General features: G+C 43.1%; 2 protein-coding genes across 3 annotated transcripts; both read right to left on the bottom strand.

The window, feature by feature from the left end:
• Positions 1-491: 491 nt before the first annotated feature.
• LOC121868901 (cell pattern formation-associated protein ust1-like) lies at positions 492-7,401 on the bottom strand. 2 transcript variants are annotated; one of them, XM_042369914.1, is made up of 5 exons: positions 7,300-7,401; positions 5,943-6,035; positions 4,720-4,805; positions 4,143-4,304; positions 492-3,906 (listed from the first exon to the last, which is right to left on the bottom strand). In XM_042369914.1, the coding sequence occupies exons 3-5, from the start codon at positions 4,759-4,761 to the stop codon at positions 3,388-3,390; spliced, it is 723 nt and encodes a 240-aa protein (XP_042225848.1). In that variant the 5' UTR covers positions 4,762-4,805; positions 5,943-6,035; positions 7,300-7,401; the 3' UTR covers positions 492-3,387. The 2 variants fall into 2 exon arrangements, with proteins under 2 accessions (XP_042225848.1, XP_042225847.1); XM_042369913.1 differs by lacking the exon at positions 5,943-6,035.
• A 1,068-nt stretch (positions 7,402-8,469) lies between these two features.
• LOC121868902 (irregular chiasm C-roughest protein-like) lies at positions 8,470-89,884 on the bottom strand. Its single transcript, XM_042369916.1, has 13 exons — positions 89,318-89,884; positions 62,559-62,671; positions 37,748-38,033; positions 36,489-36,718; positions 34,352-34,388; positions 33,852-33,931; positions 32,844-32,966; positions 32,480-32,547; positions 30,099-30,250; positions 10,312-10,562; positions 9,712-9,849; positions 8,624-8,819; positions 8,470-8,483 (listed from the first exon to the last, which is right to left on the bottom strand). The coding sequence occupies exons 2-13, from the start codon at positions 62,568-62,570 to the stop codon at positions 8,470-8,472; spliced, it is 1,587 nt and encodes a 528-aa protein (XP_042225850.1). The 5' UTR covers positions 62,571-62,671; positions 89,318-89,884.
• Between the last annotated feature and the right edge of the window lie 54,295 nt (positions 89,885-144,179).

Raw genomic sequence — 144,179 nt, forward strand, 5'->3', positions numbered from 1 at the left:
TATTAAATAGAGAGACAAGTAACTTAATTATCTCATAATCATAATTCGTTGCTTATATTTGTTCTGTTTTCGTCCAATTCCACAATATTTGGGCATTTCGTTTTTCTAATATTCTGTATCACAGGAGGGAGGGAGGGAAGTAAGGAGGGAGGGAGGGAGGGAGGGGAACGCGCTAGTCTTTCCCTGACCACTCCACCGTGTGTATTTTAATTACACCAAGAATGAAAAAAAACAGGCACATCCTTTGTTGACAGTTCGGCTTTCTTGGAACTTTATTTATTTGGCTGAATGATATCACGTTCTCCTGCCTTCCATTATCCTGCCACATCACCACACTCCACAGCCCTCACACCCCACAACCCTCACACTTTACAACCCTTACACCTCACAACCCTCACACCTGATAACCCTCACACCTCATAACCATCACCCCCTCACACCTCACAACCCTCTCTCACACCCCACACGAATGAACAATAAAATACGGGGGAATTTATGTAGAAAAATATTTATTACAACTGTAAGCATATGTACAAAAAATTACAAATATTTTGATATGTACACAGATATGTGATGAACATGAAAATGAACAAGTGATATGACACATGCAAGACCTCCCTACATACACTATATACATGGCAAGGCTATGCCGTCAGCAACAGCATGCACACACAGTAAAGTCTACGAAATGCATTACCTGCCACCATAGGCCGCAAGACCAATAGAATTTTAGTCATAAGTACTTCTCTATATATTTAACGACAAATTTCATCCCGCTATTTCCTTAACAAATATTTATTGTCTTTCTTTATTTTTTCCATCCAAGGTTAAATATTGTCAATATTTTCACAGTCTGATTATATTAAAGATTAAAACCAAATGTTGTGCAAGTCTATTCCATCGAAAAAAGAATATGCACACAACTCCACGTAGGAATAAATTTAGAAGATAGAATGTACTGTTGGTATAATTTCTTCCCTTTTGAGAACACCATTAATGGCTACACAATACAACATTATCTGTCTATTCATCATCCTATAAATACTGTGTTTACCTCAAAATATCATACAGAAGACTTTTTCCCTAAAACCCAAAGTCGGAGATCAGCTGATGTAAGAGTTCTCTATCTCCAGCCAAACTCACTCTCTCTACACACGGTCAGATCATCTAAGTAAACAATCTGTACACACCAACGCTCTGATGGGCTAATGGTAACAATCAGGAAGACTGGGGGATGGGGATTGAGGATTGATTGTTAGCACATGGATGAGACGCACATCAATCCATTCAGAACGCAAGAGTTTCTGGAGGAATAAAAATAAGCTTAGAAAATTCGGAGATGGATATTCTAGTCTCTTTAAAAAATATTATCCAGAGGTTTTATATATATATTTATATATATAAGTGTTACTGGCGATAAATCACATCCAAAAAGAGGAAGAAAAATTACACTGAGGTACTATATGTATGTATGTATGTATATATATATTTATATATATTTATATGTAATAAAAATGTGTTATATCAGTCATGCCGAAAATCTTTCCAGGAAATCGAGTGTTTTTTGTTTTTTTAGGAATCAAGATACAAACATCTTATGAATCATCTGTTTTAAAGATATGTTAAGACTTTCTTTGGTCAACTTTCAGTGTTTTAGTCGTCTTGAAACGCTACTACGCCAGCAGCTGTTCTACGTATCTGTATGATAACCACAGATATACGCACACACACACACACACGCACACACACACACACACCAAGCATATCAAAATATAACGCTGAAGCACGCCGTCGTGTATGGTGAGTTCCCTATATAGACATTATGTTAAAACCGCTAAAAGTCAGCCACAGGCTTTACCTAACCCGGCCCGCGCGACACCGAGCTGTAAGACACCAGAATAAGATTATATTTCATACAGACTATAATAGTTTACTCGCGTCCCTCGGCTGAAGGAACTGTTTACAAAAATGGCAACAACAACAACAACAACAACACGCAGGAGTGACGCACCGCACAGGGAAGCAACAGCTCACGGACTCATTTATACCCTCAGAGAAAATCCTCTTATTCTCTCTTTTTTGGACTGTTTTACTTACGATTTTATGTGTTACTCTTTTGAAGGAATTAATGGAAAAAAATGGACATCTTAGCAGGCATCTTCTGCTTCTCTTACATTTTTCTTCCGACATGATAAACGTAATGACCTCATTTTGTTTTACATAGAAAATATGACGAGTAAAATTTAACTTTGATGATTACCTTTCATATCCCTGAGCCTTTATTAACATTCTATAATATAATAAAAATGTAAACAGTTTTCAGGGTAACGAACAACAGGTTTTTCTTCATTATAGTTGGCTACACTGCAGCCCACGACACGCACAACCTTCGCTCTTATTCTCTATATACACTAAGCTGATCCCACTCACTTGAATACTAAAAAGGGGTCGTATAAAACACATTCCTATGGTACTTCAGTCCCCAATGTAATCACGTATTGGAAATGTATTGGCTTTACAATTATCATCCTTATTCTCGTAGCTTACAAGGACTACTCTTGTATTTCCTGGCTCTCTTTTTCTCCCAACCAGAGTCTCCAAGACTGTCAACTCCACCAACTCGTAATCTCTCTTAATAGTTTTATTTTCCTATACTATCTCTCCACGTGTAGCCAAGCACGAGAGACGCATAGTCCAATAATACTGGGCGTGAAAGGGAAATGGTTGACAGAATATAAGATGAACCACCACAAACACTAGAGCTATATCGTAACAGATGCACGAGAAGGAGGATTTACACTACCTGAATTAAAAAATATTTTCAACATCATCATTATGATATAAAGTAAGATTTCTGGGCCACATATAATGTTTTTTTTTTATACATGAAAAATATCACTTTAGGATTTGACGAGTTTCTTCTGTCAAGTTTAACGACTGTATAAAGTTTGTGGAGAAAAGAGAACAGCAGTTTTCATAAACTCTAGAAAACCTTTTACATTTTGTTACATCAACTTAATCTTACGACTATTGCACCACGGTAGGAACACGCCTCTGATGTTGATCTTGCAGGGGAAGGCTCGCAGAGGTGTGTGTGGTGTGTGTCGCCTTGCAGCGCCACCCACCACCACCCACCTGTGATAACGTGGTGTAGATGCTGCTTTTTACTTGACATATACATAAAAAAAAACATGACTACACAGCTTGCAGATACAATGCTTCATCTGTTTTTTTAACCTCATATATACAACACATAAGGACGTTATCAACACATTAGCTCTATGTTTTAAGCTTCCACACTGCATGTCTTTTATGTAGGGTTTCCATCAGAGGTTTACGCTATCAATAATTATAACAATACGTAGGGCGGTGCTGGGTCGCCGAGGATCAGACGTGTGTGGCCAGAGCACCTTGCATGACTTGGGTCCTGGGCGGCACGATATACTGACTGGGGTCGACAGGTATCCCTAGTCTGGGGATGGTGGAGGTGGCGTTACCCGCTACCGACCCGTTCCCTCTGGAGTTGACGTGTAGTGACAGCGGCAGTGACCCAGACGAGGTCTTGAAGTTGTGATTGGCGAAGCCGTTGTTGTAGCCAGGAGAGAAGCCATGCACTCCGTCAGGGGCATCGTGTCCCCCGTCGTAGTCCCCGTAGCCAGGATAGAGGGAGTGCTGGCTGGAGGTGACGATGCCCGGGGGCGTATGTGTGTAACTCCCCACGCCTCCCGCGCTGCTGACATTTCCACCCATGACGTAACCCCCCGAGGGAGAAGAAGGCTGTTGTTGTTGTTGCTGTTGTTGTTGTTGTTGCTGCTGTTGTTGTTGTTGTTGGCCCGTGGCCACTGTCGAGTGATCAGCGTAGTTGCCATAAGACAGCCCGCCTCCGTTACTGGTGAGGTGACCATTCTGTGGGAGGAGAACTGACTGTATTACCAACATTCAGTTAGGAATATTACCACACATATATCCAGACAAATCCATTCATGGATGTAAAAGACTACTTAAAATACACTTTAATTATATCTATATTGCGATAATCTCAAAGACATCCACGTTAACCAACACTAACAGAAAATCACAACTAATTCTAGTATTTTTCCCACGAGCAACAGAAACTCGAGACTCAAACAGGAACTACTTACAATTTTAAGAGGGATGCCGGTGAAGGTTTCTGGGTACAGGTAGGAGTTGGTGGAGGCCATGTAGGTGGGGGTAGCCGGGTGCTCCCCCTCCTTCTCCCCCCATCCCTCCAGCTCGCCCTCCTTGTTACTCATGGAGGAGCCAGTCCTCTGGTCCAGTTCAACCTGTTGGTGGTGAGGACGGTCGTTAAAACTCCATTCAATAATTCTCTGTCATTATCGACTAAGATTAAGATTTATTTATTTCGTTATGTCGTGTAGCCTCAGTCCAGGACCCTCCCCTGACGCATCAACAGTTCTGTATTCTGTTAGACTCATCATTCGTGTGTATACCGTCCATATGGCAACACTAAGATGACCTGTTTGTTTTATTCTCCTGCTTAACATCGTCTCTCCAATAAATCTGTGTAAAAAATGTCTATATCGCTGCTGTACATCCACATATATTCCTTTAGATGTCATCTTATCTATCAAATAACACTCTTGACACTCAGACATAAACACTGGTATACACTCAGGCCACCGTGCACACAACACTCAGTCACACAGCCCTACACTGAGAGCCTCAACAGTCACCCACCTTGAGGTCAGACTCGTTAGCTGTGGAGTTTTGGTCATTCATCTGCAAGGCGACCGTCTTTTCCGGTAACCCTCCCGTCTTGGCGTCTGTAAGGAAGTGTCACAATATGATCACACTCTCTTCATTCATTATACGGACTTATTGACTAACAAACACACATTTATTACCAGCAAATGCAAGGTAAGAATTAATTATCCAGTGTCCTTTTTATTCAAGAACCCTAAATAATTACTACTGTATATTTTAGGATGTGCAATGAACTGCATTTAAGAATCAATAGGAAAAAGTCTGATTTTTTTGGTTCCTGTTTATAGCACGTTCTAAAATATAGTAATCAAGGCTGAATTGGTTCGTTCTGACTGATTAAAATGTTACTATGGATTTCATTGTCTTCATTGGCTAAATCACTATAATTATTAATTTTTTTTTAATGAAGTGAAGTGCAGGTATAGTGGCGTGATCTCACAGTTTATCGAGCCTAAACACAGGAGAGATGAGGAAATATTAGTGTGTTGAAGAGCTGCTGTGTCGTGTTGTTAACTATTGGTGTTGTTATAAAGTGATGCAAGTCAGAGCTGGAATGTGTAAACAACCCGGGAAGCAATAGACCTGGAGATGGTTGTTTTGATCACTTAATTACATATAGTACATGGAAGGCTGCACCTGCTTACTGCCTAACATAACGTAACGTAACCTAACGTAACCTAACCTAACCTATAACCCAACCATAACTAAACTCACATTGATCGCTGACTACCAAGTCCGTTCTAAATACAAACACATTTCTTTATAACTTAATGGAAAGCGAATTACTGTGTATGAATCTATGTATTCATGAATTGAAATAAATTACTAATTACTTAATGGAGAGTTAATTAGTATGTCTGAATCCCAAACTCGACGTCGTAAATTAATAATGAGAAGAGCATCAACGTAAAGTGAGGTAATATCTGTTAACCAGCCATCATCTACTAACTCACTATTATTACATCAGATAAACGGTCAGGCACACCAAACACTCAGGTTTGTATTTTTGGTAAAGTCTTATTTTTGGAATACATATTGATTTTTCATATTTCGTTATAATATATGAATTCATTGAACAACGTTCACTAGCTACTAAGCTATCACATACAAAATATCCCATAACATGACAGATACTATCAGATGTCGAGGGAATTTTGGCAGCAACTGTACAGTCAACAAAAATGTTTTCTGCTCGCCTGGGTCTGTCGGTCTTCTCAACGATCACTCACTGAGGCCATGTTCATTTGGTAAGGTTGGTACGTCAGATTTTGTAACCTATACGATGTATTCTGTAAATCACGTATAGTTAATACAGAGTAATTAGCAAGAATACATTATAAAACCCGTACGAACACCATGTTGTTCAGAATGCTTGGTCCGGTGTGTCATATTGCATAACATCATAAAGGTGCAGGAATTTTGGTGTTGTTCACTGTACATGTATGAACATTACGATTCATGGATCATAATAAATTAGTCACCAAAAATAATTCTTCAACAAAAAAATAATTACATGAAACTATTTAATTCGTACAATATTTAGACAATAATTTGACCCCATTAAGAACGAAACATGATTTAGGAGACAGAGAAGTAGTGATAACCAGACATAATTAACGCTTACGACACGACGAGAATAGTACTTCATATATGTGTCAGCAGTAAAAGAAAATTAGAAACCACTCCCTCAAAGACTCGCCTGAAAATATAATCACACACGTGTAATTTACTCCAAACTATGAGTGACGACCAGGTAAGACGGGCGGGAGGGGCGCCTGACGTGTGTGTGTCTGACTGTTTCCCTGTAGAGGTTTGTGAGTATTACCAGTGTGAAATAGAGGAAATATATATATATATATATATTGCATAGTCATATAGATAGATAAAATATTAGATAAATAAACATTCCTAAAGATAGAACTGTGCATAAACATCTGAACAGATAGACGGATAAATTACTAATTTATTGTCAGGTGTTGGTAAGACAAGAACATATTATTCACTGGTATTTAGCGGAGACAAACATATTTACGTGGCCACGGTAAATAAATTTGACCTAGAGAGGAGCAGGTCAAGAATTTATATTTCACAGACCACCATAAGTGTAAGAACGAAAAAAAGATACAAAATTAACGATTTAGGTAATTACTGAGAGAGAGAGAGAGAGAGAGAGAGAGATTTTAGGGGCCGTGGGGATTCAGCACAGTTCTCCACTGCAAAGCTAGGCACCCAATCACAGTTGGGCGGACTGGGGGTGCCCTGGGTACGACAGAAAGAAAGTCCATTATCCACTCAACAACCTAACTACTTATTACTGTACATTTTTGTGTTATTTAATGTTACTTTTCTCGATTTTCTGTGTTTATTTAATGTGTATCTTTAATGTTTATTTAATGAGTCTTCTATGTTTAATGTTTATTTTTATAGTTTAATGTGTATAGTTAATGTTTATATTCAGTCCCATGTGTATATTTAATGTACATATGCTGGGCCTTATGTGTTTAGTCCCAACATGACCTGAGATGGTATACGGGGGTCAGCTCAGTGCCTTACCTTTCTGCTTGGCAGCCGTCCTCTTGGCACACATGATCACAGCGAGTGCCACCACCAAAACGAACACGATGCCTCCTATTACCCCACAGGATCACAGCAGCGTCTCTGTAGGCAGGAAACAGTTTCGGTTAGATTGGTTCTTGATCTATACTGAGGTGTCTAGTCAGCTGTGTTCTTGTCCTCAAATGGCCTTAATCTAACCTAAACTAACTTAAACTAACCTCACCTAACCTAAATTAACTTAATCTTACCTCACCTAACCTAAAATAATTTAACATAACCCAAAGTAAATTAACCTAACCTAACCTAACCTACACTAAACCTAATCTAAACTTAATTATCTCTGTTACGTCATCCATCAGAACTTAACGCAGGTAATTCACTCTGTTAATATTATCCAAGAAGAGATAAAATGATCTTCACGTATCCAGAGGCGAGTGTTGAGAGACGAGAGACTCTGGATCAGGTTTACACACTGTCGACTCCACAAGCTCAACCCCAAATTGCATTACGAGGAGAGACAAGAAACACAACCCGTAACTATATTGACGGTCCACACGACATAAAGGTGTCAAGTTCTCAGAGATTTAATTTAATGTATTAGACAGTATTCTGTAAACAGTTTTCACCTGTGCGTGCCGAGATTCGAGCCCAGGTCACCAGGGTTAGGAGTCAGGCAGCAATTATTTAGTTGCTTTACCTATGTACATTACACAGACAGTATATATGTTAATCATCTTTAATACTATCAACAGGGGATCTGGTGGTAGAGCGGTACCGTTCTTGCCTCGCAAGCAAGATGTCACGGGTTCGATTCCCGGGCAGGCGGAAGTTGTTTGGACACTCTTCCTAGTCCCCTTGGTCCCTGTTCCCTAGCAGCACAGTAGGTACCTGCTGTAAATCGGAAGTTGCGAATTCGTATTCAGGGACAAGTTGTTGGAGCTTCCAATAACTTGCTTAGACATATACCATTGACTCTTCAGGCTTCTACGCCCTTAACTCACGAGACATAAGGCAAGCATGAACTTAGCATGCTTCCCTGTTGGGCGCTGTAAACGCTTCTGCGCTTCACCTTACACAAGGATGGGGGTGCCCAATAAATGAAAAAAAAATACTGTCAACACTATGGTATCTAGTGACTCATAGTTTTGTAATATTATGTCGTTTCCCTTATTTGAAGGACACTAATAGAGTATTTCTTCATTTTAACTAAATATTGTAAAAAATATATTTGCTGAAACAATCATTGCCCCAAAAAGTAAACAAAAATCTTCTCTCTAATATAATCTTTTCTTCCTCGAAAGAAAATAAATAAAAGAAGAATAAATGAACCATGAACAACAACAAAAAACAACAAACAAGAAGCACGAAGATAATATACACTTACTTTTCTTATTGAGAATAACTTCGAAGACATCAGAGCCAAAGGCGTTCTGAACCGAGCAGTTGTAAGCACCGAAATCCTTCAGCTGCGCGTTACGTATGACCAGGGTGTGCAGGCGCCCTGTGTTGTCACGTCCTCAGAGACCTCGTAACGCCCTGCCTCTGTGGGGGAGAGACGGAGGAATGAGACGGTCTGTTTATATGAGACAGAAGGAATGAGACTGTCTGTTTGTGAGAGACGGGAGGAATGAAGCAGTTTCGGGTGAGACAGTGAGAACGAGAGTGTCAGAAACGTGTCTTTGAGACTGGAGGAAATGAGACCGTTTTCCTCTCTATATTGCTGTCACTTTCCCGGACACGAAGGATTAGTCAATGTCCGGAGGTAAACATGATGCAGAGTGGTAGAGGCAGAGTGCGTTAGGAGTGTCGCTACTAAGTGAGGTGGAGGTAAAAAGTGTAGTAAAATATGTGTGGTAGGCGTCACTGTAGAGAACGTAAGAGTGTGTTTAAGAGGCGTCACTGTAGAGAACGTAAGAGTGTGTTTAAGAGGCGTCACTGTAAAGAACGTAAGAGTGTGTTTAAGAGGCGTCACTGTAGAGAACGTAAGAGTGTGTTAAAGAGGCGTCACTGTAAAGAACGTAAGAGTGTGTTTAAGAGGCGTCACTGTAGAGAACGTAAGAGTGTTTAAAAGGCGTCACTGAGAGAACGAAGAGTGTTAAAGAGGCGTCACTGTAAAGAACGTAAGAGTGTGTTTAAGAGGCGTCATCAGAGAACGTAAGAGTGTGTTTAAGAGGCGTCACTGTAGAGAACGTAAGAGTGTGTTAAAGAGGCGTCACTGTAAAGAACGTAAGAGTGTGTTAAAGAGACATCCTTTAGAGAACGCAGGTGTTAAAGAGGCACTGTAGAGAACGTGAGTATGTTAAATAGACATCCTTTAGAGAACGTAAGAGTGTGTTAAAGAGACATCAACTACAGTGTAAGATTAAGAAGCATAAGAAGTGCAACATCACTAGCGTCAGGTACACTCACCCAGGTCGACCTCAGCTCCGTTGTGTGTCCAGGTGACGGTGACGGAACGGGCGGAGGCGGCGGTGATAAGACACTCCACCAACACCGTGTCTCCCTGCTTCCCCACTGTATTCTCTCTGAGCGTACCTGCGGCGGACCCTGTGAAAGGCAGCGACAAGAACGACACCAGCTGTTAGTTTGTGGTAGGTCTGACAGTCAACAGTCAGTAATACTCAACAATAAATACCAAATTATTACGCCATCATCCTTGAGTAATTAAACTATTAACTTAAAGGGGTTAAACTACTACACTGTTAAATTATATCATCATTCAGCAACAGGAGTCGATCAATACTGTCGACTTGTACTGATACTAGACAGTTCACCAAGGAAGGAAATACTTATACTTTAGTTTACCAATATCTAAGCTAAACAAAAGTTATAAAACTACATTCTTGTACTGCTGTCACTAATTACCTACTTGTCTACTTATAACATAACACAAAAGGTGCCGTGACTCTCTTTTAGTACTGACAGTGTACATTTTGATATTCTTAGGAGTAAATAACATAATTATCTCCCATTCATAATCAAATCCCAGCAGAGACACCAAGACATTACCTTTAGGAACACCCCGACGGTACCGGAGATTTCTGGGAAGCCTTCGACCTTGGCGATACAGAGGTAGGCGCCGACGTTGTTCTTAGTGACCTTGATATGTAGCTCTGAGCCTTTACCCACCACCGTCTGTGATTGCTGGTTGATCCACACGATGGTCGGGTCTGGCATGGAGTCCACTTGACATCTTAGGGTCACGTTCTCCCCCAGCTCGGCGTACTGGTCACTCGGCGGCACGCTGAATGATGGACCGTCTGTCATGACAAGAAAGAAAAAACTGGTTAGGTGTGTATGAGTGGGGCGAGATCGTGCACGAAACACGTCGACAAGTAATGATTTTGTGTGCTAAGGTTGTACACAGGCCGCACGTGATGATTCTATTGCACTGTTGTTGGGTGAAGTCTACATAAAACCGACTTTTAATATTCTTTGATTTGTTCCAAGTGTTTTTAAACAAATTTTGATTGCTTATGAGTCTACATAAAACAGATTCTGATTATCTATGGTTGTCCTAAGACTACATTTGCTTATTTTCTTGCCATGTACTTATACTTAATACAAAGATACAAATACCCCAGTATAAGAATTACAAAATCAAAACTGCAAGTGTTCCAAAATTGTCTTAAATATTCCTATAGTAGATAAGAGTTGTAGATGATCATATCTTCTCGCTGTGACGGTGACCCAGTTAGTACGACAGATTAGAAGAGTTACTGCGGGAAGGTGTTGTCGTGAGTGAGGAAAAATATGAAGGATTAATCAACACGGCGACGGAGAACAGGTAGGAATATTGTCTCTTCAGGTGAGTCACGGCTAATGATCATACCTCATGACAGACTCCATTAGTGGGCTTCTCAGGCGGAGTATATGAAAGAGAGAGAGAGAGAGAAAGAGAGAGAGAGAGAGAGAGAGAAATGGTACACGACACTGACTCACGTTGACCTAAACACACCTAATAAACTACTAAGTCAGGTTTCAGCTGTTATCATGCCGCGTGACTGTCGTCTAGTTTGTCAGTGTTGAGGGAGGGAGATAGGAGAGAGGGAGGTAGGTAGGAAGGAGGAAGCAGGTGGAAGTGAAAACTGAGGACGAAGGAGGAAGAGAAAACAAGAGGGAGAAGAGAAAGATGGAGTAGAGAAAAATAGGAAGGAAGAATGTGGAAAGGAAAAAGTGGGTGAGAGGAAAATGGAAGGGTGAGGCAAAGAGGATAAAGGAGGAAGAGACTGGAGGAAATTTGATGTAGATGGGAGTTAAAAAAAGGAGGGACTGGATGTGGAGGAAGGTTAGGACAGAGAGGGAAGTGGAGGAGGAGGAAAAGAAGGAGAAGGAAGTGGTAGTGGTAAAGAAGAAGGAAGAGGGATAGAAGGAGGGGGCGGTGATGGCGGAGGAGGTGATGCTAGTGGTAGATGAGGAGCAGGAGGAACAGGGGCGTGAGGAACAGGGGGGAGGAACAGAAAAAGGAGGAGCGGTGAGGCGGAGGAGGTGATGCTAGTGGTAGATGAGGAGCAGGAGGAACAGGGGCGTGAGGAACAGGGGGATGAGGAGAGGAAGACGAACAGGAGGAGGAGGAAGAGATAGGAGGGTAGACCTAGTTTTTGCCACGTGTCCATCAGGTATGCAGGACCAACGCTCATGCAAAGTTGAGTGAGTGTCCATTTAGTGCTTCCCCACCCTCCACACACACGCATATCCTCTGCCCCATTAACCCATTCCGGTCGTTTCTATCCTTTCTCACGCCTATTCTTCTCTCGTTAACTCCCAATTTGGTCTATCCCATTCCTCCTCGACACCTATCCTTCTCTTCCATCCTTGTGTTTTCTATCCATATCTTCCTCTATCATTGCTTCATTTATGTCTCTACTCTCATCCCCACACCCCTTCACCTCTACCTATTCCTCCCCAACCCTCCTCACCCTACCATCTCCCCAACACCTCCCTCACCCTTACCTATCTCTCCCCACCTCCTCACCACTACCTATCTCTCCCCATTCCCTCTCACCTCTACCTATCTCTTCTCCATATACCCTCATCTCTAACTATCTCTCCCCATATCCTCTCATCTCTAACTATCTCTCCCCCTATCCCCTCATCTCTAACTATCTCTCCATCCTCACCTCTAGCCATTCCTCCCCACACGCTCGCATACTCTCCCGCTGCAGCTCAGTAAAAACAGTCAACCACAAAAAAGGTCGGCCAGTCTTCATCAGCGTCACAAAGACACGACTAACTTGCAGGTTAATCTGGCGGAGGTACAGACAGCACGTCCCTCCTGGCGCGTTCTGGGGTGGGGGGTTTGTTTGGGGGGTTCTCCTTTTGTCTCTCCTCTGTCATTGTGAGAGAGATAGAGAGAGAGAGACCCAGCCTACTAGCCAGAGCCACGAGACGAGTTGTAAATCTGACGCACAAAATCTTGTAGGTTATTCACTCAGTGACACCACAACCTACCCACACCACCTCATAACACACTCAACCCTCCCATGTTATTACGCGAGTGTTTTTTGTTTTGATTTTGTTTTACCATTATATTTATATACGGCAGTTTGTAAGGTTGCATATTATTATTATTATTATTATTATTATTGATAGATCAAACTTTTTTCTTTACTCGGCCACGACAAAAATAATAGATAAAGGTCCTTATATACATGTTTATTTACCACCACAAACCCAGACTCAAAGTTCTCCTCAACTCAGCCAATATTGCCCAACTTTCTTCCTTTTATAATAAATCTGGGCTGCCTGTACACCCCCCAAAATTAGGTGAATAGTTCATGTGTGTCACAAGTTCGTTTACGGCCTCACAAAATTATCCAAACTTAGTGGGGTCGGCCAGACGTGCAAGACATCAACAGCCCCAAACTTTACCGGGGAATAACGAGAAGGAATTCCTAAGTTAGATACGGATTACAAACTACCCAAATTACCATCCATACAGCAGTATATCTTCCTAAATAATGGTCCACCACAAAACCTTCCCCACCACTCAGATAATTACAACGTAATGATATACTTTATCAACCAGCACGGGACGAGAACTTGTTATTCTTTATAATAAAACCAATAACTTCACCCAGAGTCATCGTACATCACTCACCTCGCCTGACACCCTACCATTGTTTATATTCTGTGTTGTTGATTTTGTTCGTGTGAGTTATGTATTATCGTGTTTTCCTCGCTTGGTCTTTTTATGTGTGTTAAGTGTGTGTGTGTGTGTGTGTGTGTGTGTGGTCGATTAAATGTATATTGTATTTTTAATTTCCAATGTTCGTCCACCTTCATAAATTCCTCCTTACATTCATATTATTCAGTTTTATGACGTACAGTATATATTTTTCTTGTTTCCATGAGTTTACATTCACACACACTGCAATAACAATATGACCTACACACTTACTGACATACTCATATCTCACCTATAAGACACTCTTACATTCACAAACAAGATTAACACACTCACAAACAAGACACTCGCACTTATGAACACACACACACACACACACACACACACACACACACACCTAAACTGTCACATTGTGGAGAGAAACCAGGCGTTGGTCTCAAGTTTTCATGAATAAAAAAAAAAATGCCACGAAGTTCTTGAGTTTATAAAAGCTATTTTAATAAAAGTTGTTGGAAATTAACATAAGCTGTTTAATAATAACAAACTATCTTCTAATACTATTATAAACTGTCTAAGGTTGCGAGGAACTAAGGTTAACATAAGCTGATTAACACAACCTGTCTTAAGATGACATAACTGTCCCAAGTTAAGAGCAAATCCTCACAGTTAACATAAGATATCTAAAGTTAACATAAACATGTACTATGTAATGGTAAAACGAACAGTCTAACATTAACAGGTACTGTCTATAGTTAAAACAGTGTAAAGTTAACAGGAACTGGCTAAAGTTAACAAGGTCTAAAATTAACACACACTGTTAACCCGAACTGTATATACGGTAGTTAACATAGACTTCCAAAATTAACCTAAGCATATAAACTGTCACATTGTGGAGTGGGGGGTATGAAGCTTTATCTTGGAGGTAATTAACATCGTGGGGAGCTGTGGAACCTGGGGGAGCTTTGGGGGAACCTGCTGGAGCCCGTGTTTAAGGGAACAACAAAAGTTAAATGAAGTCAACAAAAGTAGCTGATTTAAGAACTGACCTTCTGACTGACTTGAGAATATTAACGGATTATCATAAATTTGTACTGTTTTTTTTTTGGGGGACTTATGGGGGTATTTGACCTGTGTCTTGGGGGAATTTATAATGCATTTATTAGTTTATATAAATACCAAACATCAAATATGTAACGGGTCAGGGAGAAATGTAATCTTATGTTGACTGATATTTTCTGAATAAAAATGTAATGTAAAATAAGTCGTATTTAGTTGTTTTTTCACAATCTAAATAACACCTCGTTAAACACATTACTACCTACACCTCGTTAAACACATTACTACCAACACCTCGTTAAACACATTACTACCTACACCTCGTTAAACACATTACTACCAACACCTCGTTAAACACATTACTACCAATACCTCGTTAAACTCATTACTACTCACCTCGTTAAACACATTACTACCTACACCTCGTTAAACACATTACTACCTACACCTCGTTAAACACACTACCACTACTCCTCTTCCACCATTGCGACACTGCCTTTGGTTTGCTCGTTCCAGCATGACCTGCAACACTCGCCTGACCTGCAACACTCGCATGACCTGCAACACTCGCCTAACCTGCAACAATCGCATAACCTGCAACACTCATGACCTGCAACACTGCCTAACCTGCAACAATCGCATAACCTGCAACACTCTGGCCTGACCTGCAACATCTGACCTGCAACACTCGCATAACCTGCAACACTCTGCCTAACCTGCAACACTCGCATGACCTGCAACACTCATTGACCCAAATGCCACCACCAAAATTAAAGCCGATCACACAACTACTCAATGGCTGCCGGGAATTCAAGTTTCAAACACATACACACGAAAGACTGGTGAATACGACACGGCAGTCTATGGTACCGTGAGTGTTAGATTTGTTTACATGAGGAGAGAGAGAGAGAGAGAGAGAGAGAGAGAGAGAGAGTCAAAATGATAAGAACTACTACAGTTATTACCTCCTCCTCCTCCTCCTCCCTCCTCTACAATACCTCTGCTACATACTACTACTACTACTACTACTACTACTACTACTACTACTACACATTCACCACTAATCAATATTTCAACAGCAAACATCCACATTCAACTGATTTCTTAACCTGTCTCTCAGATATGATTAAGGCAGGACTCTGACCTTTAACCTTTTGATGTAAATTATATGACTCGGGTAGATCTCATTTAGTCATGTCTCGGTTTGTGTCGTATTATTATGCTGTGTTTTCTATTTTCAGGAATAAATTTTTACTCTTGGCTGTGTTATATTAAGTTATTCCATCCCTGCGGGTCGACATACTCACTATCTTGTTTAATATTTCGAACCTCCACAAGGATATAATTACGATACATTAAGTTATAACCTTACATTGTGTTCTTGTTCATTGCTGTATTTTTTTTAATAAGTGGACATGAAGCTAAGCAAACGTGTTTATGTCGCCAAATAAGTTGCTCATCGCGAAAAACTTGATTGTACAAGATAACTATGGGTCATGATAGGTCTGGGGGCAAGTTTGACCTTCGACCTTTGGTACAGAGAGAGTTAAGAGTTTAATATTCTAGTTCTGTGGTGTGGGTTGGGTGGCGATAAACCGTTCAAAGGGAAGTTCAGTGAAAATACTTCTGGTTAATTAATATTTTAGTGATACATAAACACCCCAAGAATATCTATCATATATTTCATAGATGGTTTAATACAAACTACTATCATTACCGGATTAATATGTAGTACTGAACAATGAGAAAACTAATCCTATATTCCTTTATATATTTCTTGCAACTCAACCAACTACCAATGACTGCGACCAAGATGAGGAACCAAGAATTATTGTATTTTTCACGAACCTCTCCCTCCGTCGCCTCACCCCTTTCTCATCCTCTCTTCACTTTTTCTCTCTCCTTTCCCTCCCTCTCCTCATCCCATCTCTCTCCTCCCATTCTTCTCACCCCTACCCCATCACCCCAACTTTATCTCTTCTCCTACCCTCCTCCTCCTCCTTTCACCCACTCCCCACCCTCCCTCCCACCTCTCCTCACCCCTCTCACCTCTCCCTCATCCCCCCTCTCTCCTCACCCCCTCCCTCTCACCCCCTCCCTCCTCACCCCTCTCTCTCTCTCACCCATCTCACCCTCTCCTCACCCCCTCTCTCTCTCTCTCTCCTCACACCCCCTCCCCACCCCCCCTCATCCCAATAGAGAAGAGCTCACCCACAATACCCAACACCAAACACTACCATCCATTACACACTCTCTGATGAAAGCAAAACAGGGAAGTGAAAATCACAGGTAACGACCCGAGGCGACTGACTGCTCACAACATAGAGGATCAGCCACGCCCACCCTCCCAAATTTCCGCGCTGCCAAGTAGGTGGTGTTGGAGGGTAGTCGGGAGTGTGTTGGGGGTGGTGGAGAGTGAAGTATTGAAAGGGGCTAAGGTGTTGGAGGAACGTTGGGGTGAAACCGAGGTATTAAGACACGTTGTAGACACGGCATCTTGATGAGCGCCTGTGTTTCTTAACTGCTTTAGTTAATGTAAGGTTAGCTTAGGTTAGGTTAGGTTAGTTGAGCAGCAGTATTCTATGATGTCGCTAATACTAATTATCTCTCTCTCTCTCTCTCTCTCTCTCTCTCTCTCTCTCTCTCTCTCCATCGTCATCTGTTTCCTCTGCTGTGTTTTTCTCCATCTTCGTGCTGGAATAGATTGTTTCACTTTCTTTTACTTCCTACTTTTATTCCTTCTCTTTTCTACCCTTTATCTCACTTTCGTTTTTCTTTACTCCGTCGTTCCACCCGTCTTTTTTTATTGTCATTTTGTTGTTGGTTTCATTCTCACTCTCTCCCTTCCTCCCCACTCCCCCCATTTCCGTCCATCACTCTCCCCTCCTCCCTCTTTCTTCCACTATCTCTTTCTTTCTCTATTCCTTATTTTCTTACATTTTGTGCGTTTTCTCTTACTGTATTTTGCCGAAATTCAGGGGTTAATTATACTAGTGAGAGAAAAAGGGAAGGAAAGGAAGGAAGGGAGTGGAGGGAGGGTGAGAGTGGGGAGGGGGAGGAGAGAAGGTGAAAGGTAAGAAGTGAGGAGGAAGGAGGTGAGTGGGGAGAAATGAGAGAGAGGAGAGAGGTAGGTGAGAGGAGAGGGGGAGGAAGAGGAGAGGATGATCGCAGTGTTTGTGTGTCTGTGATCAGGAAGTCATTAAGTGAATATTCATAGTTGTGTTGTTACCTTCTCTTAATTAGGTATGACGATGGTATTTATGTCTGTCTGTCTGTCTGTCTGTCTGTCTGTCTGTCTGTCTGTCTGTTTGTCTGTATGTCTGTCTGTCTGTTTGTCTGTTTGTCTGTCTGTCTGTAGTCAGCTTTGACGTTTTAATCTTTTGTTATTACCATGAATCCTCATTTTAACCGATTATATAGAGATGCAAGTCCGGTATATGGAGGGTCTGTTAGAAATGAAACCTCCATCTAACGGATTATATAAAGAGAGAAGTCCGTTATATGGAGGGTCTGTTAGAAGTGAAACCTCCATCTAACGGATTATATACAGAGAGAAGTCCGTTATATGGAGGGTCTGTTAGAAGTGAATCCTCCATATAACGGATTATATAATTAGAGAAGTCCGCTATATGGAGGTTTCAGTGTCGTATTATCTTTCCAATTGATCTTGTGTGTGTGTGCTCCCGAGGTAAACTACTTTCCAGGTTTACACTGAAGGTTTAAACCAAAGGCCTTTAACGATAACCATGACTATTGTAGAGACCAGATGATTCTGTGTTTGGAGCTGAGGTTTAGTCGTGATTTGGATGAGTCGTTCATGTGTCCAGACCAGCTGACTAACCAAAATATTTACCTTCGTGTCAGAGTCTAACTTGACACTAAAATATATGAGTAGGATTTAACTAAAACCCCAATGGAAACTTTACGTGCTATTAAAGCCAGGAAATTAAATAAAAAGTGATGTGTGGGAAGAAGGAAGAAGAGCTAATTGGTTAGTTGGTATGACATCATCTGTTATGGTTGTCTGTCATTTGTTTTCATCCCATTGACTATTCGGAGAAAAAAATGTAAACAGGAAATTGAATCATTTTCATAACTCAGCTATGTATAACTCATTTTAAGTCGTTTGTCATTTATGTATATGTCATCCAATACCTATTTTCCTATTTAATCATTTATATCCGGTCTGTGCTTCTCTTAAATGACGAGGTCCCATGATGTGAATCAGCCAATCAAATCGGTGCTCAGCGATGACATCCTACAAAACCAGCTAATGAGATCTTATCATGCGATGACATCAGGCAAATCGGCCAATCAGAGCGTATTGGTAATGAGTTTATAGAGATCAACTGTCTACAGGTTGAAGGATATTTTTTTAAACCTTTTTTTTTGAGAAAATATTGACTTAAGATTATAAATTAATTACCTATCAATTACTTTCACCTTTTCATTAATATCACCATTTATCTTCTAATGTATATCTGTCTGTCAATCAAATTAGTTAGGTTAGGTTAGGTTGGGGCCCAATAGATCTGGGGCCCAATATAACTGGGGCCCAATAGACCTGAGGCCATTTGACCTACAACCTGACAAATGGATTTATTATGCTAAGGGCAGCAGAAGCCGTGTTTACTTAGCAGTTCTGTTAATTACTATTGTGAACTATAGACAGATCACGAGAGAGGAAAACTGTGTGTGTGTGGTGGGATGATCAAAGGGAGGGAGGAAGGAGAGAGGAAGAGAGAGGAAGAGAGGAGGAGGGAGGAGGGCGGATGGGGCAGGATGGAGGAGGACGGAGGAGGAAGATGAGGAGGAGGAGGGTGAGGTGGGGGGGGATGGGGTAGGAGAGAGAGTAGGAAGGGGATATGGAGAAGAAGAGGAAGAATGGAGAAGTAGGAGGAAAGGGGAGAACAGGAAAGAGAAAGGGAGGGGGAGAGAGAACGATTATAGAAGAAGGGAGAGAAGATGTTAACGATGACCCGAAGAACTAATGATCCCGTTAAGTAGGGGGAAGGAGAAGTGGACAAAGGAGAGATGGCAAAAGACATAATAAATGTGAAGAATATGGAGTGTGAAGGAAGGAAGGGAGGAGGTGAATGAGTATTAGTAGGAGATGGTAGAGGTATCTGGTGTGTGAGAGAGAGTGAAGACTTAAAGGAAGGGAAGGTATAAGTAACAGAAGTGTGGGAGAGGAGCAACTAAGGAGTGAGAAAAGGGAATGAATGAATGGGAGAGGTGAAGGGAGCTGAAGTGAGTTGGGAGAGATAGAGGAGGAGAAGGAGGGAGTGAGGTGAGTGGCTGAAGGAGAGCAGAGAAAAAAGATGAGGTGGAAGGGAACGAATGAGTGAAGAAGGGGTGAGCGGGGGAAGGGGGAGAAGGGAAAGGGGGAGAGGGGAGAACGAGAGAGGGGAGAGTGTGTTGAAGGAGAGTGGGAGAGCTCTACGTCACAAATAAAGCTTAACACAATATTCGTCCTGGACTCATCGACCACCACTACCCAGCTAATGCAGTCAGTAACACCACCTTCCCCCTTCCTACCTACCATCCCTTCCCCTCCTCCCATCCCCCTTCCTCCCATTCTCCTTCCCACCTCCCATCCTTTCCCTTTCTCCCACCCCTTCCTCCCATTCCTTACACTCTCTCTCTTTCTCCTACCCTCCCCCTTCCTCTCACCCTCTCCCTTCCTCTCACCCTATCCCATCCTCCCCTTCCCCCATCCCTCCCTCCCCTTCTCTTTATCCTTAATGTCTTCCTTTCCTCTCCTTTCTTAACCTCTTTCCGCTTCTCTCTTCATTTTCCTCTTTAACTCACAATTCTATTTTCTTGTATATGTGTGTGTTCGTGTGTGTCAGTGTGTTAGTATTGTGTTCTGTGTGTGTGTGTGTGTGTGTGTGTGTGTGTGTGTGTGTGTGTGTCTTTATATCTATAAAGTATACATTTATGTGTATCTATATACACAAATATACACATTATTAATTACGAATACTTCATCAACTCCAGCTACACGCACGTAAGCACACTCTGACTGACTTGAAGCAGTGACGGAATGAGGAGACCGTCACCTCCTCCGTCACACTGCGTCACCACCGTCACACCGAGACAGAGACCTACCCACTGACTATCGACCTCTTCGTCACCAACTGCTCCGTCAGGTAGTATGAAGCCAGGCAGCGTCATCATCGAGGAACAGTGAACACGGAGATACGGAGGAAGACACGGGTGAGTTGGAGGAGGAGGAGGAGGAGGATAATGAGGGGAAGAGGGACATTTAAGAAGAATAAACTATGAGAGACAGACAGACAAGAGAGAGACGACGCACAATAACCATAAAATATTTTCTTCCCGCCAGTCAAAAAGAAGAACCCAAACAGATATAAAATACAAAAATAAATAAATAAATAAATCGGCCGTAAATCTCCTTAGCGGCTCTTCTCAACCCCCGGTATAATGAGAGGCGGTCGGTATGATGACCCGGGTTCATCATAAGACACTAAGAGAATCGAAAATACCTCAAATTGACCCCCCCCCCCCTGTCTGGTCATTATGCAAATGCAATGTCGCCATTACCCACCAAAGCTCATATTTTTAATCTCGATTTAAACTTGGCGAACAGTGGGCGGATCCTGGAAATCAAATGGGAGAATCGGGGGGGGCAGTTAGAGGTGGGGAGGACAAAGAGTGGGAGGAGATGGGGGTTAAGGGGGGAGATGAACGACGGTGGGGAGAGGTAGAGATTATGACGGTGGAAAGGAGGAGGAAGAAGAGGAGGAGAAGGAAGAAGAGGAGCAGGAGGAGGAAGATAAGAGGAAAGCAGAATATAAGATGTCGGAATATACCACCGAGTTATTATTCACTTTAATAAATTCACGATATTTTAGGCAGCATTTCTTGGCACCTAATGTACGCCTTTCTTGATCTGACTGGTGGATGTTTGTCGGATGCGAGGGATCCATTTATTTTCCAAAGTGTGGCATAACGCAGCCCCATGACCAACGCTTGATTAATCCTATATTTACGTCAATATCTCATAATTATCAAGACCCTCAATGTATCTATGTTGGGTAGTGTTTCAGTGTTTACAACCATCGTTCACGGTGATCAACTTTTGTTTTGCTAGTTGTGTGCGTGAGTTTATGTAGACCTGTGCAAACACGCCACAGCACGCACACGTGTTCAATACCATCACCATAGAGCACTCATTCATGTACTGTACTTGCGTCAACTGTTCAAAGTTTGTGACACGTTTTGACACATGTACTGTATGTCCAAACCTTCTTGTATGAGGTTGTTTACAGAAGAATCAGGTGAAGTAAGACATTGACTCACATACATTCATACACCTGATCCACTCATACGGGAAAATACAACATACACGCAATAACCCAACGAGTCAACTGTCCTATATCCATGAGAATACTGTCCAAACACGAGGCGCCGGGGACCAAGCCGAGAGGGTAAAACTAAACAAACACACAGTAACGCTACCCCCAAACACATACACAAAATACACTCGCCCACCGACACCTCTGTGTGACTTTCAACGGGGGAAGAGGAGATAGGAGAGAGGAGGTGGAAAGGAAGAGTAAGAGGAGGAGGTTGAGGAGGAGAGGTGGAGGAGCAAGAGAGGAAGTGGATGAGAGGCGCAATATAAGAACGTAATATAAGTATATCCAGATATAAGGGTAATAGAGCAGCCATGTTGGGACAAACAGTGTGTGTGATACGGGCCATAAAATAGGCTAATGGGCGATTGTGTGTCATGCTATGGTCTAATTGGCGTGCGGTAGGACTGGGGTTTATCTATTGGTTTGTTATATATGCTTAAGGTTTAATTGGTAATGGTAGGTGGTATATAATGGTTTAAATGGGTTAGTTGTGTGTTTATATAGATGTGAATATATAGATGGTGGTGGTGCTTGGGGAGGAAGTGGAGGATAAGGGAGGGAGGGAGGAGGGATAAGAGGAAGGGTGAAGGACACCATTAAAGATATAGGTCGTTAAAACACACACACACACACACACACACACACACAGGAAAAACCTCTTTCAAGAACCAAGTCCGTTATAGTCAACAACACGACTCGTAAAACATGACCTATTATTATCAGTCAAAACAACTAACTCACTAATTACCTGATTCTTAGGCTGGAGGAACAGGTAAGACTACTCGTGTGTGCCAGCTGCCTGCCCCGTACATGACATGACCAATGCACATAAATAATAACTTTTTCAATTTCTTGCTTTTTTTGCTCTCGTTAAATGGATCAAAAATAAGTCACCAACAAGTTCAAATCAATCTCAGAATTCATTTTGCCTGGTGATTGCCGGTCTCTATAAATCACCTCTCAACAAGGTATGCAATGTTGACTCTAGGTTAGGTTAGGTTAGGTTAGGTTTTGGTTTGTTTATATTACGTTAGGTTGGGTTTGGTATGAAGCTTTTTATTTATACGTGTTATTTACATGATGGTCTAGGTAAGTGCTATAAAGTAGCTGCTATAAATAAACTATATAAGGAGACGCCTCACTATTTTATACCACAAGTAATAGCCGTAGTTAGTCCCTGACGTACACACGAGTCGTAGTTATCCTCTTAGTTTTTAATCTTCGAAAATCTGGTCAATTATATTCAGTTAATTGCCACTTACGGCCACAACAATTAAGGTTATTTCAGCATTCACTGCCACTCCTCCCATTACCGTGGTCACAGCCCACCACAACCTAACCTAACCTAACCTAACCTAACCAAAGGAAAAGGGTATAAAGGCAAATATCAAACAAAACAGAAAATGTATCACGAATGAGAAAAACGAAAAAATAGGAAGGAAAATAACCAGAAAATTATCAAATATTCAGAAAAAACCACGAACATAAAATAAGAATAACGCAAATTGGATTACGAATGAGAGACGCGAAAAGAATTAAAAGAAAACACCGAACAATGATAACAAATTCGTGAATGATTGATAAGGGGATGTATGAAAAATGTTGAAAGGATAACAAATGAGAAAATCTGATATAAAGGATAGGTGGGGAGGGGGTTGGCAAAGGCATCTTAATGAGGGCTCGTAAATCTGTAATCTGGAGACTCGTGTTGGTGAAGCCCTTCAGTAAACAGGTACTAGGGAAGGGGCTCTCTCTGCTTTTCACTTCCTTCTCCTCCTCCTCCTCTTTATCTACTACTTCCTTATTAATCCTACTTCTTCCTCCTACTTTTCTCTCATCCATTTTCGTCTTTTATTTCTCCTCTTTCCCTTTTATCGCTTACTCCCTTTCATCTCTCCTCCTCATCCTTCACATTCCCCTTCCATCATCGTCCCCTCCCTCCTCCCTCAAACCCAGCGTATCCTCCTTCCCCTATCCTTCAATGTTCCCCTTACCGCTGCCATTACCCTCATTTTTCCCTTCCTATCCCTGTCTTACCCTCTAACCCCTTCCCCATCCTCCCCCTACCCTCTTACCCTTCCCTCCTCCCCTTTCCTCTCCTTCTCGTAGAAAACCCCCTTGATCACCCCTACTTACCCCTCTCTAAGTCTCCCCTCTCATCCCCCCTTAGGCTTTTCCCCTCACACCTGCTTTGCCCCTCATATGTCTTACCCCTTATACATATGTTTATCACCCCTTATATGTGTCACCCTTACCTTTATACTTCCCTCCCTAATACCTTCGCTCTCCCTTATACTTCCCTCCCTCTAACCTGTCTCCCTAACACCCATCTTCATACCTTCGCTTCCTCAACATCATTCCTCCCTCATAACACCTCCACCCCCCCTTCCTTTCCCTCCCATTGACACTACCTTCCCACACCCTCTTCACCCTCCATCACCCCCCCACACACACACACCTTCACCTGCAGCAAGAGTTTTAGCATATCTCGCTCTCCTTCTCTTTACGCAGACGCAAACTCTTACCAAGTTCTTTCTCCTCTATCCCCCCCTCTCTCTCTCTCTCTCTCTCCTTTCCGTTTGCTTTCCACTTGTCCTCCTCTCTTTCCCTCCCCTCCTTTCCTCTCTTCCACCTTCATTCCTTTCCCTATTGTTTCTCCTTCCACTGCCTCCACCCTCTCCCCCCTCTCACCCACTCTCTCCCTCTCACCCCTCTCTCCCTCCCCTCTCTCACCCACCCTCTCTCTCCCTCACCGCCTCGCTCAACTTCTCAGCCGCCTCTCTATTGCTAATACATCGAGCGTCGCATTTTCAGTCCCACTTGAAGTATTTGGTGACCTTCGTGATTCTCGTCATAGTATATACACACAGCTGTCCATGTATGTATGTATGTATGTATGTATGTATGTATGTATGTATGTATGTATGTATAGTAATACTCTCCACTTATAGCCTAAATATATACTCCACCAACATCTCTCTGTAACCTTCCAGTTGTCACCTGATACCTGAAAGTTATTTGCAACTTTGCCTATTCTTCCTTGTAAGTCCTACCTCGTAGTAACACACACACACACACACACACACACACACACACACACACACACACACACACACACACACACACACACACACACACACACACACACACACACACACACACACACACACACACACACACACACACACACACACACACACACACACACACACACACACACACACACACACACACACACACACACACACACACACACACACACACACACACACACACACACACACACACACACACACACACACACACACACACACATCATTTCTCCTAAGTCTTGTTTTGTATATTTTTCTCGTGTCTGAGATCAAGCCATTCCAGTTTTTCCTCTTCCCTGTTTTTCCTTTATATATTTCCTTCTCTATTATATCTTTATTGCTGATTTTCTTGTTTTATTATGTTTTACTTTGTGTATTTTCCCCCTCATCTCCCGTGTGTTGCTTAAGGCTTTTCTAGGTACACAACGTCTCTTGCCTGAGATCTCTTCCTACTGCTTCTTCCTGATACCTCCTCTTCCTCCTCCTCATTTTCCTATCCCTGTTTGCCTCCTCTTTCTTTTACTACTTCTCACTGACTGACTGACCTCCTCCTCCTCCTCGACACCTCTTCCTCCTGACTGTCTTGACACCTCCTCCTCCTCCTCCTTGACACCTCTTTCACCTCTATTATACTGCTTGCATCCCGCTGCTCCCTATTTTTTTTTGGGGGAGATAGGGAGGAGAGGGGGGAAGATAGGGAGGAGGGGAAGATAAGGGAGGAAGGGAAAGAAGGGGAGGAGGAAGGGGAGGAGGAGGAGGTTGCTGTTGAGCTTTCAGTTGGTCTTCTTCTCTTCTCTTCCCTTCTTTTTTTATCGACTTCAACAGCACTTCAGTAAGTCCGTCCATTAGCGAATAGCCTAATTAATACCAGTGGGGACCTGGGGTTGAAGCAGATCCCTAATTGCAGCACTACCCATAATTACATAGAGAAGGACTTGTGGTAGTGGTGGTCGACTTATCGATCATCTCCTCTGACCAGCTTAACTCACCTACAAGGCTCTCCTCTGATGATATACTGACCGGAGTAGTAAACGTCTAGTTAATTTGGTAACGATCGGAGATTATCTTGCCACTGAGGTGAGTGAGGAAGGTGAGGGTTAGGAGGAGGGGAGAGATGGTGGGGACAAGGGCTAAGATGGAAAATGGGGACAGAAGTGAAAGGCGGGTTGGGGGAAGAGGTGAAGAGGCTGAGTTGGGAGAGAGAGAGAGAGAGACAAGGGTTAAGTTTAACAGTAATATATTAAACATGATGGGTTGGAAAAGGTTGGGATGATGGAAGAGAGGTGATTAGGGAAAAGGAGGAATGGGGAAGGAAAGAGAAACGAAAGGAGGTATGAGATGGGAAGGCACCCCTAGCCCTCCCTCCTCCCTCCCTCTCCACCCCTAGCCAGCACCACCCCTACCCCTCCCTCTCCACCCCACCCACCCCCCCCCCACCCCCACCCCCCCCCCCCACCCCCTCCCCTCCCTCTCCCCCCCCCCCCCTCCCTCCCCACCCCACACACCCCCCCCTCCCACCCCCTAGCCCACCACCCCCCCTCCCTCTCCACCCCTAACCAGCACCTCCCTCCCCCTCCCTCTCCACCCCTAGTCAGCACCACCTTCCCCTTCTCCCCCCCCACCCACCCTCTACTCCACACCACGCCCCCACCCCCCCCCCCCACCCCAGCCACCACCCCCCCCCTCTCCCCACCCCCCACCCCCTCTCTCACCTCCCCCCCCTCCTCCCACCCCACCCCCCTCCCCCCCTCCCACCCCTACACCCCCCCCCCTCCCACCCCCACCACCCCTCCCCTCCTCTCCCCCCACACCTCCCCCCCTCCACCCCAATCCCACCCCCCTTCTCCTCCTCCACCAACACCACCATGCCTCCCCTCACTACTCCACTACCACGTGTTCCTCCCTCACCACCCCTCCCTCATCAGCCTCCTCCCTCTCCTCCAGAACTAACTTGTGCCATAAAATCAAAGGAAACAACATAAGTGTCTTGAAGGATTAATTGTTCAGTTAAGAGGTGGAGGCTGGTGGTGGTGATGTGGTGGTGGTGGTGGTGGTGGTGTGAGTGTGGTGGTGAGTGAGGTAGTGGTGGTGGTGGTGGTGGTGGTGGTGATAAGGTGGTGATAGAGGTGGTGATGGTGGTGAGTGAGTGGTGGTGATGAAGTAGTGATGTGGTGGTGATGTTAGTGGTGGTGATGTGGGTGGTGATGGTGGTGGTGGTGATGTAGTGGTGGTGATGGTGGTGGTGATGGTGGTGGTGGTGGTGGTGATGCTGGTGATGGGGTGGTGGTGGAAGTGGTGGTGGTGGAAGTGGTGGTGGTGATGGTAGTGGTGGTGGTGGTGGTGGCGGTGGTGGTGGTGGTGATAGTGGTGATAGTAGTGGTGGTGGCGGCGATGATGGTGGTGATGGTGGTGATGGTGGTGGCGGTGATGGTGGTGGTGGTGGTGGTAGTGGTGGTGATGGTAATAATGGTGGTGGTGATGGTGGGGGTGGGTGGTGGTGATAGTGGTGATAGTGGTGATGGTGGTGATGGTAGTGGTGGCGGCGGTGGTGTAACTCCCTCCGTGACTCTGACTCCCTCGACTTTCCCTGGCATCTTTTTTCCCTCTAAGCTCAAACTTCTGTCGTGAAATTATACCTTTATTGCATGTTTCTTTTTCTTAAAGTTGGATATGTGTTAGTTTGTTTGTTTGTTTATTTGTTTGTTTATTTGTCTGTTTGTTTGTCTGGGATTATTGCTTTCCAGAGCGTTATATCTACAGGGGATTTAATTACTAAGTAATCTTTCTTCCCAGAGGTAAACATTAGCCAAGTGGGATTAACATCTCGACTGGATTTTTTTCTCCAAATAAAAATAAAATCCTTTGGTCAGATTAAAAATGTCATTAACACAAAAACTTCCTCTCGAGTAAAATTAGTGTAACAAATTTATAGGTTTATTTTTCTCCTTTAGGTTGAGTTTATGTAAAAGATTCAAGTACAGTGACTTTGGGGATTGTAATTAATAAACTAATACTTGTTATATAACTCCGGGTTGGATAATATTTCTCCAGTTAAGATTGAATGTTTGTGAGCTGAATGGCTTCCCCGGAGGAGTGATTCAGAACTTGGTATTATTGAGGCCCAGGTAAAAGTCTGACAGCTATAATGGAAATATATATACTAAAAAATATATGCCTGATAATGGTTGAGGAATTTCCATATAGATGTTCTAACAGGTATAACGAATATATAATAGTATATACAACACAAAACATATATAACAGGTAATATGCATACTCTTATCATTACAAAACACAATAATATATCAGGTTTCCTCTTAATCACTAAGCTTAATAACTGATAAATGGACTTTTCCATATTGTATTTGCTGCCATAATGTTTGAGGGTCACCAAAGGTATTCTTGAACAGGTTTGTACTGTATGTTGACCTTTATTATTGATTGTGTATTATTATTATTATTATTATTATTTATTATTATTATTTTACATATTTCGCCATCTACAAGGTCTTCCTCTGACTTTCTTTCACTCTCATTCAATTCCTTCCTTTCTTAACTTCCTTTCTTTCACTTTTTCGTATCTTTCATCTGTCTAATTCTTACTCCTCTCCATTGGCCTTCATTCCCCGTTGGTTTTTTCACCTGCCTCGTCGCCTCTGAGCCCGGCGTGGTGAGCAAATAAAAATATCCAGGTAGCGTGTTTGATGTTGCCTTTAGTGAAGACTTTGAGCCACACTAGTTTTTCCCTTTCCCGATTTTCGATGATAAATTTGGTACAGAATGTCTCAGTAGTATTTTTTTTACTTAGATGCTGAATGATTTTTGTTGTCTTTGGTTAAATTTAGTTCGTTAAAAGTTGGGGAGTTACAAGTCCAATTGATCTGAGAGACGATTTTGAATGATTGTTCCTGTGATGACCTTTAAAATACGTGAGGGACTGATAAACTGCGTGTATGTGTGTGTGTGTGTGAGAGAGAGAGGTTTATCAAGGTTTCGAACACTTAACTTAACCTAAGGGTTGTCTCAGAGGGTTTCTAAATTGTGAATTTCCCACGAGACATAAGAATGATTAAGAGCTTCGAACTAGTAATCTCGAAATAATATATGAACCAGAATCCCATCCAGCAAAAAAAAACCTACGGAGAGTTCCGAATCCTCGAACTGGAATTAGAAGCATTAATACGACTATCCCCTTACAAACACACACAGCTTATGGCTAGTTTAAACTGGACTCGGGGTTCGAACCTTAACCTCGAGTTGTGTCAACCTCGCATGCAAATGAGTCGCGACTCAAAGGGTGCGAATTAAGATGAAAAGTGACTCACGCTGATGACTCAATCTCGTGGATAATTACTCCATCAGTGAGGAAGCCTATGAATAACATAAATACTAAATACAACTCACTATGTATGCATAATTTGGGATTATACACAAATAGATATAGCTATACATAAAATGCATACTATATGATATAGAAGATGGTATATACAGTATATTCCCAGGTATATATAAAAAATTTCAAAAATTTTAGAGTTGGTGCATAAAAAGTTGTTTGAAAAAGTCTCTCGATGCTGTGAGAATAATATTACCCGTTATTGTTCAGTAAAATTCTCACACTGGCTCCACCCAAAACAACATACCCAATCTTCCAGTGACACAACGACTATACCCAATCTTCCAGTGGCATTATACCCAATCTTCCAGTGACAACGACTATACCCAATCTTCCAGTGGCATTATACCCAATCTTCCAGTGACACAACGACTATACCCAATCTTCCAGTGGCATTATACAATCTTCCAGTGACACAACGACTATACCCAATCTTCCAGTGGCATTATACCCAATCTTCCAGTCGCACTATCCTCAATTTTCACAGTGGCACTATACCCATTCTTCACTGTGGCACAATACTTCAACATGGTGTTATTGTCAACAATATAACCAAAACACTTTTCCTCTCCTAATGTAATTATTCCTTCAATAAGTTCTAATCTACAGACACGAGAGCGAAACGCACAAACACAATTAAACAGTTTTAACACAAATGACCCCCAAAAAATTATGAATAATTTACGACAATCTGCTGGTTGTAATAACACCATAATAAACAGTACTGTTGTTGTTGTACTCACAGTGTATGGAGAGCCTGGTGATCTTCCTGGAGGAGCCCACATCGTTGGACACCTCACACGTGATGTCCTCCAAGTTACTGTCCCTCGTTACGTCTTCTACCACCAGCTGCGTCGAGTTGTTGTCCTGCACCAGCTGCCCATTACGGTACCATCTGTGGGAGGTGGTAAGGTCAGTGATTTACCTTGAATGATGGAGAAGGGATATTTAGAGAGAGTTGGAGGGTGGGAAGAGAGAGGGGGTGGGGAGGGTGAGGAGGAGAGAGAGAGAGAGAGAGGGGGTGAGGAGAGGGCTTTGATGTCCTGCACCAGCTGCCTGCCTCGGTGCCATCTGCAGAAGGCTCTGAACAGATAAACTATCCTAGTGAGAAGAAAAGAGGTCCTGTACCAGCTGTCTGTCACGGTGTCATCTGAAGGACGAGCTTAAGTGAGAGATTACCACAAGAAAGTCTGGTGATCATGCTGAACACTGGTGAAGGGTTCAGGTGAGAGAGAGGTTACATTTATCGTGGGTGAGAAGGTGAGAGATGAGGAAGATGAGAAGCAGTGGGAGGTGAGGTGATTTAGGGAGTTGTGTTGGATTTAAAGCCAAAGGAGAGAAGGTTAGTTGTGTCTCAAAAACAACAAGTGTGTGTGTGTGTGTGTGTGTGTGTGTGTGTGTGTGTGTGTGTGTGTGTGTGTGTGTAAAGGCTCCCACTATCTGATACTATGGTAAATTTTCTTCAGTAACCCATGGGGATTATGTTGTCAAAAATGCATGGAATGACACACAGGCACTGACATACAGACATACACACAGGCGTACACATATATACAGAAACATACAAATCACTCACATTATACATAAAACATTAATTATACACAAGTTGGAAGACAAACTCACAGAGTGTATATAATACTTCTAGTTATACACAATTGCATACAAATTTACACAGTATAAAAAAAATAAAGCTCACTTATTATACACAAACATACAAGGGCTGGCAGAATTATACAGAAACTCATTCATTATACACAAATATGCAAACATACACATTATGCACAAACTCATTTATTTATACACAGACACAAACCAGGACCCAAACATATATACACACGAACACGATATTTGCAACCTCAAATATTAAAACAAACTAATACATTAAACACACACACACACACACATATCCACTTCATACACACACATACACACCAACACATCCACTACACACACACATACACATATCCACATCCACTATACACACACACACACACATACATCAACACATTCACTACATACGCACATACACATATCAACACATCCACTACACACACACACACACACACCAACACATTACACATAAACCCAGTCATCAAACACAAACACATTCCCTGTATCACATCAACTCATGGACCTCCTACTAGGGCAGCTGGCCGGCTTCACCAAGAGGAAAGACCAAGAACTCCGCCTTTCACACACACGGCACAAAACCCCCCAGGCGAACGCTCTGTTATCCTGTTATCCTACAACGACTTGTATATTAAATTGCATATTGCAGAGAACAGCACATGCAACTGGTCTCTGCAACGACCTGGCTCCTGGCATAAGAGGTCAGGCATGGGATGGAGGTTGGACTGTGGTGGGGGAGAGTGGAAGAAACTTGCATGTAAACTCTTATGGTTTTTTCAGATGTGAGTAATTGTGTGGTTGGCAGGGCAGGTCGTGGTGGTCAGGGAGAGCAGAGCAGCTGCTGCGGTGAGAGAACAGGATGAGACGAGTGGATGGATTAGGAAAGGTGGATGAAAGAGTGAAAGGGAAGGTGGAGAAAAAATAGGACAGGGAGATGGAAGGGAAAATAAGATGAAGAGAAAAAGAGGAGAAAGAGAGACACAGACAGACAGTCAGAGTAAAGCAGAAATGTAGGTCAAACAAGGAATAAAGATTGACAATAAAAAAGATCGGAGGAAAAAGAAAACGAAAAACAATAGAAAACCAACCGACAATAATAATAGAGAAGCGAGGAAGAGGAAAAAATGCGAAAGAGTGAGAGAGGAGGAAGAGGAAGGGAATGTGTCGGCAGGGGGGAAACGACGTTAATATCGAAGATGGTGTGTGGAAGGATTGGGCGGTGAATAATTAGCACCGCCTCCCAGGATGAAGAGCCGAGCAATAATACGCTGCCTCTGTGTTGGTTGAGGCGCTGACACGATCTGGTAATTTGTTGGTTGACGTATTGGATGGTAAAGGTAAATTATCGGGGATTATTGAGGATGTGATAATTTGTTTATGTGTTGGAGGATGTGATAATTATTGGGATTATTGGAGGATGTGATAATTTGTTTATGTGTTGGAGGATGTGATAATTATTGAGGGTTATTGGAGGATGTGATAATTGTAGGTGTACTTAGGATGAGATATTTTGAGCTCAATAAAATAAATCGCGTCATTGATCACAAAAGTAAAAGCCACCACCTGGTGAGGCATAAAACATTACAATTACCTGGAAGTAGTACTAGGCCATAGTAACCCCCCCCTCCCCCCGTGACGTCTAACCCGTGAGCCTACAACTAATAACTTGGTAATCCGACTTGACAAGACTTATCTCTACTTGGAAACATCTTCCCCTGATTAGTTGTGAACCATAAGTGCGGCTTGTATAGTCTACCAACTCACTTGGTTCTAACCTAACCTAACCTAACCTATAACATATAACAAAGACGAAAAAATTACCTGCAAGAGAGACTCAAGAACTATCTTTAAGGACTCACCTGTAGGAGAGGACGGAGGGGTTGCCGGAGGCGGAGCAGGTGAGGGTGGCGGTCTGGCTCTCGGTAGCCGTCTTGGTCGTGTGTGATGGTCACCTCCGGCGGGTAGCTCACCTCCAGCCGCACCTGCAGTGTACAAGTGACTAATTATCCGACACTCACACTTACGTCACACATATCAGCATTAACCTCAAGACAAATGTTTACAAAGTTAAATTAATATACATTCATTCTCAAAAGTAAACTTAAGGTAAGGTAAACTCGTGAGTGTTATCCTCAAGACAAAGGTAAACTCGTGGGTGTTATCCTCAAGACAAAGGTAAACTCGTGAGTGTTATCCTCAAGACAAAGGTAAATTCGTGGGTGTTATCCTCAAGACAAAGGTAAAACCGTGAGATCCTCAAGACAAAGGTAAACTCGTGGGTGTTATCCTCAAGACAAAGGTAAACTCGTGAGTGTTATCCCCAAGACAAAGGTAAACTGTGGGTGTATCTTCAAGACAAAGGTAAAGTGGGTGTTATCCCCAAGATAAAAGGAACTCGTGGGTGTTATCCCCAAGACAAAGGTAAACTCGTGAGTGTTATCCCCAAGAAGGTAAACTCGTGGTGTTATCTCAAGACAAAGGTAAACCTCGTGAGTGTTATCCTCAAGACAAAGGTAAACTCGTGGGTGTTATCTTCAAGACAAAGGTAAACTCGTGGGTGTTATCCTCAAGATAAAGGTAAACCGTGGTGTTATCCTCAAGACAAAGGTAAACTCAGAGTGTTATCCTCAAGACAAAGGTAAACTCGTGGGTGTATCCTCAAGACAAAGGTAAACTCGTGAGTGTTATCCTCAAGACAAAGGTAAACTCGTGGGTGTTATCTTCAAGACAAAGGTAAACTCGTGGGTGTTATCCTCAAGACAAAGGTAAACTCGTGGGTGTTATCCTCAGAGAGAAGGTAAACTCATAATTTATCCCCATCACACAATACACTATTCCATTTACAGGTATCAAAGTTCAAACGTGACCGGCATGCACTTGACCGCCTTCACTTTGGCAACTGCGTCGGTAGTCTGCCATTCACAGCTGAGTAGATTTGGAGGTTGATCTGGACACACAATCAACTTTTAGAACAAGGGCGAGCCCTGTATCCACTCAGCTATCCCACTCGTTATCCTTTGAATCCAGTGAACTGATACAAAATAATACAAAGAAAAATCTTCCTATTTAGGTATCAGAGATGGAATGTATATAGTTAACTTTTATTCAACAACGGAGGATAAAACTTAAAGATGTTTATATCATGTCGTGTTATGTTGAAAAAATATAAATATATACAGTACATGTGTTCTATTATGTTACAAGAGATAAATATAGTATTTTAAAATAAATATCCTAAGACTTTTCAACTCCCCTATACTGATCAACTTCATATCCTGCTGATGCCTTATGATCCCATGCCCAAACCCCTCCCGCCTGCGCCAAGTGGCCCACCTCACGGTGACCATCTTCCATCACCCTGGAGTACCTAGACCCCACCTGCCTGACCCGTCCAGCCACTGGATCTAACGGGGAGAGAGGGAGTGAGTCAGGTGAGTCAGTAAGAGGTGAGAAGAGAGAGGGAGAAAGAGAGCGAGTCAGGAGAGTCAGTGAGAGGTGAGAAGAGAGAGAGAGGGAGAGAGAGAGAGCGAGTCAGGAGAGTCAGTAAGAGGTGAGAAGAGAGAGGGAGAAAGAGAGCGAGTCAGGAGAGTCAGTGAAAGAGAGAGAGAGAGAGAGAGAGAGAGAGAGAGAGAGAGAGAGGAGAATTGGGGAGAGACAGCGAAAGATACTAAGAGTCAAAGAGGGAGTAAGAGATGAGGAAGAGTCAAGGAGAGTGAAAGTGGGCAACATGGAAAAAGGGAGAGAGGGAGAGGGAGAGAATGAGAATAGGGAGGACGAAGGAACGATAGGGAGAAGGGGCACTGGAGAGATAAGGGGAGATATGGAAGGGCCAGTTAGGGAGAAAAAAGAGAGAGAGAGAAGAGAGAGAGAGAGAGAGAGAGAGAGAGAGAGAGAGATAAGCATGGATAGAATGGGGTTTGGTGGAGTAGAATTATACACGGAGAGGAAGGAAGGACGGAAGGAAGGAAGGAAGGAAGGAAGAAGAGAGGATAAAGGAGGAGGGAAAGGGAGGAGGCGAGATTAAAAGGAAGGAGAGAGATATATAAATAGAAAACAAGAGAGTGAGAGATACGGAGGCTGGAACAACAAAACAGCAAAGGGTTTGGTATATGCATGTTATGTATAATGTAATGAAAGAGGGAATGAAATACAACAGGAATGTATAACAAACCGGAAGACACACACACACACACACACACACACACACACACACACACTGAAAAAACATACCCTGTTCACTCTCTCAAACACATCTCAAGATACCCTCCGCACATTACCTCACCTCTCACACAGCTCTCACACAGCTCTTAATTTCTACGGTTCCTCAAACACCTCTTACGGTTCACTCCCATTCTCCTCACCCTCAAAAGCTTTCATAACACCTCACTTCTCACAAACAACTTCCCACCTCTTTGCCTCCTTATTCTCCTCACCATCACACACACACACACACACACCTCTCACTACACACACATCACTCTCCTCACCATACACACACACACACCCATACCTCTCACTCACACACATCACCTCCCTCACCATACACACACACAACCTCTCACCACACACACATCACTCTCCCCACCACACACACACACACACACACACACACTCCACCACACCACATCACTCTCCCTCACCACACACACACACACACACACACACACCCCACCACACACACACCCCCACCACACACACACACACACACACACCCTCACCACACACACATCACCTCCCCCCACCACACACACACACACACACACACACACACCTCACCACACACACACATCACCACCACACACACACACACACACATACCTCTCCTCACACACACATCACCTCCCCACCACACACACACACACACACACACACACACACCTCACACACACACACTCTCCCTCACCATACACACACACACACACACATACCCTCACCACACACACATCACTCTCTCACCATACACACACACACACACACACACACCTCCCCCTACACACATTACTCTCACACCACACACACACACACACACACACACACACACACACACACACACACACACACACACACACATACCTCTCACTACACACACACATCACCTCCCCTCACCATACACACACACACACACCTCACCACACACACATCACCTCCTCACCACACACACACACACACACACACACATACCTCACTACACGCACATCACTCTCACCATACACACACACACACACACACATACCTCTCACCACACACACATCACTCTCCCACCATACACACACACACACACACACACCTCACTCACACACACATCACTCTCCCCTCACCATACACACACACACACACACACACACACACACACCTCACTACACACACATCACTCTCCTCACCATAACACACACACACACACATACCTCTCACTACACACACATCACTCTCCCTCACCATACACACACACACACACACCTCTCACTACACACACATTACTCTCTCACCACATATGGGCGTCTTACCTCGGCTGCAGGTTTCCCCCCTCTGGAGACACAGGTAAGCTGCACCCCCGCCCCTGCTGTAGTGGTGACGACGGGGCCCTGGGTGATCTCTGGGGATTCCGGGGGCACGTATACTGTCAGTTTGGCCGTCTGGGACCTCACGCCGGGGATGTCCTTCCATCCTGTCACCTGACACTGGAAGTAGGAGTCGTCCTCCAAGGTGACAGGACTGATTCGTAGGCTAAAGTCTCCTGCAAGAGATGGAGAGAAACTGGTGACGTCTCTGCCCGAAGGAAGAAGACTGATGGAGCTAAATGATAGAATTCTAATAAAGACGGGAAGGAGAGGTAGAAGAGGGGTGTAACTAGATGAGAGAGATCTATTGAAGAAGAAGAAGAAGGGAATAAAAGGAGATGAGAGGAGAAAAGGTGAATATCAACTAATGTCTAAATCACACCAAAGAGAATAACACGTAACTAGAGTGTGTTTTTTAAGCTCCAAATTCGAGGAAAACCTTGAAAGCACGTCTAACGCAGAGTCGTGTACTATATGTGCGTGTTTCTGGGTGTACAAGTGCGTGGCGTATGTAATTATGAATACTATATGCTGTGCTAGGTGCTGCGTGTACTGTGGGCTGTGTCCTCCCTGACACGTACGGTAATGTGGGGGAAGTATAGAGGTTTATGTCTCTTAATAGTTATTGTGTTGAAATATAAAGTGTTTTGTGTGTGTGTGTCAATAATAATAATGCGATAAATGCGTGTGTGTGTGTGTGCGTGCCCCTCTACATTAGCCTACTATGAATGTGAATGGCCCATTACTACTATTGGCTGCCGTGGGAAATTTTTTTACTGCACATTAAGGCGGCAGCAGCTATCAGCCCGCCTGTGAAGTGTCCTATTGGGATCTGTAATGCTGCCTGGAGTATTATAATGCCTTGTGTAGTCTTATAAGGCGGTAAATTCTCTAAGGCTTATGAATATACTCTGTTTTGATGTGTTTGGCATAACAAATATTTTTCGTTTTCGAGAAATTTGATTTTATAAAATATTGAATATTGAATAGTTTGTGTTTTGATGTGTGAGGAAGTGATAATCTTTTGTTTAGAATGGAAGGGAAATTAATACATGGAGAGAGGGAGAGAGAGAGAGAGAGAGCGATACGTATATAAGGCACAAACGGAAAAATAAGATAGGTAGAGAAACAGAGATAGAGTAAAATTGGAAAAATAACGAGAGAGAGAGAGAGAGAGTAGCCTCCCATTGTCATCACCACCTCACCTTCCTCGTCTGAGCCTATCATGGTGTATCGCTTGAAGGCATACAGCTCCCTCTCGTTGCCTAGGCCGAAATCGTCCCTCGTCCACTGTAAGACTCCGACCTTGTTGATGATCCGGCAGGGTAGCACCACCGTCGACCCGATCACTGCTGTCTGTGGCGACGGCTGGTTGGCGAATTTCTGTTCTCCCTCCGTCAACGCTATCGCCAGGAGGAACCATATGCTTATCTTCCTCCACTGCCAACATCTCTTCCTCCAGTGGCATCGATCACCTACACAGTTCGCCATCTGTAAAGGAGAGATACACGTTGTAATTGGTGTTGCCACTGAATGATAAGAGTCACGACAAATAGAACCTGGAATAGTGAAGAACACAAACATCCTGAGGAGTGTATAACAGCTCAACTCTCACGCCTATAAACTCTAATGACAGTAATTCACTCGATAAAAAATGCCGAACTAAAACTAACTAATGATACTATCAAAATGTGACAATAAATTAGGACGAATGGTAATAATTCTTACACTTAAAACTGGTGATAATTTTGCCATTTAAAAGAAAGAAGTAATAATAATTTAGTGCGTCTCGACACTCGAGCCTCGTTGCCGGCACTGAAGGACCATTTATCTTACTTCAGATCTCGCTCTTTAATCAACAAATGTAGTTGAGTTTAAGTGAAAAGAAACAATATTCGGGAAGCGTGAGGACTGTACACCACTCAACAAACTTTACTGTTCCAGTGTTGTAACAGCGAGGCCTCAACGTATGTGTGTTGTAACAGCGAGGCCTCAACGTATGTGTGTTGTAACAGCGAGGCCTCAACGTTTGTGTGTTGTAACAGCGAGGCCTCAACGTTTGTGTGTTGTAACAGCGAGGCGTCTACGTTTGTGTGTTGTAACAGCGAGGCGTCTACGTATGTGTGTTGTAACAGCGAGGCCTCAACGTATGTGTGTTGTAACAGCGAGGCGTCTACGTTTGTGTGTTGTAACAGCGAGGCGTCTACGTTTGTGTGTTGTAACAGTGAGGCCTCAACGTTTGTGTGTTGTAACAGCGAGGCGTCTACGTTTGTGTGTTGTAACAGCGAGGCCTCAACGTTTGTGTGTTGTAACATCAAGGCATCAACGTTTGTTTCATTAAGAAAACATCAACGTTTGAGTGTTTCAGTAAGACGACTCACAATTTTAATACTTCACTACCATGACAACGAAACACCGTAGTAATGATTTTCTCAAGGGCCGTCATTCATCTGCCAGGCTGTGATGAGGGTGATTTAAACCAGCCAATTTTTATGAATGAAATGGCCATAATTACTCCATGTAATTGTACGTCTGTGTTTCCTAAAATATTTGGCTTAAGTAAATTGCACACACATTCACGCTAGTAGGGTATTATGAATGACCTGAAGATTAGGCACTTCTCTTTATTTAACCTAACCTAACCTCCATACACATGTCAGACGTAGATTAATGTCGATATTGTGAATCTAGTCCATATAATCGTACACAGCTGTAGGTTATCCATCTATATTATAGCTGTTGTTTTTTTTAATCTCTCTCTCTCTCTCTCTCTCTCTCTCTCTCTCTCTCTCTCTCTCTCTCTCTCTCTCTCTCTCTCTCTCTCTCTTTGTTTGTGTTTACGTTTTGATTTGGTTCTGGTACAAAATTATTCAAGTGACACTCCTTCTATTCACTTAATCATGTGGTGTTGGTTCTATCGTTTTCTTTACTACATTTCAGATTATTTCTAGTGGAAAGTTAAAATGTTCCTCGAGTGATGGTTTAAGTGTGTAACGGAATATATGGAGCTACAGCCGAGGTTATCTGAGCTGTGTTACCTAAGTTACTGTATTTTCCTGCAAAGGTCCTGTCACCCCAACCCGGCATCTCGTGGCCTTCATCACACACACACACACACACACACACACACACACACACACACACACACACACACACACACACACACACACACACACACACACACACACACACACACACACACACACACACACACACACACACACACACACACAACACCACAAATAACTCTTCCAAGCAACTGGAGTTGCTTGAGAGAAGGACAAGGGAGAGGGAATGGGGGGGGCGGTGATAGTAAGGAAAGAGATGGGGAAGGAGGTGAGGGGAAGGAAGGGAGGGTGATAGAGATGGGAAAGACTCTCAGGGAGGTAAATGGGTGAGGTGGGGGCAGTTAAGTTGTTGTGTAATGAGGTCCGGGGAAGGGTTAGGTGAGGGTGTAATGCAGGGAGCTGCAGTGGGTGAAAGGGGGAAGGAGGGGGGAGGGGGAGGGAGGGGGAGGAGGGGGTGGGGGAAGGAAAGAGAGGGGAAGGAAGGAATGGGGGGAAGGGGAAGGGGGGGGGAGGGAGGAAGGGATGGGGAAGGGAGGGGGGGGGGAAGGGGAGGGGGGAAGGGATGGGGAAGGAAGGGGGTAGGGAGAGAGGGGAAAGGGATGGGGGAAGGAAGGAGAGAGGAAGAGAAGAGAAGGAGAAAGAAAGTGAGGGGGGAGGAGGAGGGGGGGTGTGACGAGTACAGGGGGAGAGAGGCGGGAGGGATTGACAATTCGAGACACGTATTTCTCGAAATTACGTATTAGGTGAGGAGAGAATGAGACGGTGGCGGGGAGAAAGTAGGACAGACAGACAGACAGACAGACAGACAGGCAGGCAGACAGACAGACAGCGAAGGTGTCACTCAACTAACGTCAACCAAATGTCGACGTATAATACTCTTATAAATGACTCCGCAAATAAACTCTCTAAAAAAACTAAATAACAAACTGACCTTGTTCGTACACACAATGGCCACCCTCAACCAATTAAGAAGCCAGAAACCACTTGTCGGACGCCACCTTGACCTACCTTGACCTATTTTGACTCACCTTTACTCACCTTTACTTACCTTGACCGGTGAATCAAACAATGAACCAGAAATAGGTCTTGCTTCCATCTCTCTCCCCTCCCCTCCCCTCCCACTCAGTCTAATGATCCTCTCCGTGGCTAATAACCCTCGTCTATAATTCATAATCGCTATAATTAATAATCACTTTCTATAATGACTCCAGCACTAGAGAGAGAGAGAGAGAGAGAGAGAGAGAGAGAGAGAGAGAGAGTCAAGCCCTGTCAGGTAAGGACTGGCTCACAAGGACGTTTATATACAGAAACTCATAAACGCCACAGGTAGAATTTTAATACATCTGAAACTCATTGAAGAACAAAAGCTGCGTCAACTTTTGCATACATAAACGAAACTGAGGTAAGTTCAGCCCAGAGTGTTTATTATTCATTTCTTTGTTTTCTTATGAATGAATTCCGGGGGGAGACGCAAGAGTGCCATTAATTTATCTTGTAGTGAATTTTGTAAGAAGTATCGGTCTGAAACAAAGGTTGCGGAGTAGATTTTATACTGGGTGTGATTTAGCATTCATTTGTGTTGATAAGATTTAGTTTTTTTTTGTTTTTTCGTGTAGTTGGGAGTTGAGACATATGGTAGTGGTGGTGAGTGTGGTGGTAGATGGTAGTGGTGGTGAGTGTGGTGGTTGATGGTAGTGGTGGTGATTGTGGTGGTAGGTGGTAGTGGTGGTGAGTGTGGTGGTAGATGGTAGTGGTGGTGAGTGTGGTGGTAGATGGTAGTGGTGGTGAGTGTGGTGGTAGGTAATAGTGGTAGTGATGATGGTAGTGGTGGTGATTGTGGTGGTAGGTGGTGGTGGTGGTGGAGTGTGGTGATAGGTATGAGTGGTAGTGATGGTAGTGGTGGTGAGTGTGGTGATAGGTGGTAGTGGTGGTGGTGATTGTGGTGGTAGGTGGTAGTGGTGGTGAGTGGTGATAGGTAATAGTGGTAGTGATGGTAGTGGTGGTGAGTGTGGTGATAGGTAATAGTGGTAGTGATGGTAGTGGTGGTGAGTGTGGTGATAGGTAATAGTGGTAGTGATGGTAGTGGTGGTGAGTGTGGTGATAGGTAATAGTGGTAGTGATGGTAGTGGTGGTGAGTGTGGTGATAGGTAATAGTGGTAGTGATGGTAGTAGTGGTGATGGTAGTGGTGGTAATGGTTATCAATAGCCTGGTAAGCACGACACAGATAACGGACAAATGGATCACCACAGACTCGTAATAAATCGATTCTTAATGACTTTCTCTCATGGGAAGAAAAGTGCGATAAATATGTTAAAAAATGCGTTAATTTTTTTTTTAGCGGATTACTTATCGCCATATTTCACACTGTATTTTGTAATAATTCTACTGTGTTTCCATGGCACAGTTATAACATCCAGCTGTAAGGAATAAAGTAAAAGTAAAGAAAATATTAAAGAAAGTCCCGTTACTGCTAGTGAAGTTTGGAGCCCAGGAAGGATCTGCGCCTCTGATATATACACCATTGTTGTATTGCTTTCGCTGCCTGCACGGACGGATAGCCAAGCGCTTGCCCAAATTCATTAAACTTGTAGAATTTGGTGTGCGATCTGAACGTGATAGTCAACTTTGGAATACAGGGAGCACCGGCGCCGCTTTGTCTGCCTCCCCTCCCTCCCTCCCTCCCTCCCTCTCTCTCTCTCTCTCCTTGTTCCTCCTAAATCACTTCTTTATTTACGTTTCATGTCACTTCTTCGTTTCGTCTCATTTAATTACACATTTAAATATCTCAATTCGCTAATTTCTTGACTTTTCTGAACGTGACCTATTCTTTTCGGTTCAACTTGGCTTCCGCATATTAGTAGTTTATTTCGTATTTTTCACGTCAAAGAAACTGTGTATGTTAGAACGCTTGAGTTAATTTTTCTTACAAGCTTGACCACTTCTATTAATCATCCAGGTAAACTATCATCAGGTGTATAGTTGAACACTAATTGGTGTAAAGGTGTACAGTAAGTGGCCCACCTCAGTGAACTAACCTGCCAAGGCAAGTATATAAAATAATTCATGACTTTAGCAGAAGTTTTATCTTAATCTGAGCGTCATTATCATTTTATATCTTAACTTAAGTCTTGATTCCGTTTTCCATTCCTCCTCTTAATTCTTTCTTCTCTATCTATTTCTCCTAAACATTATCCTACGACATCCTTAGGTGAGAATCCAAGTTCCTCAAAGTCAGGCTCAGAGTCCTTGAGGGTGAGACTCTGAGGCTTCAAAGTGAGGCGAAGTAACAGCGTGTTCATGGTCCTTCAAGGTGAGACTCATGAACACACAGGATCCATCAGAGCAAGAGTTTAGCTCCTTTAAAGATGAGTTCAAGGTTCAATATTGACTAGAACTAAAGTCCTTCAAGGAATCTGTTAAGATGAGTTACAAAGTCCCTTAATAAATAACTTCAAATCCTTCAGGACAAGGACTAGACTCCTTCACTCTGGAAGTCAGTATCCTAATCCTCAGAGTCACCTATAAACAGAAGGTTAACTAGTCTCCTACAAACAATAGGCTCTGACGAATTTACTGAAGGATATTTAAATGTTCCCCGCCATTACTATACTAACTTCTCCTATAGCCGAGAAGACTTTTTCCCACACCGTCAGTAATTGTAACCACCTTCAGCACACTGTAGTACATATCCGGTGTGTACAGTATATTATTATTACAGTGCTTAACATTCCACGACACCTCATCCAGACATCGTCATTCTATAAGGTTCACTCTATCCATTTCCCGTGTTTTAATCATCGTATATCTCCAGCCTAATAAACTATCTTGTTATAATTCTATATAAACTTTGACGATCGATTCCCAATTCAATATGGCCCATCTGTTTTTAGTTGGAAACCCTCTTTATTTATTCCTATTTACGACGGTAATTTCACGCCAATTTTTCATCTGTTATTGTCTCTTTAACGTGATGTCTGCAGCGCTCGATCCCCCAATTCATCATGAACTTGTGCTGCCAATTTAGACATCACCTTCCTATTTATCATCCCTATTCACTGCAACAATTTCGACACCCGTTTTTCGTGTACTTTCACAGCCTCTATCGTAATGCCTTCAGCTGATCAATTTATATCATTTATTATCGTATATTCTTTCTCGTACGTCCTGCATTTGCGAAAGAGCCGCGAAGGAACTGGGTTGAATAATTTATGCGGCGGCTCCGTAAACGATGTCACAAGCAATATGACTTTTTCTTCAGCGCGAAGATTCATGCGGCACCAACACCAAGCTGACGTGAACACATGGTGAGGACAAAAATATTAAGAAGAAAGATGGCAGAAGTAAAGAAGAAAGAAGGAAAGAAGGAACTAGAAAGAAGAAGAAAGAAGAAGAAAGAAGGAAAAAGAAGAAAGAAAAAGGAAGAATAATAATAAGAAGAAGAATCACCAATTTACTATCAATCACATCGCTATACCGTTGATGATGATGAGAGAGAGAGAGAGAGAGCGCAGAATTGAACAGAACAACTCGCAACACACATTATACAGTACAGAAAACGATGCAATGTCCTTTACAATTTCCATCCCTTAAATATGGGTTTATTTCTCTCTGTGTTGTCAACGAAAGTGACTCCCCAAAGGCATGATAGGGACAGTGTGGATACAGCGCGCGGTATATTAAACCTTCGGGACGGAAGTAAACGATGCAAGCGCTAGATCATCTCTCTCTCTCTCTCTCTCTTTGTCTCTAACACCCCTCTCTCTCTCTCTCTCTCTCTCTAACCCTCCCTCTCTCTCTCTCTCTCTCTCCCCCCCTCTCTCTCTCTATCTGGCTTTACGGTAGAGCCTGTTGGGGAAGCAGAGGAGATCTTTCACAGGCTTTAAGTTACCTACTTCCCTCACACTCAAAACTCTAATGTCATAATACTATTTTGGGATCACCTGAAGATTGACCCCCAACTTGTTTCACCTGAACATTAGCCACCCTAAAGCTGCCCTAACATTATCTAACCTAATCTAGCCTAACTTAACCAAACCTAACCACATGTAAGCTCTCAGGTGTTTAGTCAGGTGAAATATGCTGGGGGCTAAACTTCAGGTGATCGCTTGTTCATTTCATCAACTTATGAGATCTTTGAACATGTATTTATACGACAGACAGATCACTCGCCAGATATCAATAAATAGAAGTTAAATGAGACACATCTTAGTTACTCAAACTCTGTTGTCGGAGAAAACTGTTTCATACTGAATTGTTTACGCCACGCTGTTACAAGGCGTTCGACGGAAGCTTAAGTCTTAAAGAAAAAGACAGGAAATTTATGCATCAGGACCTGAACCATCAGCAAGAGGGAGGCAACTTAATCCTTTGAGTCCTGGGGGTTAGATAATCGACATTAAAGGGTTAAGCCATCGTCGTCAGAGGGTTAAGCCATCGTCGTCAAAGGGTTAAACCATCGTCGTCAAAGGGTTAAACCATCGTCGTCAGAGGGTTAAACCATCGTCGTCAAAGGGTTAAACCATCGTCGTCAAAGGGTTAAACCATCGTCGTCAGAGGGTTAAACCATCGTCGTCAAAGGGTTAAACCATCGTCGTCAAAGAGTTAAGGGCGTAATACCTCAACGTCTACTGAATGTTGGCGTATGCATCAAACTCTCCACATGAGGACTGGCTTGATGTTGCCTCAAGCTGCAGCGGCACGACACCAGCCTCAAGCTGCAGCGGAACGATACCAGCCTCAAGCTGCAGCGGCACGTCACTAAGCTTGAACTCCACGACCTGCAGCAAGAGGGCGGCTGTGAGGGGAGGTAGAGAAGGTCGCTTTGTATTATTGAGCCTCACATGACCTGCGGTGTTGGGGGGGGTAGGATTCTCTACTGTAGGTGGAACTTTAGTATCAGTTTTGCGTTATAATACTGAGAAGGTGGTGGAGGCGCGCGCGCGCGTGTGTGTGTGTGTCCTAGTTATCGAACGGGTGTACTCGTAGCAACTAACTTGCCTGGTAAACAGTAGAGCCGTGTACACGTCTACTGTCGCTACACCAGCCCTGGACTCCGCCAGACACATTAGGTCCGCGACATAGTTACTCAACATCAATATCGGTGACGTATTCCTGGTGGTGGTCCGACAATACCTGTACAGCGGCACACGCCCACCACACTTAGTGCCCCAAACCCTCACATAACTGATAAAAAGGAAAGTCTAAATATTTAACAGTTCCAGGTTCCTCACGTGTCAACAACCTTTTTAAATTCTTCTTTTGAAATTTTAAAACAAATTGGTTTTATTGAAGATGAAATATTGTCTCTTATTTCCACCTGAAGTTAATGTACTATCTTGACAAATATTCCGCTCGCTATATTGGGATATCACACACATAACCTCCAGCCATTCAAAGAACCACTTACGACACTAATAGTTTGTTGGAACTGAAGTGAAACTGCGTACCTAGTAGTAGTGCTGTATTTGTGTCATCATCTCGTAAATATCTCTCACCTGTACACGGCTCTATACGTCTCTCACCTGTACACGGCTCTATACGTCACTCAACCTGTACACAGCTCTATACGTTTCTCACCTGTACACGGCTCTATACGTCTCTCACCTGTACACGGCTGTATACGTCTCTCACCTGTACACGGCTGTATACGTCTCTCACCTGTACACGGCTGTATACGTCTCTCAACCTGTACACGGCTCTATACGTCTCTCACCTGTACACGGCTTTATACGTCTCTCACCTGTACACGGCTGTATACGTCTCTCAACCTGTACACGGCTCTATACGTCTCTCACCTGTACACGGCTCTATACGTCTCTCACCTGTACACGGCTGTATACGTCTCTCACCTGTACACGGCTCTATACGTCTCTCACCTGTACAATGCTCTACACTTACACATCTCAAAGTAAAATATATTCAGTCAACTATATGAAGCGAGTTGACCGGTCATGAAGTGTAAGGAGAGTGTTATGTGGGGAAGGGAAAGGAAGGGGAGAGAGAAAGAGGGGGGCGAGGAGAGGGTGCAGGAGGAGAAGGAGGCGAGGGGAGGATAGAGGAGGAGGAGGAGGCGAGGAGAGGATAGAGGAGGAGGCGAGGAGAGGATAGGGGAGGATAGAGGAGAAGGAAGCATTACAACACAGGTAGAACTGGATAATGAGATCCAGGTATACGCATCAAAACTACACCTCCACGTCAAACCACACCTGTACATTAGACCCCCTGATCACATTTAAGCTGAAGTATTCCACCAACTCGTTCATGATTTTCCTCAAATTTGTTGACATTAAATTGCAAAACTTCGAACCTCCAGATATTAAATTAGGTTTCTTTCATGGTAAGTCTCGAGACATCAACTTCTGTGTGGATTTACCTAAAGTACTGGAGTTTATTTTTTTCTTATTTCTCCTATGGTAAGCAATTATTGTATCACCTAAAGATTAGACACCCCAGTTTATTTCACCTAATTCTTAAACACCCAAACTCTACCTTGGGGTTTAAGGTGAGGTTAGGTTAGCTTAGCTTAGGTTAGCGTAAGGGTGTTTAATCATCAGGTGAAATAAGTCTAGGTGTGTAATCTATAAGTGATGCCAATTAATTATTTTACCGTGTTATACAAGGTACCAGTATTACCAGATAAGTACATTTCGGTAAACAATAGTTCTAAATGTCTCTTTGTTCGGAAATTTAATGGAAATAAGGAAATAGAATCTGTTACCCGTTCTCTCTACGTCCTATAGTTTCCTCTCCAATTCATCCGCCCTAAAAACGGAAATGTGAACACAACAATACTACCGGAATTCTAGCTGAGAGAATACAAGTGCTTCGAATAGCGTCATCATCTGCAAAATGTTCCTCGTTGTGAGAGCTCTGGGGATATGATCTAGCTAGGATATCTAATAGAGCGGAGTAGGTAGGTTGGTGGGATGCCTGGCAAAACGCAGATTACAGAGTAGAGAATGGGAGAGAAGGAAGAGGAGGAGGAGGAGGGGGAGGAGGAGGAGGAGGGGGGAAGGAGGAGGGGGGAAGGAGGAGGAAGAGGAGGAGGAGGAGGAGGAATTAACATTAAACGTGGGGAAAATAAAGTGGGTTGCCCTACTGACATGTCCTACCTCCGGAAGCTTGCCCCTACCTGCCCGCTTACCTCGCCCTTACCTGCTTGCTCCACCCCTGCCTGGTTGGGCTAAGTTAGGTTAGGCAAATTCAGGTTAGGTTAGATTAGGTTAGCCTACACATATCCGTCGGGCCACCAAACATGACCCAACTTCATAGGGCGTGGTGTAAGGGGGAGGGGAACTGAGGGTGGGGTGGGGGGAACTAACACAAGACTATTCATCTAGACCTTAAGGGTCATTTCGTGGAGACTCAAGCCCGAGACCCTGAGAAAAATGCCCAAAGTTTGTGCCGGTGTACCACACGAGGCCCCTCTTAGAAGATACATAGATTGCCGGATGACGTCTCTCCTCGCTGGTTCTTGATTAGTCTCTTTTAAACAACCGGAGAAGTTGGATTAGTTTCTTTTATTTATGTGCATCTCATTGTGACGGAGGAGGAGCAGCGGGCACCATCACTCCCATTGTGGCTAAGAGAGTATACAGAAGTTGGACCACCTGAAGATTAGACATTCCTGCCTATTTCACTCCAACGCTAACCTAACCACTCCAGGCATAAAGCTCGGGTGTCTAATCTTCAATTGACTCAAAAGTCTAAATAAAAGGTGAAAAAAGTTACATAGACAAAATTTATTCTATGTTCCGGGTTTAAGATAAGGGCGTGAGTGAATAGTTACCGGGAGATATATTCAGCCTCAGAGGGCAATAGACGCGACACAACAAACTAGGTGTAACAGAGCCTCTCAGATAAAGTAGCACGGGGGAGACGCCTACTAGAGGTAATGGAATGTCATCTATATTAAGACAGTATCTTCCGGGCTATTTTTGTCTCTTATATTGTTCTATGGTCTCCTGGTGGGTATTGTCTCCTCCTGTGGTGGTGTATGGATGAAGGATAAGAGGAAAGTGGAGAAGCAATGGTTAATTTGGTGTATGCTAAAACACAGGAGAATGGCATGGCTCTATTTTTTCCCTGCACTTGTCTCAACCTCGCAAAAAAAAAAAAAGTTAAAAGTAATGAAAAAGAAGAAGAAAAATGGTGCCGTGTTGCTTCTCTCTTACGACTTTGAACAATTTAGTTGTCGTGGGTGTAACAGCTCCGTCCAGGGCAGGTGAAGGATGTGTGGGACCGAGTTATGCAAAGAACTCCTTCATTGTGCCATTCATTTGAAGTCAAGTCGAGAGCGTCCCGGCCGTGACGAAATTAGAGCCATTCCAGCAGTCGCAGTGTCTTGATATAGTAAGGCGGGAGCCGCTCGCTCCTCGATATACACATAATAATTCACCCCCGCGGCGTCTCAAGCACCAAAGCTGTATTAAATTTTACGCAGAAAACCTTGAGCTAAAATAAGGATTACAACGAAGAAAACTTGAACATAAAATGTTCCATTTTTGTGATTATAAGAAAACATTACGGAAAAGTTTGAACAAATGGTCAGTATTCATGCCCAGGTGTGGTGACACGAGGCGTCCCTAGCGATGGCACGAAAGACACTGGACGGAGGTGAAGGTAAGTGACAACAACAGGCAATGCTCGGGGCGCTTCTCTACGGCCTTGAAACGCAGCACTGATGAGACGCCCAGTTCTCGACCCATTCTTTGCGCATTAGTGTCGTGGAGGAAATACTGGGCTGGGCTGGGGTACCTCGACCACCAGGCGCCCCCCCCCCCTCCCCCTACCGAGCACTGTATAGGACTAGCTTATCTCTCACGTGACACGAAGGTAACTCTCACATGACACGAAGGTATGCAGTACACTTCCTCTAAACTGACCATAATAACGGGTTACTTCACGCACTACAGTAATCACTTCAACAAGCTGTCGACACTCCGGGAAGCTAAAGTCCTGCAGCAGGTTGTTGTTGTTGTTGTTGAGGTGTTAAAGGTGAAGTGAAGTCCTGCGTCGCTTAACAATGTAGATTTAAACAAATGTCTCCTTCAGCAGGTGCTTATTATGCCCACCTGGGCCCTAAACGACCCTGAAATTGTTATTTAGGATGGGCATGAAGTATTTCCAGACCCCAGGGGGAAGATGGGGAAGTCCTCGTCGTTCCAGGAATGTTACGCCAATGAAGAAATTAAGTTAGTGCGTGGGGGGGGGGACCTAGCAGGAACAACTTCAGGTAAGCTTGCCGCCGCCATCATCCCAGAACAAAGATAACTATTACATTATAAAGTACTGTATTAAACATTTTATAAACGATAAAAGTTGATGTATTATTAATGCAACACTTCCCAGGCAAAGATCGCGGACCTACTACAAAGAGAGACGGAACCAACTAGAAAGTCAACAAACAAACTAATTAAACACTGTGACCTAAGTTTTCTTCATCGATGTGTTATATTTTATTTTTAGTTTCTCAAACTTGGTATCATTAAGATCAATATATCGTTACCTTATTCTTTGCCTGTACGATAGAGATTACTGTTGTAGATACTGAGAATTATCTGGCCAAGACCACTCACTCACTCACTCACATTCTCACTCACTCTCTCTCTCTCTCTCTCTCTTATAATGTGCAACACTTTCTTTGTTACATCATATAACTCTCTCTCTCTCTCTCTCTCTCTCTCTCTCTCTCTCTCTCTCTCTCTCTCTCTCTCTCTCTCTCTCATAAATAAACCAACAATAACATGCAATATTAAGTGACCAGCCGCAGTCAGAAGGTCACGGAAGGTCAGCATCTGCTGCACATGCAAAAAGCGACGCTGGAATTAAGTGGAGTGTAGCAGGTGGGGGGAGAGGCTGTTTATACTGCTTGTTGACTGTCTAAATAAATTTATTTTTATTTATTTTTTGCTCTTAAAACTGAGTTGCATGTGCTAAACTTTTTTTTATCAAAGTATTTTCTTTAAAAATATATCTTTCAGTAAAGTAATAATAATAATAATAATAATGATAATAATAATAATAATAATAATAATAATAATAATAATAATGATGATAATGATAATAATGATAATAATAATAATAATAATAATAATAATAATAATAATAATAATAATAATAATAACAATAATAATAATAACAATAATAATAATAACAATAATAATAATAACAATAATAATAACAATAATAATACTAATAATAATCACAGCTCAAACCCTCACCTAACAAGAATAACATCGGGTAAACATCTCTTCCATAATTACTAAACATCATTACTCGCTGCACAAGAAGGTAGAGAATTGTCTTTAGAATACGTCAACATAGAAGAACAGCTTCATTCATCTTCCCATATTATTTCCTTATAATTCTCTAAGTAGTTTCTGATACATTTTTATTTTATAATATTTATCACCTGGGCTTGTAATATGAGTGATTTTTTGTATTATCCAAGGTAGAAAAATACAGAAATTATTTGAATCATTTTGAGTAGTGGTAATACTTATTTACCACTTATTATTATTATTAATATTATTATTATTATTATTATGAGAATTATTTTTACTATTATATTTATTACTACTACTACTACTACTACCACTCCTACTACTACTGGCATCAACCAATACCAAGCACAAAACACTAATTAGCTTAACATGAGTGTCAAGGAAGTTTATACAAGACGTGAAATTAATTTACATTAAATATTTTTTTCGTGTAGGGAAACTTCTCCAGTGTGGCAGGGACGAAAAAAGCCAAGTTACTCCTAAACTCTCATTTCCCCCCCCACACCATTTTTCCCCACCACTTTGCAAAACATCCAAAACACACACTGTTAAGTAGGTAAAGAGGTGTGTATCCCCAGAGACTCTTGGCTCGTAAGTATACACAAGCTACCCACTTAAACACTTTTGGAATAAGCTTACCCAACTTCACCACACTTCCGCCTGGGCCTGACACCTAAAGCAGCAGACTCCACCACCCTCATCTCCACCCCCAACCTCCAATCCCACATTTCCACTCTTTTTTCCACCTCCGTTTCCGCCAACATACTCACCTCCACCAGCAGTCGCCACCACTAATATCCTTCACCACCACAACCATTACAACCACAACCAACTACCACCACCCACAACCACTATCACCTACCATCATCGGAGCAGAATAAGTCCACCTACTCATTAAAGCGATATCAACTTTAACAATCACATCAACATATCGACTCTACTTAAAATTGCGCCTGAGTAGGATAATCATAATGAGATATCAGAATAAAATTTGTCGCAGATAACAAGTGGAAAAAAAAATTAATGCAAATATTTCTGAAGAGGAGAAAGATATGTATTTTTTTTTCAGATATGATTTAATAACGTGATGACAAAGTTGTGTAATAAGTAATTGTGTCTTTTATTTCGCGTGAGAGAGAGAGTTAAAACTTCATCATAGTAAAATATTAACTAACCAAGACACACTAGCCATTTCAACTTCTTGACATATTCTGCACAGTTTATAAAATTACAGACAACACAACACAACACAATACAACATTACACAGCACTTCCCATCATCTCTTATTGAACAAAGTCGCCTTTAGTTACGGAAGTTATTTATGTTCATTGAACAGTAAATGTTATACACCTACGCATAACTTCCATCGTTCTACTATATAAATAAACATTGCTTTACTTATGTATTTCACAATATTATCAAATGAGATATATATAACTCGTAAATACTCCACAATTATCATTACAAAATTAAACATTACTTTTTGTATTTTGGTCTATTATTAACATAAATATACACAACTATGCTCGATAATTTTTTACCACTGTTAATTTTTTTTCGTCTGTGTATTGAACAAGGAAAGAAAAACATAGGTGTGTTTTTGCCTTCAGGAGTCATCCCAAGTCAGTGTGACCTGTAATCAAGCTGGACTCATGCACTGGGAGTCATTTACGAGTCATCCCAAGCCAGTGTGCCCTGTAATCAAGCTGGACTCATGCACTGGGAGTCATTTACGAGTCATCCCAAGCCAGTGTGCCCTGTAATCAAGCTGGACTCATGCACTGGGAGTCATTTACGAGTCAATGGTGGGGGGGTACTAAGCGGTGTGAGCCTAACGCCACACACACACACACACAGGTTGAGGCGAGACAGGTGGTGTAGATCTACCAGCTGTGGTCAGGATATATGTAAACCAGTTGTGTTTTATTAGAGAAACCAAGAGGTGGTATGTACAGGCTGTGTGTGTGTGTGTGTGTGTGTGTGTGTGTGTGTGTGTAATCAAGACCGCGGGATCTGTACACTTTTATGCTCTATGAATTGTGTGTACGATGAAAACCTTCTACAACTTGCCGGAACTTGGTAAGACCTTCCCATTCATTACGAGTCTGGAGGGAGAGGGAAAGAGAGAGAGAGAGGGAAAGAGAGAGAGAGAGAGGGAAAGAGAGAGGACTTGGATACAGCAGCTGCAAGTTCCTGTTTAAAGAGCCAGTCAGAGGAGAGAGAGAGAGAGAGAGAGAGTGTTCTAGCAATGTTTTCTACCAGAATTCACATCGTCACTAACAGTTTCCACACCAGATTCAGTAACTCCGTACACTATCATCATTACCTACTGTCGTAACACACCGCTCACCTGTAGACACTTCTCTTTATTGTCACACTTCAGTACTATACAACACCACTATCGACACGATGCGGCACAATGCAGTACAGTACCACACACACACCACCACCATCACTAAACTCCAGCACCATCATTATTACCACCATCATTATCACCATCATCACCACCACCAAACTCCACCACCATCACCACTCCATCAACCATCATCATCATCTCTATCACCATCACCATCACGTCGCACCACTCAACAGTCGCCTCTCACCCACCTGCCAGACCATTACTGAGTGGCTCCTGGTGGTTTACCTGTAGTTAACCTGGAGTTGAAGTAGAGTTTACCTGAACCTGTGTTGATTCTCCCCCACCTCCTTTCCACCCCTCCCTCCTTTCCTTCCTACACACTTTCCCTTCCCCTCTCCCTTTCTCCATCTCTCCCCCTCCCACCCTCCATCTTTCTTTCCCTCCGTCCTACCCTCCCTCCCTCCCTCCCTCCCTCAGCTCCTCAGACGTAAGTAACACCTTCGACATCGACACGAGGACGACCAGCGCTTCACGTCAACAACGGAGCATCAAAAGCACATTTCTCAGAAGCTATTACCGTCACACACACACACACACACACACACACACACACACACACACGAAAAAAGAAATAAAAAACATACGTGAAAGAAAACGGTGCCGCTACTAATGACAGGTTGGTGAAAGTAGTGGACGTCTAATGTGGTGAAGTATCCGTGAGTGATCGACGGGTTATACTTGTAATCACAGCAACACACACACACACACACACACACACACACACACACACACACACACACAGAGCCTGGCGGGTGTGTTAGTTCTACTTTACTTTTTATACGTAGCTCCCGTCTGTCCGTAATGCTCCTCCACTACCACAACACCCACACTCTTCTCCCCACCACTTCCTCCCTGGGTGTGCGTCCTGCCGCTGTCCCCTTCTTGTCTGTCAGTCTCTCTGTCTGTCTGTCTGTCGTTTTCTTCGCCGTCATCTCCCCTGTCTGATTTCCTTTGTGATTTTGTTTGTTCCTTTGTTTGTTCTTTATATGTTTTAATCTCTCTCTCTCTCTCTCTCTCTCTCTCTCTCTCACGAACCCTGAGGCTGGCCACACTGACTGTCACCCTAACCAGGTAAGGTAAGAATCTTGACTAATTACAGGTGAAAGTCGGACCATGGCCAGGTAATTAGACCTTTCACGACCCCTAAGGACAAGAGGGGGGGGTTAAGGAGGAGGGAAGAAAGGGAGAGGGAGGAGGGAGGAAAAGGGGAGGTAGGGTACAAAGAGAAAGAGAAAGGCGCAGGAAGGTGGGAATGGGGAAAAGAGAGGAGGAGAAAGGAGAATAGAGAAAGTGGAGGGAGAAAAAGGGTCGAATGACGAGGAAACGTATGAGAGGAGGAGGGAGAGAAAGGGGAAAGAAGGGAAGGAGAAAAAGGGTAAGGAGAGAATGAAAAAAAGAAAAATTCAGAAACACCAAAAAAGATAAAAATAAACAGAAAAAAAACAAGACAAGGAAAATTAGGATAAGACGATAAACAAACAGCAAAAAATAGGAAGAGAAAGGCGACACAACAACAAGAAAATAAATAAACAAAAGCGAATACAGGAAACGTGATAAAGAGACATAAACCAGAATAAAATGTAACAAAAAAAAGGGGAGAAGAGAAAGAAAAACCAAAATAAACCAGGAATAAATAAAAAAATAATAAAAATGGCAATTAAAGGAACACTTATTAAACAAACCAACAGACAAAGAAGGAATTACAAAGACACACACACTAACTAAAGGAAACAAAGAAACAAGAAAAAAATAATAATAATAACGAATGAAGGAATAACAAGATCACCCTGAGATAAAAATAAAAGCTCAGTACAAAAGCCAACGAATAAAAAAAGGCCGAAAATGAAGAATAGAAAATAATTCGTTGGAGAAAAAAGAACAAGAAGAAATAATAGGAAGAATTGTAACGAAAGAGGGAATAACAACAACACCCGGAAATAGGAAGAGTAAGACCCTAAGACAAATGACCGGGATAGAGAAGAATATAATAAAATTAATTGTGAGGATAAGACAAGGAAGAATTGTTGTGTTTCACTCTCAAGAAGATGGAACGACGGACGAGGAGGAGGAGGAGGAGGAGGAGGAGGAGGAGGAGGAGGGCAGAGGTGGAGTGTCGTGTCGTCAGTGTTGTGTGTGTGTATGACCCCTAGCATGACCTACCTAGGTTTTCCACACCAACTTACTACCACCACCTACCACAACTTACCACCCACTGCAAGCCTACGCCATAAAGATTCTAACACCCACCCCCCTCAACCACCACCTCTTCCACCTCCTCTCTCCACCTACTCACTCCCTTTCCACCCATCCACACCGTGCCCCTCTGTTGCCCTGGGTCACTCACTGCGTCCCTCCTGCCGCCTTCATTACCGCCTCATGTCACCCCCCTCCTCCTCCTCCTCCTCCTCCTCCTCTCGTACACTAGACATGACTTCATGAATTCCCTCTGAGATGACATAAAATTTTCTGTTGCTTATTGAACACAAGAAAAAACTTTACTTCAGCCAAATGAGAGAAAGAGAAGTGAAGAGGTTTACAGTACTTGACGAAAATTAATTAAAAGAAAACAGATTCGGGATGGAATAATAATAATAATAATAATAATAATAATAATAATAATAATAATAATAATAATAAGCGCCTTCAAAAACGGACAGAAGCATCAGGTAAGTTATAGAACCGTACACACTCAGTCCCTCCCTGTCACACCCCTGCTGCCCAAGACTGGAGTAGCACTTTCTTCCCTGGAACCATCAGGTAAAGTGGCCATGTGACCCAACCTAAGGATTTAAAACGGTAGAAGGGGAGGAGGACAGTGCAATATTACATCTAAGAATAGCGTCTATATCCTCTACATGGTAACATGGTGTCGCAAACCTTAAGGGATGGTAACTTTCAGGGGTGAAGATAAAAGTATACTCCAGCGTGGAAGAGACGCCACCTATGAGAAAGCTTAATATAAAGACAATAAACTATGGAAAAGAGGCCGAGTCTTTATGAGACGGATGGGTGACGACCAAGGTGACGCCTCTTGAATAATTCCAGGTGGCAGGTGTGGAGGACGCCCGCCGGGAGAATTTTGAATTTCTCCTCAGGTGTGGAGGGTCACACACACACAGACACAAACACACACAAACAAACACATACACACATTCTCTCCAGTTGCTTTTTTGAGGTAGCCAGGTAGCGCGAGAGGGGGAGGGGAGGGGAGGGGGTCTCCTTACACAGTTTTCTTTTAGAGGTTTAAGGGTGAAGGCCGGAACATTTCTGAAGTTCCTTGCTCCTGTTTTGGCGGCCTTCAGGTACAAGTAACCTTTCTTAAATGTTCCCTTTTTAAAGTTTCAAGACGGAGAGGGGTGGGGGGGGGTTAGGTTAGGTTAGGTAGAAAAGTATAATGAATGAAGATGGATGTCAAGGTTCTCTTTAATTCTACAAGACGTGGAACACACCACTACAGGTTTACTTAAAATAATTTACAGTATTTCTCAAGACTTTTACTTTAGAATCCGCTGAAAGAAAACAACGGAAGGGCATATACACATTATATAAATACTTATACATTTGATATAGGCTTGAGAATAAATATTATATAAACGGTATATTAAAGATTAGTTTAGTTTTAATTATAATACACCTTGAAGATCCCCTTGAAGTCTAGGTACAGAACTGTGCTTGATCTTTCAGATGTCAATCTTGAGTAAAAATGGAGACAGGTTAAAGACTATATATAATGTTAGAAAATGAAAACACTACCAAACAGTCAACCAGAGTCTACAAGGCGAAGCTCAGTCAACACCACAACGGACTGTCTTTTGGTCTTGAAGTGCATGAATGTCCAAACGCAGTGGAAGACAAGTGAAAAAATATCGAACTTTTTGCTCTCTCTCTCTCCTCTCTCTCTCTATCTCTCTCTCTTGTTTAAGAACGCAAGAGTTATTTATAAGGGCTCCTGAAATCCCACCATTTCAGCCTTTATCTCTCTCTCTCTCTCTCTCTCTCTCTCTCTCTCTCTCTCTTCTAAGAACGCAGGAGTTCTTCTTAAGGGGGCCCCAGTGTCGAGTCCCGAGTGTGTATCGGCAGGTGAGCTACGCGACCACTGGGCCAGGGCGCACCTCAAGCCTGGCTGCACCATCTCGTAAAGTTACAGCCAAAGAGATGTGAGATTCACCAAGGATCTGCCGCTGCTACTCACACACACACACACACACACACACACACACACACACACACACACAGACGCGCGTTGCCTAAGTTGGGATTTGAGTGCCATACTTAAAGTTTGAGTGCCATATCTGAAATTTGAGTGCCATGTCTGAATGTTTTTGAGTGCCATGTCTGGGGTTTGAGTGCCAGGCTTGAAATATGAGTGCCATCTCTGAAGGTAATATGTGTGCCCTGTCTAAACGTTATTTAAGGGCGGGGTACCAAAGTGTGAACGAGGGAATGTGGCTGGGTAAAGGGGAAGACTGGGAGTATAGTGTGGGTGGTGGTGGGTGAGAATGGGCGTGTAGTGTGGGTGGTGGCGGGGTGAGAATGGGCGTGTAGCGTGGGGAGTGAGAGGGGGCGAGGAGTCACTTACACCCACTCTTCATCTCCCCTACATAGAAGAGAGGGGAGAGTACTGGGGAGAATAAAAGAGGAGAAGAGGAAAAGGGTGAGATAACGAGAGGTAACAGGTCAAAGAAAACCTAAGAATGGCTGAAAAAGAAACGAGAAAAGGTGGCATAGGAGAAACCAACGGCATAATAACGAGAGGAACAGGAGTACAACCGATGAAGGAAAATGGAAATGGAAAGAGGAAGGTGGAAAAGGGAAAGACAGGGAAGAAAGAAGAGAGGAGGGAAGATGATGGTGAGGGACAATGAAGGGAGGAACAATTGAGGAAGAAGACGGGAAGGGAGGAACTCCGAAGGGAGGTAGACAGGGAGGATGAAGGGTGGCATGAGAATAGAGGAGGATGACTTAGTGAGAGAGAGAGCAGTTGGAGAGGTGCGTCTTAATTACGATAAACTTCTCAATAGGGCTTTCGAGGTTAATCATTAATCATTATCGACTGCCCGGCTCCTGCCACGATGAGATGCTGGGATATTAAAATTAAAAAAATCGTATAACTTTTTATGGAGGGGAAGAGGGAGGTAATGAGGAGGAGGTGTGCGGAGGAAGGGGAGGGAGGGGGCATGGAGAGGATGGGGAAGGGGAGGAAGGGGAAGGGGTGAGAATAGGGAGGTAGTGAGAAAGAGGGGAGGGTGGGGTGGGAGAGGATGACGAACTCTTTAATATTGTGGCGTACCCTACATCGCCTGAGGGGAGTTGAGAAGGTTTTTTAAGAGAGTCATTACTGTTTGTAGTATAAGTAAACAAAATTATAATAAGTTTTTCCTCCAGATTTACACACACACACACACACACACACACACACACACACGCGTTGTTTATAAGTTAAAGGTTAGAGTGAATACATAACCCTTATCCCCTACCTTACCATGTCACCCCTTACCAGCCCAAACAATCCCCTTAAGGTAAGTACAAAAACCCCTTTCCTTACCTTACCTTGCACCTCCATCACCTTATCATGATGCCTCTACTGTACTTTATCTTGACCTTGCTATGAAAAAAAAAAACTTCCTTTACCGTAATAATTCCTTGGGTACATACAAAGCCCTTTAACCGAACCCTACAGCTCGCTTATGTCCACAAAGATAACTCACTAAGACCAAGATCCCACTGTATAGTCGACTACTGAAGCCTCTCCTCCTGAACCACCAACCCCGAGATTCAGACTCGTAAACCCAAAACATTTATGGACAGAATAATGTATCAGTCTAACTATCCGTCCTTATTTGGGTGTAAGTGAGATGTTATAAGATTAAAAACAAATAAAAAAAACAATAACCAATAAATAAACAAAAATAAAACATAATAATGGAAAATAAGTGAAAAGAATCATTGATAGGAAATCTCTCAAGGTCACCCTAGATAGACGATGGTATTTAAGACTTCCTTATCCACTAATGTGTAACTCACTCCAAGAAGTATCTTTACGATTTTGTGTGAGACAATGTGACACAACAGACGAAGGATTTTGACAACCCTACCGAGACAACAGGAGTCGCAGTGTTCATTTTGAAATTCATCGACCGCCTCCGTGAAGATTCTTTCTGGGAGTGATGCAACAACAAACAAGAGACCGAGAACTTTGGCCTCTGTAATTATTCGATCATATTTAACTCTTGGCTAACTCAGGGTATTGTTGTCACGGGATAGATGGTCGAGTAAATCTCTGGGAATCGCTTCTTTTACAGACCCCCCCCCCCCCAAGGTTTTACGAACCCTCCTTATCTTACGATTTACGCTGGTGTGTGTGTGTGTGTGTGTGTGTTTAATTCCTTAATCTCTCGAACTCTTTCTCTCTTCCTTTTCTTCTGTTTTCACCAATCGATTAATTATACATCCATTTGATTTACATAAAGTATATTCTTAATTCATTTGACTTTCTTTCTATTCTTGGTATATTTATTGTTTTTCGTCTATTTATCAACCACTATAAAACACTGATCATTTGACTGTCTAAATATCTACTCTCAATATTTTTAATTATAGTTTTATCTCGAAGTATTCCTACGTATCTACTTATCACTCTTTATTATAAACAATTGTACAGCCACTAACCGTATTAAAGTGTAATTCTTCAGCATCCCAAACCATAAGAGTTGTTTTGACATTGAACAAAAAGTTATTCATTAAAATGTAAATCAAATTCCCTCTCATAAACTTGATATAAAACGTCCCCGATATTAACCGATGATATACGAGTTCTAAACAACTATATCAAACGCTTGTATATAAAAAAAATAATTCGTTTTATAGTTGAAATAAGACGAGGATATTTCAGTATTGTGGTTCGCCCCGTCAGGAGAACAGCAGCACCACACTTCTGACGGTGTCTGTGTGAGGGAGATTAACACAGGCGTGACCGAGGGCTGGATTAAGGTGTCCTGACCAGCATCCACAACACAACAGTCAACATGCGTTCATCCTGCAAGATTTTGTTCAAAGTGCAGACGAATCAACTGATGGTGGATGGTGGGCAAATGAAACGTGAAAAACAAAATAATAATAATAATAATAATAATAATAATAATAATAATAATAATAATAATAATAATAATAATAATAATAATAATAATAATAATAACTCCAATAGTCTTCGAGGCTTGACGATCGTAGCACACTGTAGACTAACCGGTTTTTTTCGGTATGAAATAAGGTAACGTGGCCGGTACTGCATTCGACTGCTTTCACTTTCCAAATTATAAATGTAGGTACCCATTCATATCTAAGTGAACCAACGACTCTTAGGACTGAGGACGAGCACTGTAACCACTCAGTCATTGCACCCTTTGATGACTAGACCTCGTAGTTTACTTGAGGTTTATAGGCAACACATCGTCCTATTTGAGATGTGTTAACCAATCACCTGAAGATTCAACTAATCATAGGAATCAATAACGAATCATTAGCTCTACGAATCAGAGGAGTCAATAACAAATCACCTAGTTCTACGAATCATCTAATTGCACCAATCCTAAGACGAATCATCAAGACACTGCTGATGTGGGCGGAGGCAACGGAGGCCACTTCATCAGAGAAGACAATCTTGGAGGTGATCCCCCGGGGCACAGATGGTGTTCCCGGCTCCAATTAGCGACATTCGATCCTTTCCTCCGAGGGCTGCTGGCCGGGTCATGCATAAAACCAATACCTCATTTACATGATTCAATTACTACCTACGACCTCTCTCTCTCTCTCTCTCTCTCTCTCTCTCTCTCTCTCTTACCTCTTGACCCACCCTATCTCTTTCACTCTCCGTCTCTCCTTTCTTATCTCCCCTTTCCTCCTAACTCTCTCTCTATGTCTTTTCTCCATTTTCCTCCTCACTCTCTCTATCTCCTGTCTCCCTTCTCCTCTCTCTCCTGTCTCTCTCTCTCTCTCTCTCTCTGGACGTCTGTAGCTCCTCAAGCCTCTAAGTAAATCTGGGGAGTGTAATTAGTCTAGAATTTTAAGGAGAAATGGTTAATAATGAGTTGGGAAGATCATGGGAAACGAGGTGCTAGTGGTTGGGGCAGAGGTGGTGGGGAGATTGGTGGTGATGGGGAGGAGAGGTGATGGGGAGATTGGTGGTGATGGGGAGGAGAGGTGGTGAGGAGATTGGTGGTGATGGGGAGGAGAGGTGATGGGGAGATTGGTGGTGATGGGGAGGAGAGGTGGTGAGGAGATTGGTGGTGATGGGGAGGAGGTGATGGGGAGGTTGGTGGTGATGGGGAGGAGAGGTGGTGGGGAGATTGGTGGTGATGGGGAAGAAATGGGGAGTTTGGTAAAAGTTAGTACCTGGCGAGATTGATGGTAGGGGTGCAGTGGGGACATTAGTGAAGGGTGAAGTTGAGGTGGGGAGATTAGGGAATAGGGAAATGAGGTGTCTTGATTTAGGAAGTGGATGTATCGTCTCATTTTGGTCACACACACACACACACACACACACACACACACACACACACACGTAGCACAGACAGACAAACACAGACAGGTATTTCACTATACTTCACCCAACCATGCTCTTCTTCCCTTCCACTAATCACACTCTTACTGTGAATGGCCTAAGGAAAATCCCAGACCCGTCCTCCTCCTGCCTACTCTAATTAACTGACAATTACCTGAAATTTGGGTGGGAATTGTCACTGGCGCTACACCCGTCTGCCCTAATTCCTCGCCCTGTAATATATGACATAATGAACCACTGATGTTAAGACGAAGCAGTAACGAGGGCGGATGGGAACTACGATAGTGTAGATAGTAAAGGAGAGAGAGAGATGCATTTGTTGTATATAATTAGTTAAAGTCAGATGGTTAGATGGTTAGACAGAGAGTTTCGACAGTTAGATAAAAAGTTCGAAAGTTTGATAGTTAGTTCGATAGTTAGATAGAGAGTTCGAAAGTTACAGATAGATCGATAATTAAACAAATAGTTTGACAGTTAGACAGCTACAATTTATACAGTTATCACTGACCGTCCACAACCGTCCCAGCATCAACACGAATAACCAAATCTCTCGCTGTGATCGAGACAGGGATGACCTGAGACGCGTAAATATACAGTACACAGTGATGTACAGTGCAGTCAGGGATAAATGTTCGCTCTCTATAATGACACTGAATCACGAGAATGAGTCTCCGAACTGACTTACCCTGACTGTCATCTGGTGCCGGTGTGTTGTTTGATCTCGTTTGGGGTCGATTCTGCTTTAGTTTGGGAGGGAGTGAACTTTTGACCACCAGGTGTACACAACACAAGTGGCCGCTGGAATGTGATGATATAAGTAGGTCAGATTCTACTTATATGAATAATACTTAATAAAAATAAGTATTCGGGTGATATAGATGTGAATGATAATGAATAATATTTAAGATTATATAGACGCTGTTGACGGAGTAATATTCATAAACAAATTTAACCTAAACTAACCTGAATATAGACAAATTAACATAAAGAGTTGACATCTAAACCCAGACTAAACGTCTACGAAAAACAGCCATACATCATACAGGTTACTGATGATCATTTCCAAACATGAGAAATCAATTCAAACTATGAGGAGAAAAAACAAAAATGGTGTTTAAATTATGTGTTGGTGGGTAATGGTCACCTGTACTGTACCTAGCTGGGATATATACAAGTTGATGGTCACTTAGCTTGTACTAATGGGTGACAGCTCTCAGTGTACGGGATATATAATGGCTATCAACACGAGTAAATATGTTGTGACTTTATTTGTTTGTGGGGTGGAAGGGCGTTGTTTGTTTTATGTGTTTGTGTGTGATGTCAGCCATAATCTCTCTCTCTCTCTCTCTCTCTCTCTCTCTCAAACGTACACATAATTTATGGTATGTGCGTGTATAAGACAGATACACACACACATACATACATATATACTCGTTAGTAACACCCCCCCCCACACACACACAAGTACTCCTTAGAATACTCAAGATTCTCACACTGCTGTACTCAAGAAACACACTGTACTCAAGATGCATACAACGTCCTAAAGATTCCCATACTGGTGTACTCAAGAAACACACTGTACTCAAGATGCACACAACGTCCTAAAGATTCTCACACTGCTGTACTCAAGAAACACACTGTACTCAAGATGCACACAACGTCCTAAAGATTCCCATACTGGTGTACTCAAGAAACATACACACACACACACTGTACTCAAGATGTACACAGATTCCTCAAAGTACTCAAGATTCCCACACAGTATTTATGAAGCACACAGTGTACAGTAGTTAAGATTCACACAGTGTACTTAAGGGTTTATTGAACTAGTTACTGGAATGGTCCTCTGATGACGTCACTAGCAACAGATTGAGGGTTAGGTTGAATTATATGATGATGATGATTAGTGGAGAGTGGTCAATATTTCAATACTGTAACGATAAATATGATGACAAACACTTACAATATTATGATGAAGATGATGACTGATGATAATGCTGATGACGATTGATGATAATGATGATGATGGAATTGACGGAGGTAATGATGACAAGATATAAATTTGCATATTAATCCACAAAGGTTCAATATAAAGACAATTCCATTAAAGACATCAATAATCTGATCGTCTTGTCCTTTCTTTCATTCGTAGGAGAAAGCAGGAATGAAGATAATACCGATAAAGATGGAAATGGTCGAGATATCTAAAAATAATAAGAACTTAACATAGTTCATCGTAGTTTAAACGATTATGGATCAAGCAAGGTTCAAGAACTCTTACACAAACACAACAGCAGAATCAATAAAAGCAGCAGAACAACAACAGTAACAACAGCAATAACAACAACACTAACAACAACACAAAAAACAACAACAATAACAACACCAACAACAACAGTAACAACACCACCAACAGCAACAAAAACATTAACAACACCACCACCACCACCAACAACAACAGTGGCGGCAATCGGAACAGCGCGAGGTCAGGAGGAAAGGCAGTCCCAATAATTGGTTCCAGCAGTAATTACCGTATATTACAATTAACAACATAATTTGCATCAGTGACCGTCATTAGAGTTTACAGTCTGTGTTGACATTGTGCACCTGATTGATTCAAGGTTATTCCCACAGGTTAACGAATTACGGGGACAAGACGATGCTATCACTCCCAAGCCTCGATGGTCGATGATTACGGCCAACATTTTGAGAAATTTATCCCTTAAAGACATCCCCATTTAGGCTGTAATTCACGTCAGCGAGAGAGGGGGGAAGGTTCGTGTAGATTAATAATATAATTATATCCTAGACCCGCGTTGTATTATTAGGATTATTCTGCGCGTAGGAAGATTATCATTAATCCTTCCTTTAGTCTATAAACAGAAGGACTTCGGCTCCTTTTAATAGTGTAATGGCCAGGTAGAGTAAGGCAGTACCTAAACTTAGACTGGGGGTGACTGAAGCGTACTAGTATTTAGACTGGAGGTAACTGTGTCGAGTATTGAGACTGGAAGTAACTGTATAGTATCAATTATTTAAGAGTGACGTAATCTAATCCACTTACAGCCTAAACGAATGACCACTCTTTATTACACATGGCAGTACGAGTGTTATAGGTAGTTAAGAGTGGTGTAAGTGCCCCTCTGAGTGCCACTGTGCCACTACACGCTACTGGGGCTTAGTGCCACACAACCTAAGACCTAGAGTGCCAATAACGCTGATTTGTTCGTCCTCTTTAGGTCAGTTACAGATCTTATTTCTAAACCACTGCAGAATCCAATTACAATTTATAGTTAAATGAAAAAATGGGTAAATATATGAATGAGTAAATAAATAAATAAATAAATAAATAAATAAATAAATAAATAAATGTATATATGAATAAAAAAATTAATTGAATAGAGAAAGATGAATAACTCAGATCACGTGAAGAAAGACGAACAGAGTTAAGACGATGTTCACTATACCCAGCAGGTGGAGGTAGTGGGAGCAGGGCTAGCTACAGGTTCTTCCCCTTGGCTATGGACGCGGCGATATTCCCAGCTTCAGGGGGCGCTGCGGGTGATGGAGAGAGAAGCTTTTAGGTAAGGGGGAGGGAGAGGACGAGGGAAGGGAGGGAAGGAGGGAGGGAGTGGAGGGACTCGCAGATATGGCTGGTAAGTGAGTTTGGATATGATTTATGTTGAGTATATGAATGTCGCTGAGCCGAGGGCGAGATGGAAGTGTTACCGGCAGATATTGCAACTTATCTGCTGTTTGGAGTAGTGTGTGTGTGTGTGTGTGTGTGTGTGTGTGTGTGTGTGTGTGTGTGTGTGTGTGCGATGCGTGTGTGTGTGTGTGTGTGTGTGTGTGCGCTTCATCTATGTTATAATTAGCACCGATTTTTTCTCTTCCTGTTATAATTAATGATATTTACCCAACTAATAAGTCTTCACCACCAGACACTTCACCTAAATCAGATTACTTCACAGTAAGAGAGTCTCACCTTCACCTAACCTAACCATCCACCTACACCACACCACACACACCTGCACCTCCACACACCTGCACCTCCACGGACCTGCACCTCCACGCACCTGCACCCCCACACACCTGCACCTCCACACAGCTGCACCTCCACACACCTGCACCTCCACGCACCTGCACCTCCACACACCTGCCTCCCCCAAATGGACTCACTCAGGCTTCCCTCTGGCCGTATGCCATAGCAGAAAATGACACATAATTGCCCGAATCAGCTTGACAATTAATGCCTCCAGCCGTGACGACCTTTAACCATTGTTGTTTGCCGTGCAACACAAGACGCAATAATTCGCTGTTATAATTGCGCAGCTAGCGGGTCTTCTCCTCCCCCTCCTCCTCCTCCTACTGCTGCTGCTCTTCCATTTGCTCCATCTCCTCTTCCTACTCACCCCTCCTCCTCCTCCTCCTCCCAATCCTCCTTCTCTTCCTCTCTCTCATTCTCCGACCTCCGTGTTTTTGTCGCTCTCTTTGTTATAGGAAAATTATCTCGACCTGCGATTATTGGCTGAGGCGACTCCTGTTGGGTTTTTTTTCCTCCACGGGATAAGGTCAATATTCTTTTGTTTTTGTTTTCTGAGGATGGAATGGCCGCCAAAAAGTTCTAAACAGACGAGCTCACATCTTTCGTTTCCGCTTCGATAAACAACATTTAGTTCAGTGGTCAAGAAGGCAACATTTACTGGAAACTATTGTCATTTTTGTTTACTTCAAGATATCTGATAATTTTTTCATTCATCTGTAAACAAATAATCACCGTAATTTCCCAAATGCTGAAGAATTTATCGTAAATTTCCATATACCGAATAATTTGCCATAGATTATCATATATAAGAGATTTTACCGTAAATTTTTAAAAGCTGGGGAATATATCATCAATCCCCAAATGCAGGAGAATTTAACGTAATTTCCCAAATGCTGGAGAATTTACCGAAAAGGTAGACCAATAAGGAGCATAGCCGAAGTCCTTAGCACCTCGAAGGAGCTTTACCACAAAGGAAAGAACACATTGGGAGCATCTTCAGCTGTAACAGAATTAGCATATATTTGCATACGTGAAAGATGTCTCGCGGGGACTTATTTTCGCGAACACAAAGTCAACCAAGACGTCGCGAAAATAAACTACGAACGACTTTCTGATATTAGATGCACACCACCTCTCCTCACCCCCCCAGCACACCCCCCTCCACCCTCTCCTTCACTATCCACCTTCACTATATTGTTTTCCCTTCAGTTTCATAATCAAGATGTTGTTTGTCCTTCGTTTATATTAAGTCTCGCTTTGATTACTTTGTCATTTTCTTGTTTATTTTCATTTTCCTTTTTTTTTGTTATGTTAATTTACTTTGTCTCAACTTTGTTTTGTTTCCTTTACATTTATCATAATTAACTATTTTTATAATTTCTTGCCTATTTTTCCCTCTTATTTCCCTTTTATTTTCTTTCAATTATTTACTTTTTACTCCTTTAAATAAGTTGTTGCTGTGTTTAAGAGTGAGCTGGAGAGAGGGAGGGAGGGATAAAAGTACGGAGAGAGGAAGGGAGAGATAGCGGTCGGATGAGGAGAATGGAGGAAGGAGTGAGTGAAGGAAGGAGAAAGATAAATGAGGAGGGAGGAAGAGGAGGAGGGAGGGAGATTGAGGACAAAATCAGATTAATACCACAAAACAACAGGTATTAAGACATTCCAAGAGAGACGCAAGAAAATGAGTGAAGAAGGAGGAGGAGAATATGATGAAGAAGACGAGAAAGGAGAATTTGATGAACAAGAAGAAAGAGAATAATACAAAAGAGAAGAAGAAGAACAAGAAGAAGGACCTTGAGGGAGGGAGCCAAGAACCTGCTTCCTGAGGCCACACCCCCCCACCCTCCTGCCCCTCCTGCAGGTGGACCACAACACAACAGGTAACCATGGAGTTCTCGCCTCACATACACCTTCCTGTTTACCTCTGTTGTTTCTCTCTATTCTCTATTTAATGTCTCTTTCTACCATTTTATTTCCATTCATTGTCGTTCACCTATCGTCATTTCCTTCTCGTGTTTTATCCAACCTTCTCTTCTTCTACCTTACACCAGCTTCCTTCTTTCTCCATCATCATTTGTCCTTTCTTATCTACTCTCCTTCCTTACACTATCCTCCCTCCTTTGTTATCTCCTTCTTAATACGCAAATCATCACAATTCGCTCCTTCATCGTCCCCCTCCTTCTCCCCCGCGTCTTCCCATTTATCATGATCCAGGGCGGTTCCCTCCACCGCTGTCCTGGGCTCGGGGCGTCGTGGCCTGAGGTGCTGTGGCCAAGACCATCTCGAGGGACCAGTTGCTGCAGCTGCTGAGGACAACACCTGTTGCATCACGCCTCTGGGCACCTATTGTCCCCAGGGTATGTGAGAGGGAGGGAGGGAGGGAGGGATATAGGCATGAAGGCAGAAAGAAAAGTAGGTAAGGAGGCAGGAAGAGAAAGAGAAATATGGAAGGAGGGAGGGAAGTATGGAGGAATGGAAGGAGGTAAGTAGGGAGAGGTGGAGGAAGGGCGGTAGGGAGTGAGGGAAGGAGTGAAGCAGTCATAAAGGCAGGGAGGGAAGGCTGAGGGGAACACAGGAACAAACGGGTGACAGCAGAGAGACGGAAAGACAAAAAGGGAAGAAGAGAAGAGTAGAAGGAGATGAAAGATAGATACAAGAAAGTAACAAACAGCAGATAGATAAAGAGAGACAGGGAGAGACAAGAGACAGATGACAACGCCGGGGAGACACACATATATTAGCCACATCGGTAAGGTACACATGACGACGGCTCATCGGCTAATTGCTTGGGCTGAGGAAAATGGATTGATTACCATTCATGTGGAAATGAATTAAATTGGAAGGGGGGGCGGTACGGGCGAACTGAGAGGCGGAATAATTTAAGGAGGTGGTGAGGAGAGGGAGAGAGGGGGGAGGAGAAGAACGGTGGTAGTGGGGTGGGAAGGGGGGAATGTGCTAATTGGGAGAGTCTCAGGTGTATAACAGGTGCACGAAGGGGAAGGGCGTAATGGGAGTGGGAGGGAAGGGTTTGTGGGAATTGGTGGGAGGAGGTGGGAGCGAAAGATAAATTTAGGAAGTGAAGTTGAAGGACGGATAGCCAGCCATAGAGATAGAAATAGATAGATAGATAGACAGATAGATCGATAGAGAGAGAGAGGTCGACTACTACCTCACAAGGATGGGAGAAACTAAACAACAAAGAGCTGTCTAAAGATGTATCCCTCCCTTCTTCACCCCCACCCCCTCCGGTAGCAAGAAACAGCTCAGGTGTGTCCAGTCACCTTTTTAGAGATGCTGAGCAATTACGTGAGGCAGGTAGAAATCCACACGACCTTCAAGTACAGGTGAAATGAAATTTGTCTCGTCAAACGCTTCCATAAAAACGAGATATTCTCCTGAACACTTACCTACCAACACAGATAAAATACACACACACACACACACACACACACACACACACACACACACACACACACTCAAAAATAAGAAATATAGAGAAATCCTCCAAGACAACATGATAGCCTTGTAATCACCCGGGAGCCGCCTTAGGCCACTAGGTCTGACGCCTGCCAGCTGTTCTCCATTACTCTCGACCTTATGGGAAGCACACGCACAGACCAGGCGTTATCATTACACGTTTAATTATGCCCTATCTGCTTAGTACAGAGAGTTATGGTCACTGGAATTACAATTTGGGGTTTGTTTTGGCGGTGCTGTTGAGAGCCAGGCAGGACTAAATAGCCCATATGTGGAATTTGCTGTTTTAATATTATTCGGTTTGTGTGTGTGTGTGTGTGTGTGTGTGTGTGTTGCCCGTCTTCACTTGTGTGGGGTTTAAACGCTGATACTCAAGCTATCTCGGGAAGGTTATTGTAATACTGAGAGGCGGGAAGGCGGAGAAGCGGAGAGGTGGGGAGGCTGAGAGGGGAGGGAGGAGGAGGAGAGGCGGGGAGGGCTGGAGAGGGGAGGAGGAGGAGGCGGGAGGAGGAGGAGGCGAGGGAGGAGGAGAGGCGGGGAGGAGGAGAAGGGGGCGGGGAGGCTGAGAGGTGGGGAGGCTGAGAGGCGGGGAGGAGGAGAGGCGGGGAGGCTGAGAGGTGGGGAGGCTGAGAGGCGGGGAGGAGGAGAGGCGGGGAGGCTGAGAGGTGGGGAGGAGGAGAGGCGGAGAGGCTGAGAGGCGGGGAGGAGGAGAGGCGAAGAGGCGGAAGCAACGTGTTTTGATTTTATGTGGTCAATTATTTCTTCCCTTCCAGCTGACTAAACTCCATTTCCTTAAACTGAAGTAAAAGTCGAGTATAACGTTAGTCGTAAAATTAAAAACATATTCATTTTGTATTATAAAAAAAGAGAATTTGTAAAATCTTCATAACAAAACAGTGTAGTCTAGTCTTTTTCATAGTTAAAATACATTACTTTCTTCCATCCAACTGTATCTTGAGAAAGGTCGGATTAGGCCCTCAGCTTATTTAACCTCATGATTAAATACTCTAGCGTTCTGGACACACACACACACACACACACACACACACACACCTTGTCCATCACTCAAAAAACATTATCCGCGCCAAATCTTTCCAGAAGTTTAATACACACACACGCGCTCAAGACCCCTTCCTCTCTCTCTTTCTCTCTCTCTCTCTCTCTCCCGTAGCTCAGAACAACAGGTACAGTCTCGTTCAAGATTCTTCGAACACTGCTGGAGACAGCTGGCAACTCAGGGCCGTTTGTTTACTATAGTACGTAGTATAATATAATACGAAACAACAAAGCCCAACCATTAATTAAGAAACAGGGAACTAAGTAACCAATCACCGATAACCTTTTACATTCATTCATAATTTTTACTTCGTACTATAGTAAAAAAACGGCCTGGAGTTGCCAGCTGTTTCCAGCAGTGTTCGAAGAATCTTGAACGATACTGTACATCTTCACACCTGAACAACAGGCACATCTTCACACCTGAACAACAGGCACATCTTCACACCTGAACAACTGGCACATCTTCACACCTGAACAACAGGTACATCTTCACACCCGAACAACAGGTACATCTTCACACCTGAACAACTGGCACATCTTCACACCTGAACACCAGGTACATCTTCACACCTGAACAACAGGTACATCTTCACACCCGAACACCAGGTACATCTTCACACCTGAACAACAGGTACATCTTCACACCTGAACATCAGGTACATCTTCACACCTAAACAACAGGTACATCTTCACACCCGAACACCAGGTACATCTTCACACCTGAACAACAGGTACATCTTCACACCTGAACACCAGGTACATCTTCACACCTGAACAACAGGTAAATCTTCACACCTGAACATCAGGTACATCTTCACACCTGGGTCTTAAGTAACTCCTCCCTCGCGTACCTGATTCGTTATATTATCCCGTTGCCTTTCATACCTCAGCATCAAAGAAAGTCATGAGGAGAAAGCACACACTGTGAACACTTTCTCTCCCTGCACCCCTCCCCCTCCATCCCACCACCCACGCTCATTACGCCGTGTTCTTTGGGCTAACATTCCATCAGGCTTCAAGGTAAGAATTCTCTGTTCCAAGTCTTACTCCTCCTCACCCACCCCGACGGACTATAAATGAAGCGCTTTACATTAGGGTCGGAAAATAGATGTGTGTGTGTGTTGGGGGGTGGAAGGTATCTGTGCTGGAGGGTGGGGGAGTGTGTATAAGGAGAGGAGGGTGTGGCAGTGTGAGAGGGGGTGGGGTGTGTGGGGGGGAGTATGTAGGGAATGGAGGGTGTTGGAGGGAGGGTAAGGAGTGTAGGGAGTGTGTGGGGAAGGAATGTATGTATGTGTGTATGTGTGTGTGTATGTGTGTGTGTGTGTGTGTGTGTGTGTGTGTGTGTGTGTGTGTGTTCACGTATGATTTTTGTGTACTTGTTTTTTGTTGTTCTCTTTTGTTATTTATTTTAAGTTTGCTCTCGAGGAGGAAGAGGTCAAGGACGAGTCTGGGGAAGGGGGAGGAGAGGAGAAGGAGGAGGGAAGGAGAAGGCTGGGGAGGAGGAGAAGGAGGAGGAGAGGGCTGGGAAAGGAGGAGAAGTAAGAGGTAGGAGGCTGGGGGGAGGAGGAGAAGGCTGGGAAAGGAGAAGAAGTAGGAGGCAGGAGGCTGGGGGAGGAAGAGGAGGAGGCTTGCGGAGGAGGAAGAAGAAATAAAGAGGGCAATAAGGAAGAAGGAAGTTAAAGAGAGGTAAGAAAGAAGAAGGAAGGAAGACTGAGAGGGAGAGGGAATGAATAAGACTGCCTCCTCATGACTTAGTCTCGCTACAAAGACCGGACTAACACACACACACACACACACACACACACACACACACACACACACACAGACTTGGGGGAAAGTAAAGAAGAAAAACAAGAGGAAAGAAGAATATAGGAGAATGTATAATAAAAAGGAAAATAAAATAAATAAAATAAAATAAAATTCAGGAAAAATAAATGCAAAAGAGATAAAAGATGAATAAAAATAGAAAATAAAGTTAAAGTGGAATTAGTGAAGGAAAGATAAAAAAACAAAATAAGAACAGAATGTCAACAACAGAAAACGTAGGAGGAATGTTAACTATTTATTAAAACTAGAGAAGAGAAGCAATAATATCTAAAGCGGAAGAAACGAAAGAAGGGATAGATGAAATAATAGAGAAAGAGGATACAGGAAATATTGTAAAAACAAAACAGGATGAATATGTGAAAAGAAAGAAAGGTTGGAGAAAGGAAAGGAAGAGGAGACGAATACAAGAGAGATATGAAGTATAGTTATCATAGCCTCTTGTGACCTCACCTACCGTGCCAGCCCTTCATGCTGTCCAATATTTTCATCAAATCTACAAAACACTCGTCCGTTTTTTGACGACCATAAATCGTGTTTCAGATCAAACATTTCGCTCCCCTAAAAAATTGGTGCAGTTAACCCGGCGTTGTGATTAAACATTGCCTTTGTACAATTACTCTACACAGGAGAATAAATCTATGAAATCTTTTTGTTTTTCAATCATCGCTGTGACTATGTGACTACGGGAGCTTTACCCATAGCTTACCAGGAATTGTTTCCGGGAACTCTCTTCCTTGTAGCCGACAGTGTGAGTAAGTTTTGTGTGACAGAAGGACAGGTTGGTACACGGAGTCCTGCGAGTGTGTAAATATGTATCTCTGCTCTCTGTGCTGCCGTAACGAGTCAATACAAACAACTGTTGGTTCAGGGTCGTGTCGACACCATCAGCTGTGTGTGATCGATACACAGCGATGGTCTACACGGGCGTCATTATACTGTTACTTCTCTCCATTGTATATCAGGTTGTCACGCGGGAAGCCTCGACGTAAGGTGAGCTGCTGGCCGGGAAGAGCCCAGGCGTCTACTAGTGAACACGATATATAACTTGATCCCTACTTGGGGCAAAGTGGGTTTCAAAGGAGATGTTTTACACCGTTTCAGGAATGTTTTGATGTGAGTATACTGTACTGTATAGTGCTAGTGGTAGGAAGGCTGGTGGTAGGAAGGTGTCAGTGATGGTGGTTGTCAATCATCCTCTGCCACCACCATCACACACTCAGGCTGACAGACGGATGACCACAACAGGAGGAAGTAAATAGGAATAAATGCAACTGAGGTTTAAATTATGCAAATTTGGTGTCTATTTAGAATGTGGATAGAAAAAAGTTAAAAAGTTCCTCTACACACACACGTCTCCAGACCCAGTAGTAAGGCCACCACACTCTCCACCAGTCGAAGGTCTCAGTGAACCCGACCACTGTAGTCTGTACCAAGAGTAATGGAACTTAGGACCCACTAACCCACTAACGGGCCTTCTCAACCACCAGGCCTAATCAGACTCTAATCGACGCTTACCTCGTAATTTACCTCGTACTAAGAAGTTATCATTACAGCGTCATTATGTTATCCCATTAATATTACCATTAATTCCCGTCTCTCGTGTCGTGAAGCGGTGTCTTGCGTTGATGTAAGTCTGGTGAGGATGGACGAGGGAGGGAGAATGGGGAGAGATGAGGGGTGAGGGAGGGGTGAAGATGAAGGGTAAGGGAAAGGTGACGGTGGAGGATGGGTGAAGATGAGTAGTGAGGAAAGGGTTAACGAGGTGAGGTGAGGTTAGGTTAGGTTCGCGCTAGGGGTGCCTATACTTCAGGTGATTATAAACAGCGTACAGGAATCAGCAACTAATCATGATCTACTGTAAACAAACTGCTTAAACAAAGGATCAACAACCGCTATTTCCGAGAGAGTTACAGCCTCATCAACCAATCAGGAGCCACCATAAAGTAACTATTTAAACAACTGATTAAACAGACATAACAGTAACAGGACCCAAAAAACAGAAATAAAACGGTAAGGCTGATGCATAATGTACTCGACGCTGTCCCGCACCAGAGGCTTACCCACCTGACAATGACGCTACGAGTGAAACTTTTACACTTACGCCTCCTTGATGACCGAGGTGTACAAGCTGTAGACGAACATAAGCAACAGGACTCAAGCGGTGTGATGTAAGACGCAACTCCCTTATTATTACTCAACTATCTGTGATGAGTGAATGATCTACTTAACAATGTGAGCTTCAAGACCTCATTAGTTATTAAAGCATAGTAATAATAACATCAACATGGAGTTGTATCCTTAGGGGGAGGAGGAGTCTTTTGTTATCCTGAACCACGAACCCCGAGATTCAGACTAGTGAACCCGAAGCAATAGACCGATACATTATTCTGTCCATAAATGTTTCGGATTCAGTAGTCTGAATTTTCGGGGTTCATAGTTCAGGGGGAGAAGCGAACCGACTTTAGTAGTTGACTGTTCAGTACAGAGGCACGACAGTGATATAGTTTAAAAAGAGAAGAGAGAGAAGTAAAGAGAGAAAGGTGTGAGAGAAGAAGTGTGTGAGAGAAAGGGTATCGTTTTCTCTTGTCTCACGGCTCCCATTTCTTTTCTTGAAAGTATAAAAAAGTACTGTCTGAACCACTTCCGAGTGCTTAATGAATAAACGATGTCAGAGTACCTTCCTTAATGTTGTCTTTATATTGTCTTAAAATCCATTCTGACGTTTAGATATGAGAGAGAGAGAGAGAGAGAGAGAGAGAGAGAGAGAGAGAGAGAGAGAGAGAGAGAGAGAATAAAAGTAAAAATGGGAATGATAGAGAAAGAGCCAGCCAGTGTCACAGAGACAAAAAGATGAGCCCTGAAGTTGCAGCAGTCGTTATCTCCGCCAGAGAGCGCTGGAGTGAGGCGTTACGAGCACCGGGATATAGAAGGCGGAGGTCCCTCTGGCCTCCCGGACTACTTCTGGAGGCAGGGAGGGATCACACCTACACAAAAAGGACGCCACCTCCTCCTCCTTCCTCCGAGTGTGACGGTGCCCTCACTTGTCTCACCAACATCTGGAAATGGTTTTCAGGGGGCGCAGAGGTAGCGGCCTCAGGCTCCCGGGTCTTGATGAGAGGTCAACACCGCCGAGTACAACCCGAGGCCACTTGAGATGCGGGTACAGTCAGGCCTCGGGCGGGGCCGGGCAATGGGCGGGGCCGGCCAGAGGCAGGGCAGGGTCGGGAAGTGGACTGGGGTGGGGTGGGGGGAGGACTGGGGGGAAGTGTGGAGAGGCAAGTCAGGGGCAGGGCTGGCCCTCGGGCTGTGCCGGGCTAGCAGGCTCCAGCCACACATATACGCAGGTTAATAAGCCTCAGCCGGGGGTAAGTCCTAGTGAGGCCAGCACGGGTGGGAGGAAGTGAAGGAGGGAGGCAGGGAGGGAAGGAGGTAGGGAGGGAAGGAGGTAGGGAGGGAAGGAGGTAGGGAGGGAAGGAGGTAGGGAAGGAAGGAGGAAGGGAGTGAGAGAGGCAGAGAAGAGGAGGGAGAGGCAGGGACGAAAGGAAGGAGTCAGGGAGAGAGTAAGGAGAGGGAAGGGACAGGGAGGGAGGGAGGTAGGGAGGAAGGTAAAGAGGGGGTAAGGGAAAGAGGCAGGGAAGGAGTGAGGGAAGTGGGAGGCAGGGAAGGAGTGAGAGAAGGGGGGGAGGGAAGCAGGGCAGGAGTGAAGGAGAGCAGGGAGGGAGGGAGGGAGGGGGGACTCAATCACCACTAAATTATCATAGAAAATATTGAGTCCAAGATGTGGAGGTCGAAAGCCTTCCCACACTACGAGTGCAGACAAGACTTGGCCAGACACGGGGGATGAAAAATTTTAGTGGCTTCCGACCTACTGCCGGACCTCCTACACCATCTTTAGAGGCCCCGAAAAGAGATAAAGGAAAAATACTGAGGTATCGGGTAGCCATTACAAAGACAAATGGCACGAACCTTAACACAGGGACGACGGTAGTAGCTTCCTGCACATCTTTAACTGAGTCTTGTCGTCCACCTCCGGCAAAATGAACTATGAGGAGTCTCCTTTACCGATATTTGTTGTCTATCATCTGGGCCACTTAAAAACGTCCATGTAATTTTATTTTATGATTTAACTCCATTTTCGTGTGTGTGTGTGTGTGTGTGTGTGTGTGTCTGTGTCTGTGTGTCTGTGTGTCTGTGTGTGTGTGTGTGTGTTAGAACCATAACTCCACCTGTCACGGACGGTAAGAACCAAACCTCTGCAACTTAATCATACCATCACGTTGAAGAAAAAAAAAGGTGAATCGAGTTAAAACCATTTGCATAAATCACGGGCAAGTCGAGAGTGAGGGTGAAACCGGAGACCGACTAAGCCAGCCACCAGACCCTCGCCAGGAGATCCACTGTTGTAAGTCTACCGTTTTCTTCCTGGGCTTTCACAAACTTCTGTTGTTGTGTAAAATTTCTGTTGTTAAAGCCTTTGTTTGTTTTTTTAGCCACACTGGGGAAGGGGGGGGGGGCGTCTGTATACTCTTTCAGGAAGTTCTCGTTGTGGTCAGAGATCTTTTTTGAATTTCTGTTTGTTGTTCTATAATTCCCGTTGTTGTTCTATAGTTCCCGTTGTTGTTCTATAGTTCCTGTTGTTCTCCTATAGTTCCTGTTGTTGTTCTATAATTCCCGTTGTTGTTCTATAGTTCCCGTTGTTGTTCTATAGTTCCCGTTGTTGTTCTAGAGTTCCTGTTGTTGTTCTATAGTTCCTGTTGTTGTTCTATAGTTCCCGTTGTTGTTCTAGAGTTCCTGTTGTTGTTCTAGAGTTCCTGTTGTTGTTCTATAGTTCCTGTTGTTGTTCTATAGTTCCTGTTGTTGTTCTATAGTTCCTGTTGTTGTTCTATAGTTCCCGTTGTTGTTCTATAGTTCCCGTTGTTCTTCTAGAGTTCCCGTTGTTGCATTACACTTCCCATTCTTGCTATAGAGCGCCATCTTATTATTGATCTTGTTCTTTACAGTTTTTGTTCATCTACAAATCCCCTTGTTGTTCCCCAGCTCCTGACGATGTTCCATTGATGTTCTCTACCGTCTGTTGTGCTAAAATTCCTGCTGATATTTTTTACCATCTTCTTTCTCTCAGGTCTTGCGCTGTTTCCCTGGTCTTGTTGTGTCCCAGGATTCTATTGCAGAATTTTGATCTTTATTAGTATTGCTTCCAATACCTGTTCTCGTGTAATAGTTCTTGTATCACCAATGTATCATTATTGCGACACCTAAAAGTACTATTCCCACCACATGTTGCTAGTTCATGGCTGTTATGTTATTGTGTTGTTGTCAGGTAATAGTCCAGGATAAGTATTGATTTCCTCACAGCATTATTTTCACCCCTTTACGGTGGTAGTCCCGTCACCTGTCGTTCCATAGCTCCTACAATATAGATTTTCTTCGCACCTTTAAGGATTTTCTCGGATCCACAAGTCCACCTTTCTCAATCACGTGAGGGGTCTCCTTTACGAGTTTTTCGAGTGAGGGATCCCACCGTTTCCGTAACGAGATTTACCTTTCCGGAATTTCTTCACAAGTGAGGTAGTCCACTTTTCCGAGGAAAAAATGCCATTCCATTCTAGGTTTTTCCCACCATCAGATGCAATAGTCCAGTGTTTCTCGAATAAAGGATCTTGTTCGAGGATTACTAAGGAAAACTAGCATATATTCCCAAAAGGTCTCGGTACTAGAATCCTTTTCAGGGAGTTGTGTAAAGTACCTAAGGCATCTGTATGATCCACCTCATAGTTATGAGCAGTTGTGACTTTAAATTTTACTCCGAAACATAAATAGTGTTTAATCGTTGGCCACGTGCCGTCAAATTGACTTACGAATTGTTGATGACCTTTAGCGAGTGAGTTTTTTCACCTGACCAATACATATTCACCGCGTTTCCACATTTACGTTTTATAATATCCAGGCTCTAATGAGGTCAAATATATATATATATATATATATATATATATATATATATATATATATATATATATATATATATATATATATATATATATATATATATATATATATATATTCTTCCTCTCTGTCAGCTGTCTTGACCCATGTGCTGTCCGTCTGTCTGTCTAAATATAGTTTTAGTTTCCGGATAGCTGGTTCCGTAGAGTTAATTTCTACCTGATAGCTTCCAATTAGCTACACACACACACACACACACACACACACACACACACCCTTGGATCATTAGTGGTTGAAATAATAGCGAGAGAAAAATCAAGAGGAAGAAACACACAGGTGAAAACATTATTCCATCGGGTTCTTTGTTAGCGAATAATGAAGTGAAAGTATTATTTGAGCTAAGGGCTACGGCCGAAGACGACTTGCTATTTTAAATGATCACAAAATATTCTGAACTGAGCGCCACGTATTATTGTATTTCCTTTACATTTCCAAGTGAATTTACTGTGCATTATTAAGATGACAAATACATACATACGTACAGTACATACATTACATACATACATAAACAGAGAGAGAGATAAATATAAGGAGAAAGGGAGAGAGAGAGAGAGAGAGAGAGAGAGAGAGAGAGAGAGAGACTAAACTACTCTCATAAGATTAGACTCGGGTGTAGTTATAGGTCAAATTTATCACCTTAAAATGTTTATAATGTTTTTAAACGAGAAATTCTAATATGAAACAAGTTTATGAGCCACGCCTCCACGGTTTGTTCTCTGTCCTCAGCTCCGGCCAGAGAAAATTTGTCCCTGCGTGTGTTAAGCAGATGAGATATTATTAACAACCCCGAATTACGTTGATAAATAAAAGCCATAAAGTATCTTGTAATTGAAAATGCCGTTGTGTTATGTTAGTTTGGTGGCCGTCCTGGACAGTCTGGCCAACCCTCTCCTAGGTAGGTGCAGTAGTGAGGGTTTTGAGAGAGGAGAGGAAGGACAGTTCGGTTTGTCCAGTTTATTTCAGAATTATAAATAGTTGTTGTTTAGGTAAACTTATATAAAATGCAAATTCTAAGGGAAAGTTAAACAAAGATGATAAGTAAATAGGTGACATTTATCAGAGAGTTATTGTCATGATGAGGAGAGCCATGAGGATAACATTATGAGAAATACGAAAATAAAGTGACACCAAAAACAACTAGAGAAAGAATCACACACACACACACACACACACACACACACACACACACACACACACACACACACACACACACACACACAGGTCACAGCATAAATGGATTATCGACCGATTACTCCTTAAAATGCTACTGACGTTTTTACCAAATAGAATATTCTTTTTTTTCTGCTTTAAATAGATGGAATTTTTGGTCATAAATGGTAAAAGGAATTTTTTTTATCTCCTATCATAACATAATATACGTAAATTAGGTTAGATTAATGGTTAGGTTAGGTTAATGGTAATGGTATTAATTTAAACTTTTTTTTAACACGATCATCACCACACGAACCTATTTGAATATTCGAAAAAACAAAAAAATCATCACTATTTCACTACTACCCATGCTTAACGTGACATACTGTACACACGCATATGAGAGAGAGAGAGAGAGAGAGAGAGAGAGAGAGAGAGAGAGAGAGAGAGAGAGAGAGAGAGAGAGAGAGAGAGATAGAAATGTATACTAAATTACAAAAATAAACGACAAGATTTAATTATGCAAAAAAGAAATTCAACTGGAGATTTACAGACATCAATAGAGTTGAAGAGCACTTACCCCAAGCAGAGAACTGGTGAGGGGAGAGAGAGTAGTGACGGAGAAGTGAATGGTGAGGGTGGGAGTGAGTGGTGAGGGTGGGAGTGAGTGATGAGGGTGGGAGTGAGTGATGAGGGTGGGAGTGAGGGAGGGGGTGGGGGAGGTGGAGGATGAGGGGGGAGGAGGATGAGGGGTAGGGAGGAGGGGTGAGGGTGGGGAGGAGTGATGAGGGTGGGAGGAGGTGATGAGGGTGGGAGGAGGATGAGGGTGGGAGGAGGAGGATGAGGGTGGGAGGGTGATGAGGGTGGGGTGAGTGGTGAGGATAGGGAGGAGGATGAGGGTGGGAGGAGGATGAGGGTGGGGAGGAGGATGAGGGTAGGAGGAGGGGTGAGGGTAGGAATGGAGGATGAGGGTGGGGGTGAGTGGGGAGATAGGAGGTGAGGAGGTGCACACTTGATCCAGCACCATTAAACTGATCGTGGTACTGTGTTTTTCTCTTTGTTTTACACACATCTTTGGTCATATTTGTGTGTGTGTGTGTGTGTGTGTGTGTGTGTGTGTGTGTGTGTGTGTGTGTGTGTGTGTGTGTGTGTGTGTGTGTGTGTGTGTGTGTACTTATCTCAATACATACCTAAGTTACCGACACAATAAAAACCTGTGAATACGTTAAGTACTTCCACAATTGCACAAGAAACGGGAACAACTTTCACAATAACTTAAGTGAATACACCTCAGTTTTTTATTTTTTTTACTCGGTATCATGGGAAGAAAAAATGGATACTCCGGGATACAAGAGAGTGCCAAGCCCCCACTGTCAACATGGTCGACTCTCCCAGCATAAAGGTGAGCCACTGTTACTCTAGGCTTGGTGGCACAGGTGTGGGGGCTCCAGCGGCCGTGAGAGGCAGCACTAGTACGGAGAAAAACAACGTATGATTAATGCAAGTCTTAACACGGCTGCAGTTGTTGTTGTCCGCTCTTCATTTTTCTTTGTATGTATGTATGTATGTATGTATGTATGTATCCCCTCACACACACACACACACAATCATAAGTCACCCTAACGACAACTACAATGATAATAATAATAATAATAATAATAATAATAATAATAATAATAATAAGAGCGAAAAACACAATAAAGGAGAGTAAAGGTCACTGAAGGATAACAAAGAGCGAAGTAGAGTGAATAGTCGACTGAGTTAATTAACTAATCAGTCAAGCTAATAAACCAGTCAGTCAATCAAACAAAGATAACATTCAATTAAGATTTTCAACCAATCAGTCAAGTTACTCAACCAATAAAGATAACCAACCAAACAAGATAATCAACCAACCAATCAAGCCAACCAATCAATCAAAACAACCAAACCAATCAATCAATCAAGCAGTCACTGGAGCAAGATGATCCATGGAGATAAGGTCATCATAACATTTGGGAAGTTTACCAGAATGGGATGATGACCCTTAACTGCGCCCTTTGACCCTTAACTGCGATCACTGACCCTTAACTACGACCACTGACCCTTAACTACGACCACTGACCCTTAACTACGACCACTGACCCTTAACTACGACCTTTGACCCCTAACTACGACCTTTGACCCTTAACCACAACCATTGACCCTTAACTACAACCATTGACCTTTAACTACGACCTTTGACCCTTAACTACGACCTTTGACCCTTAACTACGACCTTTGACCCTTAACTACAACCATTGACCCCTAACTACGACCTTTGACCCTTAACTACGACCTTTGACCCTTAACTACCTTTCACCCTTAACTACAACCATTGACTGTTAACTACGATCTTTGACCCTTAACTACGACCTTTGACCCTTAACTACGACCTTTGACCCTTAACTACGACCTTTGACCCTTAACTACGACCTTTGACCCTTAACTACGACCTTTGATCCTTAACTATAACCATTGACCATCAACTAGGACCTTTCACCCTTGACCTTGATATCCATTACTGACCACCTGTTAATTAAGGTCACTACAGTATAAGCAAGTAGGAATCACCTGAAGATTAGCCCCCCAGATTAATTCCCCTTAAGATGATCAAACACCCTAATACTACCTGAGGGTCTTTAGGTTAGGTTAGGTTAGGTTAGGTTAGGTTAGCCCAATGAAGCAGCCAACTGTGCAAACAACCAGCCAATTATCCAAACAAGCAAATAACCGGTCAATCAAGCAGCCAACCAGCCAATCAACCATACAAAACACCGGTCAACCATCCAATCAACCAATCAACTACCCAAACAACCGAGACACAAATCCTATCCAACACGACCAACTTTCCATCGTCAACCATAGCCTGAAAACTCTTATTCTGCATCCTGGTAGGTGAGAGAGAGAGAGAGAGAGAGAGAGAGAGAGAGAGAGAGAGGAAAGAGCGAAAGGAGGGAGAGGGATGGAAGGAGGGATGAAAGAAGAGAGAGAGGATGGATGAAGGAAGGAAGGAAGGAAGGAAGGAAGGAAGGAAGGAAGGAAGGAAGGAAGGAAGGAAGGAAGGAAGGAAGGAAGGAAGGAAGGAAGGAAGGAAGGAGAGAAGAAGGAAGATAAGAGATAATGGGAGTGAAGGAAAAAGGGAAATAGAGGGAGGGAAGAAGGGAGGGACAGGAAGGGATGGAGGGAGGGAGGTAGGGTAGGGAAAGAAGGAGAGGGAGGGAAGGAAGACTACACGGGGGTCCGGAAATGGGAAAACACTAGTTTTTGGATGACACCGTCGACCAACAAAACCTTTAAAGACGAGACAGACAGACAGACAGACAGACAGACACACACAGAGAGACAGAGAGAGAGAGAGAGAGACCAACGCACCCAGCCTCACCAACCAACAAGCAGCCTTTCTCTCTATCTCACAGTTTAAAGAAAGAGACACTACCGCAGGAGAGCTTTATTGGGTCAGAGATATCCAAGAGACAGAGGTTCATTGAGTCTTTGGAGGCCGCGCGAGACACCAACCACCTGCCTCTCCATTAAAGTCTCTCTTATGGGTTTAAAAATAGAGAGAGACTTCCTGAGGTTGAACTTTATTGTGTCTCACGAGCGTATAAGAGACTCCTGGCCGGGTGGGAGGGTAAGACTCGAGTTTACCAAGACTTAAAGACACTCCTTGGGGTAGGGTTATTGAGTCTCGTGGGTAAGAGAGACTCCTAAGGTACCTTTATTGAGTCTCTGGGGGTAAGAGAGACTCCTAAGGTACCTTTATTGAGTCTCTGGGGGTAAGAGAGACTCCTAAGGTACCTTTATTGAGTCTCTGGGGGTAAGAGAGACTCCTAAGGTACCTTTATTCTTTCGTCAGTAAGAGAGGCTTTATTGATCCCCGGTGTTGACATTAAATAAACCTCCGCAATTACTTTACCGTGTGTCGTGTGGTTAAGAGGAGCGATTTTGTTGCGTTAACGAACCGGGAGCTTCTCGAGGTTAAGAACGTTGTTGCTTTATTGAATATTTATAATGGAATCTGTATACTCGTATAACAGAGTGTGTGTGTGTGTGTGGTGTGTGTGTGTGTGTGTGTGTGGTGTGTGTGTGTGTGTGTGTGTGTGTGTGAGTGAGTGAGTGAGTGCAGAGAGTGTGTGTGTGTGAGTGTGTGTGTGTGTGTGTGTGTGTGTGTGTGTGTGTGTGTGTGTGTGTGTGTGTGTGTGAGTGAGTGAGTGTGTGTCGCCTGGCTTACTGGCTGAGTGTTTCTCATTTCGGGATAATTTGTTTTTCTATCCGTATGCTCCGTCTTCTTCAAGGGACTATATATAACTCTGTCTGTCTCTCCCAGGTGTACCTAGGGTGTAACTGGGGTGTACTCTGGGGTTTAACTGGAGTGTACCTGGAGTGTACCTGGAGTGTATGTGGAGTAACAACAGGGATATGTATTTAATTCATAGTGTTTCTCATAAGTAAAGAAATCCCAGTCAGAATGTAAGGGTACAGTCCCATAAAGGGTGTGTATATCCCGTAGACTACACTGATAACGTGTAAGTGTCCCTAAATTATTATACCACAGTGGGTGTACCATGGGTGATAGTGGTGGGTCTGGTGGGTCAGGGGTGAGGGTAGAGGTGTGGGTGATGGTGGTGGGTCAAGGGGGGTGGTGGTGAGGGGTGAGGGTAGTGGGGGGTGTGGGTGATGGTGGTGGGTCAGGGGTGGTGGGTGGGGTGAGTGGTGGTGGGTGGGGGTGAGGGAGTAGGGGGTGATGGGGTGATGGTGGTGTGGGTGAGGTAGGGGGGGGTGAGGTGGGTCGGGGTGAGGGTGGGGGGGTGTGGGGTGATGGTGGTGGGTCGGGGTGAGGGTAGGGGGGTGTGGTGGTCAGGGTGAGTGTAGGGGGTGTGGGTGATGGTGGTGGGTTGGGGTGAGGGTAGGGGGGTATGGGTGATAGTGGTGGGTCGGGGTGAGGGTAGGGGGGGTGTGGGTGATGGTGGTGGGTCAGGGTGAGGGTAGGGGGGGTGTGGGTGATGGTGGTGGGTGGATTGGACTCAGCGACCTAATAGCGAAGGTCTGTTCTTGGATTTCAAGGTCGTAGAATCGATACCCGGGTCAGTATTCGTTGTGTCTTCATGGTCAAGCTACTTTACACTCCCCACAACCCCCTCCACCTACACTCCCCACAAACCCCCCCTACTCCACCCACACATATCCTCCCCCCCCACACATAAACAAGGGGGAACACCGGCCTTCCCGTATTGTCTGTTCCTCAACTTTCATTTTATTGCTAATTTATTATGTATGCTAGAGGGTGTACCACTGAAGGTGTAGCCTACTAGGGTGTACCACTAGGTGTACCACTAAAGATATACTAGGGTGTACCATTAGGGCGTACCACTAGGTGTACCATTGAGGGTGTACTACGGTGTACCACAGTGTAAAAAAAAAATACACAGGTATAATATGTCTTACCCCACACAGTAACACAGACCCACGTAGGTACTGTATCCTGGTTGGGTTAACTTAAATAAACATCAGAAAAATCCCCACTTTAACCAGGGACAAAGCCTAACAGTTGAATCAGTAATATAATGTTATCAATGGTTAATGAGGATTATATATACGATTAAAACAACAACAGCAATGAAAACATTATTACGAATATACCTTAATTACGATAAACTCAGACAACGATTTATATTCCGATTGCAGACCTAACCTAACCTAACACCTGGGTGGCTTTAGAGGAATGGCTAGTCTTAAAATATTTCATGATATCACCCAGATCCTCCCCAGGTGCTGTAGGTAATTCAGGAATTTCGTGTTTATGAGTTAACAGGGTCACCAGCTGAGAGTTGGCTCATATGGTGGTATTATTTCTGTCCTGGGATTAGGTAGCACCTTTTCTCCGACTCATATCTCACCATGCACGACCCACACCTGTACACAACCCACACATCATTGTACACGACCCACACATCACCATGCACGACCCACACTTCACTGTCCAAGACCCACACAGCACTGTACATGACCCCCACAAACCACACCTGTACACGACCCAGACATTAATCCATCTCAGGTAATAAATTAACTGTACAAAATTAATGTTCTTCAGTCTGCTGTATTTTGTGGTCTATTGATACTGACTTGCATACGAACACCTTTCTTGCGACATCAACAGAGGTGTGTGTGTGTGTGTGGGGGGGTTATGAATGTGTGTACGTGCGGGTGTAGGTCAAGGATACGAACTCTCAACCTTTCCTATACGACCTGGATATAGTTAGTCATACACGATAGGTCTTCCTCTTCTCTTTCCTTATCTAAATGAAGGTCACGTAACGCACTACTCGCTCGACCAACAAAGCTTCACTCATAACATAAACTCTGAGTCCAAAAGAATGAGTATAATTACTTGAATGTTCTATAATCCGTGTGCATGTTTTCATCAAGTAATAAGTTGTGTATATCTGGTCGCCTCCAACTAGTGTGTAATACTTTTTTTTTATGTTTATAATTTTTTTTCTATTCGTTTTAAACCTCGATACAGTGTTGAGGAATAGTTTTGTTCATAAAGGTTAAACTACTGTAAACAAACAACTCCTTCAAGATGATAAGAACTGGGGGTGTAAATGTGGTTTATATTTTGTTTATAAAGGTTAAACCATCGAGAAGAAACAATCTTAACCCCAATTTATTCCTTCAAAATGCCAGGTTCAGTCATCATTGTGACAGAATATAACCGAAGTACCTTGAGTGATCCTGGTGTGTGTGTGTGTGTGTGTGTGTTTCAGGGTCATTCCTCAAGTTCAACAAGGTAAGAACAAGTCCCTTTACAGGTCTCGTCCTCCAGGCTGACATCAGGGCGTGTATTGTCCATCTCTACCTCCAGCAGGCAGGACTCTGAGGAGGCAAGCCTCACCCCCCTCAACAATGTAGATGTTATTGAAACGAAGCCGACCGTGAGGAATCTTTTGAACGTCTTCGAGCTCAGCAATTCCACTTGATATCTAAGGAAAGGTTAAAAAGAGAACAACAACAACAACAACAACATCGGCGACCTGCTGTTTTACGAAGCGTTTCGCGGGTAACAATCTTATCAAATCAAGTTTACTTAAATTTGTTACGTGTTTTGTTTTTCTTTCTATTTTATATTTAATTGAAACACAAATCCATATTCGTTTACTCTGAGAATATAAGTTACGTAACATTCAATATATATTCTTTTTTTCTAGTAAACCACACATTGCACAATTTCTTGGATTGCATAACTACTGCAATATTGCATGACTGTGTGAGGGAGTAACACCAGCCGTGAGTCAACGTTGTTGCTCCTGCCTCAACAAGTAAACATTTTGCTACTGAAGTTTTGACTCTAGGGCTGATATATTATCTTACTCTATCCATAAAAGATGACGTCTACAACACCCCCTTTTGTTGTTAAGTCAATACACGACTGAAGAAAACACATTAAATAATTACATCCATTTGCTATAACTGATCTGAACTGAGGAAGAATATTATCGATAGCTCTAAATAAAATAATACATTAAAGATTTATGTTGACATATACTGTATACTAAGACTTAGGTAACGCCGTCCCTTCTGTGCCTTACGAAGACCCACACTTTCTCCTCACCGCTCGAGTCAAGGCAAAAAAAAGTAGGAAAAAAGTAGCGGTGTAAGAGTTGTTCCCCGCAGCATAAAACCTACGAGACATGAAGTAGGGGACTGACTCCTCCTCCTTCATTTACGTCTTGTGGTGTAAGCGTGATTGGAAATATAATATTTAACACTCAATTACTTTCCTTCTGTTACCTTACACCTCCATTATCATATTTAATGAGGTTGTGATGCTATGGTGCCACTGTGGCGTCTTGTGGGTGATTCAGACAGCTGTTGGCCTCTTTGTCTTTGGTTGAGATTTTACTGTTTTCTAAGTTATTTTTCCTCCACATAACACACCCAGGGAACACCTGAGAACTCTAACCAAAATACTCATTCTCTACAGGTAATGATATTCAGGTAATCATAGAATAATAATTAGCGTTTACCTGGATGACTAAAATGCGTTCTTTGAGCGACTTAAAACGACTCAATAGGGAAGACTTTATTGCTTATTTATCTTCATCACATCACCAAAATCAACCATTATTAGACTTGACAATAATACTTGAAAAATATATATTCACTTTAATTGATACAGACCGACTAGAGCCACAATATCCCTCGTTATGGAAAAATTAATAATAATAAACTCACTTTTACCGAAAAATCAAAATCCATTACAAATTTATCTCACTTTTGAAATATGTTCTTGATTGTGTATAAATGACCAGTGAGATGTATGTTTTTTTTCCATCCTCACTTCAGATACATTAAAAACATGACACGGTTAAGTCTGTTGTTATCTCGTACAGCTTCAGGAGCCGTCAGTGATCACCTTAACATATTATCATAAGACCGAATAGATTTGTGTCAACCTTCAGCCACAAAACTGATAACTAATTTACTTGGTGATGGTCACTCCCTCTGACTTGTCACTCACGGACCTGACAACGCTGGCCACTAGATGGGGGGACGAGGCCTATGAATAATGCGTCTATCTAAGAATATCAGTCTTCGATGCTGGAGGAGTTTCGGTGAGTGAGAGGAAGAGAGAGAAAGAGGGAGAGAAGGAGATAGTTAGAGAGACAGATGGTGAGTGAGAGAGTGAGAGACTAAAACGTGCATGAGAAGTTGTCTTGGGATTTTCTCCTACTTGCACGTCTACACTGTCTCTCTACCGCACTTTCTCTCGGTTTTGTCATGTGTCTCCAGGTTTTACTTAATCACTCAATTTCGCCCTGTTGTTTCCCCTCCTTCCCCTTCCATCATTCTTTTCTTTATTCCTTTCTTTATTCCTCTATCATTAATCCCATTATTCTTCTTCATCATATCGATTATCTACTCTAACGCACTCTCCTCTCCCTTTCCTCCCTTCTCTTCATTACCTACTTTCTCCTTTCCTCCTCCTTGGGACTCTACGCCTGTTCTGACGAACCCAAATTACACAAGAATAACACCAGTATTTAGTGTTATAGAGCACACTGACCGCCGCCACTTTCATCACACACTGTAATTTCCCAGCGATAAAATGTTTAAACTTTTAATTGGAATAAACACAATATTTGTTCTTTCTTTTATCTGTACACGTATACTGTATAAACATGTATGTATATAAATAATAATTCTCGCCATAATGTTATTTAGTGAAGGATTCTGTAATATTCAATAACCTTCATCGATTACTGAAGATCGAAATATTATACAAAACTCGTAAGATCTGACCCATCGAGTTTTAACTAAAAGATACGTACCTTGTTGCTCTAGTTATTCCTCGGGTGAAAATATCCATATCGTTCCTAATCAAGACCAACACAAACGTTTACAGGCAAAAACAACGAATTCGCATAATTGATGACATTACAACGTATACCTGAGGAATGTTTTATTTCCTGCCTGACATGCAAATATTTCGTTGAGAACGGTCATCCGCCTTCATGCGGTTTAGATATTAAACAGCGAGTAAAGTTGGTATTAGAACGATATTAGCGAGAAAGATAATGAAAGACTAATCAGGTGTGATAACTTAGCGAGGAGCACAGGTAAGCGTGAAGGTGGGGGTGTTATCTGCGTGGAGTAGTACGCGAGAAATATTCGCCTCTTGTGATAATGTTTACATATTGATCTGAGAAAGTGTTACGAGCTTGTTAAAAACTTTCACGATTTTCTTCCTCACGAGAAACTGATGCGAGTTATATTATTATTCCCCTGAACTCTTAGCTTGAAAGAATGTTGTGTTTATGAATCATTAATTTGGTTTGAATCAGGAGCAGTTTTCTTACCTTGGATTGTGGGACGAAGTTGTAGTCCAGAACAAACCCACGACACTGTTAAGATTTTGGCGGAATAACGTTGAGAATCACACACACATATCACTACAGGTCTCCAGGTGTCTTTGTTCCCTCAAGCCACCACAGCTACACCTGCTCCCCACCTCAGCTATACTTCCAGGTAAGGGGGTCCAGGGCTCTCAGGCTGTGGGCTCTTCACCTGTGCACCACCACTCGTATATTTTCTCCCTCACTCTCCACGTTACAACACCGACACAAATTTCTTAGTTTTGGGATTTCTCATTCTGAAGTGCACTGTTGCCTCACCTCCACGTGTCAATTACCATATCTTATGTTTAAATTTCATAGTGGAAATACATAGAACTGTGGTTCTTGTAATTAATATTAACCACTGCGTTCGTGGAGTAACTCTCGCAAAGACACACAAAACGAGACAAGTGGGTGAGACAAACTCTGTAGTGAGCACGGGTCGGGAGGTTGGGTTGGGAGTCGGGAGCGACGTAGGATGCGTCCACCCTTGGCCGCTGTCAGAGGCACACTGAGGAGGGGGGGCGGGGTTTGTGGCGGGGCGGGCCGCGGGCGGGCACAGCGCAGCACTCCCGCGGCAACACAATCACTCCTCACCACCACTACTACTACCACCACCCCACGATCCTGCTCCTCCTATTCCTCCTCACCTGCCCCCTAACCCGCCCGTGCCCCGAGCCCCGCCCTCTCCTGCCCGCACCACCTCAATGTTTGTCCCTAGCCTCATTTCTTCAGTGCCCGCTCCGTCAGGTGTAGCAGCAGCCTAAGAGTGTCGGAGACAGAGTGCAGCAACAGGGGCAGCATCTAGTGTGGTCTGGCCGACAACAAACACTTGCCAGGCAGCCCGTTAAGGTCATGGAGCAGAGCTCGGCCGGCGCAGGTCCAGTGGCCGCGGCAGGTATGATAATGGCTGCCACGGGGCTGTGACCTCCACATCTCGCGCCCCTCCACCCACCGCCTCCACTCAGCACACCGCCACGCACCATCCCGGCATCCACCCCGCAGCACCACCACTCACGCCTTCTTACTACCAACCCACGATTACCTGTTCCCGGCAGCTCTTGGTCGACAGATATCTATCCATCCATCCATCAAACATCAGCCATTCTCAAGTGAGGAGAGTGGAGCAGATGGTATAAGGTTCGTCACAACACAGCGAGAAATATATATTTATTCTTAACTCGTGTTGAAGAAGAGAGAAGTGAACCAAGAAGACACTGACAGCGTAAACATCCGTTGTACTCATCAGCCAACAGGAAAGTCGTGCAGCGCAAAATATGGATCATTTCCGACTAACTCGTTCAAGAATTATTATCCTGATATAATCTTTGTGTGTTGTACAGAGCCCTTCTGTCTTAACACTAAGTGCTCGTCTACTTAGCGTACCGTAGTGCACGTCTACGGTAGGTGTACCTCACGTCCCGTTGTGCACGTCTACGGTAGGCGTACCTTACGTCCCGTCGTGCACGCCTACGGTAGGCGTATCTCACGTCCCGTCGTGCACGTCTACGGTCGGCGTACCTCACCTTGTGCACGTCTACGGTAGGGTACCTCACGTACCGTTGTGCACGTCTACGGTAGGCGTACCTTACGTCCCGTCGTGCACGCCTACGGTAGGCGTATCTCACGTCCCGTCGTGCACGTCTACGGTCGGCGTACCTCACCTTGTGCACGTCTACGGTAGGGTACCTCACGTACCGTTGTGCACGTCTACGGTAGGGTACCTCACGTACCGTTGTGCACGTCTACGGTAGGTGTACCTCACGTTGTGCACGTCTACGGTAGGTGTACCTCACGCTGTGCGCGTCTACGGTAGGTGTACCTCACGTACCGCGTCTACGGTAGGTGTACCTCACGCTGTGCGCGTCTACGGTAGGTGTACCTCACGTACCGTGTGCACGTTAAAATACACCATCGAGTCTTCCTTCATATCGCCAGACCAGACAAAAATAATAATGTTTATTTACCGTGAAAAAAACCCCACATGAACAATGAACGTACACCAAGACTCACTGGAACTCTACTTCAGATGCTTCATAGCCAGGGCAACCATCTTCACTCTTTAATAAAAATTTCAACGTGGAAAAAAAAACATTCATCAGTGAGGCCAGGAAAGACACCCGATGACGTGACATAACACATACTAGATGAACTGTGTGAAACATTATACAGTACACACACACACACACACACACACACACACACACACACACACACTCATATATTGATGGTATAACGTAAGAACGGACGGGAACAGCCAGCTCGCCTCGTCCTAATATATACAGTGTACACATGATGACCCTCTCGGCGCTGTTGGGGTCATGAGGAAGAAGGTCATGGTCATGATATTGATATAAAAAAAAAATAAAAAAATAAAATAAAAGCGCGAGTTTACACTTCGCTTGAGGGCAGTTCAGTTATCAATTAAACTTGAAAGGATTTTTTTATTTAGCTTTTAGTATTTGTGTGATGCAACGCCTCGCCTGTACGTGTACAGGAGACATTGTACGTGTATGTGTAAAGGAGACGTTATACGTGTACGTGTGAAGGAGACGCTGTACGTGTACGTGTGGAGGAGACGCTGTACGTGTACGTGTGAAGGAGACGCTGTACGTGTACGTGTGGAGGAGACACTGTACGTGCTATCAACACCACGATTACACTTATTGGAATTTAAGAAGAAGTCAATTTCGCTGAAGGAATAACTAACAAAGAGTTTCTGGTGAGCTCTGACCAGACACTCCTGTCCCGTGTTTGTTTTGGTTATGTTGTTTAGTAAGGGCAGCTGCTGTTCACCTCAACACTGACTAGCACGCACAGTATTTCAGCCAACACACTGCCTTATACTCCCTTATACTCATAACGTGAGTTCCTAACCCTTAAGTTACAGAAAATAATATACATCGTAAAGTATAAGTGTTGTGTTTAGTCTGTACACTAGAAAAATGACAGTTTTCACGTAAATAGAGAGAGAGTTTCCGTGTCACGACTCGCCGGGAATATAGGTTGAGAGAAGCGGGATGTTTACAGGTGCGGCTCTGAGCGGCGTAATGTTGACGAGGGATGGAGTAGCGAGCACAGAGCGTCCGGGTGAGAGTAAGCGTGAGGTAATTATTTTGATATTTTTTGTAATAATAATCCTTTCTGTATGGAACTAAGAGGGGGAATGAGAAAGGCACACAGGAGTAAGCTGAGAGAGAGAGAGAGAGAGAGAGAGAGGGGGGAAACATTGCTTAGTGGCTAGTTAATTCTGCACTTCATTGTCTTCTGTACACTACGAAGAACAGAGCATTAGTGTAAATGTTATAACGTATTACTGCACTTTAAAACTAAGGTCTCTAAATACGGGGTCTACATTAGCACGTCGAGTACACTAAGCATCAGCAAGTATGAACCGTGAAACCTCTATATAACGGACTTCTATATATATAATCCGTTAGATGGGGGAATTCACATCTAATGGACCTTCGATATAACGGATTTTCTCTCTATGTCATCCATTAAAAGAGGTTTCATTTAAATTAAACCATCTCTCTCTCTCTCTCTCTGTCTCTCTCCAGACGCCCAAGAGAGAGACAAGAGACCATCTCTATAGGTGTGGGTGTGTGTGTGTGTGTGTGTGTTAAACTTTTCAGGTTCAGACTAGAGGAAAAAATTTTTATGGTATGAAATAGTAAGTTTGTGGACTAAAGTGTTTGAAATAAATTATCAATAGCAATAAACACAGCTGCCTTGGAAAGAGAATAAACACAGCTGCCTTGGAAAGAGAATAAACTAGTAATAATAATACAGTTGTGGATTAATCAGATGTGACCGTGAACTGACAGCCTAAGGAATAAATTACAAAAGGGATAATGTTTTTATTTTTTCTGGATTATTTTTTTTTTCATGGTATTAAACCTCGTTGACTATAATGAATATATTATAATGAGGTGTATTGCTCTTCAGTATATTTGAGGGGTACTATTTTGTGGACTCAACTGATATATGACGTGTATAGGTACTGGTAAGTTTACTGTACACCATACTACGTCCCATGGTATGAACACTGTACACCATACTACGTCCCATGGTATGAACACTGTACACCATATCACGCCCCATGGTATGAACACTGTACACCATACCACGCCCCATGGTATGAACACTGTACACCATACTACGTCCCATGGTATGAACACTGTACACCATACCACGCCCCATGGTATGAACACTGTACACACGCCCCATGGTATGAACACTGTACACCATACCACGCCCCATGGTATGAACACTGTACACCATACTACGTCCCATGGTATGAACACTGTACACCATACCACGCCCCATGGTATGAACACTGTACACCATACTACGTCCCATGGTATGAACACTGTACACCATACCACGTCCCATGGTATGAACACTATACACCATACCACGTCCCATGGTATGAACACTGTACACCATACCACGCCCCATGGTATGAACACTGTACACCATACCACGCCCCATGGTATGAACAAAATATAATACAAATATCAGCTTCCTACCTCTCAAAAGTGTTCCTCCTGAGATATTACCCTGACAAGCAACTAAGACCCGAGACGCAGAGTGACCAACCATTACCACTCTTACGAAGCCATCGAGCAGCACCTGTAGACGGAGAAGGTGAGGCGATGTGAGACAATATGACACAACGGACGAAGGATTTTGACAACCCTACCGAGACAACAGGAGTCACAGTGTTCATTTTGAAATTCATCGACCGCCTCCGTGAAAGTAATTATTGGAGAGAATTAAACACCTATGAAGTGGGAAAAAGGCTGCCCTGATTAACTACTGTGACATTAATAAAATTTTAGATATATATATATATATATGAAGATTTTATTGTTAACTATTGAAAAATGAGATAAACTCTTGCGTTATTATCAAACTTAAAAAAAATAAAATAAAAAAAAACTGAGGAGAAGCAAATTGTTGTCGACCAAACATTCACGACATAAACTACAACGGGAAAAGTGAGGCACGGATTAATGGAGGGTCTGGAGGTGGGTTGGATGGTCTGGAGGTGGGTTGGGTGGTCTGGAGGTGGGTTGGGTGGTCTGGAGGTAGGTTGGGTGGTCTGGGGGTGGGTTGGATGGTCTGGAGGTGGGTTGGGTGGTCTGGAGGTGGGTTGGGTGGTCTGGGGGTAGGTTGGGTTGTCTGGAGGTGGGTTGGATGGGCGTGAGGGCTGGTGGTGGGCGGAGGCTGGAGGTGGGCAGGGGCTGGGTGTGGGTGAGGGCTGGAGGTGGGCGGGGGCTGGAGGTGGCAGAATGGGAGCTGGAGAGTCGTGGCAGCAGCGAGACAAAGTGGTTCAGGTCAGGCAAGAGGAGAGAAAGTCGGGCACCCTCCTCTCCGGCCCAGCCCCTATGTGTGTGTGTGTGTGTGTGTGTGTGTATGTGTGTGTGTGTGTGTGTGTATGTGTGTGTGTGTGTGTGTGTGTGTGTGTGTGTGTTGTTGATGCTCACGATGTTAATGTCATTGATGTTAGAAGATATTGATTGATGATGGCATTGGTATAAACAGCACTCAGGTAACTCTTATTACAGAACACTTCCTTTTTCGGCGTTTTCTTTTAGTCTCCGTTTGCGTTCTTATTTTTTTTTTTTTGTGGGTCAAGGGGGCGGGGGGGCGAAGGATAGGTCGAGGAGAGAGGGACGAAAGATAGAGGTCAAGGCAGGGGGCGGGGGGCGGCGAAGGATGGGTCGAGGAGGAAGAGGACGAGAGATAGAGGTCAGGGCAGGGGGGGGGATTATACGTTCACTGTTCACTTAGCACCCAAACCCAGCTTTTCGGACTTGACTAATAGATATTTTTAGCGAGTGAGGGAAGTATTTTTTTCATATCTAGTTCAGTTATATTCACCTACATAATTACTGAAGAGTTGAAATATACACACCAGCTTCCCGGAACACATCATGAAATATATCTTAGTTGACGGAAATGTATATTTTGGAATTTATATAAGTTACTGGTATAATATACACCGTGGTAAATTATATCAATCACATGTATATGCCTTGGCACGTACAGATGTAAGCAATGGGTGATATCTTGCGTCACAGACAGACAGACAGACAGACAGACAGACAGACAGACAGACAGACAGACAGACAGACAGACAGACAGACAGATAGATAGATAGATAGATAGATACATGATACACTCGCAAAAATTACGAGGATAAAAATATTCAAACACATTTTCTCCAGTTTAAGTGAAAAATGTGCGTTTTCTAACTGAATCAAATTTCACAAATGGAATCAAATCCACTGTAGAAAAAATACGTTTGCACGATGCGCATATAGCGAGGTAAAGGTGAGGGAAGTGAGGAGAGGAGAGGAGAGGAGAGGAGAGGAGAGGAGACACGCAAATCAGTTACGCTCGAGAAAATTTAAGACAAATTGGAAAGAGAAGGACAACAACAACAACACCAAAACAATAACAACAACAGATACTACTACTACTACTACTACTACTACTACTACTACTAATAATAATAATAATAGTACAGTCCAATTATTTATGTTTGAGTTGCCGAGACCCCCCCCCCCCAAAAAAAAAAGAATGACATATTGTTAATGGATATTCAAGATGGCAGAGCTGTTGCCCCCACTCTGTGTTTTAACTCTTCCTTCCCTCGAGATTAAACGACTTCACTGGGGGGTGGGGGTTAGAGGTGGGGGGTGGAGGTGGGGGTTAGAGGTGGGGGGTGGAGGTGGGGAGTAGGGAGGTGGGGGGTAGTGGAAAGTCCATTATATCGAGAGTCCATTAGATGTGAAACCCATACGGATGATAATATAGAGAGAAGTCCGTTATATAGAGGTTTCACTATATACGAAGAATAATGAATGACGTATAGTGTAATGAATAACGTATAGTGTAATGAATGACGTATAGTGAATGATAGTTTAATGTAGTATGAATAATCTGTATAAAATGTACAGGTGTGGCAAATTAGTTAGATAATTGGCAACAGGAAATCCAATCATTCAAATCAGAATCAGATTTAACTGTTCATAGACGCAAATTGGCAAAGCATGCTCAAAATAAGCAAAATGGGCTGAACATTGGCCATAAAAGTGTCAGATTGGAGAAAATTGGTAAAATGGGTAAATTAAATATAAAAAAGGGAGAAATGGGCTGATTTATATCATCTAAGCTTCAAAAATAGGTAGAATAGGACCTGGAATCACAAAAAATGGGATAAAACGAATCTAGTAGGTTAATAAATAGGTTCAATAGGTTTCAAATGGGTAAAAATTCTCAATAGGGTGAAAAGCAAATATAAACAGATGACTCTAGGGTAAATAGGGAGAGGAGAGGGGAAGAGAAAAATATCCACTGCAAATGGAGAGGGAAGTAGGGAAGTAGAAGAAAGGGGAAGAGAAGTAGAGAACGAGAGAGACACATGTTAGGTAGACAACTGTAGGGTAAATAAAGAAGGAAGGAAGGAGAGAAGAGGGAGGGAGGAAGGGACAGAAGGGAAGGGAGGGGAGGACTACCGCGTTTCTCCCTCAAAGTAAAATCAGATTACCTCCAACTGTCATAGGGTAAAAAATGGGTAGAACATTTTAAGGAATAATCTTATGGGATAGTAGATGGAAGAAGAGGATTGGAGGAACGAAACACACACACACACACACAGAGGGAAGAAGAGGCAAGTGGAAAACAAGCAGACATGTACACAAACATAATGAGAGAGATAGAGAAAGAAAAAAAGTGTACAAACTAGAAGACTCCATGTAATTTTATCAGTGAATATGTAAAGTTAATGTTACTAGCTAATATTCAGGTATTTTTAACATGTAGGAGTTCTACTCGTCATTTCCGACGTTACCTTCTCAAGGAATAGAAATGATGATGAAATTTGCTGCAAGTAATTTTTTTGGGGGGAGGGGAGGGGAGGGGGGGGTATTTTCAAGTTATCTTAAGTCAATTTAATCTAACTACAAATTTCTGTCTTGAGTAAATTAAATTTTAATAATTAAGTCGTGGCTTCGATATATTGTCTATAGCATCGATCTCAGTGTTGCAGGTGAGCTGTACCGATATACTGTACAGCAGAGTTGTAGCCACTCCGGGTATCTTACAGAGTGGTGCTGATTACTCTCTCCGCCCCTCACTACTCGGGAGGCCGGTACACCTTCCAACACTACTTACACCTCTCCCTCCAGGGCCCCGCCTTGCTAGCAACACAAGCAATGTCACAGGGTTAAGGAGGTGTTCATTACTTAGGAACACCAAGTTTAGGAAGGTTGTTACTTCGTTCTTGCAACACACAACACCAGTTTTTAGCTCACTGTCTGCAACACAAAGACATCACAAGCAACAATTAATTAAAGAGATGTTGATTACTGGCTGTCATCTAGCGGTGTAAGATTTGTACTTTTATCCTGTAACGCTGTTTACCTCGCTAGCAAGCTCTTGTCTACTACGCAAACACACCACAAGCAACACACATAATTAAAAAAGTGTTTGCGTTTTGCTAACACCAGGTGCTGCTTGCATCCCTTCTTAGCTCTTGTCTACTTGGTAAACAAACGGCAAGCAGCGCGTACATTAACAGGGTGTACATTACTCTCTAACATCAGGCGTGGTAAGGTTGGTACTACTGTCTTGTAACACTGCTGACGTCCCTTCTACACCTCTTGTCTACGAACAAAACAAACCACAAGAAACACAGGCTTCAAGGGGCTATTCACCACCCCAGAACACCAGCGTTGTGTGGTAGCCCCTAACAGCCCGCGACACAATGCCCACCGCCCCTCCAGGCTCCGGTGTCTACAGCCAACTCAAAGGCGTCGTGTTAACTGTGAGAGAGTTATCTTCTTCCTCTGCCTCACAGTACGTAACCCAGCTGATGTACTAACTGTTGTATAATGTTGTTCTCAGATGACCATGGCGTGGCTTAGTGCTGTTGTGAATTATTTTAGTCGTCTATTGTAAGAAAATACCTAGCCCTCGGTGGTTCATGACCCTTATCAGTAGTGGCACCCATATGTAACCCAACCCAACCTAACCCAACCTAACCTAACCCAACCCAACCTAACCCAACCTAACCTAACCTAACCTAACCTAACCTTCAGAGTAACAGAGAAGAATTTTGTATTGATGAATATATGTGACATTTTGCAATAAGGTTGCTATTGAAACCGTAATATTGAAATATAAAAAATATAAATGCTGAACTAATTATCTGTTTCCCAATGCGCTTTGATTTTACATGTATGAGTTGGAAATATCATTAATAGGTGCCGGATAATGGGTTATTTCCCATTTAGTATATTGAAGTTTCGGTGGTAATTTTTTTTGATGGCCACGATAACTGAAGGTTGTCCAGTAGGTTAATGAAGGAATATATTACATAAGAGAGAAAAGATATTTCCTCTTAAATTTAACTATGTAATAAATATGTATGTAGTTGGTGATATTATGGTTTAACCCTTTGTGGACGATGATTTAACCCTTTGAGGACGATGATTTAACCCTTTGTGGACGATTATTTAACCCTTTGAGGACGATGATTTAACCCTTTTGTGGACGATGAATTAACCCCTTTGTGAACGATGTTTTAACGCTTTGAGGACGATGATTTAACCCTTTTATGGACAATGATTTAGCCCTCCGGGACTCAAAGGGTTTAAGTAATAAATACGTGTTAAACCCGAACAAGAACAAGTTTGTTATGTAAATTGATAACATAATGAAGAATAAGATTAAAATGAATTGACATAAGGTTTATATTGAAGTAACACAGGTGAGTCTTCAGCTGTAAGGTAAGGGAGGTTTACATTCTTAATCAAAGAGAAATAAAAAGTCATGTTCATAGTAACATTGTTAACACTTGGTCTTCAACATCCCAGAAGATTAATAACAACATGACCTTTGGCGGCGTTTCATCTCACTTAGAAAAAATCCTGAAGTATGAAAACCATTCATCAGTCAGGTCAGATATGTAAACAAATAGGCGGTGGTATATCTATCGAAGCATCACCACAGTAAAGACTAAGAGCTGTGATGAGAGCGACACAGATATCACACTGGCCAAACCACACATCCCTAGATTGTGAACTTATTGAAATGGTAACCAAGGATTAAGGTCAAAACCAAATACATCTTGATTCTCCTGTTCAATGATTCTTCACAGTGAGTCCATCGTTTGTTGCTGGCAGCTTCCACGAGGGTAGGGTAGAGTGACAGACGAACAGGACAGCTCAAAACATCATCCCTTGCGACACCCCGCCAGACGAGAGGCAAACATATAAAGAAACAGGTTTGGTTTGTGGTTTCAGTCCTGCTGCTCCTTCATACAAAAAGGGAGGAGAAGAAAGAAAGGGGGGGGGGGAGGAGATGGATGAGGATGAAGACGAAGAAGAAAAATAAAAGAGGAAGGAAGTAGAGACAGATGGAGATTGAAGACGAAGAAGAAGAAATTAAAAACAGGAACAACAAAATGGAGAAGAAAGTAAAACAAGAGGGTGAAAAAAACCTAACAACATCAGAATAAGGAAGGAGGGTTTATTATGCACCATAACCTAAGAATAAGGAGGTAAGCGGGGAGAGCTAAGTTAATATTGGCAGGTCGTTGAGTATTCAGATCACGGCTCGACCACTACTACTGCTCGGCACCGACACACACACACCGACACACACACACGCACACACCGACACACACACACACACACACACACACACCGACACACTTCCCCGGCCAAGGTCGAGATGTGCTGCTGCTGCTCTACCTAATATAATGTTCTCTTGGAGGAAAATTGTCCTAATACTTGTACTCTTTTAGGGAGGAAAATTGAGTTAGAGTTTAGACTCGTTTGGAGGAAATTGCTTACGAAGAGTAAAAATTATTAGGTTTTATTTATTTTGGGGGGAAGGAGGGGGAGGGGAACTTGTGTTACTAATTGTACGCTTTGAGAGGAAAATTTTCCTACTAGTTACAATCTTCAGGGAGGAAAATTATTTCTGTGTGTGTGTGTGTATATATATATATATATATATATATATATATATATATATATATATATATATATATATATATATATATATATATATATATATATATATATATATATTGCTGGGAAGATTTGAATTGTATTATCATGAAAACACGCTGATTTTTTTGGTCTGGTTATAGGATCTGTGATCAGAATTTTGAAAATTTTTAAATTAATTGTACTAATAGTCCCTGGAGTATGAAATATTATTTATACATTTTCTAAATTGCTTTGACGATACTTGGGCACCTTTCTGACCGGGATCCTCAATCTTCACGCTGAGTAATACCTACCGTACAGATATACTGAGATTTTGAGCTACATTAAGTTTTCAGTTCCCCCAAAATAATTAATTTTCAAAAGTTCAAACTCCACTCTAAAGTAAACGCTAACCTTCGGACACATTACCATGAATAAATAACTTTAAAACCGTATTATCTTTATATTTGTAAAACCTTCCCATACTAACCTTGGGTAAGCCAGTCTGTGTGACTTATGAGTGGCGTCGACTGTACATGTGCTGGTACAGTGCGAGTGTATCATGACGGTCTGTTACGAGCAGTATGGATACAACACACTGAATAATAAGTCTCGGGTACACAAGGATGCAGTGAGGCTGGCATCTGACTAATCTTTTTCCTCTACTGTAAACTTAGGAGTTTGTTCTCACCGAGTAAACTGGAAGGGAATCACCGACCTAAGTATAATAATATACTTTTAGGCGCCATTTTCTGATATAATTCATGATGGTCAGAGAACTCTAACCTTTACTCTATATAAAATAAAAGAGGTAAATCAAATTCTCAAAACATAGACACAACAAAGAGTAATATAATACAACAAACATACGATAAAAAGTTAAACTATCTTATTTTATCTCAACTCTCGTAACATCTTATATTTCCATGTGAACTCAGGTTGTTACAGAGAAACCATAATAACATGTTGTAACGCATAAAATAAACTATTAAAAATTTTGCTTATATAATATTTTGGGTTAATCATCATACGGTAATTAGAGGAATTATCGTAAGACACAATGAAGCAAAATAGAGTATGACAGACAGACGATGGACAGTGTTGATAACTACGATTTCCACAACACCGTTTCATAATACTGTAGACTAATTCTTAAAAATAACGTACACATGATACAAAAATTGTCAATAACATTAATAAATACAGATTTTTTTTACCTCGCATCTAACACCATAACGTTCTCTCTTTCTCTCTCGTTTCTCTCTCACTTTCTCTCTCTCTATCTTACTTCCTCTCTGTCTTTCTCTTTTTCTCTATTTTTACCGAAACTCACTCCATAAAAAAAGAAAAAAGAAAATCCCGCAATCAGTTTACGCACGCCAGTAATCACTGCTCACCCGCGTGTATCTATATACAGGCAACATTTTTCCGGGGATGTGCTGTGCCGCTGACTTTGATCAAGAATATTCTTCACTCATGGGTAAAAACCTTGATTGCCAAATACTGACAGCCAGTCGTATAAAGTTACCCCAAAATATGACGTCTACTGTATGTATGTATGTATGTATGTATGTATGTATGTATGTATGTATGTATGTATGTATGTAAGTGTGTGTGCGTGCGTGTCTGTGTGTGGATGTATGTATGTGTGTGTGTGTGTGTGTGTATGTGTTACCTATTCTCGTCTTTCCTATCATCTATATTCTCTTCCGCTATATATATATATACAGTATATATATATATATATATATATTTATATATAACTATTTTTGTCTCCCTTTAGTCTCCCTCTCTCACTTTTATCTCTCCCACCACCAATACGGATGAAGCAAAACTATACTCTCATTTGTCCGCACCTGCGATGTGATGTTACCTTTTATCAACTACCTTTTGGCCTTACAGTCATCAAACTTAATTCTATACTGTTACCGTGTTGAGTATTGCAGTAGCTCTCTATATCATTATCTAATAATTTTATATTTTTATGATGTTTAGTGTTTGGTTAGTATTTGTGTCCAGTTAATTTTAAGGAAGTTCAAATTTTTAGGTCAATAGGTTCTTGTTTTACCTACTGTGTCATAACCCTGCTCCCTTAGCACTACACTACACCACACGCCTCTGATCCTCCTAGCATCACACGCAGGAGGAAACAACGCTAAACTTGTATATCTTTAATGAGTTTACAGCTCGAGCACTAAACATCTCCCGTACAGGCAGGACAACAGCTCTTCCTCCTCTCTCGTTCTACATCAACTCACCCTTCTTCCTTCCTCCTTCCCTCATCTTTCCATCCCTCCTCTTCCTCACTCCTTCCCCCGCCTTCCCTCCCTCCTTCTTACCCTCCTCCTTCTTCCCTCACTCCTTCCCTCATCCTTCTTTTTCATCTCCTTCCCTTCCTCCAGTATCGATATTGTTGGGAAATTTTAATATACTGCATAGTACACACACACACACACACACACACACACACACACACACACACACACACACACACTCTTACTATAAAAATGTGACAGAAGTTGACGTAACTTTTTGTGTTGCAATAGAATCTCAGTGATGGAAAATTGCCAGTTCTTTTACATCTCTGACTTATTTCAGTATTGCCTAACTTTGTATATTTCTTCCTCAATTTTCAAAAAGGAGAATTGAATGATCTGAAACTCGTATCGTCCATTGGCTATACAGTATAGGTATATTATTCAAAAGAGTTAATATCCAAGGAAATTTACACTGAAATAATCCAAACACCTGAAGCTTAGACACCCCAGCTTATCTTACCTGATAATTAGCCACCTTAACGCAACTCCAGAGGATGAATACATAGGTCGGGTACAGAAGTCGGCTATATTAGTCGGATACAGAAGCCGAGTACATAAGTCGGATACAGAGGTCGAGTTCAAAGCTTTGATACTGAACCAAATAAATCAAATTACCAGAAGATTCACCTAAACTTCTCTCCAACTCTTAAGAAGTTATCAAAACACAAGTGCCTCCTCTCAGCCTCTGGGTAACTCTACGGAAGCGACTATACCTAACTCTCCCTATTGCCATCCTTACACTTTCCTGCGTCCGTAACTCACTTGACACTTGCCCACAGTTAATGTTACTTTCTACTTTTCATACATACATACATGAACAGTTACACACACACACACACACACACACTTAGTATAATAGCTTCTACTATACAACACATCATACAACACACTCTCCCACACACACACACACACACACACACTCCTTCAGATACACATTTATATTGCAGCGGGTGTACTTGACCGTGCGTGTGAGTGTGTGCATGTCCGTGTTTACTCCCGCTTGACTGGTGATCAAATCTGCAGTACGATTACATATCACCCGTGATCATGGAACGGCTCATAGTCTTACACCACCACTACACGCTACCACCACTACCATCTACTCCACCACTACCACTATAATCAACTACTCCACCACTACCACTATTATCTACTTACTCCACCACTACCACCACTACCATCTACTCCACCACTACCACTATAATCAACTACTCCACCACTACCACTATTATCTACTTACTCCACCACCACCATTATCTACTCCGCCACCACCATTATCTACTACGCCACTACCACCACTACCTTCACCATCTACTCCACCAGCACCACCATCATCTATTCCCCAACCACTACCACCACCATCATCTACCACCATCATTTACACCACCACCACCACCACCATTATCTATTCCGTCTCTAACACCACCACCACCAGATAGACAAATTAACATATAAACAAGCAGAGAGAGACAGCCAGAGAGACGAACACAGACAGACAGACAGACAGACAGACAGACAGACAGACAGACAGCCATCCAATCTTAAGAAAATCGAACGAAAAAAAACACGAAAACACATTAAATAGAAAAGAGAGAGAGAGAGAGAGAGAGAGAGAGAGAGAGAGAGAGAGAGAGAGAGATTTTCCCTTTACACAGCTACCGAAGTACTAAACTCAGCCTCCCCCCCCCCCTTTTATGGCGTGTTCATTATCATTAATTAAGATGCAAAATTATTTCTCCCGTTCTCATGAATATTCCTCACCCTTTCTCCTCCCCGTCATTACTGGGGTACCTTAAGGCCAGTGTCCCCTTGTGTTTACCATACATACTAAGGTCAAGTGACAATGTTGACCGTATTTCTGGTGTGATTGTTTTACCCTAACATACTGTACCATGTTAAGTTAGGTTGAACGTATTACCGATTCCACCTTAGTCTCTTGAACGTATCATTGATCTGTACCACCTTTCCGGAACGTAATGTTAGCCCCTTCTCCGTTCTAATATGTACACTCGATCCTCCTCCTTCTCTGAATGTAATCTCAATCCCTCAACATTTGATGCTATTCTTGACGGTATTCTGAACACATTATTGACCCCCATCCTCCTTTCTGAACCTATTCTCGACCACTCTCGCTTTCCTAGAACGTAATTTCAATCCCCTCCCTCTTCATCTGCACGTATGTCTGCCTCCTCCGTTTCTAGCGAACCCATTCCCGATCCTCTGAGATGTTATATCGTCCGTACACAGCTTTTAGCCTCTTCTGTGTAATTCTCCGGCTCCTCCACCCCGGGATGGCCACTCGTATGGGCCTCGCCGGCTTAATATTCCACACGAGCACCGAGTTCGAATCAAAGTTCAATTGGATGGTACGGAAGAATCCTGACCTCCCACTTGCTTTTTATTTTCTATTCTTCACCGTATTATATTGTTTTATATGTTCCAGGAATGTTATATGATCTGGAAACGAGGGTATTTAAATTATTACACGGAGCCGACAGTTTATAGACGAAGGATACTGTTATTACTTTATAAGACAGTAAATATATGGGCATAAATTAGATATACACACATGAACGCGCACTTACACACACACACACACACACACACACACACGAGTTAAAATTATGTTGCCTGGCACATCATCAGCCAAACTTGCCGTGGGTGGGCTGCTGAGGCGTGTACGGTATTAATAATAGAATTTTGTTCTTCAGTGAATTTTATCCTTATATATAAAGCCGCCTGTGTGTGTGTGTGTGTGTGTGTGTGTGTTACAAAGTCAAAATTACAAGTTTTTGTTGAGATTCATTTTAACACAGGTTTATTTTTCCTCACATGATTGTTTAACTAATTACTCTCTCCTGCCGTAAGATTAAAAGTGGTTAGGTTAGGTTAGGTTTGGCTGGTTCATGTCGTGTGCAGCCATAATTGATTTACGTGTTCCCCCTTCCCAAGACTCCAAGATAGCACGGATCCATACTCGCGCTGCCTTACACCTACAACACCTCAGCTAAGTTACTGCTCGCGTCCTCTCTCAAGTAAATAAGACAATACAATAGTTCACAAAGTCGATTGATGGTTCATTAAATACAATACTTTTTATGTGTCATTTCTCCATAAAAGTCTTGATCTTCTTGGGACTTACGCATCTTGGGACTTACGCATCTTCTCCATAAAAGTCTTGATCTTCTTGGGACTTACGCATCTTGGGACTTACGCATCTTGGGACTTACGCATCTTGGGACTTACGCACCTTGGGACTTACGCACCTTGGAATTATACGTCTTGGGATCTTTGCGTCTTGGGACTTACTTGTTACGCGTCTTGGTACTTGTGCATCTTTAATTGGGTATATATTACTGTAGATGATTCCTGACTACCGCCTAGTACCGCCTACAGTGTTGTACATTACCCTTCAAGACTGCGGGGCCCATCATTAATGCTCCCCTTCAAGACTGTTGGGCCCATCATTACTGCTCCCCTTCAAGACTGTTGGGCCCATCATTACTGCTCCCCTTCAAGACTGTTGGGCCCATCATTACTGCTCCCCTTCAAGACTGTTGGGCCCATCATTACTGCTCCCCTTCAAGACTGTTGGGCCCATCATTACTGCTCCCCTTCAAGACTGTTGGGCCCATCATTACTGCTCCCCTTCAAGACTGTGGCACATCTGACCAGCCACACCAACCCACGAGAGCCATATCATATCCTAACCCTCACAGTACCCCCGACAACTTGCCGCCTCCAAACGATGACCAAGTCTTCAGACCTCAGTAAGCTCGGGTAGCAATTGTTCCGTGAAAGAGATACAACGAGACGTGAGAGCGAACGGGAGCCACAGTAGGACTTTGAACTCTTTAAGAGGCAAGAGGTCCCAACAAGGAAAAACAAAGTAAGAAAAAAAGGAAAATAAGAAACAAGAGCAAGAAAAACATTCCCTTACCTGACATCAAACGTTCTTTACTTGGCTGTCAAAGAGACTTGTCTTCTTTTAAAGGATCTTACTCTTAGGGAACGACAGGGACAGGTATTTGATGCACAGGGAAGAGTAGAAGGTAATGGTGGTTAGGATCTGCTCTATAATACGGTAAACAAAAATATATTGTTCAGTAATCTCTCTCTCTCTCTCTCTCTCTCTCTCTCTCTCTCTCTCTCTCTCTCTCTCTCTCTCTCTCTCTCTCTCACCCCGCTAGGAGCTAAAGGTATTATTCCCATCTACATGAACCAGTAGCAGCCATCAACACAGTGCTTAAGTAAACTATGTATGGCTGTATAAGTTAATGTTATTTATGTTGTATCGTGGTGGCTGTTATCACTTTGTTTTGGTCTCTGCTATATTTTCTCTTATTTATTCTCCTTTTCTCTTATTTTTCTCCCTTTCTCTTATTATTCTCCCTTTCTCTCGTTATTTTATTACTATTCCTCCCCTTCTTACCGTCTTCTCTCGGTTTGTTTTCATTTATTGTCATTATCTTCATTTTCTTCCCCTATCGACGCTTTCTTTCATGGTATTCGTCATTATTCTCATCTATAATTACATGTTAGTTTACCCAGATCTTCCTGCCTTACTTCTCTCCAACACTTTCTCTCTACTACCATCTACCACCAACACTTCCTCTCCATCACCATCTACCACCAACACTTCCTCTCCACCACCATCAACCACCAACACTTCCTCTCCACCACCATCTACCACCAACACTTCCTCTCCACCACCATCTACCACCAACACTTCCTCTCCACCACCATCTACCACCAACACTTCCTCTCCACCACCATCTACCACCAACACTTCCTCTCCACCACCAACACTTCCTCTCCACCACCAACACACAAACTCAGTTCCCCCCTCAGTGTGCCATGACCCGGAACCTCGACAACTCTCAGGTATTACCTCCTAGAGTGTACCTCCTTCAGTAGAGGGCTCAGGTTGCCTCACTCCCTCCTCCTGCAGGATGTAACTCGCTACCCTAAGGGCTCCCTGAGGTGTTCCCTTCGCCCTAGGCCCTGGGAGACACCCATTAGACACGAGTTAGGGGGGGGGGAACATTTGAGTGTCGGATATTAGTAAGATTCGTCATCCTGCAGTATTAAGTAGGCACCAGATCCAACTTTCATGGTACGGGAAGTGTTCAAGGAGAGACTATTTGCATGTTGATAATGGTTTAGTGGAAAGATTTACCAGTACATATACGTCTGGGTCACTGAAGATAGACTAGTGTGTGTTATGTATGTTCTGTTGACTTTATTATATTGAAATAAAGTCTCTTAATTAAATAATCACGAAATATTATGAAAAATTATCATCAACCACGTTCATTTTAAACATATTTCTATAAACATTCATGTCTTTATTTTTAAGAAAATAACAGTTTGCAAGTTGTGTGTACATATATTTTCTTCATATTTCCGAGTGGTTTCCTCGTCACATAACAGGTATTCTGGTTGTGGTGTGCAATAACCCTTCCTGATTACTCATCCGTACAGTCGTTTAATCAGAATCCCAAAAGGGCCAAGTTTCCCGAGACTACGTATTAGTGCAGATGAAAAACCTCAATGAATCCACAACATCCTGTCTTGTGGTGATGAAGCCGTGATTCACCTGATGAACATGTAAAGATGGAACGTCTCCAAGATTAATTTTTTTCTGGTCAATAGTGCCAAGGAGAACTAGTGCCACGTCTTCAAAGAGAACCAGAGAACTAGTGCCACGTCTTCAAGGAACACATCGTCCTTTTAACAAGATCAACATACAGTAACTTGTACCAAAGACTTAAGCCAACAGGAACGATATAATTTATAGGAAGAAACATGTTTACGTCCACTAAGAAGTTCTCGTTCAGAAAAAAAAAAAAACCTACTCCCAGAATGAATACAATCTGTGTCAATTTCTGGAATGCACAAGAGTTGCCACTGAGGGTTTAAGGTAAAGAGGTAGGTCGCCACGTATCTTACCTCGCATGTAAACTAACCCACAGGTGATTATAGGAAGGAGTACCACGCATAATAGAGATCTTATTATTATTATGCATGACTGGGGATTAACACACGTTGCACGCACGTCGAAATAAGTTACAAAAAAACACAGATTTTAAGACTCATAAATTTTCGGATCTGTAAATTGTTTTGCTGATGATACGTGACAGGACAACAAAGCAAGACTGTTTTTGTCGTTCTGTTAACACTATTTCTTTCCTAATAATTACCACGTTATTATCCAGTTATTAGGATATTTCGCTATAATCATTTACCAAACGCGTAAGCAAATTAGTTATACGACAACAGTTAATCAGTGAATAAAAGTTAAAAGAATTGATGAACTTACCGGTGCACATCTGTAGGTCACCAAGGGCTGGTCTCCACTGTCCTCAAACTTCGTCCAAACAAACTCCATCTCTTTACTTGATCACAGACTTGATATCTGTAACAAGTGATAAAAAATAATCAGGATTATTTTCGGGTGAATTATGGTGAAACATTTTGAAATTTTGTGTTTGTGTTTATATTGTGTGTAATTTGCATATGAATTTCTCTCTTGTTTCTATTCTCTATTCACTGTCACCTTGCACAACAACGCTCTCTCCACCCTGGAAATGACATCCCTCAGGGACCTCCACCACCAAGCACTAGCAAGGTTTGGCAGTGGACTACTGTACCATCCTCGCCATCGCCACCTCCTGCCACCGGCAGTCCCCCGCCCACCTCGCACAGTCCGCCACTACAATAAAATTCAGTCCATAAGAGCCCGCACTGATAGATATAAGAATAGCACCATCCCATCTATTGTTAAAATAATAAACAACTCCTGATTTATGAACTGTACAGCTCTGTAAATGAATTGAACGCATATCATTATGTCTAAATCACATGTAAGTTTGTTATTTTCAGCCACCGGCTGCAACTCTATTAATAAACCGTTTATTATTATTATTATTACACACACACACTTACATATCATTAAGAGCGATCAACCACAAGGACTAAAGAGAAATCCAAACAAACCAGGCAAGCATTAAAACACACAACAAATAAACACAAAAACATAAACATTCCAACATAATCCTAAACTATAAAAAATAAAACACAGGATAACATAAGACGAGGCCTTGACGACACAGCAGGCAGGTCAGGTGGCGGGAACAGGTGAGTACGGTATTACACTACGAAAATCCTCGACCAAGACGGAAAGATGAAATAAGAGAGTTTGAAGGACGTCCGTGAGCAGACAGATCTTAACTCACAGCGGGAATGTAAAAAAATAAAGAAACAAACAAACACAAAAAACAAACAAACATAAGGCGGCTTCAACCACAGTGAGTCGATAATGTTTTATTTTCTTTTAACCGGTGTATATAACTGTGTATAGAGACGATCATATAGATAGTTGTATTATAAACGATCAATGAATAGCAGCATTACTACCCTAACTTTGTCATCATAATAACCGATATATTAAATGAAAAACGAGAACTTAATTTGTCATATATGAACTTATTTACATATGTTATGGCAAAAAAAAAAATATCCCTATTTGGCGAAAACTTTAATTGCGTTTTAAGGCTGAATTGGACGATTTTCCCTATTAGAGCGACACACACACACACACACACACACACACACACACACACACACACACACAAATACATTTCCTATAAAGTTGGAGCTGTTGCGTCCTGGTGAGAGGGTAAGAGTCGGAGGGAGAGGAGGGAGAGAGAGGGGACGGGTGGGAAGAGGTGGAAAGGAGGAGAGTCAGAGAGAAAAGGAGAGTCGGAGAGAGGGGGAGAGAGGGAAGGGAAGGGAGGAACGGGATTACTGATATTACTTCAACAACTAATTATTTCCAGATGTCCAGGATAGTATTTGAGTCAATGGCTGTCAAACCAAGCCTCTGCTGTTTGTATTGGTCCCTCACCATTACAATCCACTTCTACTGATAACTTTCTCCAGCGATTAATTCCATACACAAACAGAAAACGAATAAAAACAGAATAAATACGTCACTTATTTATGGATGTATTTATAAGTGAAAAAGAATATATAAATTAATGAATAATTGTACTATGATAGAACACGCCTCCGATATCTATGTAGCCACCTCTCTGTGTACCCCTCCACGGCCTACTCACCTGCCTCCCTCATGCGTCTTAGTATTGTGCGTTAGTAGCAGCTAAAGGCATCAAGAATTTCATCTCCCCAACCAGGACTGTTATGATTTTGTGAAGAGTTATCCATGATAGAAATTAGATACATTGGTACATATTTCATACCTCATATGAAGATTAGACCCGCAACTTATTTCACCTGACGCTAAACTAAACTAAACTAAGTACTTTTTATCGCAATGAAACAAAAAAGTAGACACAAATTACTAAATTACACCAAGACAAAATTATACTTTCCGACTGATTTTCCAGTGAGACAAAAAATGCATTTCATGACGGATACAAAAAGTAGATACACGAATATATATAATTACGAGACAAAGGGATGGATACAAAGTTACATAGCAATACAATATTAAAAAAAAGTAGTTAAAGTGAATTGTGTTACCCTGAGACAAAAAGGTAAATTTAATTATGGTTGCGAATACAAAGGAAAAGAGTAAATAAACAGGTGCAGTATTACCACCAGACAAAAAGTAGCCAGACTGGGATATAATGGCGCTATAAAGAAGCAAAAAGTAGCCAGCAATAAGAGACGATATAATCTAGATTAACAACCTCAGCAGGGAAAGAAAAAAATTATATCGAGATTCCCGTAATGTTAAGTATTATAGGTAATGTATTATACTTAGGGACGCTTTCTACCAGACTCCTATCAAGGCTTATAAGAGGTATAATCAGGCGAATTCATGACCACGTTAACCTGAGGAGGCCACCTGAGCTTACGTCAAAATAACATCAAAATACGATGTATCTTCTACAGATAAAGGTATCATCACCCAGCACAATAACGGGTGGATACAACACTCACAGCCCGACCTAAGGGTCTCTCGTTCACGCCGGGGGAAATCTTTAAGGAAATAATGTAACCAGAAGGACTGCTACCCCTAAGAACTGGATGGCACTACGAATGGTTATAGGTTAGAATAGGTTAGGTTAAGTTACAACCTAACAGGAATGGAGCCTATCAGGAATGGAGCCTATCAGGAATGGGGCCTATCAGGATTGGAGCTTATTAGTAAGGGACCTGTCATTGCTACATACACCTGTACATTAATACTCCCCCTCCCCACACACTACAATAAATGACTTACTGCTTTTGATCTCAGTCAATCACAGCTTCGATAATGACACATTTTACAAATTCTTCAATATTTTGTTGTATACCGGTTGAATTTGCATTCAGCTACTACTTTTTACACATCACATCTACATAACGTCATCACATATGAACAACAGAAAAAATTACGGGAATTATTATTTTTTATTTTTTATTTAAAAAATAATGGTTATAATTAGCAGAAGAAAAAAAATGACACGATACTTTTAAATGGCCAATTGATGGGGAAATTTGATGGTGACTTTTGTGTTCAGTGATAAATTTAAAGTCACTGTAATTACACCAGTAACTGCTGCACTGTTGAGAGGGAAAGATGGTCCCTTAAGTTGATGTGTCCCATTATGGGCAGAGGAGATACAGCACACTGTGTACTAAACCTTCGGTACTCAAGAAAACGGCGTAGCCTTCACTGCACTCGACTACCTTCAGTTCCCCATCGGTAACGTTAGGTACCTATACACAGGTGGGTGGACTGGAGGTGCCCCGGACACCAGCCAGCGCTCAGAACAGGAAGTGGGCGTCTCTCATATTCATACTATTATGTCTTAATTACTTAAATCAATAAGATATAAAGAATATTCATTTTTTCACGGAACAGCGTAAATTGTGTCACAACGTTTTACCCAACCTATATTTTTCATTGTTCACGAATGTTATAGAACAGAGGCTGCAAAAAACATCCTCGTCCGGGTCTCACAAGCTCGCTGAATATAACACGATGTGTGTTTAGTTTATCCAGGCAGCGTTACAGATGTCAACAGCGGCGGTGAGGGAGTACACGTTACCTCGTATAATGTTTCAGTTTAGCACTGCGGGAAATTCTTCAATATTTTTTAAGAATAAACGAAGAATACATACATAAATACATACATAAACACATACATTACATACATTACATACTCTTGACCTTATCTTAACTGACTTAGCAGACCATCTCAGCCAGTCACCTGTCAGTTATATCAGACACCTGTCAATGCTCTGGCTCCACCACCCAAGTGCAGATACCAAACGTACAGACCGACTACTGACACCGTAATGCATCTGTCTGGATATTAGATTGTTGCATGTCTCTAAACTGAGGCATAATATCGTTGAAACTAAATGACATCAACACACACGCCTCCCTTCGCTCCTTCCCTGAGACGTCCTTGAGGCTACACTCAGTTCACCTGCCCTAGATCATCCCTTGTATTATGCGGTGACCAAACAGTGTCTCCTCCCACAACAACACTCGTCCCTACAAGGCTTCGGTAACAGAGTCATCTTTGAAATATTCGATGCATAAAAGTTTTGCTCTGAGGCCAAGCAGCAACCCGTGAAGCAGACCAATAAGACGCCGTTCCTGCTCTCCCCTTCATCAAACAAATCACTAATTATGATGCGGCTCCACCCACCTTGACCCCGTACACCTGTGTCTTCAATGATACTGTGATACATCATTCCTTCTATTTAATTCATATTCGTATCAACTTTAAACAATGAATAGAAACTCCAACATAAAAAAATCGAAAAAAATATATATTTATGTTTTTCCTTCATGGTAAGAGACTAAAACTTATTCAAACTCACTAAACAGGGAGACGTAATGTTTTCTTTACGAGTAAAAAAAAAATTAAAATAAAATGAAAAATGAAGCCCACGCCGCAGTACACTCGTGACCAAACAACTCGGTACATATCCCTCAAGAGAGACAAAATGCAAAGAAAAAGAAGAAGAAATCTGGCCTGGTGTTCCCGAGGGCCAGCTGGAGGTTCCCTAGTGAAGCCAAGATAACCAAAGACGGAGGAAGACTTGTGATAATAACTAGCTGAGGACCCCGGGAGCCTGGTCTTTGCTGAGGACCTGGTCTTTGTGTATTCAGCGGCCCGCGTCCCAGACAGTCTCCTCAGCTCGACAAATACATTCTCTCTTTCTCTCATTTTCCTCTCTCTCTCTCTCTCGTTTTATTTTTCTCTTATCTTTACTTATTCCTTCTTTCTTCAGTCTTTATTATTTCGTTCTTATGCTACAATAGTCTAATGACTTTTATTGTCATTTGTTTCAGTGATTCCTTATTAAACTGGGTTAGCTGTGCGTCTCTATACATACCCCATAGCGTTACCCCATAGCGTTACCCCATATCTTTACCCCATAGCGTTACCCCATAGCGTTACCCCATATCTTTACCCCATAGCGTTACCCCATAGCGTTACCCCATAGCTTTACGTATACTGGCTTCTACTATTGACTACTACTGCTACTATTACTACAGGCTAACTACTACAACTATTTCTGTTACAACTACGATCACTACGGCTGCTTTCAAACACCTTCTGAAGACGTCCTTCCCATCTATTGTGTTAGTCTGACGATTCTTATGGTAATTAAGTTAGAATAAAAGACAGGTTGTGCCACATCCTGTCCACATTGTTACCTGTTTAATATAATGGGTCCATGCCCTTGGGGGGGAAGAGGGAGGGGGGAAGGGGAGAAGAGGGAGGAGGATTGAGGAAAGGTAGAGTTAATGAGGTATAATACGTACAGGTGAAGAGGGAATGAGGGAATGAAAGAGGGGAAGTTAGGATAAGGATACGAGGAAGAAGTAATGGATAAAGGGAAGGAGGAATGAAGGAGGGGAGTTAGGATAAGGGAAGGAAGGAATGAACGCTGAAGTTAGATTAAGGATAAGATGAAGTTAGGGTAAGTATAAGGAGGGAGAGAGAATGGAGGAGAGGAAGGTAGGTCACCTATTTAATAATTATAATGATCCCACATTTTTTTTGGGGGGGAGGCAGGGAAGACATAAGAAATTTAATAGGGAGATTTCTGAGGGTAAATAGGGGGGAAGAGAGAGAGGAAGTTAGGGGAAAAAATAAAGAGAGGGGAAAATTATTGTTTTATATACATTAATACTTAGTCAATTAGTTACTTTTTGTTTTTGATAGTGAAGGGATAAAGGGGAGAAAGGGGGTATGGGGAGGAGCTGGGAAGGGGGAAGAGGAGGAAGTAAAGGATGAAGGGAAAGAAAGAGGGCGACTGATGAAGGGGGAGTGGAGTATTGACCCAAAACATTAAGAGCTTAGGATAGTCTGTCTGTTTGACTGTGTGTGTGTGTGTGTGGTCTAGTCTGAATAGGAGCTAGTCATAATGGTTAGGTTAGGTTAGGTTCGAAGGCTATTACTACTGGGGTCTATTAGTGGTAGGGTCTATTAGAAATGGAACCTATTAAAATTGGGTTAAATAGGTCTGGAGCCAATTGGGACCGGGGCCTATTAGCAGGTAGACCTATTAGCAGGTAGGCCTATTAGCAGGTAGGCCTATTAGCAGGTAGGCCTATTAGCATTGAGACAGGTGAGTTAAAGCTGAAGCGTTGCTGTACTAAAACTTATGGGCCGCTCAACGAAACCTGGTGATTTACCGCAATGTTCCGTAATTTCATTTAATAGCGGAGGTGATTTAACGTTATAATGTAAAGCCCATGGATTGTGAGGCTTTATTGCCAAGTATATCACACACACACACACACACACACACACAAACACACACACACACACACACACACACACACACACACCATGTAAAATAACATTAATAACACAAACAATAATAACATCTCATTTTATGTTATATATTGTTCTGGTAACAATCGTATACCTTGTATTGTTCAGTGATATAAGTTATATATCTGTTTTTAGTATATTTTAGGGAGATTTAGCCTTAACTCATTAACGAAAGGTGACGATCTTACACAATGACGAAAATATATGACAGTATCATGTGACCAAACCTCATAAAGCGCTCTCTCTCTCTCTCTCTCTCTCTCTCTCTCTCTCTCTCACAAACATTCATGAATACATATATAATGAATACATTTCATAAACGATTGCTTAGATACATGATATATAATGAATTTCATAAACATTAATTACAAATATAGCATTAATATAGGAAATGAATATGTGATTAAGAATCTCTTTTGACAACTATAAACGTTAATAACACGTTCTGGATTTCATAATCATTTACTTATAATAATTGTTGAACTTCATCAACATTTACGCTAATGAATCAATGTTATAATATTCTCATAAACATTTAATATATTACAGTAGACAGATTCTATAAGTGTACCGCTAAGTTATAGTTTAGTTTCAGAATCATTTACGTCACTACAGCAATAATGGTTGACGCCAGTGTTTGTAACATACCTGGAAGTGTTCTCACAGAGTTACGTAAATACACAGAAATGTCACACTGCGTCATACTACCCAGCGTGAAGTCGCTATTTTATCCAGGATATTAGCAAATGACGTCAATACGATGTCATAACTCCTGAAGTGACGTCACTGAAGGTAATTAGAAAAATAACAATGATTTTTCCTTTCCTCTGGCGACACGGGTATTTTGAGGTGATGTCACGCGAGTTATTGATGAACTGAGAGAGAGAGAGAGAGAGGAAACGGAGAGAGAGGGAGATATGGTACGAGAATAGGAAACAAAATGAGAGAGAGAGAGGTGACTGTGTCTATTTAATTTGAATATAAATAATTGTAGTATTTTAATCATAATTAATATCTAAGTAATTATTCAAAGCTATATTCATCCTCATTATTTATCATATTCATCCTCATAATTCATCACATTCATCCTCATAATTCATCACACTCGTCCTTATTATTCATCCTCATTATACATCACATTCATCCTCATTATACATCACATTCATCCTCATAATTCATCACATTCATCCACATTATTCATCACATTCATCCTCATAATTCATCACATTCATCCCCATAATTCATCACATTCGTCCTCATTATTCATCACACTCGTCCTCATTATACATCACATTCATGAGGCAACACTTTCACTCCCTAGGGGCACGTAACACTCCTATCAATTATCACGAATTGTCTAATTATGAAGAAAACTGTTCCCATTATCGGTAATTATATAATTAACTTGAATGGTAGCGAGTTCCCACCCCATTCACAACTTATGTAAGTCGCTGATGTGTTCAGGTACTGCGCTACGTCAACTTGGTTATAGATATGACTCGAGATCACCTGAACATTAGAAACACTAGCTTCTTTCACCTGAAGATTAGAAACACCACCTTATTTCGCTTTAAGATTGACCTAACCTAACCTAACCGAACCGGACCTGACCTGACCTAGCCTAAGCTAACCTAACCTAAGCTGATACCCCCAGGTAGCTTTAGGTAGGTTTATCATCAGGTGAAAATTTAATAAGCTGAGGTGTCTAATTTTCACATGATCCATAATCTATTCTGCTATAACACTGAGTTTTATTCCGTCTTGCAACATCAGAATACTGCAACAGGGGTATTTGTCCCCGTTTATGTATGTATGTGTGTATGTATGTGTGTATGTATGTATGTATGTATGTGTGTATGTATGTATGTGTGTGTGTATGTGTGTGTGTGTTATCCAATGAGAAAAACTAAAGAAAAAGTGTTTGAACGAGAATACATATAACTAGAGAAGCCAAGAGCATATAATGTATTTTTTGTATAATCTATGCACCACTTTGTATTTTTTTAAGTAACTCTTTATTATATAAATGAATACGTCATTGATCTTGAACATTTTCCTCATTAAGTCTCACGCCACCTATTGACGAAGACAGAAAATAAAAATAATCATCAAATTCCAAAGTGTTTTTCCTTCTCTTGAAAATTCACATCAAAGGTACACAAAAAATTAAGAAATATAACAAGATCAGACTCTAGCAGTTTCCCCTTCTTGTGTAAACTTGTCTCCCACGCAGTACAGTGAAGAGAGGTGACTGGAGGAGGAAGAGAGGGAGGTGGGAGAAGGAGAGGGGGACGGAAGAAGGGAGAGGGGCAGAGAGGGAGGACGCTTCAAAACATGGGGGGGTGCATGAACAAGGTGTGGGTGATGGCGGTAATCTTGGTAAAAGCAACACCAGCCCTTGACAATGTCTCAGTTGCTGCATCACCGTTAAATTCCTGATGGTGGTAGTGGTGGTGGTGGTGGTGGTAGTGGTGGTGGTGGTGGTGGTGGTGGTGGTGGTTACTGTAGTGGTGGTGAGAGAAGGGTTTGAAGTATGGTGGTAGGAGTGATGGTAGTAGTAGTGATAGTGGTTACAGTACTGGTGGTGGTAGTAGTTGTGATAGTTATAGTAGAGATGATGGTAGTAGTAGTGACATTTGTGACAGACCTCTGACAGCCACTCCCCTCCTAGTGGCAGACCTCCGACAGACACTCCCCTTCTAGTGGCAGACCTCCGACAGCCACTTCCCCTTCGAGTGGCAGACCTCCGACAGCCACTCCCCCTCCTAGTGGGTCTGCGGCATACAAGTAAAACGCTCCACCTCACTCTCTCACCCCCAAGAAGAACCAAGAGGTGAGGGGGGGGGGGCATTTTTCTCCTCCCAGGTAAGACGAGGTAAGCAAGATTGTTTTCCTCACATTAAAGAATATTTAGTCAGTGTCTTATCATGTAATGGCGGTGGTGGCTTGAGCAGTGTGGTGCTGAGCAGGAGTGTTGCACAGAACCTTGCTTGATGTATGGTGGTGCCCTCACTCTCTTTGTCCTCCCACTGACAAGAAAGTGTAAGCTACCACCACCATGTTATTATTATTAGTAGTAATAGTAGTAGTAGTAGTAGTAGTATGATACCAACAATATGACGAATTCTGTCGCCAAGGTAAACCAAATTAATGTTGCTTTATAAAATTTTAAATATGATGCTCATAAATCCGTCTCTCTCACTACACGTCCTGGGGTAAGAGTCATAAGCGATCGTTGGAGTAAATCTCGTAAGTGAAGATTTAAGAAAGCATCTAAATGTCATACGTAAGCTAGAACACAATAATAACGCCAATGTTACACTAAGATACTATTCACTAGATACGTTCACTTAGCACCTGTCGGGCCATGAAATTAAGGCAGAATCTTTTCCAGGCGATTTTATATCATAATTCTGTCTCTTTTAACAATGAATGTCTGTAGTTGTGGTAGTCTTAAGGGTATTTTTCATGGTATATTTTAATGTTTATATAGTGTAGTGTTTTAAATGGACTCAAACAACTTAAGTGCGTTTTCATATTTTCAGTTACGAGGAATATTTATTATAAGAACGTGAATCCGTTCTAAGATTGATGTATCTATGCACAGTATATGTAGTTTGTGGATTACGACTGTTAGAGTGTAAATAACAAGACAACTAAGAGTAAGAGTGAGGAAGACTTCACACGCCACAAACAGGTCAGGACTGAATAAACATAGACGCAAGAAAATAAACTTTGGTCAAATTATAAAAGTAGGATTAAGTCTACGTAAGTATTCATAATTTATATATCTTAGTATTCCTGTTACGTCTCTGAGGCCTGGAATAATTATCAATATTTTTATTTTATTATTTTCCTCGGCGGTGTAGCAGCGTACGTCTGAAGGTGTTACAAGCAATTTAAGCCACAGACGAGTGTAATTGTCTTGGTTAAATCCGGTAGACTCGGTAGAGGACATGCAAGGAGGATTACAGCGGAGGAGATTTATGCTACGGGTGTCAATCTGTGTATTTATTTATCAGCTGGTTTGTGTAGTGGGACTTGTGTACGAGTGTGTGTGTGGGGAGTTTCTCTATGTATATGCTTGTGGTCGTAAATATACACACAGGAAATATTTACACATACATATAAGCGGCGACAAACACTAATACACATACATAAAGTTATACACATCATGGAAGCTACAAACGCTCTTAAAAAACGTACATGTACAGATTTCCATACATGCACACACGATTATAATCATTATAATCAAAGAGCAAAAGAATGAACTGACATGCAAGTTAACGAAAGAATTCCTCAGACACACACACACCCCCCCACACACACACACACTACCCCGCCCCCCACACTCCCCCACACGTACGCACCCCCACACACACACACCCCACACAACCCCCACACACACACACTCCCCCACACAAACACTCCCACATACACGCCCTCCCCACACACACACACACCCCCACACACACACTCCCCCACACACACCCCTCACACACCCCACACACACACCCCCCCACATACACGCCCTCCCCACACACTCCCCCTCCCACACACACACACACACTCCCCCACATACACTTCCCCCACACACACACGAATGTTCCCTTGAATGGAAACACAGTAGGGATGAATGTTTATCATAAGGTAGCTTCAAGTAGTCACACCTGCAGGTAATTGGCGGTGAATTGAACAGTACAGAGAAGGATAGCAGGATGTGTACGGAGAGATGTGTAGAGATGCGCGCTACAGGAAACTAAGATAATAACGTATGGAGTACTAGTTGATCACGTTTGGATTAGGAACAACTTTTTCACCTGATGATTAAACACCTTAACGCTACCTGGGGAGGGGGGATTAGGTTAGGTTAGGTTATATTAAATTTGGTTTATTTAGGTTAGTTTTAGTTAGTTAATGGTGTTTAATCTTCATATAAAAATAAGCTTGGGATGCCTAATCTTCACATGATCCAACTAGCTGAACCGAAATAATTCTTAAAGATGAAAGAGAGAGAGAAAGTGCGTGAGAGTGTGTGTGTGTGTGTGTGTGTGTGTGTGTGTGTGTGTGTGTGTGAAGTTGAGGCAGAGATAGTGTGTGTACAGTAGTGTGTGAGTGAGTGAGTGAGAAAGAAAATGTGTGTGAGAGTGAGAAAGAGCGAGAATGTGTAAGAGAGAGAGAGAGAGAGAGAGAGAGAGAGAGAGAGAGAGAGAGAGAAAAAAAAAATTCAATGAAATGAAAAAAAATCAGTATTTATCAAGATGCTAGAAATACGTCAAAGGAATGGGGAAGGTCACTGGGACAAAGACATTTAATTCAGTGTATATATATACATTATGAACACAAACATGTATTCATAAACATTTTTTCCTCTTCATTACAACAATCAGCAGGTTGAAAGCTCACCTTGAACATAACAGTTATTTGACAACTTTTTGTGAGTGTCGTGTGAGGAGAGGTTGGGGGAGGGAGCTGGGGAGGAGGGAGGGTATGAAGGAGGGGAGGTGGAAGGGGGAAAGGGAGGTGGGTATGAGGGAGGGGAGGGCAAAGGGGGTGGGTATGAGGGAGGGGGATAGATAAAAAGAGATTATGATACAAAAAACAGGTAAATGCAGAGGGAACAAGAGAACACACACACACACACACACACACACACACACACACACACACACACACACACACACACACACGCACACACACAGGTAACTACGTAAACACATTCTCATACACACGCAAAAAATGACATACAAACACATTTCTTAACAATTATCTATAATATTTCCAACACGTTATCATGGAACATCACACGACGGTCCTATTATAGTAATATAACGAAGGTGATTATTTTAACATCATTTAAGAGAAAATACAATATTTTCTTAAACTAGCAGATGATAATGTGTTTTGCCGCCGCCATGAGGATAATGTGATAAATACGGGTGACGTTCAGGAGTCTCTCTCTCTCTCTCCTTTACCCAAAGCATTCTCCTTCCCCTGTTCGTTTCTTCTCTCTCCCTCTTCCTAAATCCTCCCCGTCCCTTCACCACCCTCCCCCCACTCCTCATTTTGCAGGTGGCGACAGCTGAGTGGGTGGGGATGGGTGGGTGAGAGGGGACCACCGAGTCAGCTGGAGGTGGCAAGCATATTGCGAATTACATTTTGATGTGAGTGTGTGTGTGTGTGTGTGTGTGTGTGTGTGTGTGTGTATGTGTGTGTGTGTGTGTGTGTGTTAGGTTCAGCTTTTATAACTTTTCACGGGCTCATAGTGATAAAATAGTGAGTTTCAATATCACACACAGCCCAAGAACTTGTTTAATTTTGTCCTTTTTTATTGCAAATGTATTTCTATGAGTAAATATATGAAAATTTATAATATACCTGTATATACACATCTATCTCTCTCTCTCTCTCTTTCTCTCTCTCTGACAAGCTGAAAGATACGTGTGTATTAGCAGTTAAGGGTTATTCCAGAAGGTATACATAGCATACACCATCCAATTATGTATACATGACTACCTTGTATGTCACCTCCCAGCACCTCCCTCCATCTCCCAGCACCTCCCTCCATCTCCCAGCACCCCCCTCCATCTCCCAGCACCTCCCTCCATCTCCCAGCACCTCCCTCCATCTCCCAGCACCTCCCTCCATCTCCCAGCACCTCCCAGCACCTCCATCTCCCAGCACCTCCCTCCATCTCCCAGCACCTCCCTCCATCTCCCAGCACCTCCCTCCATCTCCCAGCATCTCCCTACACCTCCCTACACCTCCCAGCACCTCCCTACATTCTCTGTCGAACACTACCTAAAGAACACAATACAAAAGACAAAAGCAGCGACCTAAAAATATCGCATCGAAACAAAAAAGGAATGAAGACAAAAAACAAAAGAAAAACAAAATATAAAACGAAAAATTACAAAACAACAAAATGAAACGATACGAAACATTAAGAAACAAGACAAGGCAAAACCGAATAGAAAATAAAACACAACGAAACATTACGAACGAAAAAATCAAATAAAAAATAAAAAAATAAATGAGAAGGAAAAATATTAAAGCAAAGGGTAAAACTAATAGAAAAAAACACAAGCAAAGCGAAAACGAAAAAATAGCACGAAATGACATATTAATTTATATTTGAGTGGCAAGTGGAAACAGAATGACAAGTAGTTATTTCCTCTGTTAACCATCATATTATTTTTTCCAGGCTCAATGGTGTGTGCGGTGGCTGAGTGGATAGAAGATTCGCCTCCAGTCCTAATTGTTGCTGGTTCACGTCCTGGACACCAATAGTTCAACCAGCTGTAAATGCCTAGCTAACATTGCAGTTCAGGAAATGAAGATAATCAAGTGTAGTGACGGTTTACTTTCCCTTCTGTACGCCACTTCTACACCTCCCGTCCCCTCCCTCCCTCTCCCCTCCCTTGTCCCTCCTCCTCTCCCTTCACTTTCCCTCCTCCCTCCTCTCCCAACCCGGAAGTCAATCACGCAGTTTACTTCCTTGGATATGAAGACTTTGAGCACGTCCTCTGTAAACTTGTCCTGAACTTGTTTAACACGCGCGCATTACACACACACACACGCACGCACTTTTAACCATTACCCTCAACCACAGCAAGATAAATATTAATAACACCTAAAACAATAGTTCCTTCATTCCATTTCATTAACCCGACAAACTCACATCGACTCCGTACGTCACACACACACACACACACACACACACACACACACACACAAAAAGACGTCCGCTAGAGTCCTTCTATAAAACTCCAATTCACACATTTCAGCATTCATTCCCCTTCCGGCCAGTGGCGCCCTTTCCACTACATTTCATCTGGGACTCTCCCGCCCCCCTCCTCCTCCCTCTGCCTACACACACACACACACACACACACACACACACACTGGTCCTTCCTTAGTTCTGCCAAGAGTTAGTTTAGCTCTATTTATGGTACGTATCGTTCTGCCTTGGGTACGAGTATAAGTCCAATTAGAGTACAATTCATATAGGTCTGTCTAGAGTACACGCAGGTACAGCTGTATAGAATCTCTCTTCCAAGTGACTGTAGTCTGTATGGACTCCTTTCTAAAATACAGTCACCTGTCTTGAGTACATACAACTGTCCCCGACTCTGTTCTTGAATACATACAGCTGTAATGTATTCAGTTTTGAGTACATGCAACAACAGTACCATAGTGTCTCCCTGAGTACATAGACTTACTTCAGAGTATCCACCTCACCTTATACTCAAGCTCGAGTCTTTGTTCTAATCTACGAGTACATTCAGTTCTCACCGACCGCTGGGCTGAACGTGGCTGCATGGATTACGGTCTTGTTGGAGCAGTTTCAGAATTAACACGACTTCGATCTTTACTACCCAACCCGTCCAGCCTCAGGAGTTACCTCTCATTACCCAGACGAGCGACTGTTTTTATCTTAACTAATGAGGACGAGGTTTTTATCCTGACAAGCAAAACAACAGTCATTGACTTTAAACCTGAAGAGATCCTGTTGTCTTGTGAAGGCTATTATTAGTTGACTGTTGTTGTTGTTTGTTTTTTTGTGTTGTTTTTGTTTTGGGGAAGCTTGTGTTTCTGAACTACTTGGCCTTCCCACCAGCTGTTAGTGTTGATGTTTTTGAGTGTTACTCCCATGGTGATAGATAGTCCCATATTACTCCCATGGTGATAGTTGTACGTTACCCTTATTGTCATAATACTACTACTTTATTACCAATGTATCACTCCCACGTTACCCCACACTGTATCACTCCCACGTTACCCCACAATGTATCACTCCCACGTTACCCCACAATGTATCACTCCCACGTTACCCCACACAATGTATCACTCCCACGTTACCCCACAATGTATCACTCCCACGTTACTCCACAATGTATCACTCCCACGTTACCCCACAATGTATCACTCCCACGTTACTCCACAATGTATCACTCCCACGTTACCCCACAATGTATCACTCCCACGTTACTCCACAATGTATCACTCCCACGTTACTCCACAATGTATCACTCCCACGTTACTCCACAATGTATCACTCCCACGTTACCCCACAATGTATCACTCCCACGTTACTGCCAATGTATCACTCCCACGTTACCCCACAATGTATCACTCCCACGTTACTGCCAATGTATCACTCCCATCTACATAGCACGACCTAGCACTTAAGAGGTTTGATAAAAAACTTCCTAATATATAAACGACTTTGCCCACTATATCATTACATCCAGGTAACTTGCACCTGTCGTACTCTAATGAGGCCTTAACCGTGTGTACCTTTTTTGTACCTGCGTTAAGTTTCGTACCTTGGCGCGTTCACCTGGGAGTAGAGTTAGGTTTCAAAACTTTCAACTCTGCCCTGCCTGTAAATGGTCCTTAAACAAAGACGTTCTTCTAACCCCTGACTCCCTGAACCCCCGAACTCTGAACCCCTGAACCCCGGAAACCTTAAATTCCCGAACCCCCGGAACCCCAAACCCTGTTCTCTTGGACCTCTGATTTCCCGAAACCTTGAACTTCCGGACAACTGAACTCCGAACCCCCGAATCCCAGTACCTCCGACTCCTCTTGTACTCACACCCTCTATGAGTCCAATTCACGCCCCTCCTCCACTCCATATTCATAAACCCTTCCTCTTCATAACCTCCAGCCGGCCAAATCCTCCACATCCACCTCCTCCTCCGATCTCTGTATATCTGGCTAGCCGGACACTCTATCTCCTCCTCCCTGTAGTCCCTGTGAGAGCGTCCGGCACAGTAGTAAGTTAAGAGCCGGATAGAGACAGACATTGTCCTCACCACTAACACCAAGGGAGACGAGGCTGGAGATATGTACCTGAGCTAAAGGAGGTATTATGGGAGGTCATGGGTGAGTTATCATGGGTTATGTGTGGGTTATCATGGGTCATGAGTGGGTTATCATGGGTCACTGGTGGGATATTATAGGTTGTGTGGATATAACCTATGTTGGGTAGAGGGAATATTCCTGATGGGATATTCCAAATTGGCGAGAAAATTCCAGCTTACGTGTGAATAGCGATAGCTCAGGTAAGTGTCAATATTTCACCTGCCTGGCCACAGGTGGAGTAGACTGCAGGCGGACAGGTGTGACTCACTGTTGAGATATAAATTAACACCCGGCCTTCCTGACCTCCTTGGCCTCCTGCCCTCTTCGGCCTCCTCCATCCCAGCAACTATCCTAACCTAACCTAACCAACACCTAGCTTCCCTACCCTCCGTCCCACCTACCAGTAGAGGATAATGTTCACCGGCAGGGTACAACACATTACACGGCGGAAACGACATGCACGGGTCACAGGCATAAATGGAAGCGATGCATAATGGAATACGCAATAACCGGGGGTTCCACGCAATATTGCAAATCAATAGCGAGTATGACGTTGAGAGAGTGGAGCGAAGAAATGAGGCCATACGTTATTTATTTTCGTTAGGCGCGTCTCTATTTAATGCTGTGTCTGCGTTTTAATTAAGTGAAAATATTGTGCAAAAAGGTGTAGTTTATTAGTAAAGAATTCATTTACACGATTATTTGATTGAAAATTAAAACTATTGTGAACAAATATTTAATATACAAAAAGATGATGAAGTGTACATGAATAACGAGAACGTTTAGCACAGTATTGCCGCACACCACACCAATTTGATTGAAAATTAAAACTATTGTGAACAAATATTTAATATACAAAAAGATGATGAAGTGTACATGAATAACGAGAACGTTTAGCACAGTATTGACGCACACAACACACATTCCACTATACAAAACCAATGACCGGGTCGGCATAAGATGGGTGATTACCAGACGACTGTGTCAATACGGAGGACAACCCTCACCCCGGCCCCGCCCTCCACTTAACACAAGAGCTTGTACTTATAATGGACTAGTTGTCCAGGGATCCCTCCCCAAGACGCACGCGAATACTTATAATCAACTACTAAATTACACCTCGGCAAGTACCACCTCCTGTAGCCACATGAAGCCAATAAAGCCCTTATACTCTCACCTTTTAGGGACCTTTTTGCCTCAGGGCCGCCCTGGCTTCCTGAACGGTTCGCCCCACCGCCTGAATAACAGGTGCACCCAAGAATAATTTTACCTTGAGACGAGTGTTGTGACGAGGAGTGTTGCGACCTCTGCCACGCCATTCTGGGCCGAGTGTGAGGGAGGCGGAGGGGTGAGGAGCACACCTGCTCCCCAGGAATCAACCTGCCAACGTTCTGGAGGGAGTCCATATTTTTTTTTACCTGCGACTGAAGATGATTTAAAAAATATCATTCGCTGTACAAATGTAGTATTCAAGGTTCCCCGCGCTTAAGGGTGAGGTCTTTTGGATGGAGATAGAAGGGAATGGAAAAAGATGGAGAAGTATGAGAGAGAGAGAGAGAGGGGGGGAGGGGGAGAAAGGGAGGATGAACGCATCTCACTCCTCAACAGAGCAAGACCACCTCCAGCGCTGCTACTTCAGACTCTGTGTAAACGCTGACGAGCTCCCACCCTCCCTTCCCTCGCCCCCTCTCAGTAACTCCCTCGTCTTCCTCTTGCCCTTCCCTCACCCCCTCCCCCCCTCTGTGCTCCCTCGTCTTCCTCTTGCCCCCCTTCCTCACCCTCCCCCTCCCAATAACTCCCTCGTCTTCCTCTTGCCCCATCTCACCCTCCCCACCACCTGTTTGACCACCCCGTCTGACCAGGTAGCCTACTACGTGGTCGAGGACAGGAAATGGTTGAGTATGCTCCAGCAACAGTCTCAGAGCAGGTGAGATCCTCTGCGGCGCTTCACCTGTCTCTCTCACACTTCACCCCCCGCCCCCCTCCTCACTTCACGGAGGAACCCTGGCTCTGTGTAAGCTTAAGAACATATTGTAGAATGTGTCGCTGAGGTACTGTGGTGGTGGTAATGTGCCACACGGAATTACGGGATATAAATTCATTCCCTCCCTGAGCATGAGGAGTTTCTTGGGGCCAAACAGATCAAACTGCCATTAATTTGAATAAAAAGTTTGTGATAATACAATATGTTTGTGATTTATTTCCCCAAATATGAACTGACGATCTTGTTCTCAGGGCTGTAGGAACCATAGAAACTAATTTATTGCACATATTTGGCAGCAAAACGGATATTTTACCTGTTTGGAAGTCACAACCACCAAATCGCGAATCAGCCGTGGGCGTCTTCTAGCCGAGAAAGTCACGATACTTTGGGGCTTCTTAAAAGTTTCCTGCAGCTTGATCCTAACTTCCTTACTCATAGGGAGACAGAAATACCGCTTACATTACTGGCGGCGAGGCAGGACTTACACACCGTGGACAACAGGACATAGTGATGGCATAACAGGCTGTGCGAGGGAAGGCTTGGCTACAGGTTAGTTAGTACACCTTACTCACTCACCCTCCCCAAGTGTTTTTTTCCTACTTCTGTTTTTATTGTCTGTCTTTTCCTTCTTTAACTTATATTGTTTTCATTTTAATTTTTTTCATTATTTTCTATTATTTCTGATTTTTTCTCTGTTTCTTTATTCGTTATCTTCTTCGTCTTTTACTGTTTTATTTCTTCTTCGTTTATCATTATTATTATTGTTATTATTACTGTTATTATTATCATTATTAAAGTTTTCGGGGTAAGGGAACGGGTGGGGATGAGTGGTGGGGGTGGGGAGGAGTGGGGGTGGGAGGAAGTGGTGGGGGGGGGTGGTGAGGTGGGGAGGAGTGGGGGTGAGGGGTGGGGGGAGGAGGTGGGAGGAGTGGTGGGGTGGGAGAGGGAGGAGGGAGGAGTGGTGAGGTGGGGGAGGAGTGGTGGGGGTGGGGAGGAGTGGTGGGGGTGGGAAGGGGTTGGCGATAGTTAGGGAGGAAGGAGGAGGAGGTGGTCAGATGCGGTTGGGGTAAGGGAGAGAGAGAGAGAGAGGAGAGAGAGAGAGAGAGAGAGAGAGAGAGAGAGAGAGAGAGAGAGAGAGAGAGAGAGAGAGAGAGAGAGAGAGAGAGACTTGTTTAAACGAATTTCATCTTCATATAGGAACACACAAACACACACAAGATACACGAAAAAAAACAACGAAACAAAAACACACTAATCAATCAACAAAAACAGACAAATACAAACAGCAGGAAAAAGACAAAACAAAGTAACCAGGTGATATAAATTTAACACCACCATGAGCCGAGTACATACCCAGGTAGACTGAGTACATAGACAGGTAGACTGAGTACAGATACTTTTAACCAACTCAGACCAGACAAGCTATCAACTATGCAGACAATATACAACCTTATAGGACGAGGCAGATTAAGAGAAGGAATTAGAATGCATTTTTAATATTCACCAAGCAGCAGGAACAAAGATTAAATGATAACAAAAGTGGTAACCAGAGGGAGAGAAGGAGGAGGGGGGCAGGGGGAGCAGGAAGGGGTAGGAGGAGGAGGATGAGGGGGGAGAGGAGAAGGGGAGGAGGAGGAGGATGAGGGAGAAGGGGGAGGAGGAGGAGGATGAGGGGGAGGAGGAGAAGGAAGGAGGGAGGAGGAGGGAGGATGAGGGGAGGAGGGAAGGAGGAGGAGGAGAAGGGGAGGAGGAGGAGGATGAGGGAGGGAGGAGGAGGAGGAGGAGGAGGAGGAGGAGGAGGAGGAGGAGGAGGAGGAGGAGGAGGAGGAGGAGGAGGAGGAGGAGGAGGAGGAGGAGGGAGGAAGCAGGGGAGGAGGAGGGATAAACAGTGTGGTTGAAAACGGAGGAATACAGAGGAGAAAAAAGAGAAGAGGTGAGGAATGAAGGAGGAGGAAGAGAGCTATACAGTGTGGTTAGGGGCAGAGGAATACAGAGGGAGGAGGAAGAGCAGGAGAGAGGGAGGAAAAAGTGGTCATAGATTATGTACAATCACCGGGAAATATTATCAAGATGGATATTTCTGGGATGGATAAGTTCAGGTGGGATTATTAACGTGTGGATAATAGAGGGGAATGTTTTGATGGAGGGGAGGAGGGGGGTAAGCCTTGTAGAAGGGGAAGTGTGTGGATCTGAGGTAAGGGACGTTAGTTTTGTAGTGAGGGGGGAGGTCAGTTCTGTCGTGAAGGGGTGGGAGGTTAGTTCTGTAGTGAAGGGGTGGGAGGGGAGGGTAGTTTAGAGTAATGGTTACCAGTTATTAATTCAACAGGTACTTGTATCTCGGTGTATCTGGGTCACGAGAACAGATGCGTGGAGATAAAACGTACAGGTGTCAGTCAAGTGGTAATGGGGGAGGCGGCGCTTCGTGAGTGCTGGCAGGTGTCGTGCTGCAAGAAATGAGAGAGAGAGAGAGAGAGAGAGAGAGAGAGAGAGAGAGAGAGAGAGAGAGAGACGGTAGCCATGAGTCGCCTCGGGGGATTGGTCAGGGACTCGCCCAAGGCAGACACATTCACCTGTTACCTCCTCATCGCCGCCTCTGCGCTACCCCCAACCTCCCCCCACCGTCGCCATTCCCCCCACCCCTCCTCCTTTCATCGTTGCCTCTTACTATCTTAACCCTCAACAACCCCCCCTTCCCCTACCACCATAGCAATTGGTATCTCCCCCTCCTCCTCTTCCTCCTTCCTCCTCCATCCTCCTCCTCCGTTGCCACAAGATCTCCTGACGCCACACACTCTTCCTGTCATCCCCCACCATCGTCTCTACCTTCACCTCCTTCCCCGCCTCGCTGTTATCACCACGACCCCATCTTCTGTCGCTCCCCATCTTGTTTACCATTCCACGAGTCTTGATCCCATTACCTTCTCTATCCCATTAATCCTCCTTACCATCCCCTTCACTCCCTTTCCGATTATCACTCCTTTCTTCTTCCTCCCCCATCAACCCCCATCATCACCATCTTCAGCAGTAATTATTCCTTCTTCTTCTTCCTCCTCCTCCTCCTCCTACTCCCCTCAACTGCCACACCCCCTCTTCCTCCCCCGTCACCCCACACTAATTTCACCTCTTCCTCCCCTCCTCTTTCTATCCCTATTATCCTCCCTACCTTCGTCCTCTTCATCCCCCCCAACTACCCCTAATATTTTCCCTCCTTTTAACCCCTTCCCTCATCCTGCTCCTCCTCCTCTAACCCTCCTCTTCCTTCTCCTCCTCTTCCTCCTCTAACTCCCCTCCTCCTCCTCTAGCCCCCCCTCGTACAGGTACACAAGGGGCTGTAATTATTATGCCATTATTTGTAGTGTTTTTGTTCGTGAGGAGAGGAGGAGCGAGGCGGTCGACACGGCAGAGGTGAGGTAACAGAGACAGGAGCCAACTGACGGAGGTGAGGTAACAGAGACAGGAGCCAACTGACGGAGGTGAGGTAACAGAGACAGGAGCCAACTGACGGAGGCGAGTTAACAGAGACAGGAGCCAACTGACAGAGGTGAGGTAACAGAGACAGGAGCCAACTGACGGAGGTGAGGTAACAGAGACAGGAGCCAACTGACAGAGGTGAGGTAACAGAGACAGGAGCCAACTGACGGAGGTGAGGGAAGGTAACAGAGACAGGAGCCAACTGACGGAGGTGACAGAGGTGGCACCAAGGAACCCGACGAAGGGAGAGCCTGTTTACCTGATAGACAGAATCAAGCCACCGTCGAGTACTCCTGCAGTAGTCAGTGTCAGTCACCGTCAGCTGTTCCCACGAACACAGATAATGTCAGCTAGCCTGCCAAAAGCCGCGGGAGATATCTCAACACCCACTGTCAACTAACGTTACTTAAATTAGCAAACACTGTCAGCTATCGTCAGCTACCATTAACTATCAGAACAGATCCTGTCAGCTACCCCAACAGACACCGTCAACTACCGCAACAGCCACCGTCAACTACCCCAACAGCCACCGTCAACTACCCCAACAGCCACCGTCAACTACCCCAACAGCCACCGTCAACTACCCCAACAGCCACCGGATAGAAGATAGCGTCTTTGTTGGCGAGGAACGTGGGTGTCGTGCCGTCAGGGGGAGAATTAGGGGCGGAGGGGCACGCCAGTCAACCCCAGCGCAAGCCGGGTCACCTGGGGGGCGCCACCTCTGACCCCAGGAAACCACCGGCGGCAGGGCGAGCGGCGGCGGTGGAGGTAATAGCTGAGTCGCCCTCGGGGGTTCCAGGGATGGGGAGAGGGGAGAGAGAGGGGGGAGGGAGTGGGGAAGAGGTGGGGTGGGGTGGGGTGGGGACGGAGAATGAAATGGGAGATAAAGCTATGGAAGTTGGGGAGAGTTTTGATGAAGAGTGGGGAGGGAGGGTGAGAAGAAGGAGGAGAAGTGATGAAGGGTGATAGGGAGGGAGGAGAAGGGGACGAGGTAGAGTGGTGGGGAGAAGAGGAAAGAAAGTCATATTTCGTGAGTATGGTGGTGATGGTGGTGAGTATGGTGGTGATGGTGGTGAGTATGGTGGTGATGGTGGTGAGTATGGTGGTGATGGTGGTGAGTATGGTGAACTGTCTCCATCTCCAAAGACAATGGTAAAGTACACAATCATTATCAGTGTTGGCGATGGTGCTTTTTGGCTCACTATACAAGGTGATGAACAACTCACACACACACACACACACACACACACACACACAACAGACACTTCTCCGTCATGGTGTGAGTAAATTGGAGAGACACTGTATACGTAATGGTGACTATAGTGTCATTTAATCCGTCACACAACACAACACAAAGGCTCCTCACAACACTTCCTGCGACCACCACACCAGGCTAACTGTTCACCATCCACTCACCAGATAGTCACCATCAACTCAGCAGCTAGTCACCAACCAATCATCAGCAAGTCACCAACAGTAAAAAAGTCAATAAAATGCAAGACGACCCAGAAAAACGTTGGTGGACGCAAAAAACGACCCGGAGGAACGTTGGTGGGCGCAGGTGGAGGCAAGTGGACCACAGGATGCCTCTTGGAGCGGTGTGATGGTCGACGAACGAGGACTCGCTATAACAGCTCCCAGCGAATGTGTGTTTGACTGACCAACATTGTGCCTCTGTAGTCCATTTGAGTTAGAGTGCGAAGTTATCATACGCGCACACACGCACACGCAACTCGAAAAATTACGTTCCAATTGCACTCAATAATATTTTAATGGATCCCTGACAACTGTGCACAAAAGTATATAATTTGCGTTTTACTACCATGTATTTTTCTTAGTATCCCCCAATCTTAATAGCTTCCAATCTTAATAGCTCCCAATCTTAATAGCGCCCAGTCTTAATAGCTTCCAATCCCAATAGTCATCAGTCCCAATAGATCCCAGGTGAAACATAGTGCTTCACGAGTTCGAGATTGGCTCATCAAGTGATTCATGGGATCCCAGATAGCTAATCACAGTGCTTCATGAGTTCAAGACTGGCCAATCATAGTACCACAAGATCAGAATGTTAATCAATTCATTCCCGTGCGATCAATCACCTCATTTCATCCACTCCCAACTAACCAATCATAGTGCTTCATCCACCCTGGAAAACCAATCGCCCCACTTCTTACATATTATCCAAACAAGTAATTCCCTGCAACCAATCACGAAGCAGAACGGATCTACAAGTGACCATTAGGAACTGGTCTCCACCCTAGCTTGAGGCAACACTGTACTAACTGGGATCACCTGCAGATTGGACACCCCAACCTATTTCACCCGATAAGTAGTGGTTTTGATAGTGGGGATAGTAGGAGAACTAGCATACGTATAGTAAAGTAGTAGTAGTAGTAGTAGTAGTAGAAGAGAATTAGTTAGTAGTAATAGAATTGATCGTTTTAATAGTATTAACACGAACAATTGCAGCAGCGGTAGCAAGCAACAACGAATAAGGAGAAACAGCAAGAAACACCAGGAAAGAAATGCACCACCACCACCACCACCACCACCAGCACCAGCCACCAGCAAACAATATCACACAAGCATAGCCATCATCAAGAGCATCGGTAAGCATCTTCGGGTGGGGAGGCATGACTGGCTGCAGGGGACGACTGACTCAGCAGATGGACACCTTCACGCCGAGTTACACCTGTCTCTCTCTCTCACCACAACCCATCATCACCACCAGCCGCTGTCTAACACGTTCTGGCAGCCACATACACAACAACACCTGTTCCTAGTGTGTTGAAGACCCAGGTGTGTTGGCGGCTGTAGTAAGGTACCAAGTGATAGTATTGGCAATATCGTTACCTGTGATAATTGATGATTTGTGTCAGACGATGTAGAATAACCTCACCTGACACTTGAAGAAAGGTCATCACCCTTAAAGGTCACCGTTAATACTACACACTCATAGCTACTACTGAAGCCCACTTTCTAGTAGTAGGAGACCACGTTACAAAAATGTAGTAGTAGTAAAGGCAGTAGTTTCACCAGCATGAACTTCACCGTTATCTTTACTTTGGTTCTATTAAGGCCATCACTGTCATCAACATCAAGACCATCAGTAACAGTAGCAGTATTATCACAAGTAGCAACGTCACAAGCAGTAACAGCAACCACGCCACCAGCAGCAGCCTCTCCTTCCTCCAGTAGTATTATCACACACCCCTCCCAGCAGAAACAATAAAAGCTTCACCAGAAGTAGGAGAACTCCCTTCCCTTCCCAGTAGCGGTAAGAGCCACCAGAAGTAACAACAGACCTCCCTCACCTAGCAGAAATAACAGAGCCACCCAGCAGTAGTAGTAGCAGGAGCAGCAGGTGAGTGGGGGCGTGATCTGGGTCCTTGATCAAGGAGAGTCCCGGGGGCCGAGGAATGTCATAATGGGGGACATCCGGTGACGGAGACCAACTCAACGCACAACACAAAACATGTTTTTCTAATCAACCAGATGAATCGCCGCCCCCTGTCATTAATGCCTAACCCCGCTTGCATCACAGGAAATATCCAGCATGCTATACTTCTGAGGAAATAGGCGGAAAAAAATAAGGATCTTATCTTCAACGATGGGGCCGTCCCAAGGCAAGATCTTGAGGACATTGAAGGGGGACTCTAATGATTTCGGGGGCTGGTGGCCTCTGACCCGACCATCTACGGGCAGGTGGGGAGGACTTGCCCTGGCGCCACAAGGTGATGTAGCCTCAGGCATGTCCACTCATCCTCTCAACCTGAGCCCCTCCGGGTCCTCGCTCGGGGTCATCATCTCCTCACCACCACCGTAACTTGACAGGTTCTCGCTCCTCTTAACTAGGCAGATCACGTCCTTACTACACACTTGACAATCACCACGTCACCATCACGGTACTTTACTATCATCCTCCCACATTAACACCACTAAAGTAACCGATACGCTCTCTCTCCTATACCACCAACACCTCCTCACACTAACACACTCTCTCTCCTATACCACCAACACCTCCTCACACTAACACACTCTCTCTCCTACTCCACCAACACCTCCTCACACTAACACACTCTCTCTCCTACTCCACCAACATCTCCTCACACTAACACACTCTCTCTCCTATACCACCAACACCTCCTCACACTAACACACTCTCTCTCCTACTCCACCAACACCTCCTCACACTAACACACTCTCTCTCCTATACCACCAACACCTCCTCACACTAACACACTCTCTCTCCTATACCACCAATACCCCCTCACACCTTACGTTACCTCCTTTACCCCACTACCATCAGAACCACACGCAGTCATGTCTCTTACCATTGGAACAACAAGCCCTGAGGAAAGTGGCATAAAAATCTCAAGGATGGAGACCGACAGGTAATCAAAGGGGATGTAATTTAACCAGTACACGTAGACAAGAGTAACTGTTCAACGCAGATCAATGAAAAAAAAGAAGACCTTCCAGAAAGTCGCGTGTTTGACATTTCATGAAAAAAGAAGAGAAAAAAAAAGACCACCGCCACAATACGTGCCAGTGGCCCACATGAAGTACCTCATCTGGACGGGAGAAAAAAGTTAGGGAGAGCGATTGAGTTGTGTGTTTTTATGGCTGGATGCACCAGTAAATTGAACGAAGGGAGAGACATGATAATCCTCACCTGAAGCTTCGTCGTGTGCCGAGTGCCTGTGACGGACGGGTTCTTACTGCTGCACGTTGGTTCCTCGTGCCCCCAATTTTATGAGTGGGTGGCTGGGAGGGTAGATGGGTGGGTGGGTGAGTGACTGGGTGGGTGGCTGGCTGCTGCAGGTGGGTGGTCTGTAATGTGAAGTGGTTTATGGTTACTTTCATGGTACTGCAAACCCTTGGGCAAATGTAAGTAGGCATGCATACAGGCAGCGACACACACACACACACACGCACTAGTAACTATATTAAAAAAAAGCCAATTTATATGCGACCACCACCTCTACTACTACTAATAATCATAACAATACAGATGAGTAAGTGTATTAATAATAGCAGTGATTTGATTTCTATAGTGATTATTATTATTATTATTATCATTATTATTATTATTATCATCATCACCGAGATATTCTACGAGGGCAAGTATATAACCAATGATTAAATATGTGTTTATAGTGGAATTCTCGTCTGTCCCCCACATGGTCGCCACTCTCGGGTGTATAATACTCGGCTGAGAGCAGAAGAGGGGGCCAAAATCCCCTGAAAATGTGACATAAATGCTCTTAGACTGCATTACGCATCGTTCCTCTTCATGTTCTTAGGATTCAGTAGATTGATTCACGAATTGTTTGATCCTCTCAGCAGTTGTTGGACTCAAGTATTAATAGGATTCAATTCTAATGGGTGTTTAGTTGTAATGGGTAGGTTAGGTTAGGTTAGGTTAGAGATATTGAACTTCCAACTATTAGTGACGGGATTTAGTAATTTTTTTAATGTGATTTTCTTCATTACTAGATTATAGGTGGGAAACACATCATGTATAATCAATAAACTCTGAACAATCCTCATGTCTGGATAACGTTTCTGATGTTCGACTTAATATAACGTTTTAACGCCGAATAAAACGTTTTAGTGAGAGGAGGAGCGTGTTGAACAATGTCTGTGATGACTGAGAGCAAAATCCAAAGGTGTGATAAACTGTATAGAGCAGAGAGGAGGACCAGCAGGTGTTAGTACTGGGGGAGGAGTGTGCTGTGTGACGTCCCCGTGATGACCTGATCGATCACTGAGGTAACTCACTCACACAAACACAGCACCAACGAGAGTATTATTGTACTACTTATTACTCTACTACTTTTATTACTATGCTTACTACTACTAATAATAATAATACTCTACTACTACTACTACTACTACTCGACTACACACACACACACACACACACGCACACACACGTCTGTTTCCTCATCAGAATCAACTGAAAACAAAATCAATAACTAGAGTAAAACATTACCTACACAGAGAACAGGTTATACAAAATAATTTAGCCAACAAAAGTTTAAACTCAGATAAAAGTAGAGTGATTACCCTCAGTCTTAGAGACAAAATGACGAGAAATATTGACGTATAGTGTTTGTGAGTCATTATATCTCTGTACTGAAGTATACTCGTATGTGAATCACTATGTAAAAATAATATTATGGTTGCCCCTCGTATATTGAGGATGGTCGGCCCAAGGGCCTCCTGAGGCGTGAATTTGTTTAAGGTGTAGAAGCTGTCGCCGACACAACAACCACACCCTATGTTAACGAGCTGCATGACCCAATTTCGAGGAATAATCCGAAGAGACCGGACAACTCACCAACTGCACTGGCTAACCATTACCCCGGAACACGATCAGGAAATCGATTAACATCCAGGTGCCTAGTTACTGCTGGGTAGACAGAGGCAAATGGCGTAAAGAGCTCGGGATCGAACCTCGGTCTACTCGCTTGCGAGGTGAGCATGGTGACCATTACACCACAGGTCGCCACGTGAGTCACTACACTTTAGTACTGAAATATTTGTGAATCATTATACCTCGGTACAGTCAGACAGGTAGAGTGAGTGGCAGGTAAGAAAGGTGCGCTACTTAACAGTCACTAAGTTAATTAGCGGATCCATCTAAGATAACTCAACAGTATACACAATATATTCCTCAATGAAATTGTAATCAAGAAATTACCTCTGGCTTACCTATTTAAGAACAAAGGAGAGATCACCTGAATATTAGCCACCCCAGTTTATTTAACCTGATGATTAAACACCCTAACGCTACCTGGGTGAATTTGATTGTTAGGTTAGGTTAGGTTAGGTTAGGTTAGGTTAGGTTAGGTTAGGTTAGGTTAGGTTTACTTGTATACTTATGGAGGACTAAGATCATTAAGTATTGTGTGTGTCACTTGGAATAAAACATTTTATCAATGATGTGATTTGGTCATTACCTGACTTTTGATTTATGGACAAGTCATGAAATAGTTAGTTGAGAGCTACTAGGAGCTCGTGAAGAATAGGCACCTCTTATTATTCCACCTGAGGATTAAGCACCCTAACCTAGCCCTCAAGACCTAACCGAACCTGACCTAACCTAAGCCCACCCCACCTAACTCCACCTAACCTAACCTATGGGATGTCTAATCTGCATGTGATCTGGATACTCCTATGGCTGGTACATATAACAGAGAAATACACTACACGTTCAGGCACAGTGAGAGTGACAGGTTTAGTTGACAGTATATATTTATAAAACACAATTCAAAGTTTTTTCTCCCAATATGTAAATCCGTAAATCTCACTGGGAAACCATTTTGAAAAACCCTGACGTAATAATTAAAATTCTTCGTTCATGTGTGTGTGTGTGTGTGTGTGTGTGTGTGTGTGTGTGTGTGTGTGTGTGTGTAAATCGACGTCTTGCAACACATCACCCACCACCGGCCTACCTTTCTTCCTCCCTCTCTTTCTCTCTCTCTCTCTCCCTCTCACTCTTTATCCCTCTCTCTGCACCTGTTTCTCACACTGTATATGTCTGTTTGTCTGTCCATCCTCCCCCTCCCTGGCCCACTCACTGCTGGGTTTCCTACGTTATAATTTGTGGAGGCGGTGTGTGGTGGGGACGAAGATTCCTCGGGGGAAGCTCAGCTCTAAATACAACTGACAGTGTGATATAGCCACTCACTCATCTTTGGGTATATACTGCACACCTGACTCCACATAACCATCTTCTGTATACAGCTGTCTGTCTTCTGTGTAGAGTTATCTTTAGGTGTACACGCAGCTGGAGAAAGTTATCTTAAAGTATACACGTAGCTGGAGAAAGTTATCTTAGTGTACACGTAGCTGGAGAAAGTTATCTTAAAGTATACACGGACCTGGAGAAAGTTATCTTAAAGAATATATTTAACTGAATAAATCTATATTACGAAAGCATATACCTGTATAGCTGTATTTTAAGGTAAATAACCAAGATATATAGCTTACTACTGTTCTTCATCACTGGTTATAATACATTAGTGTAAATTATACACCTTATTGCTTCATATAGGTACTTTGAGTATATTTCACACCTGCAGAAAGGTATACTCAGGTGATTATAACTCCTATATGATATACTTTACAACTTGATATATGTCATACCTCCATAACTGGACGGAGGTATAATCACGAACGAATATATTTTCACAGATATACTTTATAGCTGTAATCTACTTCATGCTTCTATTCTTATGTAAAAAATATCTGTATGTATGTTTATAGGCTCACAGGAATATATTTCAGAATACATGTTGGTCCACAGGAATATATTTCAGAATACATGTTGGTCCACGGGAATATATTTCAGTATACACGCGGCCCCAGAAACAGTCCATTCTCACAACACCGTGAAATTACTCCTGACAATGCTCATAAAACCTCAAGAAAGAAAATTAAAAATATTTCAATGGGTCATCCAAGGCATCTTTCTCTCTGTGCCTGTCTGTCTGTCTGTCTGTACGTAATGATATTTTGTGTATGTATGTATGCATGTGTTTTTAATATAATATATATATATATATATATATATATATATATATATATATATATATATATATATATATATATATATATATATATATATATATATATCCACCACGGCCGTTGTGCGGATAAATTTACATAAACGCAGACAAACGCACAATTAGTATGTACAAATTCACGCATGAACATACTCACGCGCGCACACACACACTCACGCAGATTTCCATAAAGTTCAACCCATAAATATAGGTCAGGCAAACACACTGCCACCATCACCACCACCACTACCAGCCATCACCACCACCACTACCAGCCATCACCACCACCACTACCAGCCATCACCACCACCACTACCAGCCATCACCACCAGGCAGTAGAGTGTAAACATATACCTCTTATGATAACCTGAGACAAGTACTAAGGTAGCCAAGGGGCGGTCGTCAGGCTAGTGGTGAGGCAGCAGCTTTTATTCCTCTACTAACACAAGACAAGTGAACGTTCGTCGGGAGTTGCTACCCTAAAGACAGGGATAGCCAGGCGCCTGTGTTAGCTCGGACTGGCGCTGTGGTTAGGCAGAGACTGTTGCGCTTTTTTTCATCACGTGTAGTTTTAATATTGTTTAAATCTGGAGAGTTTATATTTAAGATTTTATTTTATTTTACTTGTTTAATTCCCAGAGAGACTTGCAATAAACAACTGGATCAACATTTAATCTTACTCCTGCTAACGACTGTAAACCACTTAACGACCCAACAACACTGAGCTGACGTCGATACGCTAACAATAAAACCCCCATTGGCAGCGAGGGGTAATTAGCCATGGAACCAATCATATGTCTGCCAGTCACACCCGTCTGTCATATGTCTGCCAGTCATACTTCTATGCTCCGGGATGGCTAGACATAGAATACACCGATCACTGTAGGTTTTAACTATATTAGACATTTTTTACACATTATTTGAGCATTACTGATAACTGTACCTGTACATTAAAACTGTACCTTTGTAATAACTGGCATTACATGAGCTTTATTGTGCTGTATTACCTTTATAATAAATGCCAATACCCAGGAATTACTGCACCTGTTGTGTTAAAGGTAGAATTTATTTTGTTTTAATTCGTGACTAAAACTCTTGGATCTGGTGTTTGTAGAGTTGCCAGCAGCACCTTTCATCCAGCTGGGTGAAATATTGCTCCACTTCACCGCACTCACTGGCTTTTTCCACGCCCTCCTAATTGACAGGGGAATTAAAAAGTCGATCACAGCTTAAAATTACACTTAGCTCAAAGCCAATTACGACTGGAACCAGCTGTAATTGGTAATTTAAGCACTCCAGTTACTTCGAGGTCCTGACCAATGAACACTTGGGTAATGGCGGTAGAGTGGGGGAGTATTTTTACTGTCTAGATGTAGGGTTGTGGTGGTGATGGGTGGTGGTGGTGAGGGGTGGTGGTGATGGGTGGTGGTGAGGGGTGGTGGTGATGGGTGGTGGTGAGGGGTGGTGGTGATGGGTGGTGGTGAGGGGTGGTGGTGAGGGGTGATGGTGAAGGGTGGTGGTGAGGGGTGGTGGTGAGGAGAGGAAAGATGGGTGGTGAGAATGGGTGAAGGACAGATCTAGGACACACACACACACTTTCAGCAACTATTCGCCAGATTCTGATCAGCGCAGACCTGTGGCGTCTTCCTCACTCCATTAGCTCTCACCGTCTGAGAGATCACGTGACTGCGATATGCCTCTCACCTTGCCTTAGTCTCTCCTCCTAGATGTCAACATTATGTCGCTAAAATCTTTGTCAGACATGAAATCTATTCGTGGGAATTAACACTTAGTTACTGCTGGTGTGTGGGAAAGGAAGAGGAGGTGGAGGGAGGAGAAGGAGGAAAAGAAGGAAGAGGAGGAAGAGATGAGGAGGAGGAAGAGAAGGAGGAAGAGAAGGAGAAGGAAGAAGAAGAGAAGGAAGAGGAATATTGCGCCCGTCTCGATCATGGTAGTTCCTCCATCTCTTGTGGTTATGACTGGCGGACAGAAGTGTCAAAGAATAAAACGGCCACCCCAAGACGAGGTGTGTGTGTGTCACCCATTATAAGACAAGGGCGTGTATGTGTTGTGGCGCGGGCTGGCGTGTATGTGTAGTGGCGCGGGCTGGCGTGTACAGTATGTGTTGTGGCGCGGGCTGGCGTGTGCAGTATGTGTTAATGATGGCGCGGGCTGGCGTGTATGTGTGATGGCGCGGGCTGGCGTGTATGTGAAGTGCTGAGCTGGCGTGTATGTGGTGGCGGGCTGGCGTGTACGGTATGTGTAGTGGCGCGGGCTGGCGTGTGCTGGCTGCTGTGTGGTGGCGCGGGCTGGCGTGTGTGTGTGGTGGCGCAGGCTGGCGTGTGTGTGTGTGGTGGCGCAGGCTGGTGTGCTGCGGGTGATGAACAAAACCTGCACACAAGGCGCGCCTCCGAGCTGGTGACGCGGTGGTGAGTGGGGATGGTGATGGTGTGGTGATGGTGGTGGTAGTGGTGCTGATTGTGGTGTGAGTGGTAGTGGTCATGTGATTGTGGTGTGGTGGTGGTGGTAGTGGTCATGATTGTGTGAATTGTGGTGGTAGTGAAGGTCATGATTGTGGTGTGGTGGTGGTGGTAGTGGTCATGATTGTGGTGTGGTGGTAGTAGCAGTGGTGCATGATTGTGGTGTAGTGGTAGTGGTCTGATTGTGGTGTGGTGATGGTGGTAGTGGTCATGATTGTGGTGGTGGTAGTAGTGGTCATGATTGTGGTGTGAGTATGGCGTGGTAGTAGAGAAAGTACTGTTGGTACAGTATTTGTGCAGGGATTGGTGGTTGGGGAAGGAATGGTGGTGGTGGAGGAGGAGAGCTTGGAGCAAGGGAGGATGGCAGGGGAGGGAGGGGGAAGCGGGTGAGGGGAGGGCGTGCCCAGGCAGACAAGTAGGCCAGACAGGAGGAGGAGTCAGGCAGACAGGTAGGCAGGCAAGTAAGTAGGGAAGAAGGGAGGGAGGGAGGGGCGTAATCCCCAGCCCTGGACGAGACGGCAGATCAAACCTGCTGGTGTTTTCCCCAAACTGGTTTATCTTCTTTACTTCCTGTGTTACCTTTTTACTGTGTTTCGTCTGTGTTCACGTCCCTAACACAGCCGTTCTTTACTTACTCCACCACCTCTCTCTCTCTCTCTCTCTCTCTCTCTCTCTCTCTCACCAATCAATACATTTTCTATATTTTGCCAAACCCTTCATTTTTGTCTCTCCAGCCCGCGCCACTACACATACTGTACACGCCAGCCCGCGCCACTACACATACTGTACACGCCAGCCCGCGCCACTACACATACACGCCAGCCCGCGCCACTAAACATACACGCACACATTCATGGACTATGATAAATAACAACAGCAATACTACTAACGAAATACAGCAGCCAACGGAATCACTACGCGAAAAAAGTTGATCTAGATATATATATATATACTGTACAGTCATAGTTCAAGGAGAGTTTCTCAAAGCCGCGAGACTCTCAGGTAAGTAAGTTATCCGATATTTGATCACTTCGAGGTCGTTTTCCGGAGCACATGGTCTCTTATTGTTTAAAGATCAAAAGTTTATGTAAAGGTTTATTTAATTTATAACTCACTGATACCAATAAGTAACTCCACTAGGAATATTTTGTCATGAAAAAATAATAAATAAAATGTATAATATATCTACTGTAGTTACATTATTAATAAACCAATGTGTGTGTGTGTGTGGGTGTGGGTGTGTGTGTGTGTGTGTGTGTGTGTGTGTGTGTGTGTGTGTGTGTGTGTGTGTGGGTGTGTTGTAATCTTTATTATATTCATTAAAGGTGAATAAGACCTTCATCTGAACCAATCGAACAACCACTAAGAGGAAAAACACATCTAAGAACAACGAAACATTATTGTTATTGAGAACTTACATTAATATGGCAACACTGCACATTATCTACAGCACCTCAGGGTTATATAAAAGTCTTCAGCAAAAAATAATCGAGAGCTTTTAAAATCCAGAATAAGTAAGTTGAATCATAATAAAAAAAAGATTAACATGAAAACGTCTTGCATTTAGCCAGAGAAAAATTATAAAGCATTATTAGGCGGGGAAAAAAACTAGAGAAAACACTCATAAAATCACCGGCAGTATAAATTATTGGAACGAATGTTTAATGGGGAAGTAAAGACAAGTTATCTCTAGTTAACAAGTCCTTGGCCAGGTTACCAGATGCTGTTTGATGATGAAGTGTGTGTGTGTGTGTGTGTGTGTGTGTGTTCTACAGTTGATATACACACTCGTAGATAAGAAATAACACCCCTCCTCGTTTCCCCCACAAAACATTATTGATATGAACTAACGGTATCTATTTGTACGAGTCACCTGAATATTATCGCCCTAGCTTATCTTAACTTATGATTACACACCCTAAGGATACCGGGAGGGTTACGTTAGGTTAGGTTAGGGAGACGTATCAATGGCCCTTCAACATCTGCGAACATTTTATTGAGAGGAAAACAACAACAGGCAAAATTACAAAGCTGAACACTTATAAGGGAGGAGAACAAGGGAGGAGAACACTTACAAGGGAGGAGAACACTTACGAGGGAGAACACTTACAAGGAAGAACACTTACGAAGGAGGAGAACAAGGGAGGATAACACTTATAAGGGAGGAGAACACTTACGGGGGAGAACACTTACGGGGGAGAACACTTACGGGGGAGGAGAACAAGGGAGGATAACACTTACAAGGGAGGAGAACACTTACGAGGGAGGAGAACAAAGGAGGAGAACAAGGGAGGAGA

The sequence above is a fragment of the Homarus americanus genome, unplaced genomic scaffold (genome assembly GCF_018991925.1).
Source record: "Homarus americanus isolate GMGI-L3 unplaced genomic scaffold, GMGI_Hamer_2.0 scaffold21642, whole genome shotgun sequence".
Taxonomy (NCBI): domain Eukaryota; kingdom Metazoa; phylum Arthropoda; class Malacostraca; order Decapoda; family Nephropidae; genus Homarus; species Homarus americanus.

What these genes read in the sequence shown, in the direction of transcription:
- LOC121868901 (XM_042369913.1), bottom strand. Translation starts at nt 7,333, where the DNA reads ATGTGTGCCAAGAGGACGGCTGCCAAGCAGAAAG. An exon ending in GACGGCTGCCAAGCAGAAAG is followed by an intron (nt 4,806 to 7,299) that starts GTAAGGCACTGA and finishes ACTTCCTTACAG; the next exon opens with ACGCCAAGACGGGAGGGTTA. An exon ending in CCGGCATCCCTCTTAAAATT is followed by an intron (nt 3,907 to 4,142) that starts GTAAGTAGTTCC and finishes CTCCTCCCACAG; the next exon opens with AATGGTCACCTCACCAGTAA.
- LOC121868902 (XM_042369916.1), bottom strand. An exon ending in GTCAGGCAGGTGGGGTCTAG is followed by an intron (nt 33,932 to 34,351) that starts GTACTCCAGGGT and finishes TTGTGTGTCCAG; the next exon opens with ATCAACCTCCAAATCTACTC. An exon ending in CCGTCGGGGTGTTCCTAAAG is followed by an intron (nt 9,850 to 10,311) that starts GTAATGTCTTGG and finishes TGCCTTTCACAG; the next exon opens with GGTCCGCCGCAGGTACGCTC.